At 36.4% G+C, this 144,179-nt stretch overlaps 3 protein-coding genes across 4 annotated transcripts; 2 read left to right on the plus strand and 1 right to left on the minus strand.

Moving 5' to 3' along the window:
- Positions 1–240: 240 nt before the first annotated feature.
- On the minus strand, positions 241–48,308 carry wwp2 (WW domain containing E3 ubiquitin protein ligase 2). Of its 2 annotated transcripts, XM_058766913.1 has the most exons (24): positions 48,219–48,308; positions 47,498–47,592; positions 41,840–41,999; positions 41,499–41,620; positions 36,933–37,070; positions 31,536–31,614; positions 30,058–30,206; positions 27,696–27,855; positions 27,524–27,613; positions 25,993–26,167; positions 16,024–16,078; positions 13,824–13,905; positions 11,820–11,948; positions 10,118–10,196; positions 9,943–10,014; positions 8,791–8,879; positions 6,967–7,126; positions 4,832–4,965; positions 4,612–4,752; positions 3,205–3,325; positions 2,894–2,998; positions 2,694–2,790; positions 1,318–1,390; positions 241–1,226 (listed from the first exon to the last, which is right to left on the minus strand). In XM_058766913.1, exons 2-24 carry the CDS (start codon positions 47,568–47,570, stop codon positions 1,127–1,129), a joined length of 2,583 nt encoding a protein of 860 aa, XP_058622896.1. In that variant the 5' UTR covers positions 47,571–47,592; positions 48,219–48,308; the 3' UTR covers positions 241–1,126. The 2 variants fall into 2 exon arrangements, with proteins under 2 accessions (XP_058622896.1, XP_058622897.1); XM_058766914.1 differs by lacking the exon at positions 11,820–11,948.
- Positions 48,309–53,741: 5,433 nt separating this feature from the next.
- Positions 53,742–69,016, plus strand: frs2b (fibroblast growth factor receptor substrate 2b). The gene is made up of 7 exons (XM_058767757.1): positions 53,742–54,101; positions 55,579–55,686; positions 60,096–60,184; positions 60,278–60,464; positions 64,459–64,617; positions 64,929–65,098; positions 67,111–69,016. Exons 2-7 carry the CDS (start codon positions 55,656–55,658, stop codon positions 68,023–68,025), a joined length of 1,551 nt encoding a protein of 516 aa, XP_058623740.1. The 5' UTR covers positions 53,742–54,101; positions 55,579–55,655; the 3' UTR covers positions 68,026–69,016.
- A 1,569-nt stretch (positions 69,017–70,585) lies between these two features.
- nup160 (nucleoporin 160) lies at positions 70,586–120,109 on the plus strand. Its single transcript, XM_058766819.1, has 36 exons — positions 70,586–70,606; positions 72,239–72,380; positions 74,115–74,223; positions 76,740–76,950; positions 78,601–78,826; positions 80,197–80,272; positions 81,904–82,018; positions 82,132–82,371; positions 82,451–82,548; positions 84,071–84,155; positions 84,243–84,311; positions 86,091–86,174; positions 86,244–86,414; positions 88,262–88,361; positions 88,501–88,666; positions 88,744–88,868; positions 93,397–93,557; positions 95,003–95,139; positions 96,466–96,536; positions 96,673–96,832; positions 98,703–98,772; positions 101,331–101,429; positions 102,638–102,760; positions 102,851–102,946; positions 104,273–104,367; positions 104,445–104,541; positions 108,970–109,075; positions 109,269–109,429; positions 109,971–110,031; positions 111,524–111,634; positions 114,391–114,514; positions 114,606–114,707; positions 114,785–114,926; positions 117,400–117,525; positions 118,601–118,696; positions 119,724–120,109. The coding sequence occupies exons 1-36, from the start codon at positions 70,586–70,588 to the stop codon at positions 119,805–119,807; spliced, it is 4,260 nt and encodes a 1,419-aa protein (XP_058622802.1). The 3' UTR covers positions 119,808–120,109.
- The last annotated feature ends 24,070 nt before the right edge of the window (positions 120,110–144,179 follow it).

Raw genomic sequence — 144,179 nt, forward strand, 5'->3', positions numbered from 1 at the left:
TTCCAAATCTAAAGATGTAAGAGCATAAGAGTAGATTGTCCTTTAGTAATTATGGAAATCACAACTTACGTAAATGCACCAAATTTGGTATCATGTGCTCCCATATCATTTCCATTAGAATTAACAATAAACTTAAAAATAAACTTGTAAAAAAATCAATAGTTGCTTGTTCAGATGGTAGTAGTGACAGAAGTACAAAAACAAAAGTACATATAAATACCAAACAAACTGAACACAAGATTTTAAAGCTTTTTTTTAATATTTAAAATCATCCACAGACTATGTTTATTTCAGCTATATACAGTGTTGCATGGCATGTCCCAAAATAATGAAATCACGTCTGCTCAGTCTCTTTAAAACAATTATTTTCTCTCTCCTCTCAGTGGTCTTCTAGTCCATATACACACACTGATACGACACACGAGCCCCAGCGCCGCGGCCCATGACATCTGCAACTGAAGATTCGCTGCGGTTTATTTTATTAGTAGTAGTAATATTTCTGTATTGGATGCTGCATTATAAGCAGGGAGTTTGAGAATTTCCCCTCACACTGGAAAATCAGGAGTGATTACATTTTGATTTAGGCAATTCAGGGAATTCATTTTGACTTGATTTACAAATATGGTTATACTGTGAACTGTGTCATAATTTGCATTGCTTTCTCTGCATAGAAATGTAAGGTGAAATCATCATCCCCTGAATTTACCAAATGAAATATTACATTCAAACAAATCATTTATCTGCTGCTGGTCCATCGGTGTCTCGGCTCTAGAGTTAACCCAAAAATGAAGCAGTTGTTTGCTCATCCTTGTGTCATTACATACCAGCATGCTGTTATTCATTCAGTGGAACACAAACGTTGAAGTGTGATGAATCTTTATGCATCTCTTTTCGAAACTCTTCCTTTTTGTGTTGCACAGAAAAATAACAGCACATCGGTTTGGAATGACGTGGGGTGAATAAATGAGGTGAGTTTTTATTTTTAGGTGAACTAGTGTTTGAATTGTAAATCTGCTGCTAGTCTAATCAACAGTCTGTTCATTCAGTCCACATTAATGGCCTATTCAAAAGAAATGAATTATTTTGCTGGTCCTGTCCCTTCTGTGCCGAGATATAATCAGTCTCGTCACTCTTGTCCGAATCCCTCGGTTTCCTCGATAGCGAACAGAAGTTTTTCTCGGAGCTGCTCCATGTTCTTGTAGGGTGGCAGATCCAGACGATTAAAGCTGAAATTGTAAAGCAGGAGGGACGAATAAGCACAAACACACTTGTGTAAAAAGAGTTATTTTGTACTGTCTTTGGGATTCAGAGTCTCACCAGGTGTGACTTCTAGGCAGCCAGGTTTCCTTCCCCACTTTGTCTATGCAGAACTTTTGTGGCCCGTTACTTCCTAAACAACAAGATCATCAAAAGAGGAACTATTAAAACGATTTACAATCTCTAAACACTGAATGTATACAGTGAGGACAGAACTCGGGTCACATGTGAAGAGATCAAAGCTGCATGGTGGGAAGACTTGACACAAATTTAGTGTTAGAAGTTACTGTAAGAAAAACAAAGTGATCAAAAAAAAAATTTTTTTTTGTCTTTAAGTTTATCATTTACTACAAACCATATTGTATTTAGCTCATATGATATTTAGTTTGACCATCTTTTCACATACTCTTAATCAAAATTACTTTTTTAAAAGTTTAAGGCTTGGACAGTGGCAATAAAAGTAAAACTTCTTGTCAAGAAAAAAGAGACAGAATTAGCAGTTATGAGTGGGGTGGCCAACCCTAGGCCCCGCCCCTGCGTTAAATAATTTTAACGCGTAAACTGAAGAAATGTATTGCCTGCGTTAACACGCTAATTTTTAAAGTACTAATATTTTATAGAGGGCAGCTCACTTCTTCTGAACATGCAAAATGTACATTTATTATTTATTATTACATTTGTTTGCCTCTCTGTGCCCACATACTGTATTTTGACGCAGCTAAATTCTCAATAAAACTGTTTTCATTAGTATATTTTACTGTTTCTGTTGTCAGACAATGGAATGAATATGAAATAGTGACTGAAACACGACCCATTAAGACTACATAACCAGCTCTCCCTTCCAAGATGTTAATTTGCACAAAATTCGAGCCGTAGTCTGATGAAATTAAATACACATAAGATATAGACAACAGCTGTAGGGATATACTTGCATGTAAAATTAGAGAAGCATCATAATATCTATTTTAATTGAAAGCGCTGCTCCTCTCCGCCACTTGCTGAACAGAGCAGACACAGAGATAGAGGTGTGTGCGCGCTGGGACAGCAAGACCTCGCAGAACCGGCGAGTCTCAGAAACTAAATAAGGTTTGGGCCAACCCTAAAGATTTGTCGCTAGATGCTTTTTTGAAGGAGGAAAAAAAAAGTCGCCAAGTAGGACACAATGTGCATCTCCATTTCTCCAACTACGGGTTAGGCCACGGGTCAAACAGAAAATACGCGCTGCGTTAATAAAAGTAATGCCGTTAAAATGAATTTGCGTTAACGCGTTATTAAAGTGTTAATTTTGACAGCCCTAATATAAATATAAGAATATATAAAATATAAAGCCATCTGACAGCAGTGATTTCATACTGTACTGTATGACACATGGATCTGTTGTGTCTGTGGTACATTATAACTGATATTATAACTCTGTACTGTATACAACTATTTACCTATCAGTTCTGCAAAGCCTCCAACTGGCAGACGACAAGTTCCTGTGACGAACTGCAGGAGGCGAATTCTCTTTTCATTGTCCATTTCCTTCACCACCTGTGTGACACATAATGAAATATATAGTATATATTAAAAAGAGAGAGACAGGAGCAGTAGCTGTGAGTGCATAAAAACACCCGAGACTGAAGGTGTGAATTACCTGCCAGAACCAGTGGATCTGCTTGCTGTTTTTGGTATAATGCCGATAGATGGTGTTCTTCTGCCAGTCGTTCAGATCGATTTCTTGCATCCCACACAACATGAGCTGGAGCAAGAAACAATCACACACCATCAACCTCACAACCTGATAAAGATTTTATCAGTACGCCTAAAACAAGTCCAAACTTAACCACACTGCCCAAAACCTGAGTTATTCACATCCGTTTCCTCAACATTTGTGTCTCTATATAGACAAGGGTTTTTTAATGACACTTTATGTCAAGTCCTTGCTAAAAATACTAAAACACCCACCTCCAGCTCTTTCTCATCAAAATAACGCAACCACTCCAGAGGCACAACTTCATTGAACCCATCCAGGAAGGCTTTCGTTTGCTCCTCCACCCCGCGTGTGAAGCGCCAATCAGTGAGCAGACTGCAGGAAAAACGAGTTTAAAATCACTGTGTTAAAGGAAGAATCCATTTTAAAGGGGTCATGAACTGAGAAACCAAAATTCCCTTGATCTTTTCACATATAAGAGGTCATTGTACTATAAAAACATCCTGTAAGTTTCAGAACTCAAAACTTTCTCGTTAGTCTAAAAACAGCTTATATTGAAGGCAGTCTGCCAAAACAACAGCTTGTGGACTGTACAACTCTATGATATAATAGTGTGCACAAGCACCGCCTCCACAGAAGATGATGATCAACGCCTGCCTCTACATAACTGTCTGTTTAGCCCCGCCCATGATTCTACGTCGCTGCCTGTCTAGCCCCTCCCACCGATTCTAGCACCGGCCACTGATTCTACATCTCTGCCTGTTTAGCCCCGCCCACTGATTCTACACCGATTCTAGCACCGCCCACTGATTCTACATCTCTGCCTGTTTAGCCCCACCCACCGATTCTACATCTCTGCCTGTTTAGCCCCACCCACCGATTCTACGCCTGATCCCATCGTTAGGAAAGAGTGAATGAACTTTATTCTAAATGAAGATCCAGACGCGATGAACTCGGTCCTTGGTTCACTTCATTTTACCACAGATTAGTTTACAAACAAGGAACAATACGATGCAGGATTTTCAGAAAGAATGAAACTAAAAGGTGATGCTGTGCGACTATATTGGATCCGACAGTAATGACGCAACACAAGTGCAAGTAACTGTTTTCATTATGTGATCACTATTGCTTGATATGTATTGAGTTATGCATTTTTGACATCTGTGAAGGATGTACGCTGTCAAACATACACAACTATTGGCCAATCACAGCAGTGGGCATTTCACTTCAGAGTCTACAATCCTCCACGACTATTCAAACTATTTTAAAAACAGGACAGAAAATAGCTTATTACTTCTAAAATTATGTTTTTTGATGCAAAAATCTTGATAACATTATAAGGGGACCTCAGAGAACAGTACAAAATAAAAAAAACAGAGGCAGTTCATGACTCCTTTAAATGACACAAAAAAGGTTCAGAATTGAAAAATTGAATAAAGGTGGTTAAACGTGTGGAATTTCTGCGTCACTAGCAGCACCAGACCGAGTTGCAAAAATAATGACTGTTTTCAAACAGGTTCCCAAACAGACTACTCCTATACTGGAGTTGCATATTAAACTGGAATTAGATAAGTATTCTAACATAAACACCTCACTGGATAAAAGGTGTCTGATTAACTGGCTAGTAATACTGGTATCATCTAAACATGTGGCATCTGTACCTAATGTACTCCTCCTTGTTGTCCTGCGTGACCAGTTCATTTTCTCCATCGTTCTTCAGCTGGTGTGTCGTCACCTTGCCCAAAATCTCCATGTCCTGAGCGAAGTACAGCTCCACGCCGCACTCTTCCAGATCATTCTCTCTGTGAACGCACATCAGCATCAATGTCGTGTTTGTTTTGATTGACGTCAGCGAGTGCAGTCTGCAGTCTCGATACTCACTTGACCCACATGATGGAGTTGTAAAACTCAGGGTCGATGGATTCCAGGTCTTTCAGGGTGGGTTTCTTGTTAAGCATGCGCTTGTAGAAGGGCAGAGTGAAGCCCGTGTCAATGAACTTCCCATGATACAGTGCCTGCAGAGAGCCAATCACAGGTCAAAGGTCATAAAACAAATAATAGTAGTTCTAGTCTTTTCCTCCCTATTATGATATATGACAGGATGCTGGAGAAGAAGGATTGAGACTTGTTTGGTTATTAGACAACCTTTTGCCCAGTCTTTTCTATATATACACACACATAAGATTACAGAATATCCCCCTTGCAGAATATGTTAATAATTTTAAATAATACGGATCATGAAAATTGCATGTTTGAAATGAACTGGAACGTCTGTTGAACAGGATGATGATGATGATGATGATGATGTGTACATTTTTCTTATTTTATTTAAAGATCATATTTATTTTCATTTGGTACTGCACTTAAGAAGCTACATAAATATGCTAAAAATTCAGCTTTGAAATCACAGGAATAAATTACATTTTAAAATATATTCAAACAGGAAACTGTTTTTTTTAAATAGTAAAAATATTTCAAAATTTTACTGTTTTTGCTGTACTTTGGATCACATAAATGCAGGCTTGGTGAGCAGAAGAGACTTCTTGAAAAAAACATTAAAAATCTTAGTGTTAAAATTTATATATATATATATATATATATATATATATAGATAGAGATGATGTGCATGGATCAATAATTGTAATTGTAACATTTAATGAAAAAAATAGAACTGTTAATTTTGATTTAATTACATACTCCTGGGAATTCGACATGTCCTACAATGGTACAATGGAATCTAAATCTAATTTAAAAAGGATTTTGCTTATTATTTTAGAATTATGAATGCAGCTTTTATAAGCTCACATTAATTGAGACCATTGCATATTTCTACTTTAAAATTAATTTCAAGAACAAATCCATGCATCAGCTAGGTATTCATCAATTGATCAGTCATGGATAATTAACAGCTGATTTTCATCCAATCCTGTTTAATTTAGGACCAATCCTGTTTTTTTTTTTTTATTGCAGCATGCAAGATGACACATGCGCTCCAGCTTTACAGGATGAATCTGTTTTCAGGGCTCAAAATACAGTATGACTTGAGGGTGAACTGTTGGCTATTATGAGCATTCATGTCTCTTTAAATGTGTTTGAATTGTATCAAGCCCAATTTCAAGAGTCATTAGGGTATTGTTGGAACCCATTTTAAAGGTCACCATAAATAAATGTTTGTCATGAAAGCACAAATGGCTGCAATAACAGTTTACCCTTCAATAACGAAACCATAACATTGTCTTAGAAATGCTTCATTATTTTGAGCGATCTGTGTTAGATAATACTAAAGAGACTGAACAAATCAACAAAAAGAATGTTTTCTGACTGGAACAGGACGTGTATCTTGCTTCTGAGTGTATCTGAACTGTGATGCTAAACACGTCTGTAATTTAACAGTGTGGTATATTATCATCCGATCATAATCTCAAAATCATGGAACGTTTATAAGTATATGAGTTATATTTAGTGTGATTGTCACATGAAATGGAAAACTCTCCTCTGGATTCACAAACACTTGTATTTTGATTTTAAATGTGTGTATATTAATAAATTCCAATCATTCATAAATAACGCATGTGCAAACATTCCCAAAATTGAATTTTTCAAAATCGAATCATTAAATACTCCTCTCACACGCTATATTTGTTGTAAAGGGACAGCTAACTGTTTAATGTAACAGCACAGAGCTGTGGGAATGATCTCCAAAACAAACACAGGCACCCCGAGTCACACAGTCTGTTGCACAAAACAGGAGAAACACAAGGGCTGAGAAAAAATGTAACACACAGCACTGAGAATCTCAACGATATTCAGCATTACTCTTGAAGGGCGTGAGAGGAACTGCTTGCGTTCGGTCCAGATCTTAAGACCAGTCACTATATCAAAACGCAATGATTACATTCTCATGCCATGAGGTTCACACCCAACCACACACACAGATGTACAGAAATGCAGACTGAAAGAGAGAGCACAGTTTAGTTTAATGCAGAGGGAAGCTACTAGTCTTAAGGTGGTCTCACCATGGCAATGAAGCGGCCGATGAAGCGGAAGTAGGTGAGGTGGTCGGGGTTGATGGAAGAAGCAGGGTTAATCTGCAGACAGTAGTTGTTTTTACCGGCGTACTCAAACAGACAGTACATGGGGTTCAACACCTCATGAGACAGCAGGAAAAACCACTCCCTACAGACAGAAATACAAAACACAACGTCAGTAACATCACATTACAATACCAGCTAAAGATGACCATACATACACTTAAATATTCCCATATCACCGACTGACAAACTGTGTTGGCACCTTACGCAAAAATAAAAATAGTTTGGGGAATTCTTTGAAAACTTACAAATCAGTATGTAGAAATTAGGAATGATTTATGAAAGTATTCAACAGTAAAGGGAACATTTAATCGTTTGAGGCCTGACAGAAGCCTGTTTCTTTACAAAAGACACAACTACTTAATGAGAGTAATGGGAAAGAACAGAAAACTCACGTCACTTGTTAACAACTAAGGAAATACCAATTCAGAAATATTTCATTTACATTGTAACTTAGCTTTCTCTTCATTTATTTGTATTATTAATATAATATCCCACATTTTAGAAGAGCAGTAAATTCATAAAAACTATGAAATAACCCACATGCAGCTCTACATACTACATACTCGGTGCATTCTGTCAATCAACTTCATGAGATGCATCCTGGGAAGCTTTTTAAACACAGTAGGTTATGTTAATATCTATGCATGCTGGACACATTTTGGCTGCCTTTCCTTCACTATTCACTCCAAAAAACGGATACCAATTTCAGTTTTGTAAAGAAAGGCACAATCATTCTGTGAGCCACTTGTGAGGGACGCTAACAAAACCAAATGAAAACAAATATACAACACAAATGTGACACTGAGCACAAAAGCAGTCATAAGTAGCACAGATATATTTGTAGCAATAGCCATCAATACATTGTATTGGTCAAAATTATCCATTTTTCTTTTATGCCAAAAACCATTAGGATGTTTACTAACAGTCATGTTCCATGAAGGTATTTCGTAAATGTCCTACCGTAAATATCAAAAATTTATTTTTGATTAGTAATATACATTGCTAAGAACTTCATTTGGACAACTTTAAAGGCGATTTTCTCAATATTTAGATTTTTTTGCACCCTCGGATTCCAGATTTTCAAATAGTTGTATCTCAGCAAACCACACATCAATGGAAAGCTTATTTATTCAGATTTCAGATGAAGTATAAAATCTCAATTTCAGAAAAAATTACCCTTATGACTGGTTTTGTGGTCCAGGGTCACAAGGGAACATTTTGTAGAATACAAATTTGAATCAAAATGATTATTAAAAATTAAAAACATACAACTTCTACTATATAAGAATTAAAAGAAATTCCCAGACAAGAAAATGCCACCAAAAGTGAAGTTTCAGCTGATTTTGTATGTAAAAAACAGTGCAGGTGAAACATAAAGTGATGAAGATGAAGACAGCACAAACACACACATTAAATCATAAGCAGTACAACAGAACCCAAGCCCTGACCTTTGACCCCAGGGGTGTTTGGACAGAAGGTTTAGGGGCAAAGGATGATTGGGGGTGGGGGTGGTTTGGTCGACGCAGACACCTCCAGACATCCGGTCCGTGGTTCTACCCTGTGGTAGAACAGCATGACGTAACCTACCATAGGGTAAAACCACTGACAGGACGCAGGAGACAGACACAGACACAGGAAGACAACTACGAGCTCCAGACACCAACGAGCAAAGTTACACCACAGCCGCCCCGAAACCAGAAACACTGACGAGCAGCGAGACGCCACAGGAGCTCACACTGAACTTGCCTGGCTATTCCTCCGTAATCCAGCCCCTCCTCTCCTCTCATGATGATGTAGAGCCTCCGGCGGAGGTCATACGGCTTCATGTTCATGATCTGAGAGGAAACACCACGGCATTCTCATTATAAAGTGTGTCAGCAAAAAGAAAATGTGAAAATGTTGTTTAGAAATGTTGCTTGTCCACCTCAGGAGGTCAAAATTAAATTATATTAGCCTAAAGGCCTGTTCACACCAACAATGATAACTATAAATAGGGTCCTATGATTTCCGCGATGTGGAAAACAAGGACGGAATCACAGAATTCAGTCATAAAAGTGGAATTTACTGTATAACGCGGAATGTCACGGAATTCAAATTTTGGACGGATCCATCAAAAGTAGATCAGTGCACTTAAATCAAAATACGATATGGACTAGTGTCTGTGAATAATTAAGTCGCAAAATACTAAAATAAAATAAATAAATACTAAAATATGAATCCTGTATGTTCTGCTTGTCTCTATGTGAATGAATAAATAATTATAAAATTAATTATTTAGAGATGTTTTTGATTATTAAATGAAACCATTAAAATGGAATCAAGAAAATTAATGGAAAAATATTTGGTAATAATTTGAGAATTTTTTTTTTAACATTTCATCAGGCCTTAATTTAATTTTTGTTAAACTTTTAATAAATTGCTGTTAAATTGTGTACATTTCATGATTTCAATTAATTAGACATGCTTTAACCATTATAACCATTTAAACATTAAAACAGAGTCTAGAAAAAAAAAACTAATAAAACGGAACAAAACAGAATCCAGAAAAATTAAAATGGAAAAAAGACATTTGGAAAAAATAAAACTGAATTTTAGATAACTTTAACTACAACTATACGAGCATACACACCAGTGGACAATGATCATTTATTCTAAGCACATTCAGTACAGTTTTGTCATTGCTGCTCATTGTATGGATGTTTCATCATTCATCAGCTTCATATGAAAGCTTTGAAAGTGATTCTAATGATATTGTTCCTCTGTGGAGTTATTGTTTTAGTTGTGGTGTGGACTTCCCTGTTCTCATAGAATAAGAAGGATTATGAAAACTTAGTTATCATCCTGGCCTTAGTTAACATCTATAATTTGGGGACCAGTTTGGTTTGTCATTATACTCGCCTGCTGAAACGAGTCCTCAAAGAGAGTCTGTCGGGATACGGAGATCTTCACGTGGCTGGGCAGCGCGTTGGACTGCGTAGAGAGAGAAGAAATAGCAGGCCATGCATTAACTTGCTCATGCTAAATGACAAAAATGTTGCACTAGCTCAAGACTAGAGGGATCTGAACAACTCACATGACACAAGAAGCGGAACTGGTGATATTTCCACCTGAAGCTGCGGTCGTACGCACCCGGAGAGCCACCCTGTCTTGAGCTAAACAGCAAACAGAGCACAATGAGAACATTCAGATGTCATTTATTCCATGAGTGTGGCGCCTCAGACGTGATCCACATGAGCCATGAAGACAAGCGGCAGAATAAAGTCACCGCTTCCATAAACAGGTCAAAGTGACACATCAGTGAAGATTCAGATCAGAGAAAGCATTGTAATTTACAGGTCGTCTTACATTTACAATTAGTCATTTAGCAGACGCTTCTATCCAAATGAGGAGAATGAAGCAATCAAAATCAACAAAAGAGCAATGATATGCAAGTGCTATAACAAGTCTGTTAGCCTATACGCAGTACACGTAGAAAGGTTTTTTATTTTTATTTTATTATATAATAAATAAAAATAAAAGAGTTAGAATAGAAAAAGAATAGAGCAAGCTAATGTTGGAGGCCTTTTTGCTTTTGTTAACTGTATAATAAATAAAAAGAAAACAAATGGATATAATACAAAAAGATTAGAAAAGCTAGTGTCTTGTGTTGATTGAACAGCTGTGTTAACAAGCACAAGACGGTTCACTTTAGAAAGAGGGAAACTCTGAGGAATGACACATCTAAGACAACAAAAAGATGTATGAAAGAAACAACGGAGAGAAAGAAGGAAAGAAAAAACAACTCTAATATTCTGTGAGAGGATATAAAATATAAACAAATTATACACGACCAGTCAAAAACTGGGAATAATTAGGATTATTTAATGTTTTTTAACAAAGTCTCTTCTGCTCACCAATGCTGCATATTTATTTGATCAAAAATACAGTACAAACAGTAATATTGTGAAATATTATTACAATTCACAAAGAAATGTTTTCTATTTTAAAATATATAATTTATATAAAGTATTTTAAAGTTGTCCGTGTCACATGATCCTTCAGAAATCTTTCTAATATGCTGATTTGCTCATAATAATTGTAAATGTACATTGCTCGTTACACTGTAAATGTAAATGTATTATCTTTTTTTTTTTTTTTTTTTTGCTGCTTAATATTTTTGTGGAAACCCTGACAAAGTTCAGAAGATGCATCTTATGATGCTTATGAACATCATAAGATGTTAAATGCATCATTGCTGAATATAAATATTAATTTCTTTCCTTTTTTTTTCTAACCCCAAACTGTTCTTGAGCAATAAATCATCATATTAGAATGATTTCTGAAGACTGGAGTAAAGATGCTGAAAATTCAGCTTTGATCACAGCAATAAATTGCTATGTAAAATATTTTAAAATAGAATACAGTTCTTTTAAATTATAATATTTCACAATATTACTGTACTGACTGTATATTTGATCAAATTAATGCAGCCATGGTGTGCATAAGATCAAAAAACATGTAAAATTGTAATTATTCCAAACTGGGAATAATGACTGGTAGAGTATGTATAGTTTATATACCGTATATGAAATTGAGTCTTTATCATGAGTCATACACCTACACTGCATCGACCATCTGCTGTCTAGATACTGAGAAACCCATGTAAGTGGGTTTGAACCTTCCACAAACAGGAGAGCTGCGGTGAACCTGTTACCATCAGGTGCTTGATCTACAGTCTCCGGCCTTCACATTCAATCAGAGCATGCAGTCTGAGCTATAGCGTGTGTGATCTTTACCCTGACTCAAAGCCTGGCCGGGGGTCTTTAAAGGTGGTGGTGCGAGAATTGTGGTCCACAAAGTATCGCACCCCCTCTGCCGTGTACTTCATCTCCCAGCCGGGCGGCAGGGGCGGCTCCTGGATCATCCTGCAAACGGAGGAGGGCAGTGAGAGCAGCGCACCCTGCTGGACGCTTAACACTACATAACATGACCTGCTTCAGGGTAATCGGAAACGCAATGAACAAATAAACAATGTAAAAATAAAAATGAGCAAACAAAGAATGTTTTGCAGCTTCAGTGGATGAGTGTGTGCTATTCGTTTTGGTTGAGCAGGCAGCTACCTTAAAAATAACGCAGCTTTTTTTGGCTTGCTGCGATAGTCGGTGTTGGTGGTGTTAAGTCACACCGTCCCCCAACGCCGTTTTGATTTTTTTATAGTAATAAATAATTAAAAATCATTTCGTTCAGTTAGAGAACAGACAATACAATTAAAAACTGAACGCGGCTGCTCAATGCAGCGTGCACAGATCAGCAGCAGGGGCCAGATTTAATTTATCTCGTGAGAAAAGAGTGAGATAAAAAAGACAAGACAATGGCGGAAGATTTAGTTTCGAAACGAAATGCAAAAGCGCCTATTTTAAAATTATTCTGAAACCTGTTGACTGTTGCCGTTTATCTAAGGTGATTTTGAAAGTTTTTTTTAAACATTCGTATCTTATTTAATTCCACCATGTTTGCTGATTTTCTGCTCTTTTTTTTTCATATTTAAACTTTGTGTAGGTTATATGTTATTTTTAGTGCTGTCAAGCGATTAATCGCATCCAAAATAAAAGTTTTTGTTTACATATATATATATATATATATATATATATATATATATATATATTTTATTATGTATATATAAATACACACACGCATGTATATTTATTTAAAATTTTTATATATTAAATATATTTATTTTTAAATATATATAGACATGTAAATATTTTCTGTATGTGTGTGTATTTATATATACATAATATTTTATATTTTATTATTATTTTAATATTTTATTTTGGACGTGATTAATCACGATTAATCGTTTGACAGCACTAGTTATTTTATATTTGGCCTATAGCATGGTGTATTTTTATTTGTTTTGTTTAATATAAGCGAGTTGGTCATTGTACTGTTTTGTTGTTGTCCATTCTATCAACTGATGCCGAATTGCCACTAATTCGAAAGTGAAAGTAAAATGCGAAGCTATTTAAAAGCGAAGAAAAGCGAGGGAAAACTCTAACGAACTACCCTCCTCCCTCGCCCTGGTGATCCCGGTGTTATCACTTGTCGATTATCCGGTGGGAAAATTTCCTCACCGTCACAACCCTACTAGGTATAAAAAGTGTGATACACACCGCAAGGCAAAAAACACCCTCCTAGACAGGAAGTGGCCCTCTGACTGACAGGTAAAGCAGTTAATTTCTTACGCGATAACAAGTGACGTATGCTAGTCACTCATATCCAGTGACTAGATTCTAACTTCCTCAGAAGCACTTATTTTGACAGCAAACAGGACTTGGTTTCCAAGTGGGTGGTGAACACACATCCCTGGGATAGCAGGCCCATCAGCCAATCAGATTAAAACTGCCAATTTTAGCCAACTCTCACCCGCTTTTCTGTCAAGTTGCACTGCAGCTGTTTTTGGCACATTACATGGCATGACATTATTCAGCGCCAGTTGAAAATAAAATTAAACGTCTGAGAAACGTCATATGTGCCAGACGAAAAGCGCTGCTTGACTTAGGTCACGTACTGCATGTAGCTTTAAAGTTGTCAGTTACCTTTTCATTAGTAACTTGTATTGTTGCCAACTATATTTTTAAAAGTGTAGCTCAACTGGAGCTCAAGTATGAGCAGCTCGTAGCTTCGCACTTTCAAAGTAGCTTCCCCAACATTGGTAAATTGACGCTTAAAGACGACACACAATCTGCAGATCATTTGCTATGGACCACATGGGTCATGTGACTGGAGGACATGATTACCCTTGGGTTCGAGGGTCCTCCCACTGCGTCGTTCGTGTGTTGTGATTGACATAGTACACTCTTCCGTTGTCCTGACGTTTCTCTGAGGGAAAGAAAGGAAATTTAGTAACATTTTCAGCATACATATTAGGCAGAACGGTCAGAAATGTATTTTAAGCTAAACAGGGTAACGCTTACGATTTTGACAGCATTTATTAACCTTTGTTAATGTATCAAGTTAATAAAAATACAGTTGTTCATAGTTCAAGTTGGTTCAGAGTGCATTAACTACTGTTAAGAGATACAACTTTTGACTTTAAACAGAGAAAATTAACATTTACTAAAATTATGCTATAGAAATATTGTTCATTGTTATTTTGTTTTAATAAATGTAGTTAACTAATTTTAACAAATGAAAATGTATTGTAAAATTTTACCCTAAGTTGTTTTAGTCAAAACCCAAAACGAAAATAAAAATGCTGTCATGCACACAGTGGTTATGCAATAAATATGCATTACATAAATTAAACTTTACTTGTAAACACTGTTGCTTCCTGATAAACGTACAGTAATGGTGTTATTGGGTGCTACAGTTTAGAGCACATTTTCAGCATTCATATTAAACTGGTCATTAAAGGAACCGTTATTATTTACTCATTACAACACATACAGTCAAACCAAAATTTATTCAGATATTTATTCAGATATTATTTCTCTCATTATCACAGTTTATTTGCTATAATTTAGAAAATGGTAATAAAATATGACAAGAACTCAGAGTTGAACTGTGTCAGAACAAATTAATCTTGATAATGTCAGATAACGTTGATAGAAAGGTATGTAATGAATTCGGTTGAATGTGGCGTAAAAAGGTCGCATTAGCAATTAAAGAAAAAACATTTAAGCAAAACATGCTCAGGTCAAAGTGTCCGAATAATTTTTGGTTTGACTGTATAATTCTTACATTATTTGTTTTCTTCTTAACAAATTTACTGTAGTGCTCTTTTCTCAATTTAACTTGTTATTCACCTTTTTCTTCTTCATTTGGACGGATTGGGTGACTAACTCTTTCACACATTGAAAAATATAACATTTCAAATGTTTTCTCTCTCTCTACAGGCGGATGGGTACGAGAGTGTCAAATCTGACAGCGCTGACTGAAAACTGACGAGTCAGTGGGGCATCTCACCAGGCATACCTTCTCCAATTTCACTTTTCAGATTTTCAATTGGGTTTAACAGACAGAAAGAAACCTTGACGATGTAAAGATAGAAAAAGAAAAGAAAATCTGCTGGCCAATTGCTTTTCCACAGAGAAAGACGCAAGAACCCCCTCATTCACTCCTCGACTAACATCTTGTTTTCATTAAGAGTCGTTTGTGGAGCACACAGTAGCCCTCACATTACTGCTCACACAACACTCTCTTCTTCTGATTCCCCCCCCCCCTTTTTAACCCTCTCATCGCAGAGACTTCCCAGCTCCATTTCGCAATGTTATATCGAAGTACTGAACTTCTCACAAAGAAAACCTTTACTGTTTTTAACAGAAAGAAAAATTTAAAACACAAATTTAACTTATTTATTTGTTTTCTTGTTTTTATATGGAAACACAAACAGTTTTAATTTTAAGCGTCCAATGAAAATATTAAGGTGTGGTTTTCAACAGCTAACACACTTATAATAATTATTACATGCCTGCCTATACTGAAACAAAATCTTTTGTGCTTTTGACCAACCAATTTCCTACACCTTTCGTATCACTCCACAGCCCCAAGCAATAATTTCAGCTCCAAACCATATTTCATGGTTATTTATGTATTTTTTTTAAATAATTGGGATGATGATCAGGCAGATTCTGCTTCACTGGGTCCTGTTGAGGTTTATTTTGCTGCTGAGTGTACATTAACCCTAACTACCACATGTATGTGCATAGCTGCGTTGTGAGCAAAATAAATGTATTTTCATCTCTGTTTTGGCCTATATTCAACTCCTATTGACCACACGGTTTCAGCCGGGTGCTACGTTTATTTTAGAGACCCACCAAAATCTACTATACATCAGTAGGCGATGCAGTACTGAAGTTATACATTTTAAAGTATAAAAGCGTGAATGTTTCAGCCAACTTTGGCCTCCACGTTTACAGGCCGCTCTCTACTCCTAAAGCTCACAGAGACCTCATAAAAGACACCTGAGCTGAAGAGAAAGTGTGAAGGAGGACTTACCCCAGCCTGGAGGAAGAGCCCCGAGCGGGTCATTCTCCACCGGACCTCCAGACGACTGTGAGAGACAAACAGAGACACACAGTTAGGACTCGCTTTCTCAAGCTTTTCAGCGCAGAAACCTGCTCAAATAAACCACCGACCCAAAAAGCAGCAGGACCATACAAACTCCAGCCGCACTACAATAAACCCTGATTCTGAAGCCAGCAGATCACACAGCTTGCCTGGCGCTCTCAGAACGAAGGTGTTGGAGTGCCTAGCCAGTGCCGTCCAAATACTACATGCCTGCTTTGGGCAGAAAACACACACACACACACACTGTGTTCCAATGATCTCACTGGCTGCGAGAAAGCCCCACCCTGTCTCCATCCGCCCAATCCGGACCCCACCCATGCCTCCGTCCTCTTCTAGCAGAGCTGTGAAAGTACACAGGGAGGCGCGATGTCTGAGCGGACTGAAGCGGACATTCATGAGCGCTCCAGATGGCCCAGCCCCCCACCGCACAAAAGCACCTTTATTCCCCCACCACGGCTGTGTTTACTCTGTGCGCACGTGTTTGTGTGTGTGTGTGTGTGTGTGTGTTTGCTGCATGGAAATTTCATTTATTTGTACACCAAAAACATCCACCCAGTGCGTGTGCTTTAGATGGGCATAATTATATATGAAAAACAGTCTAACGCATACTCCGTGGGCATGTTTGTGCATTTATACTCCTAAAACAAATTGAAAAAAGCACTTTTTCTTAAAGATGACGTTATGAACAGCAGACTTTTTAAACCACAGGCTAAATTAAACTATTTTAATCCATGCTGGAATAGAACTACACCTTCAGAAAGGTAACAGGATTGACGTTGAACCTCATGAAACCATGCGCTTTTTTGAAAGGGAATTTAATGCACGGATTTTCACAAATGTGACCCTGGAGCACAAAAGCAGTCATAAGTAGCACAGTTATATTTGCAGCAATAGCCAACAATTCATTGTATGGGTCAAAATGATCAATTTTTCTTTTATGCCAAAAATCATTAGGATATTAAGATCATGTTCCATGATGATATTTTGTAAATTTCCTACCATAAATATATCAAAACTGAATTTTTGATCAGTAATATGCATTGCTAAGAACCTAATTTGGACAACTTTAAAGGCGATTTTCTAAAAAAAAATTATTTATTTATTTATTTATTTTCACCCTCAGATTCCAGATTTTCAAATAGTTGTATCTCAGCCAAATATTGTCCTAACAAACCATACATCAATGGAAAGATTATTTATTCAGCTTTCAAATGATGTATAAATCCCAGTTTTGAAAAATGGACCCTTATGACTGGTTTTGTGCTCCAGGGTCACAAATACACTTTTCAATGATCGATTATAAATAAACAAAATGATGAAACATTTAAGATTGGTGTTTCTGTATGGAACAGCTTTTAAATAAAACTAAAAATGCATGTAAAAATGAATCCCAAATAAACGTTGACCAAATTTAGGTTCCAGGAAGTCTCTTATTATACTTGCCTTAATTAAGTCTTAACCATCTGCATATATTTTTATCAACTGATATAATGTAATTCCATTTTCTCTCATCCACTATGCTTGCTATTTAAAGGTGAAGTGTGTAATTTCTGTAACACAAGCATCATTAAATGGAAAAGCTAAAATAATAGCCGGCTTTCCTAAGCAAACCCACCCCATATCAAGCAGGTAATCCTGATCCAAACTCACACCATTGGTCAATGTAGAGTCACAGAGCCACAGTATTTATACTTTTTAAGGTAATTAACCCATAAAGGCTTTATTATAGTTGTCTCTGCATATTAAACTTGCATAAGAGGAAGTATTTTAACATCTATTCACTTCACATTTAAAGCAAGTGTTTATGTTGTAGGAAGAAAAATAAAGATTCTCTCAGAAAAAGAAAACAAATGCAATAACAACCTAATGAAGACCATGAGCGTTTGCCATTTTCCTATGGACCTTTACGGTGTCACTGCCTTCGTCTTAAACTCAAGAGGCGTTCCTGCGGTTTCAGCCAAGCGCTCTGACTAAGCAAACTTAAAACTGGCATCTCACAATGGCCATGTTACCATAGTTTTGCCCTTTTTCCAGCAAGCCATTATATCAGTGGCGCTTGTGGACGAGGCGTATCTGATATCTCACGCCTTCATTTATGAAGCATTAGCAGTTGTATGCCTAGCTGGGCTAAAGATGGTCAAAAATGAGGGGGATGTTAAAAACTAGTGCATGTGTGTCAGTATGCCCCACCCTCAGCAGTTTCTATGACTAAAAAAGGTAGGAAAAAAATGAAAGAAAACCATGACATCATCTTCACTCCCTCTAGACCCAAACCAAGCCTCAAAGAAACAGAGAAAGAGAGAAAAATAAAGGGTGAGCGAATGCATTAAAAACATGAAGAGAGACAAAAGAAAACAGAATCGCTCACTAAAACATAGATCAAAACTCAATCGTCCATATAACTGGCCACAGAATAAAAACTTTCCTTTCTCTTAAAGAAACAGTTCGTGCCAAAATGAATTCTGTCATGAGTCAGGACGCACCATTTTTAATGTTTGACGGGAATGAAGACAGAAGTACAGCGCGTTCAATGGACTGTACTGTTATTGGACTAAACTGAATTATCATTAAAGTAAATCGAGCTGAATAATTACTCTATTGTCTTTTTAGAGCTGTTTTACAGCTGCAACTGTATTTGTTTTATAACTGAAGAACTTGGCAATACTAATACTGTTATTTCTTGTTTATTGTGTGAAGCTGCTTTGAAACAATCTGTATTGTATAAACCCAAATATGACTTGCTGTAGTTTAACAACACGCCAATTGTTCAGCTGACAAAACATTGTTGCAAAAAACTTTTAGTAGATAAAAACTGCACAAAAAGTAATTAAAATAGCGTGTTTTACATGATCTAGTAACTTTACAGGATACGTATCATTTAGTCTATCCCTCACAGCCTCGTTTTCATCCCAGTATATGGTGTCTACCCTGACTTACACTGCTGTTCAAAAGTTTATTCTGCTCATCGAGGCTGTATCTATTTGATTAAAAATACAGAAAACAACTGTAATTTTGTGAAATATTATTGCAATTGAAAATAACAGATTTCTATTTTAATATACTTTAAAATATATTTTATTCTCGTGATGCAAAGCTGAATTTTCAGCATCATAACTCCAGTCTTCAGTGTCACATGATCCTTCAGAAATCATTCTAATATGCTGATTTATTATCAGTGTTGAACAGTTATAAAAAATATAACTGAATAGAATAAAATAAAAAGTGCTGCTTTATATTTTTTGGGACCTGTGATTGTTCTTTTCAACTTATCAAAGAATCCTGAAAAAAAGTGTGTTTATTCAAAATAGAAATTGTGTGTTACCAATATACACTACTATTCAAAAATTTGCGGTCAGTAAATATTTTCTTTCTTTTTTGTCTTTAAAGAAATTAATACTCTTATTCAGGGATGTGTTAAATTGATAAAACGTAATAGTAAAGACTTATATTGTTAGAAAAGATTTCTATTTTGTATAAATGCTCTTCTTTTTAACTTTTTATTCATCAAAAAACAACAACAAAAAAACATAACGGGTTTCAAAAATAAATAAAATATATATATAAATATATAAAACAGCACACAAGTTTCAACCCTGATAATAAATCAGCATATTTTAATGATTTCTGAAGGATCGTGTGACACTGACGACTGGAGTTATGGCTGATGAAAATTCAGCTTTGCACGACAGAAATAAAATATATTTTAATGTATATTAAAACAGGAAACCAATATTAGAAATTGAAATAATATTTCACAATATTGCTGTTTTTTCTGTATTTTTGATCAAATAAATACAGCATCGATGAGCATAAGAAACTCTATTTATGCAAATATTGTCTATTGCAGACAGTAAAATTGTCAGATTACCTTTTTCCCTTCATTGTTTACTAAAAAAATAAAGTGTATATTAACAGCTGTAAAGCTCCAAAAAGCAAAACAATAGTCCTTGTACTCCATATTCAATATCTTACAGTAGCTTTTAACAGACCCAAATTAAATTGATTATTCATCTTACCCTCTACCAAAGCTCACTTTTGGAGATTGAAAGACATGATTACTATGTACTACTATTGTTAGAAAAATCTGTGAGAAAATTCTTAAATATATATATATAAAAAACACAGTTCTCAGTAAGTATACAAGAACAACAGTGAGAGAGTTTATTTATTTTCGCTTAGGGCCGGAAGCGGCTGTTAATGATACTCGATTCTCTCGGGAGATCCTAACAAGCTGCAATTAGCACACAAAAAGCCCAGTGTGTGCTGTGCGACGTGAGCCAAGGCCGATAGAGTGAGCTGTGCTGTGTCAATGGCAGCGTCCTGAGCTCTCAAACTACTGCAGCAGGCATGTAATGTGGGAATCAGCTGTCACTTTTCACACTCGTGTGAGAATTAAACCAAAGGTCTCTTAAACACAGCAAACTATCATCTAAACTTCATAACATGATAATTTACTGCCAAATGTACACTGCAAGAATGGCACAGAAAGCAGCATTTACGTGTCTTTCCTCAGAATGCAGCTCAGAGGCTGCATAAATGCAAATACAACAGGATACTTTGATTTTAGGGTCTGAGGTGGGGGTCAGAGCAAGCTTAATTTAGCCTGGCTTTTATGCAGCATTATGTGCTTACAGAGATTTTTGAACAGGCCTTAACCCTGCAGTGTAAAGATGCCTTTATGTTATTGATGTAAACTATAAACGTTACAGATGTAAGGGAAGCATAAATTACGGCCCTACGAAATCCGTTTTATTATTTCCCAAATTCCATTTTTTCCGTTTTATTTTTTCTGGATTCCATTTTTTCCATTGTTAAATTTTATTCATCAAATACATGTCTAATTCATTGAAATCATGAAACTTACAATATTAAACAGAAATGTATTAAAAGTTTAACAAAAATTACATTTTATGTTTTTTTTTTTTACCAAATTCTGTTTTCCATTAACTTTCTGGATTCCATTTTAATGGTTTCATTAAATATTAACAATCAAAAGCATCTCTAATTGTCAGAAACAGAAAACACTACAAGCATCACGTGTGCTTCTGTGTGTGTGTAGTAAACGAAAGTGTGCGTCTGCGCCATTCATTCACACAGAGACACGCAGAACATGCAGGATTCATATTTAAATAGTATTTTGCGGCTTAATATTCACAGACACTCATCCATATCACATTTTGATTTAAGTGCGCGGATCTACTTTTGATGCATCCATCTAAAATTTGGCAAATTCCATTTTTATGACTGAATTCCGCGAGTCTGTTGGCGTTTTCCACATCGCGGAAATCATAGGGCAATAATAAATACATAAACACGATCAATATTTCTCATATTGCAACAGCTGACGAGTTCTATAATCGCACTTAATATCTTAATTTTTGGATCCTCAACTTCATGCATTTTAAATATTTGGTAACACTTTAGAATAGGGAACACTTATTCACTATTAACTACGACTTTTCCCTCAATAAATTACTAATTTGCTTCTTATTAATAGTTAATAAGGTAGTTGTTAAGTTAAGGTATTGGGTAGGATTAGGGATTTAGAATAAGGTCATGTAGAATAAGCCATTAATATGTGCTTAATTACTACTAATAAATGGCTAATATTCTAGTTATATGCATGCTAATAAGCAACTAGTTAAGTTACCCTAAAATAAAGTATTACCAAATATTTTTAACATTATCATCTTTTAACAAGCATCAAGAACAGTATCACAATATCAATATTTCTTGCGGGTTTTTTTAGGATAATATTAGTAATTTTAGCATCATATTTAAAAGCTATTTAGGAGGCCTAAACTGCAAATTATCAGTATATTATGAAGCTATGATGGCGATACAATGAGGCAATTGCAGTACACTCAAATCTGAAAAAAGTCTTTCCTCATTCAAAATGTTCTTCTGAAACTTTCCCAAGGCATGCAAGCACCGTATTGTTTCAGATGAAGTTTAAAGTTGGGAAAAGGCTTTCGCGACGTAATGATTCTTCCCCATCTTACATTGGGCTTCTCTGGTTGTTACTGTAGCAAAAATGAAAAAGGCACAACATTCTACATGGATTATTATCGTCTGCATGCCAAGACACACTTGATGGATGATCCTATGCCTCGGATTCGTTGGAATCGAGTCTTCGCATGGAGCTGCGGTATTCAAACACTCTGAACTTAAAGGGTGGGTCCCGGCTGGTTAGTATGGATCCTGAGAGCACAGCGAGCTCCTTCATCTGTTCCACTGTGCTGTTTCAAAGGCTTATTGAGTGCGTTTTAAATAACCTTCAGAGAAGTGCTGTTTGTGTACATAAATGACACTGTTGTGTATTCTAAAGTTAACAAAGCTCAAAACATCTTGGGCCAATTTTATCTTTGCTTATAAAATGGAGAAGCTTGCAGAATGCACCCTAAAGCTGAAGAAGAGGGGGTTCCATACAAGAACGAAGCCAAACCTGATTTTTGATGTTTTTCCAAAGGATTACTCCCGCAACAGAGTAATCAGAGGAGAGAGAGAGATTATGAATACAGTGGTGGCCAAAATGATTACAAAACTAGTATATTCATCAGCTAAAAAATGGTTTGAAGTCAGTCTTTTGCTGTAGTGTGTCAGTAGGAAAAATCAGTTCACATTTCCAAACATTCATTTGGCCATTAATTGTAATAATCCAGTGATATTTTTGTGCTCCACACAGAGATGTGATCCGATCATCATCAGTCTGACTGGAATGACATGAAGAAACAGAACAAACTGAGACCGACTAAATCCAGAAGAACTGAGGCAACATCTCCAAGATGCTTCAAGAAACCGGACTTAAAACCATTTTTAGCTGGTGAAAATACTAGTGTTCTAATAATTTTGGCCACCACTGTATATCTGTGCATCATATCTCTGCTAATAGTCAAGCTGTGAGCTCGATAATTCAAAAGGACAATGTTGCCACCTCATTACTGATATAAATACAAGGGAGCTTTTCATTAGTGAAGCTACTACAGAGATAAACGTCCAGTTCTCCTCTGGCTACACAGCAAATGTAAATGTCAATAATTCAAGAGTGAAGAGGTTTGCTTATCATTCGATTCAAGTCCTTACTCCGATTACTGTCAATAATCCCATCAATGTCACATTAATAATACTAAATATTCCGGTAACACTTTACAATAAGGTTCATTAGTTAACATTAGTTACCATGAACTAAGAATGAACAATACTTCTACAGCATTTATTAATCTTAGTTAATGCTAATTTCAGCATTTACTTATGCATTATTAAAATCACAAGATGTGTTGGTTAACATTAGTCAATGCACTGTGAACTAACATGAGCTAACAATGAATGATTGTATTTTTTTTTTAACTAACATTAACAATAATGAATAAATACTGTAATAAATGTATTGTTCATTGTTTGTTCATGTTAGTTAATACAATAACTAATGTTAACAAATGACACCTTATTGTAAAGTGTTACGAATATTACAATATTATACTGAAAGACAGGTGCTCACACGCAGTCTTTTCCAGAATCTTACTGGTAAATTACAGTTTAGAGATCATGTATGAAAACATCCTTTAGAGAAATGCATAAAGCATAAGATTATTGGTATGTGCAGGTCAAGGTCAAGACATGCTAACGTAAGAAGTCTGCTTTGAATCAATCATAAAATTGGCGATTACTCCATGCTGTATATAGCACAGCTGGATCACAGAGAATGCATTTTTTGCTCCACTGCCTTTGCTTTTCTATGTAAGCATGCACTAGACAAAAACAAAAAAAACATGTTTTTTGAGATCCTACCTTTTCCATTAATTTGTGCTGCAGCTCTGCAGTTGGATACTATAGTCAAGTCAAGTCACCTTTATTTATATAGCGCTTTTAACAATACAGATTGTGTCAAAGCACAAAACAGTATCAAATTGGAGGATAGAGTGTCAGTAATGTATAATGATAAAATTAAACACTGAACTTTCAGTTAATGGCATTTCATTATTGAATTCAGAGAATTGTTTAGCTCAGTTTAGTTTAAATAGTATCTGTGAAATCAAATTGACTATAATCGCTAGAAATTATGTATGGCACATAGAAAGTATGGCACATCTTTTTAAAAGCAAAAAACATCAGCCACATTTACATCATCAAAGAACATCACATTATGACTTAAGTCTAGTACGAGTTTAAGCACGAAGAACACTCCCGTTACAATCAGTGAAGCTGTCTACACTGTATAATGAATGAATCTCTTACATACCCTGTACGCATATCTGTACTTTGTTGTTTTATGATGAGAGAATTTGCGAGAGTTCAGAATTCAGTCAGTGAAAACTCTGTTTCAGCGCAGACTCATCTGAACGCCTCTGATTGGCTATTGCACTCATAAACTCAACAGAATCGCATGTGATTGGTTATAATGCGCAACCCTGTAAACGCATAAAAAGAAATATAATGCTGAATGAACAGATCTAAATTGAATGCCGTAATGGACATTTTCCATTGTGCATAATGCACCATCCATTGTAGCTATGTTACTTTATAAACCACCCACTAATCTTAAACTACCTATAGTATAGGAACATGGGTTTAGATTGTTTATTATTCCCATCAAACTTAATTTTCAGCAAACATTACTCCAGTCTTCACATGATCTGTCAGGTGCACAATAAACATTTCTTATTATCAACGTTAAAAACTGTTGTGCTGTCATTCATGTTTTGGTTTTTTTTCTGGAAACCGTGATACACTGACATACATTTCAAGGATGTGTTAAATTGAAGTGACAGTAAATATTTATAATGTTAAAATGTTTCTATTTCAAATAAACGCTGTTCTTTTGAACTTCCTCTTCTTCTGAGGTAAATTCTGTCTTATTCCTCTCAGCGCGTCTTCTTCCAGAAACGAATAGTAGCAAGATGAACTTGAAGAAAAGTCTTGCTGCTTTGTTTGCTGTGATGTGGGCGTTGTGCCACGCGTCTCTCGTGGACTATTGTAATATCAATAGCGCGCTCAGCGTGTGGGAGTGATATAATTAGAGATAATGAAGTCAGATGGGAAGGACTGGACATCGTGTTGGTTTCATACAGATTAATTTATCAGAGAATATTTATTTTCGACATGACTTCATTTAAAAGCAGACATGTCAAGCTTTCTATAGATATATCTCATGTCTGTGTGTCGAGTATTCGCTGAGTTTCAAACAGATATACGCAGAGACTGAAAGTGCACCCTGTTTATTTTCTTTAGTTTACAAAAGCACAATGTTTTGCTGATATTGTGAGTGTACACAAATAAAAGTACACCCTTTACAGATTTAAATGCTGTATTACTCTTATAAGTACGATCAAAAAATGACAGAGCATTTTAAGTTCTTTTCGCTGTTATCATTAAAAATGCAAGTGGCGACGCCAGCACCACTGTCGACCCCAGGCGGTTAATAATCAAGGAATCCTGAAAAAGTCACCATTTCCAGAAAAATATCAGGCAGCACAACTGTTTTCAACATTGATAATAATCAGAAATGTTTCTTAAGTGCTGCTCAATAAACATTTCTGATTATTATCAATGATGAAAACAGTTGTTTACAGCATATTAGAATGATTTCTGAAAGATCATGTGACACTGAAGACTGGAGTAATGATGCTGAAAATTCAGTCATTTTAGATTTTAATAATCTTTCACACAAAAAAGAGACTTCTCCCCAAAGAGAAGGTGTAAAGAACTGATTGGCATGAAATACAGCACTAACATTTACATCCCAATCAGTGATGGACGCTGATTATTTGTAGTGCAACCTCTAAATCAGAGCTTAGTACATAGTTCTGTTATGCTGTTAGCCCTTTAGTGTGAAAGAGAAGTAAAAGACATGCGTAACTAAAAAGCACTTTGCTGATGAGGAGAATGAAGTGTGTTGACCTGGTAGAGGTATCTCTGGTTGAACTGCTGCATGGCTCCCTGCAGCTGGTTGCGCTGAGACTGCCACTGCTCATAGTTGCGCACAGACTCTGCTGTGGGCCGCTGCCACGTGGTGGTTCTGGTGTTGTGATCCACATAGTAGAACCTGCCACGCTGATCCACGCGCTTCTCCCAGCTACAACAGACACCAGTCATAGATTAGCACCAGCCCCAGATACATGTATAAGTGGCCATGCACAAAAGCAGACTATAAACACTCCCAGAGGCTGTTCTTGTAGGGCACAACTTTTTGGTTTTTCAAATGCAATCTCGCAGTAGACAGTGTCTTTGATCTTTTGCCATGTTTTAAAATTTTTTCAACATCTTGTGCCATTAGACTGAAAGTAGTTCAGGTTTTTTTTTTTAAATGCCTCACAGAGCTCCAGACGGTGACTACATGGTTGCATTTTCTGACCTTTTCTCCTGCCAGTGCAACTAAATTTTGTTCGAGGTCACACTAGTGAATTTACATCTGCGTACCAACTCAAGCTACTGCTACTGAAAGCTCAAGCTTCCAAAAGATGGCAAGATTTAAACGTAATAAAACTGTATTTCACCCTTTCAATAAAAATCCTCAAAATAAATAAATCAAACACCTATGCCTGATTACCTCAAATCTCATTTCTGTCTGATGACAAGTTCTATGGTACTAAGTGCACTGTCACAAAATATTTATTCATTTTAGCGAAATGGTAGAAAATCTGACCAATCGCACAGCTTATATACACTGTGGGGGTTGATCCTTCACAAATAACATGAAAAATTGTATCAAGCATTTTCTAGCAAAGGAACGGAGAAAAGATTACAAACATACTAAGTAATATCAGTTTGATTAACCTTATTAGATTCTTACATTTAATCATAAATAAAATTCAATCATAAATATAACCGCAAGGGGCAATCATCGGGGTCCAAACACCAGTGGACACCAAATCTTATCACATGGTTTTTACAGCAAAGTTCATCTTGAACCTTCACCGATTGTTTGGGTTTGATGAAACAGGTCACAGGAACACACAAGTGTCAAAAGGCACAACTGACTTCCAAAGAGAATCACTCCCTCTTAGTGTTAGATTACATTTGTTTTTAAAGATATGTGATCGTAATATATGTGGTGTATGTGTGGACTTATATTAAACATTTACGTTTAGATAAATCAATTGCTGAATTTTACCCATATTCAATGGTCAGTATCACACTTGCTGATATTCTATATCCCTCAGTTAAAGCGTGCACCTCAAGACAGGTTTTGTTTGTTTTTTGCAAAGTGAGTGACCTACTCGATAAAGTAAGCTTCCAAATTGTTAAAACGACAATTACGATATTATCATAACCGATACAAATCACACAACCCTAATCTGAAATAATTTAACCTTTTAGGGTGTTGAAATAAGATTTGATGTTAATGTGCAAATTGTTAGGGATGGACTGATCTAGTAACTCCTTCCTTAAACATTATAAACACAAACATGTGATAAAGAGAGATACACACCCTGGTGGGAGGGGTCTCTCCCATGTGGTGGTCTTTGTGTTATGATCCACATAGTAGACTCGTCCATGAGGGAGAATTCGCTGTTCCCAACTACAAGAGATAAAAAAAAACACTGAGCAAACCGAAACAGCATGTGCCGATGTTTGAATTCAGCCGCAGCTCTCTGCCGTACCCAGCAGGCAGTGCATCGGTGGTCTGTGTCTCTGTGGCTGTACTGCTCTGGTCGGTGGAGGACGGGGTCTCTGTGGCTGACGGCGGGGCAGAACTGTCCATCTCAGCAGAGGGGGTTGAGCTCAGGGAGGGTGAGCCATTAGCAGCCGTCTCACCTTTACCTGAGCAAAGACCAACAAAAAATTCAATTGAACACCATCATACCAAATAGGGCTGTGCGATTAATCGAATGCAATAGTCATGTGCATCTTGTCAGTAAAGCCGGTTCTGTGATTAGTAGTAAATCTCCATCACGTGCTTTCAGATGGATTAGCATTTACTACACAGAGCCGTAGATCACTGGCAAGCTACGCAAAATCGTGTTCATAATCGCAGATGATATAAATAGCACAATAATGAAATCTAAGATATTGTTCTGCGATAATGACAGCGGTTTGCGTAGCTTGTCAGTGAACAATGGCTCTGTGTAGTAAATGCTGCTCCATCTGAAATGTCTAGGGCTGTCAGTTTAACACGTTAAAATTAAAATAAAAAAATAACGCAATTCAAATATTTTAACGCACTGGCCCCGCCCCCAGACATGTACGTCATCTTATATTTCACACAGTTGACTGTTGACAAATATGATACAGAGCAGCAACTCCATAAATGCAGCTATGCCCTAAAATTCAAGATATTGGGGCAAAAATGCTCCTGTAGTTTTTGTCTCATATTTATATCACACAAACAGTGAGAGCAGTATTAAACAAGTGGTGATTTTGTTCCGAATATAAGGAGTGCAAGTGTGATTTTATACAACAGTTTAGTAAGTTAATATATGTTTTATATTTTAAACACAATATTATGTTTTTGCTCAATTTAGCAGAGAACATATTACCTGTAAAGCCATAGCAGAATTGTTGTGCAACACAGCAGTGTTTAGCTTCTGAATGAATCCACGTTTTGAACGAATCGAGAGAACCAATGATTCAAAGACTTAGATTAATTAAATCGACACATCATGTAATTAATTAGATTAAAAAAATTTATCGACTGACAGCCCTAATTATGTCATCATTTACTTCCACTCATTTCATTCCAAACCCATAAGACTGCGAAACACAAATTAGGATATTTTAAACAAAACCTGAGAGCTTTCTGTCCCTCCATTAAAAGTTCAAGTAACCAAAACATAAAAGATCCAAATATAGGTTATTAAAAAGGCATTATTTGAGCTTCCGTGTTTGCCAAATGCGATGCATCGCTGAAAATAAAAAATGGTGTAGAAATAATTTATTCAGAAATTGCTAGTAAATTTCACAAATAATTACAAAGAAATGGCAAGCAACACATTGAACTGAATGTTAAACTGAAGTAGTATTTTCTTGTAAAACATACTCCAATAACCTTCGTCTCTCTCAATAACCAGCGGCCTCTCAGAAACCTCTAAGAAAAATCTTCATTTACGTTTTGAAGATTAACCATAGTCGTATGGGTTTGGAACGACAAACAAAAGAGTAAATGATTACATAATTACAATTTTTGGTTGAACCATCCATTTAAGTGTCAATAACTGAGATTATGTTTTATATTGCAGACAGGAATTTTTAAAGCTGACACTGACACATCAGAGGAATAAAGAAGCATGGATGAATGAGAAAATAAAGGGTGGGATGCGCTTATTATTAAAAATGCACAACAATTCTTACTGTCCTTACATGTTTTGTCAAAATAAAAGCACCTTTGTGAATTAACTAGTGCTGTCAAATGGTTAATCGCATCCAAAGTAATTTTTTTTGTTTACATAATATGTGTACTTTGTATATTTATTATGTAAATATAAATACACACACATACAGTAAATATTTTGAAAATATTTAAATGTACATACATTTATATTCTTATTAGTGCTGTCAAACGATTAATCACATCCAAAATAAAAGTTTGTTTACATAAAATGTGTGTACTGTGTATATTTATTACGTATATATAAAGACAAACACATACAGCATATACTTTGAAAATATTTACAAGTATTTACATGTATATATTTATATTCATATAAATTATACCATATATAAATACATTTAATATATAAACATAACATTTTTCTTAAATATATACATGTGTTTGTATTTATATATACAAATTCTCAATACACACATATATTATGTAAACAAAAACTTATTATGGATGCGATTAATCTTTTGACAGCACTAGAATATGAACACATTGATTATATAAGGTGATGCGTGCTCATCTCCATCACATTATGTTATGATCATAATCCATAGCAGCCTGAGTTTGTATGTTTGTAAAGTGTGTGCATATATGTGTGTGCGTGTGTGTGTGTGTGCGTGCGTGTGTGTGTGTGTGTATCTGACCAGCACTGCTCAGGCTGTTGATGGCCGTCTTTGAGCTGCGGCGGCATGCGTCGTCCGCAGCTTCTCCGTTCAGCTCTCCATTCGTGAGAACAGCTCCTCCGATGTCCGCTGGAGAATCTCCACAAGAACCCACAGAATGAGCTAAACTTCTGGAAATGTATGAGAGATTCATATCAGACACAGCATTGTTATTGTACATATGCGTGGCGGTTATTTCTGTGTATTTCCAGTCATGCCTCTGTAAACCCACACACAGTGAATGTGTTTAATTATGGGTATGTCCAACCTATCTGGACATGGGGCAAGTATTTTTAGTAAACATCCTGTAACACTCCCACGGAGGGTGCACACAATTTGGCTAGATTGCCCAAGCAAATTCTATTATTTGGTATCTTAGTAAATCAGGCCTAAACTTACTAGATAACGTTTATGATCAAAATTTGCTTATGAAAAACATTTGCTTGCCAGTCATGATTATTTGGAGCATACTTGTGGGCTTGGCAACTCCATGGTTTGATAGAACTGACCGTTTTATCCTTTTAATTGTACAAATAAGCAATTTTTTTTCCTTTAAAAGCTCAAATAAGCTTTCATTTTTTTTTTAATTTGCACACCCACCCACGCATGTTCTCTCAACACAATTCAATCATAATAAATAATTGTGTGTGTGACGTTCCATACACAGTAACCGTATGCAACAAAGAAGCTGATACGCTCTACTTTTTTCTTAATTTCTTAATTTAATTATTTGTGACCCTGGACCACAAAACCATTCTTAAGTCGCTGGGGTATATTTGTAGCAATAGCCAAAAATACATTGTATTTATAATTATATATAATTATAATTAAATTATACATTTTTCTTTTATGCCAAAAATCATTAGGATATTATGTAAAGATCATGTTCCATGAAGATAATTTGTAAATTTCTTACCGTAAATATATCAAAACATTTTTGATTAGTAATATGCATTGTTAAGAACTTCATTTCGACAACTTTAAAAGGCGATTTTCTCAATATTTAGATTTTTGCACCCTCAGATTCCAGATTTTCAACATAGTTGTATCTCAGCCAAATATTGTCCTATCATAACAAACCATATATCAATGGAAAGCTTATTTATGTATAAATCTCAATTTCGAAAAATTGACACTTAAGCCTGGTTTTGTGGTCCAGGGTCACATTTAACACTGTTTTTCAACAGCTACAATCTGGTTCTGGTGTTGGTTCCACATGAGTTCAAAATAAGAGAAAATAACCAAAAATTGCAGTGCATTCAATTCACTGGATTACTCAAAAATAGTGGTCATACCACTAACACCAACTTCTTCAGCCCATTTAGGATATCATGCACAGAAAACAAGGCTGTGTTTACCAGGACATTAGAGAGACAGAACAACAGAAGACATGGAACAGGAGAAGCAGAAATGAATAATCAGTGATAAACAATGCGAGAAACAGAGATATTTGTGCTGACCGTCCACGGGGGCTGCTGGTACTCGGGCTCTCCTCACTATGAGCTCTGTGCAGATTAGACCTGCTCGAGTGAACTATCTCTGCACAGACAACAAACACACAAAATCATCATTAGAACCGATTCACATACATCATGCAGAAAAGTTTGTCATGCCTACTCGGTGACCGTGCGTTACAGAATAAAAACCAGTGATGCATTTTAAATGACCTACTTTTCATGACTGCATGATTGATAATTTCACATGTTTGTTTACAAAAGCACAAAAAACATATTTACTAATGCTGTATTATGCTCCAAAAGGTGCTGGTCATAGTATTACTCAGAAAACATCCTTGTTGTAAAGCATGAAGTAGTAGTGATCTGCATTAAAATGTGTTGCGTGTTGACAAAACATACTATTACACCCATGCATTTATGAGCTCAGTTCTGATTATATCCAGTTTTCTGAATTTGTCTAACCTGTTTTTTTTTTTTTTTGCTGTTTCTCACACAAATTTGTTGCTCAGTATATGGAAAAAAGAAAAAATAGAATGAAAATTACACTAAATTTCTCCTTTTCTGAAAATTGTAGTTTGAAATCCCATGAGGGGAAAATTCTTGGACAAGCATGGCTTTAATACTAATGTGCATCTGAAATTTAATTAAATACATTTTGATGCTGCTTATGTTGTTGCTCTTAATGAATCATGTGTTTGCATTTTCCTCTGCTTTAAGTAGTTTAACATGAAAGTGTCTGTTAATAAAAGTCTTGCACTTGTAAAACTCAAATGGAGCGGCATTAAACCTTTTATTACAAAAATCACAAGTTACTGTAAGAAAGTTAGAGGCTTAGTAAGTTTGAGCAAATGTTTCTGTTTACTGAATGTGTGTGCCATTCTGTCTTTCCCCAGGTCTGTACACAAAGAGCTGTTTATGTAGTGCGTGTGTTTCAGAAAAAAACCGCCAGGGGAAATGAGGGAAAACATTAAACCAACAAGAGCGACTTCAGAGCGAACAGAGGACCCTAACAGACCTACACACACTCAACCTTTATCCACCGCTGAAGGTCAAACACAGAGAAAACACACTCCAGATCTGTATACTGAACGTGGCTAAAATCAGAATTTGAGAGCCCATCACAAAGCCATTTTTTATTCTGGTATGTTGTGAAAGACATTTCACATGTCAAATGGCCAATATGTGTGTGTACAATGAGTAACTGAAAGATAAAGTCAGACAAATCACTGAAAAAGCAAACAACAGATTATTCACCTCCAGAACAACAGTAAAGTCCTTCATAGACACATGCATAAGGAGCATTTACACTCAGAGCTTGTATTGGTGTTTATTACAACCTCACGCATGGTTTAAGCAGCTCCAAATACGTCCGTATTTCAAACTGTGTTTACGAAAGAAGATTTTCACAAATAAATGCATTCGACCAAAGTCACAGAAATTTCAGAATGACTAAAACTGTATGAGTAGCATATTAAATATAGGACTGACAATTATTTGCTAATCAATTAATTTGCTGATATCTCTAGCTATTAGGGCTGCAAAACGATTAATCGCATTCAAAATAAAAGTTTATGTTTACATACTTTAAGTGTGCACTGTGCATATTTATTATGTATAAATACACACACATGTATATATTTATACTTGTATATAATTTGTATTATATATAAACGAATATTTTATATATAAATCAAACATTATTCCTTAGTATACTTGTATATGTGTATTTATATATACACATCATAAATATACACAATACACACATATAGTACGTAACTTTTATTTTGAATGCGATTAATCGTTTTGCAGCCCTAGTAGTTATGCAATATTGGTCATATTTTCTCAGCTAGTTTTTTCTCCCATAAATGACAATCTTTGCACATGAAAGCCAATAAATAGCAGCAAAATCTTTTCCAGTACATGCACTAGAAATGTAGTTCGCATAGACTGATGCTTTCAGTCTTTTACTCAAACTGCTGTTATTGACAGCAGTTTTCATTTTAGCATCTATCCATATAGACAATATTTTTATTTGATACAGAATGTGGCTGGAACAACTCAGCAAACGTGTCAGAATTAGAAACATCAGTAAATTAAAGAGACAACACGACTGCTACGGACGCAATGCAATGCAAAGGACACCTCTGAGAGACAACTGAATGATCTCTAAACAGAAAAATGCTGTTATTTTCCAAGCTGTATTAGTGAAAATGGTCTTTGCTGCTTATGTACTTGATCTTTTGTTCAAAATATTCAGAAAAATCTGACCTTTACTGAAGTGATTTTTTTTTTCTTCTCCAAAACGAGTACCACAATTACTGGCATGACTAAAAATTTAAAACTGAAATACATTCCCATCAATTTTGTACAATATGTTTTTTGTGTGATTACGAGTACTTCAGTGGTAAGACATGACTTCCTCTTTCATTGGGGTACAAATGTGAGGTGACATACAGACCAAAACCCTCTTCCATTGTGTTGGAGAGTTACACAAATCAGGAAATGGCTATATATATATATATATATATATATATATATATAAAAGCCAAATTGTTGAATTTTCATTATCAGAGCAGTAATTAGGGAGTTAAAATCTATTGGAGATGTTAAGAATCAGCCTGGAAGAGGACAAGTCTTCACTGACACCACACACAGTGAGGAGGATGAACCTTGAATGAACACCAATGAGTTTCACATAATAATGATTGCATGGTTTATTTGTACTTATGCACAAAAGAGATTCCAGCAGATTCACAAAATATCAAATGCAGGGGGAAGGGTGCTGATATTTATTTATATATTACACTATTATGAAAAGTAAATGAATTGTAAGACAACAAATATTCTTAAAGGTTAAACTCTTGTGAATATTTTGAATGAAATACCAAAAGAATAAAAAGCAAAGAAAATTTTCCACAGCCTGTTTTGTTCACATTAACCAAGGGAACTGATGTTGGTGTAGGGTACTGTGTGTTTATGTAAGGAATTATTGGCAACAGGCTGTTAAATCATTGAAAAATAAAGCACAACTGGGGTGGTAATGTGGCCACGAGGGGAAGACTACTTCAAAAATATCAACACTGCCACCTCACTACTAAAAAATGTCATGCACCTTTTCAGTAGCAAAGACATTTTATTGAAGTCGTGGGGCAGCACTGACAACAAGTCTTTGTTGCATGAATTTCTGAGCGCACAACCGTCTGCATGTGTGTGTGTGTGTGTGTGTGTGTGTGTGTGTGTGTGTGAGTGAAAGAGCTTGCTTTGATAGAGAATCAATCATCCTACTGTTAGTGATATTGTCTGTTTTTTTTCTGTGGTAATTCTTTAACTGAAATAATTTGGCAAAGTGATACAGAACTGTAATGTCGGAACTGTGCAGTTACTGAGTGTAAGCCAATCAGATTCGAGCATTCTAAAATGATCAAGCAATAATTAAGCAAAATGGCATGGAAGGCTATGCTATATTGGAGTAAGCATTAGAGACGGGGCGTCAGAACAAATAAACACAGCTGACAGTGTCTTCAATGAAAATGTATTAGTCCGCTCAATTGTGCATTCTCTGTGTCTGCTGCAAGAATGCCACTAGTGTAATCTGACATTGTCTGTAATGCACTGCATATCATTAGTCATCATAATCAATTATTAAATTATGGAATCGATGCATTGAATTATCAGATCCATTTTTACACCCCTTGCCCTGTAGAAATGTAGTATTTATGCACATCTTCCTTAAACCTTGTGCGCGAGTGTACACATCTTCAGTATATTCAAATGTTTAAACAGTATTCATGTACGTATTATTAATCTTTAATGCATAAACATCTATTTAAGAATTAATGCTTTTGAGCAGTCACACCACAAAGCATTTTAAATCAAATCAATATTGCATGCTGACATATTTATTTATTGATTTATTTGAGGGGTAGCTGTATAACAAGTAAGATAATCTACAATACACAAACCCCATTATTTAGTCATATAGGGTTAGGTATATAACATTTCGAACACTTTCTGGCAGGTTGGGGTTTAGCCATGGGAACATTTTGCAGGCAACATCTCAACCATCCCATACATGGAAAATATAAAACACTTCTGAAAATGTGTCCCTTGAATTTTAGCGGTTCAGAGACTTCTCTCCTCGTGGCTTTAAATGAACATTAAATTGTTATATGTTGACTGACTGCTGTGCTAATATCACACGTTTTACCAGCTAGAGACGATCGTTCACAAACTAAACTCAGTCTTTCTCCAGTAATCAGTGCTGGTTAGGTTACTTTGGAAATGTAATAGGTTACAGATGTTACCCTATTTAAAATGTAATAAGTAGTGTAACTATTTCAATTACTTCATTATTACATTTGATTGCTTTTTGATTACTTTTCTAAACTTCTAACAAATGTTTTCAACTGTTAGTTGTTTTAAAACATGTAAAGCAGTACAGTCGAACTCAACACTGATTACTGTCAGACTTTCAAAATCCTTCATCACTCGAATTAAGATCATAATTTAATTTTAAAGCACAGCCACCACAAAATCAGACTTTAGCACCTCTTTTTACTTTGAGATCAATCTGAGGTTAAATACAGATTTAACTTCATAACAAGAAATAGTTTAATAGTTATGATACTGTTTTTGAAATCAAATATTTGCCTAGCTATGACAGGAAACACTGACATCTAACAATGCCTTGGAAAAACAGCCAATCATAAAAATAAAGCATAAACCTAAATAGGAGATAAACCAGTTATTAAATAAGCATGTGTCCTAAACTCCTGAAACATTGGTATCTCACATTTTAAAGTCAATGCAATTTGGGAAAGAAATCAATCATATCTGTGTATGTGTGTGAAAATATTCAGATGCAACCCCCTTTGTAATCATTAACATTTTCCTAAGTAACTGTAATTTAATTACACTTTTTTTTTTTTTTTACATTTACATTTATTTTGTGATTAAATTCCGTACTTCCGTTACATGTAACTAGTTACTCCCCAACACCGGCAGTAACAGATTCAATCTAGTAGCCATGCACTGCCTAACTGACACATGGCTGCTTCTCAGAGCAGATTATTTCCAAGCAAAATGAGCGTGCATGAGTCTAAACAGATTAGGTTTGTGAGTGGTCAGAAAACCCAATGACCTACTGGGTTCTGTTTGTCAGTTGTGAGTACACAGAGGAGAAAAGCTCTCTTGTGAGCTTTCGCTGGGCCTCCTCTGGTCAAATTCGACTCTTTCCATTCCTGCCCCTCTCACCACAACCTCCGCGATTCCTGCGTTTAGTTTAGGTGGAGTCACAGCCAAGGCTTTGCGCACTCATGAATGTGCATTTGTTCATGTGTTCTGTGCGTTCTCCGAGTGTTTTCTATGAAGTGTGCATGTGTGTCTGTGAACAGGACTTACTGTCTGGGGCAGCACTGCCATTGGGCAGAGATCCTAGATCAACAACCAGGCCATCCAGACAGACGTTGAGCTCACCTCCTGCTACAACCGAGCCTTTGTTCTCTGTCTGTAGAACCAGACTGAGCTGAACATTCTCCACTGCCAGTCAAAGAGAAACAGAGAGAGAGAGAGATCTAGTGCCAGCAAATACATTCGCTTTTCAGTTTGTTAAAACCTACATTTCATTTGCATTCATGACATTTTATTTGACTGATTCCTGGTTTTGGCAACACACTCAGTAGTTCATATTTTGTGTTTTAAAATAGCAGGGTAGAAGTGAAACTGGTTTAAAGGGGTTTGAGGGAGAGCTCAGCTGTTTGTTTCAATCTGTCCCACATTAGAACATACGCTGACATAATAATTAATAACTGCTGTCGGAAACTCATACAAGAACAGAAAACAATAAAACACTATGTCTTTATCTTCTTAGGGAAGTGCTAAAGAACCAAAATTAAAATTCTGTCACAATTTACCCTCATTTCCTGTATGAATTTCTTCCATGGAACAAAAAGCACATTAAAGGCAACCGGTCTTGTGAAAAAAAAGAAAGAAAAAAGTCTGATGGTAAAAGTTCAAGAATTTTTCTAAACAATGTGAAGGAGACAGCTGACTCAGAAACAACTTGACCAAAAAAAAAACTAGGACTAACATTGTGGAGTGACGCTGCTCAAAGTCAAACCTCAAAACCTTTCAGGAAAAACACTGCACTGAGCTGAAAGGAACATGAGGCAAGTTTGTACAGACTTTGTCAAAAGACCCAGCGCTGCAAGAGAATTAATTACAGGAGGTCACATGTTTTCAATCAGAGCCTTTCCCCCTTCTAGTATAAAACATTAAAAAAAAGTTATGTTATGAACTGTCTGAGGTGATCAGCACAGATTTGAACCTTAATATTAGGGCTGGGAAAAACTAAATTGTTGATTTTTGTAAATAATGTTTGTTGTTAAACACATTCAAATAATTAACACAGCTTTCCTATAGAGTTTAGTCAGGATAGCGTAGTATTTAGTGTTTGACCGGAATGAAAACGAGGCTGTGAGTGATAGACGTTCAGTGGACTGTAATGTTGTTTAATAACATGCCAGCTGATCAGCTGATGATGACACTTCTTCCAAAAAAAAAAAAAAAAAGAAACACTGAAAAAAAAAAAAGTAATTTAATTGAATAATTATATGCAATGCGCTTTATTTACATGCGTGTAGGTTACGTGCGTGCATCACACAGCGGCTCCGTCCACAATAGACATGTTTGGAGCGTCTCAAACTCATCTCTGCATGTTGTTGTGAGTTTGGGTTTATTATAACGTTCATCTGGGAACGCAATGTGCGCCATTTCATCAGGTTCGTAAGGCAAATAATTTATAAATCTAGGAAAACACAGGAGAATACGTCGCAATTTCAAAATAAAAGCTCAAACCCTCACTCTGAGTTTACAGGTTTTGAGGTCCACATTCATTTAATTACAGCGGCTATAGCATTGCTGTCCTAAAGAAATGACCAAATATTAAAGATTAAGTGGACATTTAAATTAAATGGTGTTTGGTCAATATTAAACAATCGCGCAGTAATGTGTAAAAACAATCATCAGTCCGTTGGCGTCCCTGCAGGCCTTTGTTGTTACGCGTAATGTACATTAGCTCTATTGTATTTATAATGCATTATGTATTTTAACAGTTTTGATCAATAAAACCATATGATTTCTTGCTTTTGATACTTTATTTGAACTAATCATTATTGCATCATTGCTATTATATATGTATTGTAAGCCATTTTAAAAGCTATTGTTCACTTAAATCTATTTTTATTACCACAAAAAAAAATTATTATTATAGGGCCCTATGAAATCCGTTTTATTTCCAAATTCAGTTTTTTTCCATTTTCATTTTTCCATACTCTTTCTTTTAATAATCACAAGCATCTCCAATTAATTGAATACTGCACATTTACATTTTTCACCTAAATAAATTCTGGTAAATACTCCTTTAAAAAGTGTTTTTTGATTATAATGTTATTAGTAGTAGACTAGAACACGTGGATATGTTTTTGATTTTGAACTTTGATTTCAGTGATTTGGACTGAGATGGACATTTGCTTCTTGCACTCTGTTGCACTTTACTTTTGCTTTAAAAAAGTATTTAATAGAAATTTGGATTTCATTTGGTTTAATAAAATATTCTTAAGTAAAATTGTTGATTTCTTGTGGGGAAATTAATCGTTTAGATTAATTGATTAATCGATAAATTAGTCGACAGATTAATAGAAATAAAAATAGTCGTTAGTGGCAGCCCTAAGCACAAACGAATGGGGTGGAGAGTGATGTCACAGCTCCCGAAAATATTTTGGTTATATCTAAGGAAGGAAAATAGATACAGAGTTTGTTTTAATGGCACAAATCGAGCACAAACGAACTGCGCTGGTTTGGAGCGATTTGGGCAACATGGGGTGAAGAGTGACGTCACACTGCCAAAAAAGAATGTTTAATATCTCAAACACCAAAGCAGCACAAACGTTCGTTTTTGTGGCACAAATCAGCACAAACTATTGGCATAGTTTTGGTGATTATTTCTTTTTATGGGGTGCCAACTTCACGGAGGTCCCAAAAATCATATTCTTGCATCTCTGATGGTATTCATTTTGCCATTAATTGTAATTGGATTAAAAGTCCCTTGTTTGTTCTGAACACTGTTCTTCAGAAAAATCCTCCATGTCCTGCAGATTCTTCAGTTTTCCAGCATCTTTTGCATATTTGAACCCTTTCCAGCAGTAACTGTATGATTATGATATAAACACGATGCATTAACAGCCGGGGGGTGAAAACTTTTGAACTGAATGAACATGTCCAAATTTGTCTTATTTTGTTGAAATATATACTCGCATGTTTCAGGAAGTTAAATTTACCCTGATCTTCAAATTCAAAACGTTTTCACCCCCCGTCTCTTAATGCATCGTGTTTCCTTCAACAGCAGGGCTATTCAATTAATTTTATTTGAGGGCCGGATTATCGAATTGAACATTTGAAGGGGGCCAAGGGGGTGGGGGCCGTCCTGATGTTTTTCTGGGTGTCTATAAAATTGGAAATTAAATTTAAATGCATATTCAGCAGTAAAACTAACTAATATTACCAACAGTAACATCTATAAAAGATTAACATTAGTGCTGTCAGCCATTCAATTAAAAAAATAAAAATCACATTTTTTCTGTAATTAATTTTAAAAAATGTGACTAAACGCATATTAATATATTTGTTGTCATATTTTCACACTGAACTTCCAAATTAATATAGAAAACTTAAAGATGGTATATTTTAAATATGCGTTTAATGGCATTTTGTTACTAGCCTACAATTAATGAAGCAGTATCATTGATACAAATAATGTTACTGTTGTCTCTATTAAATCCATTTTTTCCTTTAATTTTAGACATTAATTATAGGCATTTAATATTACAGTATAATTGAAATGTTATGATATTATTTTTTAACATTTAATAGGCTTTGAAAAATACAACTTTTTATAAAGTGAGCTTAAAACAATCTTCACATAAACTATAAATTGTATGCATTAGCTATATTGATTATTCTTTATTCAAGCTACAAAAGTTAATCAGCAAGCAGAGCAGTCAAGTGATTTCTCTTTTTCTTTAGTTCTTTGATTTGCATCAATCACAGACTGCAGCAGGTTTCAGTTTAAAAGCAGCACTGTTTCTTTAATAAAACCTGATGCACATGACGTGGATGTGACACATATCCAATTTTCTCCCAACGCTTTACAGTCACTTAGGATTTTATAACTGATTTAAGACTGTTTATGAGGTAACTTGCCAAAACCATGTATTTTTACATCATTGTGTGTGGTTTTGTGCGCTTGTCTGAAGCGGCTCAGTTTATGAGTTCAGCCAAACGTGCATATTTTCAAACTATACTTCCTGCTTAGATAAAAATCTTCGTCCATTTCTCGCTAGAAGTTATGATCGATAACACTGTTTTTAAACTTGTTTAAACTAACGTTAGAATTGTGGATCTCTCATAACTCCCTCACATAAGTATTTGTCAACGCTGCCATCTATTGATGTTGCACTCTCTGGTAAATTGTTGTTATTGTGTCTCTCCCTTTTATTTTTGGCTGGCCCAGGCCAGTGTTGCCACCTTGTGGACAAACTAATTAGTGCAAGAACAATTCAAGGCAAATGTGCAACCTGTGCACTCTTCCTCTTTTTTAATAGTTGTGTTTGAGTCCCTCAATTGTCCTCAGTGTGAAAAAATGGATCTCAAAATCATACAGTCACTGCTGGAAAGGGTTCAAATATGCAAAAGAATCTGCAGAACGTGGAGGATTCTTCTGAAGAACAGTGCTCAGTTTAACTGTTCAGAACAAACAAGGGACTCATGAACAACCATCACAAAACAAAAAACAGTCGTGGATCATCCAGGTAACCACACACAGTATTAAGTCAAGTGCCAATCAACTGCCCTACTTATCATGAATTGCTGTTTTAATGGTGTTTGGAGTTTTACTCTTGGAGAACTTACTCTTGCCATCATGTGTTCGTAGAGTGTCCAGTAAGTCAATGGTGGCACTGCCCAGAAGTTCCTTCCTCAAAGTGTGACAACTCCACAACTTCAGATCCAAACGACTCTGAGGAGTCACGTTCCTGTACAAAAAATAATAAAAATGTGACCATACAGTATGTAAAGAAATGTGTTCATTTAATAAAGTCACCCAGAACTGACATTGCCTTTCAAAAAAGATTTTAAGAGATTGTTTTATTGACTCTTTTCACTTGGTTACTGATTCAGTAATTTTACGTCATTTGAAATTAAATAAGTAACCATTATACACTGTATATAATCTCAGTCACATAATGCCTTACAGGGTGAGGTCTTCATTCCACTGCAGCTCTAGGTGTCCAGTGCGTTTGCCTGTTTTCTTTGTTTCGCTGGTCAGGCCGTCAGCGGTCACTTCCACAAACGAACTCAAACGAGACGAGTGACGACTGGGCAGTTTAGGAGACTGAGGCTTAGCAGACAACACTGAACAGAAAAACAACAAACTCTTTTAACTATTAAACATTCTGGAATAGAAGTTTTGCAAAATTTCAATGAGAAGCATTATATTTTTGGCCAAGTTCTAAGTTACTATGAATCAAACCATTACAGAGTTATACATCCCATAATATCATATTTACAATCAAAATGAACAAGAAGTAACAGTAATAACATCCAGTGGAAGCCCTAGCATTTTGGGGGCCTTAAGCAAATTTTCTAAATGGGTCCCTTTTCACTTTATTGCAAAGTCTTACTCTTACTCAGTATATTTGAACTGAACTGAACTGGACAATGAAATCACTGAATTAATGATGAACTCTGTTTACTGTTTTGCATTATTACACACTATTTTTCCTACTGAATATTGTGAAGCTGCTTTGAGACAATCTGTATTGTTAAAAGCGCTATATAAATAAAGGCGACTTATATTTATCTTTGAAGACATTTATTTCTGAAGCAAACTAGCAAGTTTTTAACCATTGCTTTTAGAGAAATGTATCTGCTGTATGCAGAGAAATGTGGGACTGCAACTGTTAATACAATAAAACAATACACAATAAAATAATGTATAAAGTAAACAAATGTTAGAAAAATGGTTAAAGTGCCAATGAACACAACCATAGGTGCCGATCCCAAAAACACGAGATAATCTCCATTCATTTTAACCAATAAGAAATGGATTGCAGCTTGTATGACTTTATTGTAATTTTCGGCGTTATTTTAATGGCAAATGTCAAGAGTGCATTATTGTAATACGAGAGGGTGCCACGGGGTGCACGAATCTCTCGGCTTGCAGCAGGCTTGCTCTCCAATAATGATCATGGCTCTGATGCACTCCTCAGATATTACGTGTGCGCCCTCAAACTTTGCCCTGTGTACGCGCGAATAAGTGCTTATTGTAAACAGGTATTTATTAATTCATTTTATTAAGTGAAGCGCAACCCTCAAAGAAAGAATGTGTGTATTATTTGCATAGTATATTATTTGCGGTATTTATTCAATACAGTGACTAAATTAACGAAAAATAAAGCATCAACAAGTGTTGGCATTTCCCAAGAGTACAGCAGTAATGACTTTATGAACTACTTTACTTCTAAGATCGATACTATCAGAGATAAAATTGTAACCATGCAGCCGTCAGCTACAGTATCACATCAGATGGGGAACAATTCCATTCATTCTCTACTGTGGGAGAGGAAGAATTGTATAAACTTGTTAAATTATCTAAACCAACAACATGTATGTTAGACCCTATTCCATCTAAACTACTAAAAGAGCTGCTTCCAGAAGTCATAGATCCTCTTTTGGCTGTTATTAATTCATCATTGTCATTAGGATATGTCCCCAAAACCTTCAAATTGGCTGTTATTAAGCCTTACATTAAAAAAAAAAAAAACACAATTTGACCCCAAAGATCTAGTTAATTACAGACTGATCTCAAATCTCCCTTTTCTGTCAAAGATACTAGAAAAGGTAGTATCCTCACAATTATATTCCTTCCTAGAGAAAAATGATATCTGTGAGGAATTCCAGTCAGGATTTAGATCGTATCATAGTACTGAGACTGCTCTCATTAGAGTTACAAATGACCTGCTTCTATCATCTGATCGTGGTTGTATCTCTTTATTAGTTCTACTGGATCTTAGCGCTGCGTTCGACACTATCGACCACAACATTCTTTTGAATAGACTACAAAACTTTGTTGGCATTAGTGGAAGTGCCTTAGCATGGTTCAAATCGTACTTATCTGACCGCCATCAGTTCGTAGCAGTGAATGAAGAGGTATCATATCGATCACAAGTGCAGTATGGAGTACCTCAAGGCTCAGTACTAGGGCCGTTACTTTTCACACTTTACATGTTACCCTTGGGAGATATTATCAGGAGACATGGTGTTAGCTTTCACTGTTATGCTGATGATACTCAGCTCTATATTTCTTCGCGGCCCGGTGAAACACACCAAATTGAGAAACTAACGGAATGCATAGTCGATATAAAAAACTGGATGACGAGTAATTTCTTACTGCTAAATTCTGAAAAAACAGAGGTGTTAATTATAGGACCTAAAAACCCCATATGAAATAACCTAGAACACCATCTAACACTTGACGGCTGCTCTGTGGATTCGTCTTCATCAGTTAGGAACCTAGGTGTGCTATTTGATAGCAATCTTTCATTTGAAAGCATCTGTAAAATCTGTAAAACTGCATTTTTCCATCTCAAAAACACGACCTATGCTTTCAATGTCAAATGCAGAAATGCTAATTCATGCGTTTATGAGCTCATGGTTAGACTACTGTAATGCTTTGGAGTCACTCACTCCAAAGTGAGTGACATACTTGATAAAGTCAGCATCCACATCATTAAAACAACAATTACGATACTATTGTAGACAATACATGTCACACAACCCTTACTGCCTCCTCATTTTCAAACACCACTGAAAAAGCAAACTTTATCAAAGTTACTATTACCCAGCTTTACTGTCTGAACGCCTACAATGGGCCCCCTGGTGGGCATGTGGGCCCTATGCACCCACTTATGTGGCTTATGTCAGTGGTTCTCAATTCCAGTCCTCACGATCTGCACATTTTGTATGTTTCTCTCATCACTCCAGACGTTTGTTCTATTCGGCCGTAAGTGTGAATAGATGATGATATTCCGCCAAGATTCCAGTTCGAAGGGAGCGTACAGCGGTGGCCAAAATGATTAGAACACTAGTATTTTCACCAGCTCAAAAATGGTTTAAAGTCAGTTATTTCTATCTTTTGCTGTAGTGTGTCAGTAGGACGTATCAGTTTACATTTCCAAACATTAATTTTGCCTGCAAAGCTACAGTACTGTTAAAAGTTTTAGGCACTTGTGTAAAAATGCTGTAAAATGCTGTCAAAAATAATGTCATAAATAGATTTTCTTTATCAATTAACTTCTATTGACTAGGCTCCTAAATTAAATCAACATTTGGTGTGAGCATCCTTTGTGTTTGAAGCAGCTTTTGCCCTCGGTGCACTTGCGCATAGTTTTTCAGGGAGCTTTGCAGCTAGGTTTCTTGAAGCATCTTGGAGACGTTGCCACAGTTCTTCTGGATTTAGTCTGTCTCAGTTTCTTCATGTCATTCCAGGCAGACTGGATGATGATCAGATCAGATCTCTGTGTGGAGCACTGGCTGCCGTCAGACAAACTAAAATCTCACTGGATTATTAGTTTGGAAATGTAAACTGATATTTCCTACTGACACACTACAGCAAAAGACAGAAATAACTGACTTAAAACCATTTTTTAGCTGCTGAAAATACTAGTGTTCTAATCATTTTGGCCACCACCGTATACGTTCCACTCAAAGGGCATTAAAGTGTGCGAGACGTGAATTTAAACTGTATTTATTTACAGAGGTATATTATTTCACACTTCTCTAGTAAGTTTCATCTGTGTGTGAAGACGCTGCAAGCGCAAATCCATGAATAAATGTTCCCAAGTGAAATAAACTTCAACTCAGGGAGTAGGGAGCAATGAACACTGTGTAGGGGACCATGTCAATCGAAACACAGTTCATGCATGGGGCTCTCTTCTAACGAGCTGGTTATCAGAATAAGGTGTGTTAAATAAGAGAGACATGGGCTGTGTTCGAAATGCCATACTATCATACTGCTCTTACTATTTCTGCAGTATCCAGTATGTATGCTGTGCATAGTATGCAAATTTTCTTTATGCATGGAATACCTGGATGACCTACTATATTTGCCAGAATCTGCTAAATATAACTCAAGTACACTGAAATCAGTACAGAAGCTGTGTTCGGAATGGCATACTATCATACAACTCCTACTATATTGCAGTATGCTGTGTGTATACTGTGAATAGTATGTGAATTTTCTGTATCCATGGAGTTTCCGGATTACCTGCTACATTTGCTGAAATTTGATGTATGCATCTGTAGACACTGCATGGGATACTGTTTCCCAGAATGCAACGCGCTCCATGTGACGTTTCATCTTCAAACGCGTGAGTGAAATAATAATTCAATTATGCAAACAGAATTCAATTCCGCTGTCAAGCAGTTGTAAAAGAAACGGAGTGTATTTACTCTAAGGACAACAGACCAATTTGTCGGCAGAGGCTATTTACATGAACTCCGCCCACAAATGCCTGGCTGTGATAAACAGCACTGCAAAAGACACATGTTTTTCTGTAGTATCAGCGGCACTGCGAGTAATTAATACGCAAGCCTGTATGCGTTTGACGCGAGTGACCCAATTTCTAGTTCGGCTTTTGTCAAACTCATGCTTCTCCTTTTCCCATCACAATAAAAAATGAAATGAATATTTGAAAAGTGGAAATAAAACGCCTCATTAATAATACAGTGTTATTAGGCATGCTTAGCTGTCGGTGTAGGGAGGTTTGTCCCAATAAAGTGGCATTTATCTAATAAAATGTATAACTTATTTATTTGCACTTGATATGTTATTGCATGCTGTTTTATAATGTACTACGGTGCTGAAGTATAAATATCTGCCACCTAACTACTATTGTACATGCCTGTTGCTAAAGCTTCTATTTTAGTGTGAACAGAATTTATTTGCAGTTAGTGTAACTAGAATATATCGCTTTTCCCACTTAGTGTAACTGCCAAAAATATCATCGTTCAGTTAAAGACAGCTCAGTGTTGATTCAGTTTTGTTCAATCGGCTGTGTCAAGTTCATCATCCGTTATGAAATGAGTTCAATCGGTCAACATAATTGTTTACTAGTATGAACCCAAACAAGCCTTTGTAAAAAGAACGATTAGCACATTTATTTGTAAGGTAACAGCCTTGACAGCTGTGCTGAATTAATGTTCAGCGTTTGTCATGTGACGACACTTTAGCATACTACTCTGAAACATGTGCTGCTTATTTATTGTATACGGTTTCACACACTTTTTTTTTTTTTTTTAATAGTACGCAGTATGCACTGTGTACTGGGCAGTAAGCAGTAAGTATTTCGAACACAGCCATGCTAAATATTCAAAACAGGGGACTGGAATTGAGAACCACTTGCTTATGTAGTAGGGATAACGTTACAATAATAAATGCAGCACAAACTGCTTCTTTTCATTTTCGAAAGCAGAAAAAAAAGTTTTAGTATACAGAATGACATCTTGCTGCTCCGAGACAGTAATGCAGTGTGGATAACATACTTGTATTATAACAACAACTAAATAAGCCGCAAAGACTATGATTCCAAGACCAAAGCATCAAGACCATCAAGACGCCAGGAAAAACGTACGCCTTGGATTCCTGTAAAGAATATTCTGAGTGAATGTGTCCTGGCATGATGTAGCAGCCATGAAGTTATTATTCAGTGCACATCACCCTCTAGAGGAAACACAGCACAGTGCAAAAACACATGCGTCACATCAGCTTTTAAAATCACATCAGCTGCAGATAAATCAATCATAGTGCTGATGTTCGATGGCACTGGATCAAAACAGGCTGGTTTTCCTACCTTTCAAGGTCAGCTGTGATTTCTCTGTGGCCTGAGCGCTGGCAGACTGAGACACACTGGCAGCTGCCATCATCACTTCACATCACATCACAGCCCTAAACACACACATAATCATCATCATCTCCAATAACACTCATATTTACTCAGCCACTGTATATCAGAATAAGCCACAGACGTGTGTGTGTGTGCGGAGACCTTCACTGCGAGCATTAAAACTCACAGACACACATTACAGTACACATCAGGAAGATTTTACACAAACTGTGAAGGAATCAAAAGACAAATGCTGAGCAAGATAAAGATAAAGATGTGTCATAATGAAACGTGTGATTATCCCAGTCTGACAGCATCAAAGTTCACGAACTGGTTTTGATGAGCAGACACAAACAAACAGCAATAACATTTGTATTCAACCGTACGGTATACAGCAGGGTCAGCTGATCATAACATCACATTTATATTCGCCTCAGACTTAGACACCAGAGAGACTCAGCGGGAGATCATTTCTGTAGTTATTTAAGATTTATAATCATTGCTAATTTTAAGTTTAATTTCTCATGATAGGTGAGTGACGCCGTTTGGCTAGCTAACAATTTTTAGATCAAAAGTCACAATATAGTTGAAATCGTCAAGAAGAACGCTTATTAAAAGCGGACAGACTTATATGTGATTTAAGCGGTTTTCTGTTTATAATAACACACAAAAATGTTTTGATCTCTACCTTTTATCTGCCGTGAGACTGTGAAGCGCTAACTGTCATTTCCGCTTTAATGTCAGGGTCATGTGACTCACAGACCAGCGCCGCGGTGGATCATGGGAGCGGATACTCCAATTTTATTATTTTTTTTATGTTTGCAACTACAACAGCCGAACACGCTCGTATCGTTCTTGCTAGGTCAATTTTAGTTCATTTAAATTTTTGTTAATTAAAACATATAATTTATTGCAGCATTCATTTAATATTCAGAAGTATTCAAAGGTTTTCATTGTTTTCACCTTTTTACACCTTTTTTATTGATTTATTTTTTTTCAGCAAAAGAAGATCTTAAATACAATCAAATTAAAAATGTAAATGTAAAATATGTTTGTTCCTCAAATTAAGATTTAAAAAAAAAAAAGCAGAGCTGTATTTATTTCAGACTTTTTTTATTTCAGGAATATATATCTATATCTATATATTTTTATTTGTTTATTTATTTATTTATTTATATATTCCCAAAGAAATGTAATTAATGTTTTGGAACCAGTCATAATTAATTCAATTTCAGTAAAATGTACAACTTGCACAACTTTATATATTGCAAGTCATTTTTTTTCTACTTTTTATAAGCTGCCAGCTGATTGAAACAATACATAATGTTTGGACATTATGTTTTATGTATAACAATACATGACTAATCTCTGAAATTTGCCTCTAAATATATTTTTCCAAATTTGCCTCCCTGACGATTGCAAGTTTGTTGTAATTAAAAAATAAATAAATAAAAAGAAATGAATAGTCTAGGACAGAGCCTCCAGAGCTGTTCAACTCGTAAATCAATCCCACATGACTTGAATGCACCAATAGCACAAAATGTACACGTTCTTTAGTCCAGAGGTATACTACAACAACCTTCCTGATTTGTCTCAAACTTTCAGTGTGGCCATAAAAACTGAAAAATGCTTTCCAGTTTCAGAGTAAGAAGAGGGTTAACATTTGTTCGAGTAGCCATCGACCCTTTAGATGCCTTCAGTGAATGTTTCATGGTTTGCATCACATGTTCTGCCAGTCTGTTAGTGGACGGATGCACGAGTTGGAAAGTATTTGTTTTTGTCCATAATTGTTTTTATTGCCTGGGACTCAAACAAAGCATTATTGACCAGGGGCCAGTTGTTCAAAAGTAATCTGATCGGATTTTAGCTGTCAAATCAGATGAAAATGTGCTGTTCAAAAGAAAAAAAGGATCACAAAATCCAATCTTGGTTTTGATCTGGATTCAAAAATTCAAAAAGTTTTATTAAAATACTTTTGATCCCAAAAAAACTGGATTATTCTGATCCCAGCAGAAGGGTGGATTTCAAGAACAAAAATGTAATAAAATTTTAAAACTGGTCCAAAAAAACATTTGTAACATGTAATATATCCCCTGTCAATATCAAACAAAAATCTTATATTTAATTCAAAGTTTGTTTGTTTTTTTAATCACTGATTGTAAACTACATATCTGTACGTATCTGAATGAAATATAGTAATATGTAAACAGCATAATTTTATGCCCTAATTCCAGCAGAAACGTCAGCACAATTGGCAGATTTTTAAACACTAATGACAGACGTCATACCTTCAGCTCACAGTGATCGGCTGCTGCCTGGTGTTTTTTACTTGATATTTGCATAAAGTTGAGAATTTTTCAACTTTTGTAGACTCTTGACTGCTCTAAACGCTTTCTCTGATTCAGAGTCAATTCCACAGTTCCCCAAGTGTGGCTCCCTCAGGGATGAATTGAAAATCACTCAGACTTTCCCAATCCTCTTCAAGGATGAAGAGCATCCATTTTCCCTTTGATCGTGACCCAGTTGTGCCAGATTCACAATAGTTGTGTATTCACACATGAATTTGCTCTTAACCCTTTTTCTAATATTAATGAATTTGGATAAATATGCACTTGGTTAGTCATTTGCATAAATCACACTCGTCTCCATTTAAGGGCTTTCTATACAACTTACCTGATGTGCAGCCATGATCCTGTAAACTATTAACCAGTTTTAATTGGACTAAAGAACATATGATCGAGTTTCTGACGTCTCATTTGCATATGAAGAGTTTATTTGCAAAAACAGATAACTCATAAAATCATGTTTTTTCATTGTGCATTACAATTAATCTCAATCAAACTGCAGTGTTAAAAAATAACTAAAAATACAGCTAACTAACACAATAACACAAAATAAAAACATTATAACATAATAAAAAACATGTTTTTTGAAAATTTGATTTCCTTAGCATATAAATCAAATAAAAAGATTAAAGGTGATAGTGGGATGTTAACATCAAGGATCTTTTCTATCATTCCTTTCACAACTTCTTCGCGCTCCCATATACAGTGATATAGCGTTTCTTTTACCTCACTGCATTAAGCAAGTGAAGCAAGTGTCCAGGACATTTATGCAATACAACTGGAGTTATGTAAATCCACATCAGCCTTATATTTTATATTGTAGCGGTTTCAGACATGTGTTCATTGTTTGCGATTGAACTTCCATCCAGTCCTCCATCTGAATATCCTCCTTAAGATGCGATCTCCAAGCTTACAATTTATCATTTGAAGAGTCCTTTGATCCTGACACCAGCATATTGTATAATGAAGAAATTAAACCCTTTCTAAAACAATTTCTTGTCACTTCTTTTTCCAAGATAGACAATGATAGTGTATCAAGAGAATTATTTTGTGATCTGAGGATGAAATTTCTTATTTGTGAATACATAAAGAAATGTTTTGTAGGAATATTGAATGTATTAACTATTTCTTCAAATGTGACCCTGTACCACAAAACCAGTAGTAAGGGTCAATTTTTTTTAAAATTGAGATGTATACGTCATCTAAGCACTGAATAAATAAGCTTTCCATAGATGTATGGTTTGTTACACTGTAAAAAGTGATAAATTGACTTAACTTAAAAAAAATTGAAGAAACCCGTTGCCTTAAAATGATTAAGTAAATAATAACTACAAAAAAAAAGTTAAGTGAACTTGACATTTCACTTAACTTATTTTTTTAATTATCATTTACTTAAAATTTTTAAGGCAACGGGTTTCTTCAATTTTTTTTAAGTTAAGTCAATTTATCACTTTTTACAGTGTATGATAGGAAAATATTTGGCTGAGATACAACTATTTGAAAATCTGGAATCTGAGGGTGAAAAAAAATCTAAATATTGAGAAAATCACTTTTAAAGTTGTCCAGAACTCCTTAGCAATGCATATTGCAATGAAAAAATTAAGTTTTTATATAATTACGGTAGGAAATTTACAAAATATCTTCATGGAACATGATCTTTACTTAATATCTTAATGATTTTTGGCATAAATTTTGACCCATACAATGAATTGTTGGCTATTGTTGGCTACAAATGATATAAGAGTATTGTTAACCTATCTTTCGAATGCCCTTGTCAGCTCAAATCTTGAAACCTGTGTCTAATCTGCCTGGTTTACATTTTTCAATTTCCAAAATGGGACTAAAACAAGATAAAGGGTAAATATTGTTTCACCTCAAACCATACGGCAATCATATTTATAACTATAGGATTGGAAAAATTTTTTAAAGATCTTTCAATTCTGATGAATATAAACACAAATTTAAAGGCAGGCCAGAATTAATGACAGCCGATTCCATATCCACCCAAAACGGGCAGTCCTGAGATAAAAAAACAAATAAAACAGTAAAAGTTGCACAGCACAAAAATACCAATGAAAATTAGGACACTGTAGACCTCCTCTATCATATTTTTTAAGTCATTGAAATAGATGTTTAGGGGGAGGCAGAGGAATGTTCTGGCAAAATATTCATTTTCAAAATATTTATTCGACCAATTAAAGATATGGGTCAGGACATCCATCTTTCTATAGAGCTACTAACACTTTCAAGACTAGTGGAAGGGCAAAAGTAGAAGGGCAAAAAAAAAATGGTACAAAATTTTGTTGTACATTTGGAATATATACTGTATATAAAATACATTTATTTCATATTAAGTAGCCTATAGTTCAATCTATGATCATTTTTACTGACATCGCTCGAGACTTACTGATTTAAAAATTATAATGAAACTTTATTTGGAGTGATTGTGCACAATGCACATTTCTGAATCTTAAGCCTAAATTCTCACAAAAGGTGTCTTACTGATTTTGGTATCGTGAATCAAATTCCATACGATAGTGACTCTAGAATCAACAACTTGTACACGTTTGTTTAGACACACTCCCTCTTGAACAATGAACACACTTTGTGGTGACTTTATACTTTACAGTAATCAGATTTTTATTTTTAGCTTTTGATTAATTTATTTTAAATGTAAGGAAATTCCTCCCTAACCCCTCTCAGGCCTCATGTTTTCAAAACGCCCCTGCTCTCAGAAAGATGTTATGAACCCAACTTTACCAATGTTATGACCACACACACAAACCTGATTTTTATAGGATGACTTTCCATAAGCATAATGGTTTTTATACTGAACTAATCATATTTTCTATCCCCTACCCCTGAACATTTATTATGATTTACAAGCTTTTTTTCTTGTGGGTTAAAATAGCTCCACAATGTCAATTTAAATGATTTACTGCCTTTGTGAGGATGTTTGCCATCATGTAGGTTAAGCAAGTACACACACACACACACACACACACACACACACACGCACGCACACACACACACACACACACACACACACATACACATACATACACACACACACACACACACACACACACACACACACACACGCACATACACATACATACACACACACACACACACACACACGCACATACACATACACACACACACACACACACACACACACACACACACACACACACATACATACATACACACACACACACACACACACGCACGCACGCACGCACACACACACACACACACAATTTTACTCCATATTCCTACTTTGCCTATGTACACTTTGATATTCTATTATTTTCAGTTCTGTGTATTTATTTCTTTATTTTAACGCCCTGCAATCAATCTCTTTTGTGACATAATTCAAATTTTAACCGTGTGATGTTTGAAGAAACATCGTGTGATGTTTGAAGAAAACAAAGAAATATCACGGTAAATATAATTTATGTATATTTTATTGCACATAATTTACAGTAGAGCTGTAATTTTGTCAAATTAAGCAAAACAAATTATTTCCTATATTGTGTAGGCTCTTTGTTATTTTCAACACATCCTATAACTTAAAAAATGGTGTACATGAAATTTTTAATTTCAAGATGATAGAATTTCTCTGAAAGTAAAGTTTATCTGTCGAACATTAGCCTGTTTAAATTAAATTATTTTAAACTGAAACTGTTTAATTAGACAGCAAGTGTGTTTTAATTGAGTTTATTATCTAAACTGCCCATAGTTGAAGAAACATCCAATAATGCCAGATGCAGCGCTGTGTCGTGATTTCTCTGAAGAGTTTTATTATGTGCCTCATCTGTAGTTTTTACAGACTCCTGCGCAGAACGTAACTCACGTAAAATGACTTACACACGCGCATGCGCAGGGTCCCCTGGCTAAATGCTAATGCTAGCACACACTGGTTTGCTGCGGCCCTAGATAGCAACAAAATAAACTAGCAAATAACCTTAACTCCGAATTTACTCTTTATGGCGAACTTTTACTTTACACCATACTGCGCTACGGTCGTCAGTTAAACGTGATTTATGTAGTTAATGTTTGGTTACGAAGTGAAAGAGGGTAGATTATTTTGGCGCTCGGGCGGACCTGTGCTAGTTTAGCTAATGATTCTTACTTTTCAGAAAGTTAAAATATAAACGTGGGATAATATGTGGAATATTACGCGATGAAAAAAACCCATCCTGACTGATTAAAAGCTTATCGTAAGTATTTTTTCCCTCATCTATTTAACAGAATATGTTTATCTAGCTAATCTCATCGGCTGTATATGTTAGCTGGGTTACGTTAATCCAGTTGAATTTAAGAGTTAAACAGCTATGTGAAATAAACAACAAGACGCTTTATTTGTTACTTTATATGGTTTATTATGATTTGATTGGGTAACAAAAGTTGGATTTGTTCTATTCTGGTTTCACGTTGAGTCTTTGATAAATGTTTAGATCTAGATATGTCGTGTTGAGTTAAATTTACTGAACTGAAACCATCCCGGTTTAAGTAAACACTATGCTTCTTCACTGTTAAATTACTAATGTTCAAAAACCTTTGTCCGCCTAATAAAAGTTATGTGTTGCGACCAACATGCAAAAAACAAACAGTAAAATATGTCATACATAGAGGACCCCTGTGGCCCCTGATGCCTGTCTGTCAGGGTAACGTTAGATAAAATATCAGATAATTCGTCCTTTTTATGACAAAGCAAGAAAAAAATCAGTTCAGGTTGCAAAACGTCATTTGGTGTGACTCCCCAAAACTTGATGTTTATTAATTAAATATAAAAATACACATTTGAAAAAGTAATGATAAAGGTGTGTGCATTCACATGTGTAAGGTTAAATGGAAATGTTATATTTTTTACTTGCTGTTTAAACCACATTAGTCGTTATGAAAACCTTCTTGAAAATGGGATGTCAGTTTTTCTAAACCATAAAAAAAACTATCATCATGAATATCATTTTATGCATTTCCTTATCCAAAGTGTGCATTCAAGTTATATGCATTGACTGGGAATCGAACCCATGACTGTGGCATTACTGTTTGGGTTACTATACATAAAATTTCCTTTTTTGCACTGGGGACATGGTTATGTTTATTTGACTGTTAAACAGGTGATGCCATTTTATTTTTATGATGCATTGTGGTTTGGCTCTGTTAAAATGAGAATACACACCAGTTTCTACCATTCGTTTTTAAATAATCTAAATTAACGACAGCAATTATGTCTGTTCACTCAAAAATGTTTTTAAATTACAGTGTTATGTTTCTCCACATCTTCTTATAGAAGGTTAAGATGATTTAAAGGCTGTTAAAAGATTTATTTCTATTTCTTTTTTTCAATCAGTTGTTGTGTCATGGTATGCTTGAGTGTGAGAACAGAATTGGTTTATGAAAACGTTCCAGGAATGTTTCATTTTCCAAACTATTGTATCCATCAAGATAACTCGCCTCTACTTTGGGCCAGAGACTGTTTTCACAAAAATGACTTTAAGATGAGAAATGTTTGTAAAGTTGATAGTTGGATTTAAAATGCTGGAAAACATAACTATCACACTGACCAACAAAACCCAACAACTTTGTTTGGTGGAGTTTGATTTGGCAGTGTATATTGGCCTTTATACAGTAAACAGTTCTATTTATATGAAATTAATCTTTTTTTTTTTTTTTCCCCCCCCAACATTATAGAATTGCTTCAGACACAACTATCACATCTGTAAACCCTTTCTACATGTAGAGAATGACTTGTTTGCTTTGGCTGGGGAATGAACCAGGAACCCTGGTGGCTGGATCTGGGTAAGAACTCTCATTTCACTTTTTAAAGGGGTCATGTTTTGTATTGCATTTTACGTCAAAAACCATCATATGTTAGAAATAATTGCCATTTTCTACCTTGTTTTTGGCCCTCTGATTTAAACAGTTCCTTTCAGACTTCAGTGCAAACGCCCACTGCTATGCTTGCATAACATCTTTGAATAGGAAATATCAAACGGGCTCTAACAGATAAAGCACTGGAATCGACATGGTTACTCATCCTTGTGTGGTACAACATTACTGTCGGGACTAATAGAGCACCAGGCTTGAGCACCAGTTTCAGAAAATATAGCGGTTTTATGGTGTTATTATTATCACAGAAATGATTATTACAGACATGATCTGGTGCTCTATTATAATTGAAACTATTTTTACCAAATGTATATGGAAAAAAACAAAACAAAAATCTAAATAAATTAGAATGCCAGTGACTTGAGCAATGTTTTTACTGGCTATGAAAGTGTGTTTGGATTATTTCATTAGTCAACAGGGCCCTTATTCACAAAACATTTTATCTTCCCACTAAGAGTTCTCCTAAATTGCAGTACAAGTTTTTAGCTAAGAGTTTTCTCTTGAATCCTGTTCACAAAGCTGCTGAGACAAACTTGTACTAAGGAATAGAGAGAAGTCTCAATCTAAGAGTAAGGGGCGGGGTTGACCTCGTTGCTATGGATGTTAGCATGCTTGTTAACTATGCACACAGTGATTGGCTGATAGTCTTTGTCAGAGATTTATTCATAGAAATATTGTAGAGCACGTTATTATGTGCCATATTCAAATTAAGGTTTAAAAATAAAACTGTTGCCACATTCAAATAAAGATTTTAAAATGCAGGTTATGTAATTAAACAAGTATATGTTCATCTAATTGTCTGCCTCGTACATGTGTGCTTCTCATAAACACTTAGTGGATATGCATATAAACAGCCTTTTGATTAACAGACTAGAATAATCATGGGTGTTAGTAAGACATGCAAATGTAAAAGAAAACCAAACTGGATGCAAGAACAGCTGTTACTTTTTACTAGGGCTGCTCCGATCAGGATTTTTGAAACCGATCTCAGAAAGCAGTTTCTGCCGATACAATCACCGATACGATCTTTTTAAAGCCTTCGTTTTATAATGTAGAATTATTTATAGTTATGATCCAATCAAGATTTTTAGACATTTATTCAGGGCCTGAATTTCATTTTTGAAAATGAATTCCCCTCTTATGTGACTCTTGTGAGAGGGGATTTTTTAATTTGAGGGGTGGAGAGGCGCATTTTTTAGACATTTTTCAAAAATATATATTTATCTCACCTAAACGTTTGATCATGCACTGCATTTTTGTTTTGACAATCGTGCAATTGTTGCAAAATAGCTTACACACAGCACAAGCCTGATTTAGTGAGCTGTATGTGAGGTGGCCTACGCCAGATTCACACATGCTCCGTTTGCAGTGTGTATGCAGTCCATGTGCGGTACGTGAGCGGTGCAGAAGCAGCTTTCACACAAGAGTCTGCAACTGATCCGTGGCTGTTTACTACAAACACAACATTTATCCGTTATTTTGATTTCAAATCCAAACATTGTTACTGAAAATGCTTTTTCAGCATTGCGATTCTTTTTTTACACAGTACAGCAATACAATCTTTCATAGATGTTTAAATGCAATACATATAAGAAACACATTATTCAATGCTTTTTACTTTTGCATTTACTTCTAGATTTATATAGTAAGTTGCTCAAGCAAGTGACAAAACATTTAAACTACTTTTCTTACATTATCACAAACATTCTAAATTAAAACTTACCACTGACAGAAACTCAGCTCTACTGCCTTTTCTTTAGCATTTAAATCTTTTACAAGCAATCCTGCGGTTCATAAAGAACTTTGTTTTCCTACCTCCACGAGTGCCATCTATTATTGCCTCGTTTGTCTAAAAGTGCTCTTTTCCTTTAAATCTAGCCAAAAAGCCATAGCCTATGTGTTGACTCTGAAACACAGTAGACTTTAATTACATGCATTTATGGTGTTATTACTACATTTTCGTGTCAAGCCATGTTCATATTTACCGCAAACAATGCGCTGTCACTTTAATTCAGTGCATGCAGCGGAAACGAGTGCTGCACTGCTGAAAAAATACGCACCTCATACGCAATGCAAATGGTGTGTGTGTGTGTGAACCTGGCGTTATGTGTGTGCGCTTCGAGTGTATATGAGTACACGGTCTCCAGGAGAGCGCAAGCGCTGAATGGTTTAAATACTGGCAAGAATTAAAAAGAAATAAAATGTATAAACTTTAGTGACAATGCGACACTGCCTCGATTGTGCAAGTGAAAATTCCTGTGTCAACTTGTAGCGTGCAGCTTGCTTATAGTGCAGACGCGATGTGATTTGAAGCCGTTTGCGCATTTTGAGAGAGAAATAGGGAGCACGCGTGGTGGTTCACTCACGCTGTTTGTGAATAAGTTATTTAATGAAGAAATATGAATTGTACAGCATTATAATTATTGTACCTCTGCTGAGACGGCTGCTGCATGTCATGTCAATCCTCTCACATCTGCTTGAGATCGGCCTTTTTAGTGACCGCCGATCAAACATCCCAACGCAATTATCGGCCAATAGTGATCGATAGCCGATCAATTGGAGCACCACTACTTCTTACCCAACTTGTTAATGAAAACAAGGATATAATCAAAGGAAAATCTGGAGTTGGGATATCCTCCAAAACCAAAAAAGATGTGTGGGAAAACATATTGATTGATTAACTTAATCAATCAATCAAATAATGCAAATACACTTTAACTTTATTTATATGTACAAATAAATGCAACGTGTTTCTAAGATGTTTACGTTCTGAGGCAGATTGCCGGCAATAACAGCCATTTTAGACCTAGTTTGTAGCTTGGTCTTAGTCCTCTCCACTACTCCTAACGTTTCACTGATTTAGGAGTTTTAGTGCTAAAACGCTTTGAGAAATACTCTTAGAGTATTTACACATTTATGGCTGTTTTAATTTCTTTGCCTTAAAGTTAAACCATAAAGCTTCTCTTTTGTTTACAGATATAGATTATAAGCAATTCACATTATACAATTGGCAGAAGAGGATGGAGCGTGTTTTGGGTTTTCAAATGTGGGCTGTAAGCAACCCAAACTTACAGCTCTTGAAGAGTTGTTGGAGTTCATGTGGAGAAGCTTTTACTATGAACCGAGACACTGAAAACACTGGATCAAATTACTGTAGATAGTCAAATGTGCATGATATGATAACCCTCAGTATTCATTACCGATGCAATCCTAGCTGTCACTGCAGAATCTTTTAATAAAAGTATCTCTTTACAGTACAGTGACCTCTTTGATGTCAACGTCTGATGCAAATGTATGAAAATAGTACATAAAGACCCTCTTGACATTTGTCTCTTAAAATATCCCATAATTTAGCCTTTTCATGGTATGGCATGGTTAGGATAGAATGTGGTACAACCCTCAAAAAACATAACATAATATTTCTAAATATTATTCCCAGAAAGCAACTGACAGCACAGTCTCAATTCTAATAGAGAATTGAGACTGTGCTGTCAGTTGCTTTCTGGGATGTACATAATGCACACCCCTGCTCTTGGCTATTTTAAAAAAAATATGTCCCACCCCAACTTAGGACTGGGCGATATGAGCAAAAATTCATATCTCTGTATTTTTTGGCTGATTTGCGGTATACGGTATATATCTCGGTATTTGGATTAAACAAATAAAATGAATGTAAACATATGTTAAAAAAGGGTTAAAATCACATTACATTCTAACATTGTAACATTGCAATCTAAAAATATTGCTTTTAAAGCAGAAGTTAAATTTACTAAACTAAAAATGAAAATAATAAAAAATCTAATTGAGTAAAAAGGCTGTTTTGATTACCCCATTACAGTCACTTTACAGTTAATATGCTATCATACAAATACAAAATTCTACATATGTCACATTTATTGTCCTACTACAAATATTTCAGCAAAATGTATATTTTAGTCAGAATTATTGCGCTCTTATTACATTGAGCGTCTGTTTGGCGCACATGAGCGTGGCGGCACTCGTTCTGAATGAAGTCTGTGAAGTTTAGCGGAGGATCTCAAAGCAGAAGGCTCATGCACTTCTGACAGCAAAATGGAAATATAAAGAATATATCGATATATCGTGCAAACTTGATATACTGCCCAGCCCTACCCCAACTTCATGTTTCAGTCATAAATGCATCAGCACTAAGAGTAAGGCTGTGCTCATCAAGCCAATCCACAGAAACATGTGAAAAGCACCTGCAGATTGTTAACAAGCCAAATATCCTGTTTACTGACAGAATCTGAATTCTGCTTCAGGCCAGTTGTACAGTGTTAAATTTTGTCTTTGTGTTCTAGGTATCAAATGGTCTGAAGAAGCCATGGGAAGCTGTTTTAGCTGTCCAGATAAAGAATCGATCCCTGACAATCACCAGAGTAAATTTAAGGTTAGTATTTTTCAGCATGCATGTGTTAGATTGTGATGATCTTGTTTGTGGCGGGTTGAGCTCATTAGGTTTGGATTGGTTTGATGTGTTCAGGTGGTGAACGTGGATGATGACGGAAATGAGCTGGGAGCAGGTATCATGGAGCTGATGGAGGACGAGCTGGTCCTGCGCACACGCAAATGCGATGCTGTCAAGTGGCCTTACCTGTGCCTGCGCCGTTATGGCTACGATTCAAATCTCTTCTCGTTTGAGAGTGGCCGTCGCTGCCAGACAGGTCAAGGTAAAGTTGAAATCTCCATCCCTTACACTCTCGCACATCATACTTCAATTTACACTACAGATTTTTTATGTTTTTAAAGAAGTCTCTTCTGCTCACCAAACCTGCATTTATTTGATCCAAAGTATAGCAAAAGTTTGAAATATTTTAAAATAACGGTTTTCTATTTTAATATATTTTAAAATGTAATTTATTCCATTGATTTCAAAGCTGAATTTTTAGCATCATTACTCCAGTCACATGATCCTTCAGAAATCAATATAATATTCTGATTTGCTGCTCAAAAACATTTATTATTATTATTATTATTATTATTATTATGATGTTAAAAACAGCTGAGGATTCTTTGATGAATCGAGAGTTCAGAAGAACGCATAGAAATCTTTTGTAACATTATAAATGTCTTTATCATCACTTTTGATCAATTTTAAAGCATCCTTGCTAGTAAAAGTATTAATTTAATTTAAAGATATTCAAATAAAAAGCAGCTATTTTACATAGTAAAAATATTTCACAATATTACTGCTTTTGCTGTACTTTGGATCAAATAAATGCAGACTTGGTGAGCAAAACATAATAAATCTTACTGTTCAAAAACTTTTGACTGACAGTGTACATAATTACGAGTTTTGTGCATTTTGTGAGACTTGGGAATAATTGGTACTAGACATGTGCCGGTATTTGGTAATGCGATATATCACGATAATGAATATGCACGATATTGTTATCGTGGGCACTTCAAAATACAGCAAATAATTATTTATTACAAATTATTCAGGGTTTTTTTAATGCATTTTAAGAATACTTTTCCCATCAACTGGTCACAATGTACAACACCGCTGTATCCTGCATCAAAGATGCGTGCGCACTCTGATGTAAACAAGCCCAACACTGATGAGATGCGCTGGATGAAAGCACATTCACTCTCTGACAGCAGATGGCGCTGATGGAACAGCAGAAATGCAGCCGTTACCCTGGAAACCCCGTAAACAAAGCAGCTGTGCTACTTTCTGAAACTTATTTAAATGATTTAAACATCTGCTGCGTACCAATTCGCCTACTTATACTAAGCCCTAAAAGTATGCACTTTTTTGTGAAGAAAAAGTACATACTTTTGAGTATGTAGCAGAATAGTAGGCACGCTTTGGGACATACTACTTTGTCATAGCTGCTTCTTTAACGGACGCTCTGTTGCTTAGTTACGTGCATCCTGTCACTGTTTAAACTGCCCTGTCAATCATCTTGTTACAGTTAACATAATCCACATTTCGTTTAATTTGATTTCCTACAGTATAGGAGAGAAATAAAGAAGCACATCGCGGGTCTTTCATGCCGAGAACTCTGCTCATGTGTTTGCATAATGCATTTAAAAGTTAATGACCAAACGTATCATTATAAAAGTTCACATTGTTCCTGCAGATGAAATATAACATGGATAACATTAAATTAATATTTTTTAATCAGGTTAGACATTGATTTTTTTATCACTCAAATCCCTTTCTCTACCTGTCCGTTGGTCATGCATATCCGCCATGTTTGTAGTTTTTTAACACGTTTTATGCATGTTTGTAGTTCTGATCGAATCCTAGTCCACCGTTGTGGCCAATATTAGCCGTTAGAGTGTGCATCGATCTGCATTCTAACCGGAAGTAGTAGACCATCCGGGAATCTTTGGCATACTTTTTTAAACATACTATGATTTGGGACATACTAATACTATTTTCAAATAGGATGGATAGTATGCGAATTGGGACGCAGCAATCCTTTCAGATTTGTGTATTCACTATGGTGTTCATCACAGCGCCAAATACTTAAATATTTAGACTTCATAGGCTATTTATTTTCAAATTTTTTACATTTTAATCTGGATTACAAAATGCCCTAGATATTGTTCAAATATGTTTTGATTATTTACTGTTCGGTCACACTTTACATTCAGGCACCATTAGTTAACAGTAATTAATTCATTAGTTAACACAAACTATCAATGAAAAATTCTTTTGAACATTTATTAATCCTAGTTAATTTCAATAGGCCTATTTAATAGCACGTTGTTCAAATCAAAAGTTACTACTGTGTTATTTAATGAACCCGAGCTAACATGAACTAACAGTTGTATTTTTTTTAACAAAGATTTGTGTATTGCTTTATTGTATTTAAATATTCAGTTCTTTTTGTTACAACTCTTTGACAACACTTTTTTGCAACTAAATTTCAATATCGTGATAATACCGTATACCGCGATAAAAGCAATTAGTAATTAATCGCAACATGCCAATTTGATACCGTCACATGCCTAATTGGTACAGACATTTACAGCAACTTGAAGGCTTCCCAAATAAGGTCTGATCACCAGCTCTTTGAACAGTTATTAATGTAAACTGTTAACATTTGAACCCATGCTTTCAAAAGGATGAGCTCAAGAGAGTTTGCATGCTTGATCAGGTAAGTCCGGCTTGATGTGCTCCAAACAATTAGATTCAACACTGCAGCCCATTGCAGGATTAGCAAACGTTTGCTTCCCTGATAAGAAACCGAATTATGCTACATGTGTTGTGTTGTGTGTGTTTGTTTGTCCATCATTAGGTTTATTAACTAGTAGGGCTGGACGATATGACCTAAAATCAAAATCTCGATTAATTGAACATTTTACCTCGATTACGATTAATGAACGATTACTTATTTATTTTTTTTGGCCCTCATAGTTCATTAAAGGTTTGTATTGTAAATATGCTCAGCTATTAAAGGTGGGATATTTTTTTCAAATGAAAGACTTTGTGATTTTTTTTTTTTTTTTTTTAAATAATTGAAGGAAACAGACCATTTATGGTTATTTGCTGAATATTTCAAACAATTGAATTTAAAGCACACATTGCTTGAAATAATGACGTCTTGTGAAAAAAAAAAAAAAAAATCATATTTCCTTTTTATTGTAAAAAGCAAGTTTCCTAAAAAAAGAAAGAAGAAAAAAAAAGAATATTGCCATGTCAAAAGTAGAAAATAACCAGCATCTATTGCAAACAAAATACATTTTAAATATTATCGTGTAGAAAATAGTAGTAAATGTAGAAATATAAAAACCGTCATGTAGAAAATAACTTGTATCTCCTGTAAATGAATATTATTTTATAGCAGGGCACCATCTCAGTGATCTTATCCTGTCACTCTAAATTGTTGCTGTCAAACGATTCATTGCAATTAATCACATCCAAAATAAAAGTTTTTGTTTACATAATATAACGTACGTGTGTGTGCTGTGTATGTGTGTGTGTGTGTGTATATATATATATATATACACACACATACAGCATATATTTAGAAAATATTTACATGTATATATTTATATTCATATAATTTATATTATATATAAATATAGTTCATATATAAACAACATTTTTCTTAAAAATATACATGCATGTGTGTGTATTTATATATACATAATAAATATACACAGTACACACACATATATTATGTAAACAAAAACTTTTATTTTGGATGTGATTAATCGTTTGACAGCACTACTCTAAATGCACAAGTGTTTACTCTGGGTTCTTACTGGCCATTCACACTGAACGCGCCATTGTGTCTAAAACCGCGATTTCATTTCCATTTCATTTATTCATTTATAAAGCACTATTAAAACAACAGTGTTGACCACAGCGGCGCTCAGGAATGGTTTTTTAAAAAGCGCAGCGCAGAATGCCTGCTCTGCCACGTTGCTGTCAAATACGAAAAGTTGCCACTTGCTACTAAAGCATTAACAGGATTAAAAACAAAATAACGGACATGGGAAAATTACGTCGATTAGAGGTTCTGAATTTTGGTTTCGATTTCTTTTTGATTAATCATCCAGCCCTATTAACTAGAATTTTGTTTTATAGTTATTGTTTGTATTATTATTTGCCACCATTTGCAATAGTTTGTGTCCACTTTTGGTCGTTTCATCTATTAGAGCAGAGCAAGTGTGTTTTTGACCGTTTGTGTTGACGTTTTGCAGGAATATTTGCCTTCAAGTGTTCACGTGCTGAGGAGATCTTCAACATGCTGCAGGACATCATGCATAATAACAGCATCAGCGTAGTAGAGGAGCCGGTGTTTGAGCCCACCCTCGCGCACACTGAACCAGAGCTTCCCCTCACACCGCCCACGCCAACCAGTACGTCTGCATAAGAGCTGGGAATGAGTGCAGCTCCACCAAATAAATACAGATAACATTTTCTCACTATATTTTAAGCTAACTGAGACTTGTCACAGCACTTATATATTATTGCTCTTTTATTGATTTTGATTTGTTTCTATTGTCCTCAATTGTAATTACTAAATGTAAATGTAAAAATCTAGTTATTACAGCAACATGCAAAAAAAAGTCTACCATAGTATTTTTTGCATGGTCTTTCATTTATGGTGATTTAAATGCATAATCATTGTAGAACAGTAATGAGAATCTTCTTTTTTTTTTTGCTTCAGCTCCTGGAAACATCCTCCCTACCTTACCAAACGGCAGCTTACGGTATCCCTCGTTGGGGGATGCGTCCTCTCACCCCTCTAGTCGGCATCCGTCAGTCGGGAGCACGTGCCTCCCATCACTGGGCGAGGAGTCCACACACCCGCTCCTAGCTGCGGACGAGGCTGTGAGGGTAAGTGGAAAGGTGATCAGTCTCAAACCCCTTTCACAATCATGGTGATTAAAGGTGCACTAAGCGATTTTTGCCAAACAATATTGATATTTGAAAGCACCAAAACAAACACACCCATACCCCAACAGGACCTCACCCCTATTTTGAACCTCACCCCTATATTTTTGAGATCGCAGAAACAAGTGAAGATGACACACAAGCATATTCAAACAAAAGCCAACACAGATAAGTTGTGTGAAACAATGCAAAATCAACGTTACTCACCTGTCAAGAAGAAACAACGCAACCTCGACATCTGATTCGAGCCCTTCCCGCTCCTTGAGTTTCTCTCCACCGCTGGAAAGCTGCTCCGATAATTACGCGGGTCCTACCTCTTGCCTGATTGTAATCCCTCTTTTTAATGTTTTGTTCCTCTGATATTTTCCTCTTTTTTTTGTCTTCCAATTCTCTCTATTAGGGCTGCTCGATAAATCGAAATGAAATCGCGATTAGGCAGAAGCTGCAATTGTCATGCGTATCTTTCAGTGAAGCACAGTTCTGTGATCAGTAGTAAATCTTCATCCGAAGGCCAGAGAAACTCCAAATACGCCCCGCAGAAGAAACCTAGGAAATCCCTGTAGCGGTCGCTGAATAAACAGAAGATTTAAATGCTGTTAAATACGTTGATGGCAGACTGAGAAACTCTCTCATTCACCATTTAATTAGCTGTATGAAAAAGTAACTGACACATCATTCTGCCTAACATCATCTTTTGTAAGTCATGGATAAGAAACAAAATAAAGGTATGTGAAGAGACATTTTATTTTTGGATAAACTATTTTATTCACAACATAATCTCCCTTAAAATAGCTTATTGGGTTACGATAATCAAAACCGTCCTGAGCTAGATCAAGTTTGATCTCTGCAAACCAAACTATCACTTTAATGAAATATTTTTTTCCCCCCACTAATAAAAAGATTTTATCATTAGCTAGCTCCACACCGGAGAGCTGCTCTTGAACAGAAAACCAAGTTGTAATTCTAGCTAAAAGTGACACGGACTCTGGTTTTTCATGTTTAATAAATGCTTAAGAAAGCAGCTTGATTTGAGGCTATCTATTGCATGAAGTACTATATAAATAAACTTGACGTGACTGGACTTTACTGGATTGCTGAACTGCAGAGCTCATGCAAATATCCACATTGCTGTAAGCAGATGCGTTCTTAACTGCTGCTTTCACACCGCTGTCAGTTTTTGTTGTGTTTATTTCATTATTGAGAGGAAAGCGCGTAGCTTATATTTTCATATTCATCCAAATGCAGCTCAGCGGCTTCAGGTTCGGCTGCGTTTGCTCTGAAGCGCTGTGTCTTCTCTTGAATTGCATCCAGGAGAGCTGAATTAGTCTTGCGCTACTGCGTCACACTGGTCAAACCGCATTAGGCTCTTACATTAGGTCATATGAAATCAAACGATTACTTGACGACAAAATATTTGTCGACAATTTTTTATTGTCAACATTGTCGATAATGTTGACTAATCGTTTCAGCCCTGTATGTGACCCTGGACCATAAAATCAGTCATAGGGGTCAATTTTTTGAATAATGTCAGAATTTCTGAATAAATAAGCTTTCCATCGATGTATGGTTTAAGATCGGACAGTATTTGGCTGAGATGCAACTATTTGAAAATCTGGAATCTGAGGGTACAAAAAAATCTAAATATTGAGAAAATCACCTTTAAAGTTAAAGTCCAAATGAAGTTCTTAGCAATGCATATTACTAATAAAAATTAGGTTTTGATATCTTTACGGTAGGAAATTTACAAAATATCTTTATGGAACATGAGGTTTACTCAATATCCTAATGATTTTTGGCATAAAAGGAAAATCGATAATTGTTAACCACACAATGTGTAGTTGGTTATTGCTACAAATATACCCCAGCGACTTTAGACTGGTTTTGTGCTCCAGGGTCACACGTCATGTTACCATTTAAATGTAATAGTCACCAAAGCATGTCTTGTGTCTCCTCAGGGGCACACATACGTGAACACCACGGGTCTGCTGGAGCAGCACAGCCCAAGTGTTTTAGAAGTTCCTGCAGAACTGAATGTCTCTTTATCTGACGGAGAGGAAGCCGCTCCTCAAGAGGCCCCTGATCCCGGCCCTCGAGTGCAGCTGGAGCCTGAAGGTGCTCGCTTTGTGTTGGGCCCCACTCCAGTGCAGAGACAGAGGCAGAGAGAGGCCAGTTTGTCAGGACAGCAGTGTGCCGGGATCAGCTCGGCCCAGAACTCAAACGGGAGTGTGGTTTCACATCCGAGTGGCACAGACGTTAGCGACAGTGCTAGATCCGAGGAAACCTCTCCCGGCGCTCCGGAGAACTTCACTGTCTCTCGCCGCCGCGCTCCTCTCACTCCCGACGCCAACGTCAACAACTCGGCCCAGCGGAGGACGGCTCTGCTGGACTACGAGAACCTCCCCGCCCTGCCGCCTCTGAGAGAGCACCCCAAGGGTGGCTCCGAAGACGAGGACGGGGAAGAGGCTGTCAACGGTTTCCACAGTCATCGGCAGCACAGCCCCGACCCCACTCACTACTACATCAACACCGAGAACGTGACCGCGCCCCTCAGCGCTAACAAGCTGGAGTCGGCCCGCTGGCGGGATCGCTCCGTGCCGACCTTCTTCAACTTCGACTTCCGCCGGCCCTGTTTGGAGTCTCACAGACTGAACTACATTGAGGTGGAGACCGAGACTGAGAACTCCAGTAACCCTCAGACCCCAAAGACGCCCACTTCGCCGCTTCCCCAGACTCCCACGCGCAGGACAGAGCTGTACGCGGTCATCGACGTGGAGCGCACCGCTGCCATGTCCAGCCTGCAGAAAGCACTGCCCCGTTACGACGGTACCTCCAGGAAAACCCGCCATAACAGTGTTGATCTGCCCATGTGAACACTCCTCAAACTTCACCAGTTCATTCCAAAGGCAGGTGGACTTGGTATTAGGGTTGCAAAGGGGTGGAAACGTTCCAAAAGTCCATGAAAGATTCCAAAAAAAAAAAATCCTGGAAAGGTTCCAATGTTTCTGAAATTTACTGGAAATTTTTCCACCTTTTTGCAACCCTGCTTGATATTAGGGTTGGGGGAAATAAATCGATGCATCCGAATTGAGAAATCGATTCTGAGATTTTCCGAATGCATCTCGATTCTTTCTCGAGTCGTTTCTGAGCTTAGTTTTGAACAGCAGATGCTTTAGAAACAGCCGTAATCTGCTTGTTTCCAAATCCTTACACACACTTGAACCTAAAATAATAATTCATAAAATTCTAAAATGTTGAAGCGAATTACAAGGATGTTCACAGTGGGCTGTGTTTACATTGATCTTTATTTGAGCATTTGAGTGTGCGGATAAAAACTAGAGTAGAGCGCCATCTGCTGTTAAAATCTAAGCTCAGAATCGATTCCAGAGAGAATCGCGATTCATTCGGAAGATCACGAATCGATTCTGCATCGATTTATCGTCGCAGTCCTACTTGATATCACAGAAGTGGTTTTGTTTGTAACGCTCGTAGGGATTTCATGTAGTTAAAAGAGTGTCACTCTGTCTCATGTTGGCTTGAGAAAATTAACAGAGGCGCTCGCCATATACCTTCATTTTATTCCTATGGTAATATACTACTACTTTTCTTACACTCGTTTTTCAGTGCCTGTTTATTTTTGTTTTATTATGTTAATAACAAGGTTGGACAACATTCCACAGGTCCATTCCGTACGGTACAAATCAGTATTACTGATCATGTTTTTTGCCTTTATTTACCCTTTATCAAGTGACTAAGTTGTTTTAAAACCTGTATCTAAAGATAACTTCACACACTACATTTTGAATTTTTGGCTTCATATAGTAGATTTCAATACGTGGCACAATAAAAGTCTATTTTGTTTCATTGAGGTTTTTAGTAGCACAATACATACCCTTTGCCCTGCCATAAACATGCTTTTCATACCCTGATATTATCTGGGTACTGTTTAGCAGGATTGCATTTCTATCTTGTGTCCGATGTGTCTCTAGTGTCATCAGATGGAGATCCTATTACAGTTCTCCACAAAAAAAAAAGGAAAACACCACTTGAACATTGCATCAGAGGTTCTGTTAATCAAAGAAGTGTAATTTCATCAAATTTGCCTTAAGTGATTGTAGCATGATCGCAGTTAATCTGGACAATTTAGTTTTTTTTTTAAAGAGTAGCAGTATTTTGTTACTGATATGGAATCGTATGCATAGCCAGTGTATAAAATCGGGTTAATAAGATTGGTGTTTGTGGACCACTATGTGCTGCATTTTAAACCACCTGAAGCTTGTTTATGGATATTGTTGGATATCCTGCTGTTAATGTATTACAGTAATCTAGTCTTGAAGCCACGGATGCATGAACGTTTATGTTTGAGGAACAGACAGCTTGCAGGTTTTTATGTTTATTTATAGACATACCCACAGTCAAAAACCAAGTTTTAAATCTCCCGCAAAAATAGTGTGATAGATAATTGTTACCGTTTACTGGTAAGTGCATCTGCCAAAATGCTTAATGGTTTTTGAGTTGTTCCATAAGCAAGCAGTGTAAACAAGTTGTTTTATTTATTTATTTTTAATTTTTTAATAATGTCATAAAAGCATCATACAGAAGTCGTTGGATTGCTGCACTACAGTTCCAGCTTATATTGTTTATTTCATAGCAATGCAAACAGAAAAAGAGAAAGAAGCTGGCCAAACACCTCAGGTCATGTGTCTATTTATTCTGAAATTGCTCATAATGTCTATGGAAAGCACTTTCTCATTTGCACACAGAAAGTCACCGCTCATCACTACTGAAAATTGACGGTGGACTGTTAATTCTGTTTTCCAAAGCAGAATTAATGTTTTAATTATTCACTGATTCAGGGTCAGTTATTCCATGCTCTTGGCAGCAGGTGCAGCTGAATATTTTTTTTCTACCTTTTTTTGTGAGTTACTTTGGTTTTAACCGATCATGAAATTATATATTTTTTTAAAAACGATCAGAACATTTCATGTATCTCAAATTTCGGGCCTCAAACATGATAATTTTAACGTCACAGACTTGCCAGAATTGTCTGATCCCTCAAACCTTGTCACCCTGTCTGGTTCGATTTCTACTCACTCAGCACTGCATCAGGTCTGATCACACCTGTTCTTCTGCTGCATGGAGGGGTGGAGGAAGCAAATGCCTAAAGAGGCACGCATGATAAATCTCTGTGGTGACATGTAAACGCTTCAAAGCATGAGAATGTTGGACAGATTGGAAATAAATGAAATTGGAGAATTAATTGGAAATTGAAGATTGCAAGTCAGAAGTTACTTTTAAAAGTAATGCATTACAATTTTGCATTATTCTCTAAAAAGCAACTAACTTTTTGTGTTAGAAAGTAATTTGTTACATGACTTTTTTCATCTGAGCTGAGCTTGCTCTGTTTGTTTTTAATGTAAAAAGTTCGGTGGGATGATCTGTATCGTGTCTCTAGTGAGGAGGTTTTGAATTTCTGGCCATAGTACAGTGCCATTGCGCAAGCTGAGTTATATGACCTTAGTGATGCAGGGACACTGCAAAACCGATGCACTGCGATGGCCTCTTCAACCGCTTTGTATTGTAACTAATAAAATAAGTGTTTTTATTGAAAACTTTACTTATAACTACAAACTGAGCCTCCAAGAAGAACAACCACTGGAGAGCTTTCTGCGTCCTCCCTGAAGAACTTCAGCCTGCGGACAGGTGAGTATTTTATGATTTAGACTAGAATTCCTCACCAGGAATAATATGATATATGATGAGATAAAAAGACACCTTGAGAAACAATATGTAAACGAGTCTGGAATAAGAGCTTTAAGATTGGTTGGAGAAAGGAGTGAAGTTGAATCAAAAGAAACTCATGCTAGTCAATGACCATATTTGATAAAGTATTTTAATTCCCATGAAATTATAAATCAGAATAAAACCACGTTACTGTGCGAGGTTAAATGATCAGGTTCTCCTGTTAAGTCAAACAAACATATAATTATAAAGAAAGTACTTTCATGTAATCCTTTTTTAATCTTGTTTAACTACTGGTTTGATTTAAGTTATAAACATTTAAAGGAACTAAGTTGGCCCAGTTTAAAAATCTGTACATTTTCATTGATTAATTAAAGCACTTAAGTAAATGCAAATTTGTGTAGGTCACATGGTGCAACTAATGCAAACACAACATTGATTGCGTAATACGCTTCTGAGAAAACAGCAGCCACCGTTAAAATCTGAAAATTGTTACTGCATTCTTAGTTAATATTTTGGAATAAATGTAAAAATGCTTAAAACACCAACTTCTTGATTCTAGAGAGTTTTGTGATTTCAGTTTTGTTGCAACTCTTTAACAAAATTATAATTAATTGACACTGTATGTGCATCTGGGCATTTGAAAATAGTTTGCATCATTTCAGCTTTCCAACATGCATAAATAAGATTTTATTGACTGCAGGCGATCAAAATATAGGCTACCTGCTCCCAAATCATCAATATGGGTGTAGTTTCCATTTTAAAAAGCTCTTTCCATGGCTATTATGTGCAATTTTAGTATTGTTGAATAACATTAGTGTTTACATTCAATGGATTTGGATAAATACAGTATACACAAATTTTCACATTTTGCCTTTTTTAAATACACAAATGTATACATGTTTACATTTTAATCTATAACAACCCAGAAAATATATGGCTTACATTTTATTTTATTTTCTGCAATGTCAAAAGTCTATGGAAAAATCCATATTGTCTTTTTTGTTTAAAGAACCAGAGTGATGTTTTTTTTTTTTATTTTTTTTATTAAATATTTATTTGGCAAAAAGACATGCATGTAACACTTCGAAAATACAAAATGTTTCACATATAGTACTCTAACAAATTCTAACGTCAATAAACATGAGTAACATTTTTAACATCAAGTGCTAGGCTATATGATGAACATTAAGGATAACATACATCACAAAGACATTAAAGAAAAGATGTTCACATATAACATATATAATACTTCCTTGCTCTCTCTCTCTCTCCCCTTTAGTCAAATGTATAATTATATAAGATTTGCAGAGGCACTGTAGTGTAGTGCACTGGCCCTTTAAGTGTTTGAAAGGCGGAAGCGCGGAGCTCAGTCCCAGGGTGCACCGCGGGAAGATGGCGGGTGTGCTAGAAAGGAGTTACATAGAGATCTGCGGATTTGAAAGAGAGTCTGTTTTACGATTCAGACAGATCACACTGAATCTGGGTAACGCCTTTTCCTTCTACACTGTTTTAGATACGGCGTTTTCAGTCAGATGTGTTTTAAGAGGCTGCGCGAGTGAACGGTGACTTTAGTGCTGCAGCGCGTGTGTGTCGCGAGGCGGCAGACTCGGAACAGGCGCTGGATAACGATCACATAAAAGACCAATATATCTCTTACTGTCACATTTTTCTGAAATTCAATTTATTTATTTTTTTTTCCTTTTCTTTCAGGGATTTTGTTATGTGCTTCTAAAGGCCAAGCGTCAAAACATGTTGGGAGCACAATATAAGTAATACAGTAGGGGAGAGCGGGGCAAAACACTTTGTGTAAATCCACATGGGGTTCAGAGTATAATTTTTTTATCCACAGTAATTTTACACTTGTCTAGTACAAATACGACGCTTTATTTCATAATTACAGTGAATACACTTTTCTTTATTTACCCTCAAAAAATGGAAGTGAAATGTGACAACATGCCCCGTAGGTGGGGAACACTGTAACATCTGAGGGGCACGTATCATCACCATATGGCAGCTTAAAATGTTATCTGATCTAATGAAAAATATACAAGACAAACTAAAATATGTTGTCAAAATAAGCTTATTAACTTTTTCAAATAAAATAATGGCGATTTTTAAAAATGAAAAATAATCTGATTTTGGAGTATGACAATGAACACATTGCAACCAGGCTTGGGACGGCCCACATAAACGAGCCAAAAGGCTTTACATTTCTTGAAATAACAACTTCTGAACATTAAACATTGACTTTCAGTCTGTATATTTTATGTTATTAATTTTATGTTGATACCAGGAGGGGATGTCTCGTCTTTGACCCATATATGTGACCCTGGACCACAAAACCAGTCATAAGGGTCAATTTTTTTTTAAATTGAGAAATAATCTTTCCATTGATGAATGGTTTATTAGGACAATATTTGGCTGAGATACAACTATTTGAAACTCTGGAATCTGAGGGTGCAAAAAAATCTAAATATTGAGAAAATCGCCTTTAAAGTTGTCCAAATGAAGTCCTTAGCCAGGCATATTACTAATCAAAAAGTTTTGATATATTTACGGTAGGAAATTTACAAAATATCTTCATGGAACATGATCTTTACTTAATGTCCTAATGATTTTTGACATAAAAGAAAAATTTATAATTTTGACCCATTCAATGTATTGTTGGCTATTGCTACAAATATACCCGAGCTACTCATGACTGCTTTTGTGCTCCAGGGTCACACACATTGACCCTGTGTGTGTATATATATATATATATATATATATATATATATATGAGAGAGAGAGAAATGGCTAATGTTTTTGTTTTTTGAAGTCGTAGCTATACTGCTAGTCAAAGTGTGACCACATCTAACCTGTATTATGACCTATATCCACATTTTTTTGCAATTTAGTGTATTCATCAATGATATGAAATAACACACAAATAAAAGTAAGGGAATTATAGTGATACAGTTGACAGAAATATTCGGGTACCATCCTATTTTGCTGGGTTTTGGCATTAAAAAGATGAAAACATTAGGTGGTCTTCATTACATGTCTGGATGACTTGTAAATCATGCATTTTGTAAATGCATTTTTCTGCAGACCGTTTATCTGCCAAAATGTTTTTAAGATCGTGAGAAATATAAATTGACGAGTGTGTCCAGAGTGTTTTGGTTGTGCTGGATATATTGAGCGTGTTGTTTGAGGTCTGTGCTGTTGTGTCCGGCAGGTGTTGGACTTCACTCCGGCGGTGTGAAGTATGCAGACAGTGCAGGGGGATTCTCATACGAGGACAGCGGGAAGCTCCTCTCAGTCACCAGCAACAGATTCATCCACTGGTGAGAGCTCACGGATAAATACTTCAATACTTTTCAGACTCTCTTTTGATGCAACTGTGACTTGATTGTATTTATAGTTTCTTCAGAAATGTTTGATTGCTCAGAGATCATCTCTTTCAGCTGAGATCTATCACATCAGAATCAGAATTAGCTTTATTGCCAGGTATGTTTGCACGTACGAGGAATTTGTTTTGGTGACAGAAGCTCCACAGTGCGACAGAATGACAGTGACAAGACAAGACACAGATAATAAAAATAATAATATACAATATACAAAATAGACAATGTACAAAATAGCACAAACACAATATACAAAATAGACAATTTAGTATATACAGGTATGTTAGGTGCAAATTTGAAATGTAATAATTAGTGCTGGGCAACGATTAATCGCATCCAAAATAAAAGTTTTTGTGTACATATATGTGTGTGTATTGTGTGTATTTATTATGTATATATGAATACACACCCATGTATGTATATATTTAAGAAAAATGCGTTCTTATATATTAATAAATATATACATGTAAATACATGTAAATCTTTTCAAATATATACTGTATGTGTGTGTCTTTATATACACATAATAAATATACACAGTACACACAGATATATTATATAAACAAAAACTTTTATTTTGGATGCGATTAATCGCGATTAATCGTTGCCCAGCACTAGTAATAATTATGTGTGTTAAATAAATAAATGTATGATAGTGTTGTGTGTATCATGTTTTATTGTTAAGTGTTCAGATGTTCATGAGATTGATTGCCTGAGGGAAGAAACTGTTCCTATGTCTGATCGTTCTGGTGCTCAGAGCTCTGTAGTAGAGCCCTGCGCGGTACTGTTTTCTTAAACCCGCACCCGCTGAACTTCTGGCCAGGACCGCCCGCTGGTTATTGAAGTCCCTGAGAATGATTAAAACAGAGTCCGGGTGTTGTTGCTCAGTCTCTGTGATCAGATCAGCGAGTTTCTGTAAAGCTGAGCTCACATGTGCTTGCGGAGCAATGTAAACACTCACGAGAATGAATGAGCAAAACTCCCGCGGCAAGTAGAAAGGCTTACAGTTAATGAAGAGCACTTCCAGATCGAGACAGCACTTCTTCTTTAACACAGTTACATCTGTACACCACCTTTCATTGATGTAAAAGCACGTCCCGCCGCCGTGCGATTTCCCCGTTGATCCTGAAGCGTCTGAACAGCGCCGCAGCTGTTTTGATTCAGACTGCTTTGATTTTGATAGTTGAGAGTAACTGGAACAGCACTAGAAACCTTTACTGAAGTTGACTTTAGTCTTTACTTGATTGTTATCATTGCAGTCAAAACGACATTAATAACGACACATAATTCATTCATAATTTGGATAAAAGTTTTATTATTTCATGCTCCTAAGCACACAAGGCAGAGTTTTGGCATTGACAAACACATTTAAATGCAGTATTTAATCCTAAATTGCAGTAATTGACATTGACAAATTGACATACACTTTCTTATATGTCAATGGAAGTACATGTAAATAGAGTGCTGTAATGCACACTTCATAGGGGTCATGACATGGTTTTTTTAAAAATTATTTTAATATGTCCTTTGAGGTTTACTTATAAATGTTAATAATGTTTATTGCACAAAAAAACAAATTAATATGTGGGAAAATGATTATTTTTAACTCTCATTCTGACCCTCTGTCTAAAACGACCTGGTATTCTAAAACGAACTTGAATTTAACGACTTAAATATTCATCTGTACCTCACATTAAACTGTGGAACGGCTTCAGAACACTTGGACTTTGACTTTATGGTGCTTTATAATGTTTTTGTGCTTTCGTGGGGCTTAACAATAACACAGAATAGTACACACACAATATCGGATTTGGATCAGTCTCGTCAGACCGATACCAGATCCGGCAGAAAATGCCAGTATCGGAGCCGATACTGAATATCGGATCGATGCATCCCTAATCCAGTGTAGACAAGATAGCGGCAGCGATTGTGACTTCTATTTGCTTTTGACGTGACACGACACTCGCATTCAGCGAGATCAAGTGTCGCCGTTAAGTGACTGGACGCCCAGTGGGTGGAACCTATGCTGAGAAAATGACTATTCGTCCATGTTTTGTTCTGGAGGCGTGTTTATGCAAACGACTGTGCCCCTGTGATGTCATCTTGCACCTCAGATCCAAAACGAGCACATTTTTGGAGCTTGATTAAACAAACACTTTGTTTATAATGAGGACAATGTTTTAAGCTATGAAACTTACAGGATGTTTAAATGGTACAGAGACCTCTAATATGCCAAAAGATCAAGGCAAATTTGTTTTCTCATGTCATGACACCTGTTTTCTGCCCCGATGTAATGTTTTTCTGAAATAATGGTGTGTTCTGAATAAATTGGTGTAAGTTGATGAATAAGAAGTTATTTATTCTTTAAACATGTTTCATACATTTCTGAAATCACTTACTTCCTCTGTTTGTTTGATATTCAGTATATTCACTTTAGCATGTCTCTTATCTTCTAGGTCCACCTCAGGTGACACGGTTCAGTTTGTCGAGCAATCGCTGGACACTAATCTTCTGAATAATGCTGTCCGCCTGCGTATCCCAAACTGCCTCTTGCTGCCCGGAGGAGTTTGCATACAAGAGACCCTTAACAACGTCATTATTCTGATCGTCACCAGCCAGTCGGTTCATCGCCTGGTGCTGCCGCACCCCAGCCGCATGTACCGCAGTGTAAGTGTCTGGATCCTTGCTACTAGGGGTGTAACGGTACACGTATTCACACTGATAGTTTTCAGTACAGGTCTTTCGGTTCAGTATGCATGTGTAATGAACAAAAACAGCATTGTTTTAACCACTGCACGAATAGAACTTCATTGGAAACTTCCAGTTTTATATATTGTCACTTTTGATAAGAAACAGAGTCTCATCTTTCGAATTATGTCCAAAAATTCAAAGAGTTTTGATGCTCTTTGATGTGGCGTGACAGATCGCCGTATAAACGCCTCAGTTCAAATGGCAGCACAGAGCGCAATATCTTTAAATAAACATGAATGAACATCTCATGCCTCCTCAATCAGTGTTTCTCCCGCGGAAAGACATCAGTAAAACTCATTAGTTTGCTAGTGACATGAAGTGCAGAGAATAGCATTTCATGAAATATTAGACAATATACTCATTATATTTCACTTTACCTGATAGTGATGTCTTAACAGATTTATTTAAACATAAAATAATTATGTAACAAGTTATGACAGCCACTGTGTAAATGAATATATTTCAACAATAAATAGAAATTTTATAAGTTAATTTAAAAACTACATTATGTGCAATTTACATGTTTGCATACCATTTTTTTATTTTGAGTGTTGATCATTATATGTAAAAATAAATGGTAATTAAATTTAAGTTTGGACCCTGATGTTACTTGTAACCTTATAGTAATGTAAAAATGCTCCCTATAGTATAGAGCAGAAGCTGAGGTAGATTTTCATCCCTAGGAAAATCGTAATTATTAAAAGAAAGAGCAATTTGTTCAGTAAACCATTGTTTAAGTGAAGAAAAAAAAAAAAGTAATGTTTGTTTTTTTTTTCCTCCTGCTGTACCGTAACAATACCGAACCGTGACCTCCGTGAAGTCGGCCCCCCACCCAACGCAAACCGTTGGCAAAATAGTCTCAATCGTTTGTGCTCCGTTTGTGCTGTAAAAAATTTCATTTGTGCTGCTTTGGTTGTTTAGATATTAAAATATTATTTATAGGTCAATCTGAGGTCACTCAGCCCCCCACATGCTCTATATTTAATATAGAGCATTATATTTTACTAAACCTGTTAGTCTTAATTATTTACTGTATGTTTAAGTTAATCTGTTATGAAACATGCTATGACAGCCAGTGTGTAATTGAATATATTTTAACAAATAGCCTAGAAATTGTAGTATTTATTAATTAATTTAAAAACTGCATTATGTGCAATTTACTTGTTTGCATACAATTTTATTTTTTTTTTTTAAGTTGAGTGTTGATCATCTATTTAAAAATAAATAGTAATTAAATTTAAGTTTGGGTTAAGTTGTTAGGCCTAATTGTAACCTTATAATGTAAAAGGGCTCCCTATTGTTTTAAGCATAAGCTGAGGTAGATTATTATCACTAAGAAAATTTAAACTATAACTGAATGTATTCAAAGAAAGAGCAACTTGTTCAGTAAAACCCCTGCTGTGCCCGAAATCATACCGAACTGAGACGTTAAAACTGAGGTACGCACCGAACCGTCATATTTGTGTACCGTTACACCCCTAATTTTGACAGATACAGAATGTAATGATATTACTTATGTATATGATCTATATACTCTGTATGGTCTAACAAATTCATCTTTTATAGGATTTGGTCACTGAACTCCAGATGCAGTCCATTTTCACAGACATTGGGAAGCTGAATTTAAACGAACCGGCCCACAGTTACGTGCTCCCATTTGCACAAGGAACGCCAGCGACCGCTCCATCCACGTCGGCCGCCTGGATCAGTCATCAGGGGGAGGCAGTGTTCGCTCTCGCCTCGCCCTCAGGCGGCATTACTGTAGTCACCTTGCCTGCTCATGATCAAGATGGTTTGTGTCTGTTTATACGCTCCTCTTTATCTGTCTTGCTCTGTATACATGGGTAGTCCGTGGGCCCTTAAAGTTTGAAAATGTTTTATAAAATGCAAGCTTGTAAAAATGTCTTGCATATTTTAGTCTTAAATATGTTTGTAAAGGTCATAGTTTCAGAATCCAAAGAAACACATTGTAGTCTTTGATGTTGTCTACATTGCAATAGCACCAAACCATTGAGAGTAAACAGGTGCCCTCATCTTCTGAACATGATTTGTATAAAGTACAAACAAAAAAGAAGTAAATTTAGTAAAAAACATTCATGTTTGTCAAATCATACATTTTGGCACACTGTTGTGTTCAGTGGACTCAGTGGATAAATTGAAACACAGCTACCTTAAAAACTCATGCTTGTCTTGTGGTTAACATGCTCAGTGTTTATAAGGGCATTCAGTAAAGAGGAGATCAGGCCTTTAAATTGAGTTATTTCAGTATTTAGTTATTTCATGAAGAAAGTTGTTCTGACCTTTTTAAACAATTACAGAATATCAGAAGGATGAAAGAAATTTAGTAGAATTGATAGTTCATACAACTTCACTGAAGTGTTGTTTAAAGGAATAGTTCACCCACCAATAAAAACCGTCAAGCCTCAAAAAAGTACAAAGATTTTTAAAGTAATCCAAGTCTTCTGAAGAGACGCAGTCGCTTTCAGTGAAGTACACTTTTATGGTCTAAATTAAAGGGATCCAAAAATGAACATTTTGTCATCATTTACACACCCTCGTGCCATTCATAATATATTTCGTGTTACACAGAAGAAAGTACGTCATACAGGTTTGGAAAGACATGAGGGTAGATTTGTCATGTGAATGATGACAGGATTTTAAATTTTTTAATAAACTATCCCTTTAGTTTAGGCTTTTATTTATATATAAACACTGAGCAATTCAAATACATAGAGCTCATCAAATATGGTAAACACAGAAGCTCAACCAATGAGGTTTGTTCTCGTTCCGTTGCGCTTTTTACTATATTTGGTGAGCTCTGTGTGTTAATCAATATTAATATATGAATAAAAGCCTGTTCATCATATAAAATCATTGTGTCTCTTCTGAACTGCTTAATTCATATTGAGTACATTTATAATGGCTGTTTGGACCTTTTAATGAAAGTTTTGGTTGCATTGGATAGACAAGTCCTAAGAGAATGTTATTAATATTTTCATTTTCATTTTGAAGATGATCAGAAGTCTTATGAGTTTGGCATGATGTGATAGTAAATAATGACAGAATTTTTTATATTTATTTGAACTAACCCTTTAAGTTTTAACAAAATTTGCAGATATTTGTGTTTGTAGAAAATCGTGACTCCACTTTCTTGTTATAAAGGGACTGTGTCCATTCTGGAGTTTAAACAGAGTTCAATGATGCAGCGGTTGGCTGGCTGGATGCCCACAGCTATCAGGTATTTTATTTTTTGCATAAAATTTTTGATACTGATTGAATCCCATACAACCAGTGTTGCCAGATTGGGCGGGTTTGAATTTGATTATGCGGGTAAAAATTGGCTTGGGCAGGTGGACAAAATCTGGGCTGGTTTGGGGTCAGTTTGGCAGTTTTCAAACATATAAATTGTATAGGCTGATTGCTTAACAAAGCATCCAATCAGTCATCACGACGTTACTAAACACGTCGTGCACACTGCAAAGACGACTGGTGCTGATGTTGACGTCGCGGCCGCACTTTTAGCCAATCACTAGGGATCAGCAGACAGGCGTGATGATTCGTGAGTGACTGTATTACTGTATAAGTGATCATAATGCCTAAATATAAATTACATGGTAAAGAGTGGGGAGTGTTTCAACTCTCAAAACGTGAATTACACCTGTTGAGGGAGACATGACATGAAGGCTCTAATATCACTGTAACGCCGAAATCAGAGCAGTTAAATTATTTGATCAAAATCTATTTATAGCCTATCCACAGGATCCTGTCTTTTATCTTTGAAACGGTCCAGATTGAAAGCTGCTGGACTTGTTAGTTTTGACTGTGCAAAGTTCTGTAATGTTCTACAGTATGGACTTCACGAAAGACTTCCTCTAGTTCTGTGTGAAATTATAGAGCGACATGAACTTTTGTCGGATTATCATACATGCATCAATGAATGATAGTTTTGACTGTCATGGTGTGTGCATAAACAAGTGTGAAATACCTAATTACATTGCTTTTTCCGATAACTTACATTGGTCACATTTTTACTTTTAAATTCTGACTGTTCACATGATTGAAAATGATGCATGTGTTTTTTCGAGGGTATCGGTTAATTTCTTGATTGCCGTTTTGACAGTGTCTGCTTGCATATTTTAATCATATTTGTGATGCTGGACCACAAAACCAGTCATAATCTTCAATTCTTTTAAATTGAGATTTATACAACATCAAGCTGAATAAATAAGCTTTCCATTGATGTATGGTTTGTTAGGGTCGGACAATATTTGGCTGAGATACAACTATTTGAAAATCTGGAATCTGAGGGTGCAAAAAAATCTAAATATTGAGAAAATCGCCTTTAAAGTTGGTCCAAATGAAGTTCTTAGCAATGCATATTACTGATCAAAAATTAAGTTTTGATATATTCATGGTAGGAAATTTACAAACTATCTTCATGGAACATGATCTTTACTTAATATTCTAATTATTTTTGGAATAATAAATTAATAAAAAAAAAAAAAAAATGTAATTTTGACCCATACAATGTATTTTTGCTATTGCTACAAATATATCTGTGCTACTTATGACTGGTTTAGTGCTCCAGGGTCACATTTGATAATTCTCTTTAATGTATTTGCCCCGATTTGATCCATGGGAAATTTATCTAACATTTTGTTTTTATTATTTTGTCGTCATTATTTTGTTTTAAGGAGTTAAAAATGGCTATTCTTATTTTGACAGTTAAAGTTTTGGGCGTTTTTTTTTTGTTGGAGTGGGCGGGTTTTTGTGAGCTTTTGGGCTGGAAATCGTCCACCCAATCTGGCAACACTGCATACAACCCAGAGCAGAGCAAAAACGTGGTCTAAACGAAGCATCCATTCACAGGGGAGATCAGAGCATTTCTGACCTGGCCATCAGTCTGGCTGTCCACCAGCTAGAAGATGACACTTTCATTTTTGCACTGTGTCAGGATCATAAGCTGCGCATGTGGTCATTTAAGGTCAGTTTGGCTCCAGGAGAGGATGATGCATATACAAATAAATTCATTTATTAAGTTGTAATTGCTGTAATTGCATGCCACTCAGAGTGATGTGTTAATCTGTTGTCTTTTAGCATCAGATGTGTCTGTTGGTGACTGATATGTTGGACTACATGCCTGCGGGTCGCGGGGAGGTGAAGGCTTCTCCAGCACAGGCTCATAAGCTCCGCCTCTTCTACTCCTCATCTACCGGCCTGTGTCTGGCCATCTACCTCGCAGTGCCCAAAGGCAGTCAGTTCAGTGTGCTGCAGCTGGTGGCCAGTGAGAACAATCGCTACAGCCTGGATCACATCTCAACACAGTTTGCAACACAGGTAGAAATCAGTACAGTAAACATGGAGTACTTCAGCTGTTGGAAGTATACTCACAAGAATGTGTGTTCGTGTGGAACAGGAGACGCTAGTGGATTTTGTCTTGACGGCGACTGATATTTGGGCTGTTTGGCTGGATAATGACAACCAGACGGTGGTGAAATACATCAGTTTTGAGCAGTGAGTAATACAGAGTTTGATTCTACAGTTGAAAAAGTATTTGGCAACTGCTTATCTGGAGAAATTAACTTAGAATATTAACTTATAAATACAAATCTTATCTTAAATTTTGCACAGATATCCTAACATGGTAAACAGAACATATAAGTTATAACTGCAAGCAGCAATGACTGGGGCAAGCGCATCAACTCTCGAGTAACCAAATGAGAGCATGTCCTAAAAATCTGTTGATTCTGTGACCTCAATTTTAGGATGATCAGGTCAAGTTTTTAGTACTTTTTTTTTTTTGTGAACCACTTATCCCATCCCATGTCATTCTATCCAGTGTCATTCACAAATGATTGATTCTGGAAGTCTAGACAAAATTATTTAAAGCCTGGTAGACTATGGCTTTGTAATGTCTTTGCTGTTTTCATGTTTACAAATGTTTGTTCATGTAATGCAGGGATTCACTAACTTCCTCTGAACCCCTTTTTTATGTTTTCTTGAAGTTCCCTCTGAGATTTAAGTTCAATAATTTAATAACACATTCATCACATTCAATCATTACATTCGTTCTCAATTCTCTGATATTGGTTAATGGTCATGTGACTAGGGAAGTAACGGTATGAAAATTTCTTATCACGATTATAGTGACCAAAATTATCACGGTTATCAGTGTATTATCACGGTATTGTTAAAATGTGCTGGAGATGTTCAAAAAGTACCGACACATAAATCACTTCAAGTTTTATATTTAAAAATCAACAAACAACAAATAAAATGATTTTTGTTTGCATAATCTCTCAAACATTAACATTAACAATGATGTTCATATTTTAAATGACAACTTGACTGACAACAGTTTAATAGCATGTTCAAATATCTAATGTAAATGTTCAAATAAAGCTTTGAAAACATTTCATAAAAAGGTAAACCTCACATTTCAGCCTTTAAATATAGAAAAGGGTTAAGTCAAAAAGATAATTAATTAATAAATGATTATATGTATTTTATGTGCTCCATAAATAATTCTAGATAACTTACCTGAATCCACATAAGTTTGTTTTTCATCAACCGGTCACAATTTACAGCAGGGCATGCAAATTCGATCCGTTTTTGTCCAGACAGAAACTGCACACAGGCTGAATGTAAATATAAGTCTCTGTAAATCCACTCTCTGACAGCAGGTGGCGCTTTATATGGAAAAGCTGAATACAGCTGTTTCCCGTAAATTCTGTGGACAAAGCAGCATTGCGACACTTCCTTTAGGTATTACATGGAGCGAAGATGAAAACAAATTGCCATCGAATCATTTCTGAAGACAGTCAGAACCTTCAGAGATACATTCATATAATTAATTCATTCATATATTCATTTGTATAATTCCCTCAGCACTCTTTTAAAACGCTTTTCCACATTTTTCTTTCATGTTAGATTTTGTTTCATTTTCAGAGATAGACACAGAATCATAAGAAATCAGAACGGGGACACAGGACTGTATTAATGCATGAATATTTGCTGCTTTTTCCTGAAAATATAGCAGCACAATAGGCATGTGGAACCAGGTGTTTGTCCAGCCGTCACCAGAGGAGGAAGTTCACGTTGGTGAAGACCAAGACCCAAGGGTAAGAGCATTCGGCTTTAATGCGAATGCTGAAGTCAAAACTTCTGAGCCATTTTGAGGTGCCTTAAACACTGTTGTCTTTTAACAGGAAATATATCTGGATGTACTTTTTTCACCTCTACGTTTCACAGCCTCAGCCATCATCAAAGCTTTACAGGTAAAAATCTCAATGTACATTAATTCACTTGTAGTGGGTTTACAACACAATAGATTATTTAATTAAAGTTCTCAGAAGCCATTTTCTAGAAGTATTCTTCGCAGATATGATCAGACAAATCAAATACTCAGGAGTTGAATAAGTTACTGTACGGTTTTTAACCTACCAGGAGGGATGCTGGTTTCTATGTTTTCTCTAGTACTATGTTTAAATACAGGGTGGTTGTCATCTCATTCTAGATATTGTATGAATATTTAGGAATTATATTTTTATTTTCTTTACTTTTAGTTAAGAGAATCCTTAAAAAGGTTCACATTGTGACTCTCATTTAACTCGCACTTAATAAGCCAGACATACAAATTGCACAACGTGTTGGAGTCTGAGCTTTTTTTTTTTTCTCCACCCAAAACGCTGCTGTGTGACAGTATTATGATTATTAAAAACAATCATGAGGCAATGTTAATGTTTGATGGTTATACAGTTTGTAAATTGTGTCTGAAAAATGCATCACCTCAGGCAGGTGACACTTCAAATATGAAGCACTACCCCATAGATTTTGCAAAGATGAATGAAATTGAAAATACTGTATTCAAGTAAGAAATATCTTCTTATTAAAGCTATAGGCGTTAATCAGTCCAGAGCAGTGAAGTGATTTTCTGCTTTTATTTTATTGTTTGGCTCATTTTAACAGTGTAGACAGCAGTAAGTACTAGGTCTGTGCAATTAATCGAAATTCAGTTTTGATTTCGGCCTCCAACGATTATGAAAATACAGTAATCGAGATAAAACATTTATTGCGCCCCATTCCGCCCCCTTTCCAGTGGTGTACTTTCGTTCCTCCGTAAAAAAAAAAAAAAAAGCCCAATTTCACCTGCAAATCAGTAAAATCATGTAATGAGACTTTTGCAAAATGTGACGTGCTTGATTTAAGTTGATAAGATTTATTTGTTTTAAAAGCATGAAAGAGAACTAGGCTAACGTTACTGTGATGCACTCAGGGACGGAAACACAACACGGACATGTAAAGTCATCTTTTAGCGCCTAAACGGTCAAATACACATCAAAATGTGGCGCTTAGTGATTATTCACGTAAACCCTCGTCAGTTATGTAATAAATGAACGCAAAGAGTTGAGAATGAAAATACATGTGCAACAGTAAATTGGATCGTGATTACAATATTGACCAAAATAATCGTGATTATGATTTTCGTCATAATCGAGCAGCCCTAGTAGGTACTGTATATTACGCTGCTGTCACTTAATACACAGATCCCCCCCCCAGCTGTTTACCTTCACAGACATAATCGACTGTGTTTCTTTCACTTGTGTGTATTTGACAGTTAAAGTGCAATAAGACATGAAAGAGGGCTTAGTTTAGTCCTCGCATGCCGTGTAACAGCCGCTTTCTGTGCGAGTGCTTCGGATGTGTGCACTCAGAAAACTGTATGAAGTTTAAACTAATATAGCTTTAAAACACATGTTTTCAGCACGATAGGCAGGATAATCAAAACCAAACAGATGTTTTTTTAGCAGTCATGAGCTGTAGCTCAGCTCAATTTGCATTTATAGAGACTTTATAGAGCCTGTTTCTGCTTTCACTCAAAATATGCATCATCAAAATGATAAAATAAATGATCTGTGGGGACATTCTGGGGACACCTGAGACTTGTATTACATCTTGTAAAAAGGGGCATAATAGGCGCCCTTTAAATTGGAGCAGGTAAATTTTGCATGGTTTACATTACATTTATCTAGAAGAGTTGATTCCTTTTTTTCCAGATTTACAAACGGGGTACAGAGCGATATTCTGACTTGTCGTGGGAGGAGCTGAAGAAAGAGGTTACGGTCACAGTGGAAAATGAGGTAAGGTGGTGCTGTTTTCCCCTTTGTGTTCATTTCTTCATCTGTGTTACCACTAAATGTTGTTTTCAGCTTCAGGGCAGCGTGACCGAGTACGAGTTCTGTCAGGAGGACTACCGTCTGTTGCAGGTGGAGTTCTGGTCCAAGTTTTACGCCTGCTGCCTGCAGTACCAGGATGTGCTGTCCACTCCACTCGCCCTGCACATCAGCCCTGCCACAGCCATGGTCTGCGTCCTCAAGAAGGTACCAGATCCCAGCCTCACGGCTGGAAGACTTCATTTAGCTATAGGGAGCGCTTTTACATTATGATAAGGTTAGAGTCAACAGCAGATCCCAAACTTAACTTCAATTACTATTTATTTTTTACATATAATAATTAGGGATGTGCGCTACGACTAATTTGACTGTCGTTTAAACAGAAGTTTTGTATCTGACTAGTCTAAAAGCTAGAAACCCCCCAAAAAATGGCAAAAGAAAAAAACGATATTTTTTTTAACCCTCTACACTTCACAAAGCAAAATGAAAGAAAACAAAATACAGTTTAAACTTACCCGACTCCCTAAACCAAAAACAATGTGAAAAGATTAACCAAAATAAAATGGCATCAAACCCCCTACATCCCTTAACTTGCCAAAAAACTTTTTTTTACAAAGTATTTAGAAAAGTCGATAGCTAACAGTTCAAAATCAGAATCCAAAATCGTAGTCAAATCAGATGTGGGTCAAGTTAACAAGAAATATCACCGGTTGAAAACACAAACACTGTCACAAAATTACATTCACACTCACACAATCTCTCTGGTAAGACACTCTTAAGACTTAAACAAACAGTGACGGCAAAACAGCAAAGGAAATGAGCTACAAAGTCGTACACACGATGGCACAATCATGGCAGAGGTTGAGTGATTGGGGCGGTCCTTATATCTGGATCAGGTGAGGAGGAGAGCCAATCGCAGCCTCCAGCAAATTATCACAAGGAACCGCCCACCCTTAACACACACATGCTCACACACAGAATATACACAAGAGGACAGAATGGAATTAATGAACAATTGACTGGCTCATAACAAATGCTATTAATAATCATAATACATTAGCATGTAGATTTCAAGTATTGTTCAGTTATGTAAAAGTTGCATTGAAAATATGAATTGAAAGTGATAAAATAGCAAAGAACCTTGTCTATTCTGGACATGAGTGGTGTGACACGACTAAAGACACAACTTAAACAGAAACTCTTTCTACACTGGATATGGAAATCTTCCGATCAACCCGGTGCTCTGTACTACTGTTACTTCAGAAAGGCTGCTATTCAACTTGGTACAGTAATGCAGAATAAATACCTTTTTCTTTTTCTTTTTTTGAGGTTTTATCACATTTGTGGAATTACATCTTTATTATATATTCAAATGATTATTCAAATGTGTTAAAATCATATTTTTATATGTCGGAAGTATGATATGTTTCATTATAGCCTGTGCCTTATTATTATTATTATTATTATTATTTTATTATTATTATTAGACCGAACAGTGAAAAAAGAATGAGAGCTAAAAACTTAGGAGTGAATTAAATATTCAATTCAATTCAAGTTTATTTGTATAGCTCTTTTCGATATACAAAACGTTGCAAAGCAGCTTTACAGAAAATTTTACATTTCTACATTATATTTAGGAGTAGGTTATTAGTGGTGACTATGGCTGAAATGTACAAAAATCATGCAGTTAGTTACAAATTACACGTAATCAAACAGACGGTGAACACTTAACTGCAATGATTATATGTTGCGGTTAAACGCTGCGATTTAGCAAAATTGGGTAGTTTTATATGTTGTTCCAGGTTTAGCATCATCTGAGGTCTTCTGGGCGTTGGCATATAATCTCTTCTCAGGTGTTCGGTCATCTCAGATCTCATGAGCTGGTGTGCATCTGTCTGTGCTGTGTTATGATGTGGTTAACAGCACCATCAAAATAAGTCTACTTTTCAGCTCTCACCACTCAAACAGACCAAACGCCTACAGGCCAATGACAATAATTTAAAAATGTCAAATATCAGCCTTGGAGTGCTAATCTTTTTACTCTGCTTTCCTAGGGCTTCGTGTCTTTCCTGTTACCCTGCTTTGCTGTCGACCATCTTTACCTGTCCTCTGATGAATACCTGTTTTCTGAAGAGGAGACTCCAATTGTTGAGGGTAAGAGGGCATAAAGTCTGATCCCCTTTGCAACTTATTAATGCCACGATCTGAAGGGAAAAGACTGTTTGACCAACATGCAAGACAAGCAGCCACTGTCGACATAATCAAGCATTTATTAATGGTGGTCTTTTATTAGATTCAGACTTGAGCCGTGATGTCCTGCAGCTCGTTCAGTGTCTCCGCATGGTGAACGAGTCTCTTCCGGAGGACATGGCCTATGAGATGGACAAAGCCCTTGAGGACCTGTTGTCTCCAGAGAAAGTGTCAGAAAAAGTACTGGAGGGTCTTCTGGCCAGTGACAAGTCAGTATCCCTCACATCACTGATTTAATGCAGTCACACTAATCAGCTTGATGTCTAAAGTGAAATATTTTCTTCAGTGCGAATGTGATTCAGGACATTTTAAGCAAACTGCAAAACATCAATAACCCCATTGTTGCAATAAACACGCTGCTGAGAGAACTGGACCTGGAGGCTGATGCAGAGACCGACACCAGAGCCACTGGTACGCCTTTATATACACCTTTTGAAGGGGTCTGTGGTGAATGTTCTTGATGTAAAGTTCTATTAATAAAAATAAATATATATTATATATAAGTATATAGCTATATTTGTAATATATTAAGGAAACACTTTATTTTAAGGTGTCCTTGTTACACATGTACTTACTATTATAATAACAATAAATTATGCATAATCACATGCAGGTAACTCTAAACCAAACCCTAATCCTGACCATATAGTGTGTACATGTAGTTAATTAATGTTACTCAGTAATTAAATGTATAATTACACTGTAACAAGGACACCTAAAAACAAAGTGTAACCTATATTAAATATGAATAAATGTGTATTTCAAAATTACAATATCTAATAATTAGTAGGGCTGGGCAATATAGCTAAAAAATTAGTCAATGATATAATGTTTCATATTGTTCGGTATCGATAATTATTGACATTTTTTATAACCTTTTTTATAACAAAGAGCAATCAGTTTTTTAGTTTTTTTTACCACTGTATTTTTAATTTACCCTATTTATTAAGACAAACAACAAATATTTTTTTGTTTTAAGATTCAAACACAACATAAAATTTAAACAAATGTCTTATGTTATATGCAGATTAAATAAGTCTTAAGAAAACTTGTCTCCCGAGGCCACAGGATGTCGCAATGAGGAAAATAATGCAGCGCGTTATATTGTTTATTCAATGCAATGAAATATCAACTTGTCTGTAAAAAATGTGCATAACGTCTAAATTAACATATATAATTTTGTAAATTGCTTAAACATTTATGAGCTAAACAGCATCATGTATTTATGCATAGCTTAATACAAAGAGCCGGAGTGCCGATCTCACAGATTGCGTTTAAAAACACATGAGGCGCAGTGGAATGGAATAAACCTCCACAAATTCGTGACGTTTTCTAAAAGTTTAAACTCTTTTAACTTTGCATCGCTTTCTATACATCTCTTGTGTGAGATGCGAGTGCAGCAGTCATAGTTGTCCATCTAAAAAAAATCCCTGAATATGCATTCTGTGTGAATGGCTTGGTTTCGGTTTTAACCTAATCGAGATGATCTCAATGAGCTTCTATAGTTTTCTAATATTTTGAATGAATAACGCAGCAGCATCTCGTGGGTTGGACTAAAACATTAAGGTGTGTTCACACTTGTCGTGTTTGGTTCGATTAAAACGAACTCTGGTGCAATTGCTCTGTTAGTGCGGTTCATTTGAGTAAGTGTGAACGCTGCCATCCGAACCCTGGTGCGCACCAAACAAGCGGACCAATACCGCTAAAAAGATGGGTCTCAATCCACTTCCAAACGAACTCTGGTGTGGTTCGAATTAAATATGAACGCAACATGGACCAAATATTTTTGAACGAACCAAAAACAGGAAGTAATGACAAGACGCGACACTATGTGACATGATTTCACAAAGGGAAGTAAACAAAACAAATTGAGCAGAGGGCAAACATGGAGCAACGAGGAGGTACAGTACCTTTTATGAGCTCTTTATGAGTTCGCAGGTGGTGAAAATAAATAAAATCTTATAAATGCAACAAGCGCACTTAGTCCAGCAGACGGCATTGGGTGTATTCTACTTAAAGCGGCACTGAGCAGATCAGTGAATGGGAACATTGGGCCTCATTCATGAAACTTGCGTAAATATATGAGTAATTTGCACGTAAAACAGACCTTCCCGAAAACTCTGCTCGGGATTCACAAACGCTTCGTAAACGTCCAATTTGATAGTTAAGCAGGTGTATGTTAATGAATTCCAATCATTCATAAATAGGGCACTTGTGCACGCTCATTCACAATTAGCATAATCTATGAATTACAGCGTGTCCAGGAACACAGTGGAATATTCTGATATACTTTCTCAGGTTTGGCTCCAGTATATTGCATAAATGCAAAAAAGACTAATAGGTCCATATGCCTAACAATAAATATTCAGTAACATGTGTCCACCAAAGAGATTTTAGCCACCTGAAAAATTCAGGCACTCTTCTGAAAACGACCAGCTGGTGGTGCTTGATAACACTTTGGTGGCACAGCATTTTTCCAGCTGAGATGCTTTAGTTGCTATGATTTGGAATATCCACAGCGGCAACGTATTACTAGAATTTTACTAAATATAAAAAAGCAGTAACCAGTAATATTGACTTCTCCATTGTTGTAGGCAGCCATTGTACAAGTAGGATGGTTGGTCGTTATTTGTCCCACCCGTCCTCTATTTACAGCTAGGTAAATAGTGACAGTGATGAGCGCTGCGTTTAGTTATCAACTCAGCTGCAAAAAAAAAAGGAAAAATTCCTTAGAGGGCAAGGGCAAATGAACTTGTAAAATATTATTATGGCAGTGCATCAAAATTCAGTGTCATTGGTTTGCCAAAAAGAACACAGAACGTTTTACGCACCATTTACACCTGGTGAGGAGCAGGTGTACATTTCTTTCGTACTAACTAACATTTTGAAAATAAGAACATTTTAATGAATTATACACCCGCAGTGCCGCTTTAAGTCGAACGCACCTTTTCCTTTTGCTTGGGGTGTTCGGTGAGTTCCGTCACAAAATATATGTCATTCAACCCGACAATCAGGTTGTGAACGCATCTCTATGCCTTTAGGTATCGGTATCTTTAGGTTCGCTGTCAGAAACGCCAGTGTGAACGCTGAGCGGACCAGTTCCAAATGTATAATTTTTCTTTTTGGTCCAGACCAAATGAACCGAACTACAAGTGTGAACACACCCTAAAATTCAACAGCGACACTTAATGAGAAAGCTCCCTGACGCACACACCAAACATTCGATTGCACCGGTTTTGCATTCAAATGCAAATTTTAATTTTAATTAGACTATTATAAAAAAAAAAATTATTCACAATCTCCTCATCACAGGCAGGCACAGCACTAATTTCAGCATGTGTTCGTGTGTGCTGTCTGATTGTTACTCATAGCACGTGCCAAGATCGTGCGCTGTATCGAACATTTTTTTCTATTGTTATCGATGAAAGTGTGCCATCGATAAATACAGATAGTTTTATTGCCCAGGCCTAATAATTAGCAGTTATGACTTCTGTCAGTCATTCAGCTCTAGGATCTTGCATACAATTTTAGTGTTTATGATAGCTTTTTGGAGTTTGACACATATATACAGTCTGCTTTTGTTGTATGTAAACAACTGAAAGATTATTGTTTTGTGTGTTTGTTTATTCTTTTGTCCAAAAGACATTTGTGCAAGTAGAGAGCGAGTATTAAAGCGCAGCCCTTTATATATATATATATATACATACATGCATGCATACATACATACAGTGGGGCAAAAAAGTATTTAGTCAGCCACCAATTGTGCAAGTTCTCAACTTAAAAAGATGAGAGAGGCCTGTAATTTTCATCATAGGTATACCTCAACTATGAGAGACAAAATGAGAAAAAGAAATCCAGAAAATCACATTGTAGGATTTTTAAAGAATTAATTGGTAAATTCCTCTGTAAAATAAGTATTTGGTCACCTACAAACAAGCAAGATTTCTGGCTCTCACAGACCTGTAACTTCTTCTTTAAGAGGCTCCTCTGTCCTCCACTCGTTACCTGTATTAATGGCATCTGTTTGAACTCGTTATCAGTATAAAAGACACCTGTCCACAACCTCAAACAGTCCAACTCCAAACTCCACCATGGCCAAGACCAAAGAGCTGTCAAAGGACACCAGAAACAAAATTGTAGACCTGCACCAGGCTGGGAAGACTGAATCTGCAATAGGTAAGCAGCTTGGTGTGAAGAAATCAACTGTGGGAACAATTATTAGAAAATGGAAGACATACAAGACCACTGATAATCTCCCTCGATCTGGGGCTCCACGCAAGATCTCACCCGTGGGGTCAAAATGATCACAAGAACTGTGAGCAAAATCCCAGAACCACACGGGGACCTAGTGAATGACCTGCAGAGAGCTGGGACCAAAGTAACAAAGGCTACCATCAGTAACACACTGCGCCGCCAGGGACTCAAATCCTGCAGTGCCAGACGTGTCCCCCTGCTTAAGCCAGTACATGTCCGGCCCGTCTGAAGTTTGCTAGAGAGCGTTTGGATGATCATATGGTCGGATGAAACCAAAATAGAACTTTTTGGTAAAAACTCAACTTGTCGTGTTTGGAGGAGAAAGAATGCTGAGTTGCATCCAAAGTCTTTCAGCATGACAATGATCCCAAACACACCACCCGGGCAACGAAGGAGTGGCTTCGTAAGAAGCATTTCAAGGTCTTGGAGTGGCCTAGCCAGTCTCCAGATCTCAACCCCATCGAAAATCTTTGGAGGGAGTTGAAAGTCCGTGTTGCCCAATGACAGCCCCAAAACATTACTGCTCTAGAGGAGATCTGCATGGAGGATATACCTATGATGAAAATTACAGGCCTCTCTCATCTTTTTAAATGGGAGAACTTGCACAATTGGTGGCTGACTAAATACTTTTTTGCCCCACTGTATATATATGTTTGGACTCTTCCCCTGATCATCACTGTTGCAGGTCAGTCTCTGAGAGTGCGCATTAGCCTCTCTCAGCTCTACGGCAGCAGTGTGGCCGCTAGTCTGATCTGTCAAGCTGTGTGTCAGACCACTATGACTAGAACTCTGCTCTGCAGAGACCTGCTCATCCTGCAGCAACTGTACCTGCGAGTTGGAGATAGTGTGAGTAGACACGCATAATTATGACAAGAACAAAATTCACTTCACACTTCAAGTTATTAAAAATGCTCTAACATATTATTTTTTTGTCATTGAATCTTTACTAATACAATATTAAGAGAAATAGTCTGAATTTATCACTTTTGTCATACTCATGGCATTGCACATCTAGTGTTTGTGGTCTTTTTTTTTTGTAGCTTTTTTTTTTTAAGAATCTACTTACTAGCTAGTTTTTTGAAGAAACGAAGCTGAATGGTGAACCATTAATCTAGGGCTGCCCCCTAATAGTCAACAAGAAGAGGCTTGGTCTTAATTTTTAGTAGTCACTTAGTTGCAGGAAAAATTTTTTAAATCCACAGGAAGTGGAGAAGTCACGCAGTCCGTGATGGACAGATTGTTAGTGGCTGGTCTATGTGGTAATATAGTACATTGGACAGGACATCCAAACGCTTGCCTATTATGACCTCAAATATGTCTTATCTGAAATATGTTAGTAGCAGCAACTTTATATGGGCGCTCATTTCCTATATTAACCTAGAAAATGGAGGAGCCGGTGCAGTCACTTGCTCTTAAAATACTCCATCATTTTTGGTCATACATATATGAGCAAATCATCTTTTGAATCTGTAAAGACTCTGTTGTTATTGTGAATGCACACAAATAAGCATAAAGCATTGCGCTTTTGTAAAAAAATTAGAGCAAACAGGACGCTTTCTGCCGTCTCTGTTTCTGTGAACTTGAGCGTGAATCTCTGTGTATACTTGCCTTACAACCTTGAAAAATAGGCTAAATAATATACCTGTGGAGAGTGAAATGTCTACTATCAAATGAACCAATTCAAATGGAAAACAAATATTCTCAGATTATGTAATCTGTTTGAAACATGCTTATATACGCGTCCTTTACTGTGGAGATCACCGACTTCATCTCTTAAGATTGAAGGTTATTAGGCTATGTAAACAGTTAAAGGCTCATTATTATGATTTAAATGGTTAATTAATAAACATGCAAATAGCCGACTAATGCTTAAAACGAATGACTACTAGTCGACCAGAAAAGTCTTTAGTCGAGGGCAGCCCTACATTAAACTCAAGCCTTTTGCTAAACAGGTTAATTAACTCTTCCAAATGCACCCTTTACATTAGATTAACCAGATATGTACATAAAATATGGGATTACATGTAATGATATTTTTGTCAAAAACTAAGGCTAAATCTAAAAACTCTGTAAATTATCTCTGGAACTGCCTCGAGAATGTAACATGGTGCTGTTTATACGTATCCAATCTCTTGTGGATTGCTGAACTTGAACCCTAACTGAAAAAAATAATTTGGTGGAATTTGAATAGAGTTGAGATTTAGGAAATATTGTGAAGAAAAATTATTTTAAAAGCCCTGTTGACAGTCCTAGCTTCTGTACTCTTATTGATTAATTGTTTGTTTATTCAGCTGTTTGTTCCAGGCGCTGCTCAGCTACTGCAGCTGCAGCAGGACTTGATTCCTCGTTGCTCGAGTCTGCTGTGCACATATCACCTGCTTAAACAGATGAGCCTGACACTGTCCTCATCCGTTCCACTTGACATACTGTGAGTCCACACGCCACACGGCCCAATCCACAAAAAAAATCCAAATTTATTTGTAAGCCATGATTCTTAATGCAAATGTGTGTATACGGTAGGGCTGTAATAGTGGCAAAGTTCAAAGTCCTTGAGCATAGAAAGCAATAGAAGTTTCAGTACTATGTCAAGTTTAATAATATTCCCCACAAAGAGAAATGTTTGATCATACATCCCACTGTGTGTTTTTAAAGGGTTGTGGGACACGAGCAAGACAGAGCTATGTTTCATGTTTTCTCCCAATAATCCAAAGCACTTTTACACTTTGTAAATGGTCAAAAAAATGTTAATTATTTCTTATGCATGAGCAAGACATTTGTGACCTTTTCTGGCAAAATGAATTCACATTAAATACTCTAACAAATCATACATCATTCTGAAGGTCTTTTAATAGAGTCTGATGACTGAGCTACACCTGTTTGAAGTCGATGGAGTCAGCAAAGTCAGTTCTGAGCAAGAGTTAAAAGTTTTCTGAAGCTTCCAAAGCAAAAATCACTGAGCAACATTGCATTGATTCCTCCTCCACTTCCTTTTTTAATATTAATTACTGTATTAATAATCACAATATAGCCATTTTTTATTTTATCTTTGTTATTAAAAATATGAACAAATGCAGAAAAACAATAGTAGAACAATAAGAAACAAATAGTGCATTACTGTTTTCATTTTACACCTAAACGAAAGCAATCAAGAAAAAAAATAATCAAATGTAAAAATCATTTCAGTGTGTACATTACAAATACATGATTATTAAAACTACAAAAGCAGTTCAATCAAGAGCAGTGATATTTTCTTTTGTTATTAGATTAATATTAATGAGACAGACGGCCTATATAGTAATTCCTACTGTACTGCACGGCTTAATGTTATGTCACGCATCAGATGTTTTTCCCCAAACATTCGTTTAAGACATAATCTGTTATGTTTGCGTGAATAGCCTACTTTAATACTGTAATTCTGTGTATACAGTATGTGTATGTATTGGGATTGCGCGCTGGTGGAGGTGTCCTTATGTGTGCGATTCATATGTCAGTCAGCTTTCCGACTCATTTTCCAAGCACAGGTCACAATTATATCAGATGCTGTGTTGCAGGGATAGTTCTATCAAACACTTTTTACTACCCTAATATAAATCCTTCTACCTGGTGCCTTATTTGTATTTTATAATATTATTTTATTGTATTTTTTTTTATAATACATAGACTTGCACTTTATTTATTGTATATCTTTGAGTTATACAATTGTTCCTGGGTTTATTTAAGGGCAATATTTCATGCATTATTTGTCTCTCTTTAGAAATGCTGATCTTCAGCATCTGTCTGTTTTGGAGCTGTCCGACTCCACAACTCCTACATCCAGTAGATCTGGTAAGATGAATTAATTTCGCTTTGGATAAAAGCGTCTGCTAAATGACTAAATGTAATTGCCTCAATACAGACAGTCCATGACCGCTGATGAGAATGCTGACTGTTCCTCGCCGTGTTGTTTCTCTCTTGTTTTTAGTGTTGAATCCTCAAACTGTGGTGGAGTTGTTCTACCAGAATGTGGCCCGTAAAGCCATCATGTCTCAGATCTTCTCCCAGCAGGATGTGGAGGGCAATCAGGCCATGCTGCATTGGCCACAAATGATCTCCAGTGTCCTGACACTACTCTGCCAGTTTCTGTATCCTCTTGATATGCAGCATGCTGGCATGATACCAAAATTTCAGTAGCCTGTATGAATGAAATATATCGATTCTCTATACAAATTTTGATGCCAAAACTGTTTTTATGCTTTTGAATATTTCATTTATACTTAAATTTATAATTGAATTTTAAGTAAAAAATAATAATAATTTTATATATATATATATATATATATATATATATATATATATATATATATATATATATATATATATATATATATATATATATATATATATATATATATATATATATATATAAAATATTATTTTTAATTTTTTAAAGGGTGTAACCAGGGCTCGAATTGCGAGGGGATGGCATCCCCCTAGTCGAAAAAAATGACAAAAAGCATCCCCTCTGTAAAACCACCATCCCCTTTGGATTATTGATTTTGTGTATTATGTAAAACTTATCATGCACATGAAATGTTAAAATTCTCTACTTATGATCATTTACGAACTAAATAACGGCGATTGGCCAATCAGAACTTGGTACTGTAACAAGCTGCGCACAAGCAGAAGCAATTTCGTAATTTTTCACGCAAAATGGTTCAAGCGCAACTTTGGAAGTTCTTTAAAAAAAGAAGGCAACAGAAGGTATGATTTTTCCTTGATTTACAATTTAAAGACAATTTCCTGACATAATGTATGTGTTACTGTGAGGGACTGAGAGACGATAGGAGAGCTGATATTATCCAAAAAGCCATTCAGTCCATTCAGATGGTCTCACTTGTTTCGTTTCAATTGAATCAGCTGTTTTGAATGAATCGTTTGATATGAATGATTCAGGACGTCGTTTATTAAAACAGGGACTTGCTGCCACCTACTGGCGGTGTTATTGTCATATTTATTTATCCATGACCGACCTAAACCAGCCAAGGTGCCAGCACAAAAACACATTCAGCAAAATATATTCAGCAATATTGAACAAAATTCCTCTATTTCAGGCCCCAGAAGGAAAATTTTTAAGGAAACCTTTAAAAATGAGACCAATTTTGTAATCACTGTGTAAAATTACCCCCCATCCCGGCCACACAATCCCCCCTGAATTTTTTTAAATATATTTTCTGTTCGGTATGCATGTGTACCGAACAAATACAACAATTTTTTTCAGGAAATTCAAACAATAAATGGCGTTTTGACAGTCTTTGAGGCATGACAGATCGCTGTATAAACGCCTCGGAGAGCTGCTTCTGGGACGCTTCAGAAAGTTGAGTGTTGATTATTATATTTAAAAATAAATAGTAATTTAAGTTTGGGTTAAGTTGTTAATTGTAACCTTATAATGTAAAAGGGCTCCTTATATTAAAGTACAAGCTGAGGCAGATTTTTAAGAACTAAGAAAATGATAACTGAATGTATTTAAAGAAAGAGCAACTTGTTCAGTAAACCATTTAAAAAAAAAAAAAAAAAAAGTTTAGTTTTCCCCCTGCTGTACCTGAAATCATACCGATCCGAGACTTTGAAACTGAGGTACGCACCGAACCGGCATATTTGTGTACTGTTACACTCCTAATAAATAAATAAAACAAATAATAATATAGAAAAGAATCACAGTGTTTATAGTCCCTTTAGACATAACTGTGTGTGAATCATTTTGTGTCATACAAGCAGAGACTCTCACAGCCGCATGTCCCGGGTGCCTGTTACTTACATCTGCACGGCATTATAAAGCGGTCGCCCATCAATCAGCTCATTGCATGTATTGAATATCCGTTCTCATATTCGTATCGACCTGGTTCTTTTGACATCATTGCTAGACACTTGATAATTTCAGCCAGTTCTTGATTGTAAAGCATCTGGGGTGTAATTCATGAGTTCAGTATTTCCTTTACATCATTTCACTAGCTGGCCCAGCAATCCCAGTTTCCTCTTTCCTGAATGCCTGATGGTAAACTGCCAGTATGCACAGCTGCAGGTGAGACACCAGTCATCACTTGTCTAATTTCCCAGAAATTATTTGCTGGATTGTATATGGTCCTGATAAAAATAAAGGAACTATTATAATGAAGTGTAAATGTAATATAATTACAGTCTTCAGATGAGTGAATTTGTGTTCTTCGTACCAGTTAATGTTTAGTCTGTGATTTTATCATGTTTTTTAATTTAGTAATTTCAGTGATTTAGGGATTTATCTTCTGTTTTAAAGTAGTAATCACTCGGTAGTTATTTTGGTTTAGAATGTAATGTTAAAAAACCCTTTGTTTGTACATTGTGTAGCCTACGTATATACATGTACCTTGTTTTCATAACCTCATATTGCACATTGTTTGGAGGAGAACATCAGACGTAGAATTTTTTTTAATGATGGATTAAAAGTAATTGAATTGAAATGAGACAAATTGAGTGCAGAAAATTTTACTATTGTAAATAGTTATTACTGTTCTTCTGAGTCAGAACTTTCTAGAACTTTTTAAGCTACTTAACGTCAAGCTAAACAGACAATTTTTCCGAAATTATTACACTCTGTTCATTTATTACTCGCTCTGCCAATTTTTTAATGAGCTTGTTTGACTGGTAAATTAAAAACTTTTAGTTACAGTACCTACAGTGAGGAAAATAAGTATTTGAACACCCTGCTATTTTGCAAGTTCTCCCACTTAGAAATCATGGAGGGGTCTGAAATTGTCATCGTAGGTGCATGTCCACTGTGAGAGACATAATCTAAAAAAAAAATCCAGAAATCACAATGTATGATTTTTTAACTATTTATTTGTATGATACAGCTGCAAATAAGTATTTGAACACCTGTCTATCAGCTAGAATTCTGACCTTCAAAGACCTGTTAGTCTGCCTTTAAAATGTCCACCTCCACTCCATTTATTATCCTAAATTAGATGCACCTGTTTGAGGTCGTTAGCTGCATAAAGACACCTGTCCACCCCATACAATCAGTAAGAATCCAACTACTAACATGGCCAAGACCAAAGAGCTGTCCAAAGACACTAGAGACAAAATTGTACACCTCCACAAGGCTGGAAAGGGCTACGGGAAATTGCCAAGCAGCTTGGTGAAAAAGGTCCACTGTTGGAGCAATCATTAGAAAATGGAAGAAGCTAAACATGACTGTCAATCTCCCTCGGACTGGGGCTCCATGCAAGATCTCACCTCGTGGGGTCTCAATGATCCTAAGAAAGGTGAGAAATCAGCCCAGAACTACAGGAGGAGCTGGTCAATGACCTGAAAAGAGCTGGGACCACCGTTTCCAAGGTTACTGTTGGTAATACACTAAGGCGTCATGGTTTGAAATCATGCATGGCACGGAAGGTTCCCTGCTTAAACCAGCACATGTCCAGGGCCGACTTAAGTTTGCCAATGACCATTTGGATGATCCAGAGGAGTCATGGGAGAAAGTCATGTGGTCAGATGAGACCAAAATAGAACTTTTGGTCATAATTCCACTAAACGTGTTTGGAGGAAGAAGAATGATGAGTACCATCCCAAGAACACCATCCCTACTGTGAAGCATGGGGTGGTAGCATCATCTTTGGGGTGTTTTTCTGCACATGGGACAGGGCGACTGCACTGTATTAAGGAGATTTTGGGGAACAACCTCCTTCCCTCAGTTAGAGCATTGAAGATGGGTCGAGGCTGGGTCTTCCAACATGACAATGACCCGAAGCACACAGCCAGGATAACCAAGGAGTGGCTCTGTAAGAAGCATATCAAGGTTCTGGCGTGGCGAGCCAGTCTCCAGACCTAAACCCAATAGAGAATCTTTGGAGGAGCTCAAACTCCGTGTTTCTCAGCGACAGGCCAGAAACCTGACTGATCTAGAGAAGATCTGTGTGGAGGAGTGGGCCAAAATCCCTCCTGCAGTGTGTGCAAACCTGGTGAAAAACTACAGGAAACGTTTGACCTCTGTAATTGCAAACAAAGGCTACTGTACCAAATATTAACATTGATTTTCTCAGGTGTTCAAATACTTATTTGCAGCTGTATCATACAAATAAATAGTTAAAAAATCATACATTGTGATTTCTGGATTTTTTTTTTAGATTATGTCTCTCACAGTGGACATGCACCTATGATGACAATTTCAGACCCCTCCATGATTTCTAAGTGGGAGAACTTGCAAAATAGCAGGGTGTTCAAATACTTATTTTCCTCACTGTAAGTTTGAATATTTTTACTGCTGTCCAACTTTTGCTCAGTTCCTGTCAGTATTGGACTTCCATTGTCAAGGGTGCATTAAATATGATACTGCATGCACATACAGTACACAGCTGATTCAGTGTAGTTTGATTTAACATATGACTGTACAGATGGGGTCAATATGAAGTTAAGAGTTCAGTCTTGATTTACTACTACTACTAATAATAATAATAAAAAATAGGTGAACAAAGTTCTCAGCTTGAGTTGAATATTTAGCTTGCAGTTACCCTACACAAAATAAAAATTATAAATAATATACTTCTAGTTAATGCCTAAAAGGAATTTTTAACCTTTTTGTCACTGTGTCTTGCCTCTCTGCAGGAACATGTTCGGTTAGTTGGGCCCTGGTGCCAGGTGAATGTGGGATCCTATCGTTTTGTTTTGGGTCAGTGCTATCTGGCCTGCGGTGAGGGCCAAAAGGTAAGAACATCATGTTTGACCTGCTGTAGCCGCCTCAGTTCAAGTGCCATGTGCATCATCTTGTCCTCATTACTACTAGTTAAAGCACAAAATAAACATGAATGAACCTCAGAAGGTATGTGGAAAGATACAGTACAACTTAACAAACTGCATTGTCTCATAATCAATCGGTACGTGTTTCAACCTCAGAAAGAGATCAATAAAACAGCTTGTAAACAATGTTACATTTATCTTAGAAAAGCAGTTCAATGAGCTTAGCTTGATAGTTAAGCTAGAAAAACATTAACTTGAGGATAATTTTGCTAAATATATGTACTATACTACTGATGCTGTTTTTTATACTAAATGTTTGCTTGAATAAATCCATCATGAAAGCCACTGTTTAAATGTTTATATATCAGAAAAACAGATAGAAACAGTTATATCATTAAATCGTTCTTATGAAAAAACTTCATGCCTTATGAACAGTTTATTTTTGATATCAAATCAGTTACTTTTAACCTTTAATTTATAATGTACCATTGTAAGTCCATTGTTTTTGAATTTCCGTGTTACATTTGCTATATTTTCACATTTATATCCATGATTTGGTATTCCTCTTGGACCATCGTCCTCTTTTGTGCTCTTTTGTGTTTCTCTCCCAAGTGGTTCAATTGTTGTCAGCATGAAGTCTTATTCAATGGGCTATGTTACACTTTTAATTGTCAAGAAATTACTTTTCTTTAAATGTATTGATTCAGTATATTCACCTGTAGATCCAAAATTGCCTTTAACTTACACCAAAACTTTTTTATTTTGTAACTTTCATGAGGGTGTACTCATTTTTTGCAATACAACATTGTATCACTTCATTATTTATTACGTTTTATTTTTTAATTTTAATTAATTTAGTTTTTAAATGAAGTTCAATAACATTCTGAATGCAGGCGTCAGTGTTGAATTGTTCTTCTGAAACTGAAAACATGCAAAATAAATAATTGTTTGGCTGGTTCAACTATTGTGCTATTGTGCAAACAAAAAGGCCGTTTGGCTCTTTAAACTTTTAGACAGGACTACTGTAATAAGTGTTTTTTTTCTCTTCATATTATGTGCATTGCAGAACAAAAGGATTGTTCACAAAATTGTTCAAAAGCAGAAAAGTGTTGTGAAATCATGCCTATTTGCAAAGTTTGTTGGCCGTGTGTGAATGTGTGTTTTGTGGTTTTTAGGCATTGCAGTGTTTCCAGGAAGCAGCTGCTGAGGTGGATAAAGAAGAGTTTTTAATGAAACTCACAGGTTCAGACGAAGAGACTGCCGCCACAACTGCCCCACGATTACTTTATTACAACAAGGTTTGCGTCTGTTAGAAGGACAGACCATGTTAAAATAATGGTTCAGTATCTACATGGGGATGTAATGGTTCTAATCGTTTATTTGTTCAGGTTTTGCGGTTATTGGAGGATATTGGTTTGCCAGAGCTTGTGATTAATTTGGCAACGTTGGCCATATCTGAAGCTGCCAATGATGAGAGAAGCCGGGTAACAACATTGTTTGTTTTGAGAACGATTAATTCATTACAGTAATTAAATTGTGTGTTCCTGTTATTTTTTTTGTCTGAATACATAGCTACCTTTTCCCCTCCGAATGTGAATGTGGGTAAAAAAAATTTTTATCAAATTAGATGCATATATAGTTTTAAAGAAGAAAGAATGGCTTTAAAGAAGAAGAAATAAAGTCCATTAAACTAGTTTAAAATGAAAGAGCCCAGAAATTCATAACACAGACAAGGAAAACAAGAAAAATATCTTATGCCATACAACGAATTAGAAGGCTTTTCAATTCTCAAAAAAATCACCTTTATATACTAATAACAGTAACTATGTTGCCTATGGCAATTTGGCAGAAATGTGGAATATTTATAACATTTTCATATTTTTTTTGTCAACCTCTGGTAGAGTTCATTAATTCCAAGCCAAAAACACCTTATACGGTAAGCCAAGTTTAAAGAATATCTCAGTAATTATGATAGCTGGTAGATACATGGACACCCATACATATCCCCATGATTTAATATAGTGAGAGATTTTGTCACAGTATATAGAGCCTTTCAAAATGAACTAGTGGAAGCACTTACAAAACCATTTACCGGTCACAGCAGCTAAATACACCATTTTCCTTTTAGATTTATTCACTTAAACCTACATTCTGTTAAAATATTTATTTCTAAAAATATACATAACGAGAATTTTAGCTATCCATATATTGTGGGATATTTCAAACATAATTTTGAGAATGTCTATCTCTGTTCATTAAAGGGGTCATACAATGCTAAAAATAACATTGTTTTGTGTATTTGGTGTCATGCCATGTTTTTACGCGGTTTAAGGTTTAAAAAACACATTGTTGCTCCTCTCTGCCCCGCCTTTCTGAAACATGTCGATTTTTACAAAGCTCATCGTTATGAAAAGCGCGGTGTGCTCTTGGCCAGCTATCCAGTGTGTTGTGATTGGCTGAATTCCTCAAGCGTGTGACGGAAATGTTACGCCCCTTACCATATTTAGAAACACACAGCGTCTCCATGACAACAATACGAAAATAAGTTATGCCTTCTTTCTTTGAGTAAACATTTGGGCGGTGTTATGCCAATCTTCCCACACAGTGACGTAGACATGTGGAGGCGTGTTTGAATGAGGGAAGGAGTCTCAACTTTTATAAAGAATATCTCTTTGGGTTTGAGACTTTAGTCTTTGCAACTTTATGGATCTTATGTATGCACAAACAGCTTGTAACACTCCAAAGACAAAGGAAAACTTGAAATTGTATCACATGACCCCTTTAATAAGAATGTGACACCTGTATTGTAGGCTGCTCTGTGGACTCGTATATTCAAGCATCATCTGGATCTTGGACACAACAGTCAGGCATACGAGGCCCTGACGCAGAACCCTGATTCTAGCAGGTACTGTACACTGACATCATTTCCTTCTCCACAGTTTAAAGTGAAATACGTGACCTCGGTGTTGTCTGTGGTTGCAGGCAGCTGGACTGTCTCCGACAGCTGGTGGTGGTTCTGTGCGAGCGCGCTCAACTCAGGGATCTCGTCCAGTACTCGTTTGTTAATTTACATGATGAGGTAGGTCAGAATACTCTCTCATACATGAGTCTTACAGGCATTTATTATTATTTCCATTGTTGAAACATACTTTTATGGGTTTAATCTCATTAGATTTATCAAAGCCTCTGTAACTTTAGAATAGGGACCAATTCTGACGATTAACTCATTGCTTATTAGCATGCCTATTATTAACGTATTGGCTGTTTATTAGTGCTTTAAAGCACAGATTCTGCGTGACCATATTATATTCTACATGCCTAATCCTACCCAATACATGAACTTAACAACTACATTACTAACTATTAATGTGCAGCAAATTAGAAGTTTATTGAGGTTTGTTAATGGCGAGAATTGGACCGTAATTGGAAAGTGTGACCAAAGTCTCTGCTGTTGACCTCTGATAATGTGAACATACAAATAACCGCAAATGATGTCACGGTCAGTGGCGGTTTTAGGCATGGGCGAACGGGGCAGCCGCCCGGGGCGGCATTTTTTCATGACACGTGGGGGGCGGCACAAGCACTTGGAGAAAAAAAAAAATCATCTGCGCCGCTAAGCGGTTTTCTATTATCTATCATATTATCTATCATATAACTGTGGGGGGAATTGGCAAATTGGCGCCCCTGCTTGTTGAGAAGGTACCGAGCACAGAAGCTGTGTGAGAAGTGGAAAGGGGAGGGGGGTGCGGCCGCTGGGGACAGTTCACCTCTCTCAAATTAGTGGGACAAGTGGGCTAAAGTCAGTCACACCCAGGGGCGCGGGAAGTGGGGGTGCTGAGGGTGCTTTTTTTTTTATGTGGGCAACTGTTTAATTGTTGGGAATATAAAAAAAAAAAAAAATCGGAGTGTCTATTTAAGTGCAAATAGCTATGTTGCTGGCAGAGGCTATTTACATTAACTCCACCCACAAATGTATGATTGGGATAGTCAAATATGCAAAAGACGGTTACTAGTTGTCAGATTCAGTGGTGCAGATGGTAAAGTTTGCAATACACTTCTTTTGACACGATCGACCAGGGTTCGAATCTGCCTTTTGGCGAACTTTTTTTCTCGCTTTTTAAATTTCAAATCACATCACATCAGAAAAGCATTTATTTTTTAATAAAAATGAAGGAAATAATCAAAAAGTTGAACAAAGTATCGGGTAGGGTTAGGGTAGGTGTAGAGAGGGCTTTTGTCCCAATAAGGTGGCATCCATTTAATAATTAGAAATAAAATTAAAAAATTACACTCAATAAGTTATTGCATACTATTTTATACTGTATTACAATGCAGAAGTGCAGATAATTACCACTATTTTTGCAATAAGTAATGTTTTTCTCTAATAATGTTTTTATTTTATTTTAACATAGAATAAATAGAATCTAAAGCTATCTGCACTGTGTAGATAACATATCACTAAAGAATACTGCTATTTTCACTTTGTGGTTTAGTCTTGACTTCTGGTCGTGAGTGACAGTGTTGGGGGATGGGAAATCTGTTGATTGTCGAGTGCCAAATAAACACAGTGTTTATTATGTATATAGAGTATATTTATTTAAGTTCTGATAACTTATACTGTTTTGTGCAGAATTGTGTTTTTCATGTTGAAGGATTTGTGCAATTGAGAAATATAAGCTTGTCTTACACTTATATTGTTATAGTAAAACTGTTTGTGCAAAATGTTTTAGCCAAAAAACCTAAAAAAAAATTTCTCGGATGGGGGGGATGGGCGCTCAGAGGGGGTCTCGCCCGGGGAGTAATTCAATGTAGAACCGCCACTGGTCACGGTTTCATTTTTTTAATCTTTATTCTTGAAATGATTGTTAAACTTGCTTCTCCAGCATCCTGTTCTTCCGCTATCCAGAATTGCAGAGTGTAAATTTGTTTCATTTTTTAATTTTCTTTAATAATGTACACTATACTCTTGTTATATTCCCTTGGAATTAAATTGTCACCACTGTGAGGTGGTTTCTAAAAGTGACACATTTCAATATTGATTATGTAAATTGATAATTATTAGCTTCCCCTGGCTGCCACTGCTTAAAAGTGCTTGAATTCTACTTGTTGAATTCATAATGCACTTTTCACATGTCATTCTTACAGTTTAGAGACAATTTATAGCCAGCTACATAACCTTACCTTTAGGGATGTGCCCGAATCTGAATACGGTATTCGGAAAGGTGATGATGTGTACTACGGCAACCGTAAAGGGAATAAATACGAGATATACGAGAACAATATATTGTTCTATATATGTTCAATATATTGTATTAATACGCGGGACATTGAAATCACTTATGAATGCGCGTTTGCTTTTTAGTTTCACTTTTGAAATGCGCGATCACACACAGCCATGTACTACGGAGCGGCACTACTTACGACACATTTCACAAGATCAGGATCTGCAAAGCGGCTAGCCATGTCCCTTTTGTGGCTCCGTAGAACGCATTATTCGTTTTCCGTGCCTTTCCGAATACGGATTCGCTATTCGGGCACATCCCTACTTACCTTTATGACACGTTTAAAGGGTCATGAACTACTGGTGCTTTCAAACCATGCCGGAGAGATCGGATTTACGAGTTGAATGCACATGAAAGCCACCACAAAGTCGTTATTACGAGTGGGAAACTCAATTTTCTACAAGCCCTGAGTTTCCGAGTTGGGGGCGTGTCAGTGGAAAAAAAACATGTCGGATGCAATGGATGCAGCCAAAGACTAGATGTACAGCGTTTGTATTGATGGTAAATTTAATTAATAAATTTTTTTTTTCCTATAATAAAACTATATACAGTAAGTTACATATACAAAATATTATATTGTGTAATTATCATAGAATATATAGGCTAATGATTCAGTTTGCATCACCTTCATAAATTGAATAAAACCAGAAAAAAGCAAAAACACGATGCGCATTCTTTATTCATAATTTTGTAGATATAGTTAAAAAAAATCTTTGAATTTTATGTAGAAAAGTTAAATCACCATCTTGTTCCGACCAAAGTGACTTGAACGCACCTGACGTCGTAATTACGATTTGTCAACTCATAAGTACAAAAGTCCCAGGAGGACTTGAACACAGGTAGGCCTGTCGCGATAGTCGATATATCGACTTATCGCATGATGTATGGAAATGAGCGCAATCATTTTTGGTGCTGCGATATAGCGACTGATCATTTTTATAATTTCAAATAATGATTATATTAATTTTTTTACATAAAAATGAATATCACCAACATTTTAGTCGAGCGCACTGCCTCTGTCATCTCGTCTGCTCTCTGTGGCGGAGGCGGGGCTTAGGCAGCGTCTCCCTCACACACACGCACAGAGCGGACAGCGACAGGTGAAGAGAAGGCATGAACCCACTGCGTTATAAAATGTTTCGTGACAACTACAGCCAGTTAGGAAGAACAAGTCCCAATGGACTTGGTTTCAAAGCCGCAATCTTCAGCTCCGGTGTGGGAACATTTTGGCTTTAAGCCGAATGAGAGAGGAGAGCCAATTAACGTGAATGAGCCGGTATTTGTTTTATTTATTTAGCGCATTTTTTTTTCACATTCCGATTCCAATGTCTAAATATTCTTAAGAATAAAATGTTCTTTGTTCTTTGAAAGAGTGTACTTGCATTATTATGCTATTATATTGTCATACTGTAATTATATAATTAGTGAAATAAAATTGTCTTAAAATGACAATAATATCGTTTATCGCAATTAATTTTGGTGCAATATATCGCACAACAAAAAGTAGTTATCGTGACAGCCCTAAACACAGCACACAAAACCAAAATTCCCTTGATCTTTTGCCATATAAGAGGTCATTGTACTATAAAAACTAAATTAAAATATTTTAAATTTCAGAGCTGAAAACTTTCTTGTTAGTCTAAAAAGAGCTTATATTGAAGGCAGTCTGCCAGACGACAGCTTCTGGAATGTTCTACTCTTATGTAATAGTGTGGATAAGCCTCCACAGAAAATGATCAACACCTGCTTCCACAACACTGCCTGTTTAGCCCCGACCTCCGGTCCTGCATCGCTGCCTGTTTAGCCCCGACCTCCGGTCCTGCATCGCTGCCTGTTTAGCCCCGACCTCCGGTCCTGCATCGCTGCCCGTTTAGCCCCGACCTCCGATCCTGCATCGCTGCCTGTTTAGCCCCGACCTCCGGTCCTGCATCGCTGCCTGTTTAGCCCCGACCTCCGGTCCTGCATCGCTGCCTGTTTAGCCCCGACCTCCGGTCCTGCATCGCTGCCTGATTAGCCCCGACCTCCGGTCCTGCATCGCTGCCTGATTAGCCCCGACCTCCGGTCCTGCATCGCTGCCTGATTAGCCCGCCTGTTTGCATGTCATAAAAGCGATACGTCATCAAATATGGCTAGAACATCACTCTCCGTAGGCCTTTGTTAATGTTTAGCCGTGGTGTCAATTCTTAATTGTATTTTAGCAAGCTATTGTGTTTTGTGTTCTTCAGGTGGTCAGCATTATTGAGTCTCGCGCGAGAGCTGTGGACCTCATGACTCACAACTACTATGAGCTCCTGTATGCTTTTCATATCAATCGTCACAACTATAGGAAAGGTAAAACTGATGGGTCAGCATTACAATTTTTGTGGGAAAGGATTAATTATTGAATTTAAAAAATCAAAAATAAAACCCTCTTGCAGTTTTATAGTTATTATTGATTTATTGTTCAAATGAGCAATAAAAGTAATTGTTATATTCAGGCAGGATTTGGCCATTAAGACAACAGTGATATGTTTGTGTGTTTAAGCCGGGACAGTGATGTTTGAGTACGGTATGCGTCTGGGCCGTGAGGTGCGAACTCTGCGCGGTCTCCAGAAGCAGGTCAACTGTTATTTAGCTGCCCTCAACTGCCTGCGTCTCGTTCATCCGGACTACGCCTGGATTGTGCAGCCCTCATCTGGAGCAGCGGTAAGCATCTGAAACATTTTTAATTCCTTATATGGAGTGCTCAGTCAGAGAATAGATCAGTAAGAATGAAAATAAATACATGTAGACCTACATATATGCGTGTATAGGTGAGTTTTAGTGAGTCACACATAAAGATGTCTGAATTTCATTGCAGTGGATACAAAAATATCAAAAGAAAAACCAACTGGTATCTGTTAAACAAATAATGCTAGAGCTTTTCTTAGAACTAACATTACAGAGCGTCCTGTTAGAATCACCACAATTGTTGTTTCAAGTGTCCAAGACTTGTATACACAATGCAGAAGGCATGTGTCTGTAAACTAAGGGTGTTTTCAAAAATAATGCCATGAGTAGATTTTATCAATTAACTACTTTAACCTACAGTAAATCTAATCAGTACGTTGTATGAGTTTTGTGCACAAGTTTTATGAAGCATCTAAAAATTTTGCACAGTACTCTGTGTGTATACATCTGTAACATAAATTTTGTAACACATATTATAATGTATTTTAATATATATCATGACTTGACTTTTGACCAGTATGAGCGACCAGGCACATCACCGAAAAGGAACTATGATGGAGAATTTGCTGCAAATCCAGGTAATTACTCCCAAAAACTATTTTCCCCACTTTAATACTTAAATATGATCTATTTCTGTATGCTAGTAGTCATATTGATCATTCAGAATTCAGTATTTTTATTGACAGGTGAAGAACCTGAACACTCAATTGTCTATTAAACATTTTACTACATGTCCCCCACTTAACATTTTAGTTATCAAAATGTTAAAAATAATAGTTAGCCTAGTTAATGCCTTAGTCTTGTTTCAAACAATCATTGAAGAGAATTAAAATCTAATGCGTGGTTATCACATATCTTTTGCTATTGTGTTGTTTGCTGGCTGCATGCAAAACATAGGATGATGATCATTGTTGTATAAATCTGGTTCTTGTAATCAGTCGATCCAAAAGACAATCTCCGATTTGATCATTTTGAATGATTTAATGATGCATTTTAATGAATCATGAACTGAATCAGCCAGCGCAAATGCTGAATGAATATTGTATGTTTTACAGTTTTCATTCAAATATGTACACTGCTGTTCAAAAGTTTGGGGATCAGTAAGATCTTTAATGTTTTTAAAGAAGTTTCTTCTGCTCATCAAGGCTGCATTTGTTTAATCACAAATACAGAAAAAAACAGCAATATTGTAACAATTTAAAATAACGTTTTTCTGTTTTAATATTCTTTAAAATGTAATTTGTTCCTGTGATCAAAGCTGATCATCATTACTCCAGTCACATGATCCTTCAGAAATCTTCCTAATATGCTGATTTGATACTCCATTATTATCAGTGTTGGAAACAGTTGTGCTGCTTAATATATTTTTAGAAGCTATGAGGCTTTTTTCAGGATGCTTTGATAAATAAAAACTTAAAAAGAGCAGCATTTATTTGAAATATTTTTTTTCTAACAATATAAATCTTTACTATCATTTTTTGTCACTTTAACACATCCTTGCTGAATAAAAATATTCATTTCTTTCAAGAAAGAAAGAAAAATGTACTGATCCCAGACTTTTGAACAGTAGTGTATATTGTTACAAAGGATTTCTGTTTTGAATAAATGCTGTTCTGAACTTTTTATTAATCAAAGAATAATGAAAAATATCACTGTTTCCATTGATGATAATAATAATTATAATCAGCATTTTAGAATGATATCTGAAGGATCATGTGACACTGAAGACTGATGATGCTGAATATTCGGCTTTGATCACAGGAATAAATTATATTTCAGAGTATATTAAAATATAAAACTGTTATTTTAAATTGTAATAATATTTCACAATATTACTGTTTCTTTCTGTATTTTTGATCAAACAAATGCAGCCTTAAGCACAAGAATCTTTAAAAACATTACAAATCTTACTGATCCCAAACTTTTGAATGGCGATGTAGATTTTTAAAACTATTGGCCTATTAATCTGAAAATCAGTGCAATTTTGATAGGTATAAATATCAGCAAAATCTAGTGTTGTGTTGTTTTTAAATACTGCACGTTTCAAATTTGTTTGTCATGTGATCACAGTAAGTCAACAGATAGACATTCTTGAGCTGAAAGACTTGGAGAAAGAGTATGTTCTTGCTCGGAGTAGACTGACATTGGCTCAGCAGGATCCCCCCTCAGCTGCCATTGCAGGTAATGACATGAGGGGTTACATGCTTTCTTTTGGAAGATGCTTTTATCCAATTTTAAATTATGTACAGTTGAATTTTTCTAATGCACTTTTTTTAGTTAAGCTTTCTTGAGCTATGAATAATCTCAGAAACTGAACGTCATGTTTTTGTGTATTGATTTACAGGGTGAAACAGGTTAACTTGAGCTGCTGCTGTTTTTAATTTTTTCAACAACCTTGTACATATCCTGATGCCATTCTCTCTCCTCTCTTCTCACACACAAACACACATCTACTTTTCTATCTACACATCTAAATTCAATATCTCGCAGTTCAAGGAATGCTTCATGGAGGAATGAGAAGCAAATTCTCCCAATTAATTGTAAGAATCACAAGGGGTTATTTTCAGAATCAGAAAGAGCTTTATTGCCAAGTGTGTTTACACACACAAGGAATTTGTCTTGGTGTTAGGAGCTTCCAGTACAGAAGTACAAACATAGTGCAGACAACACACAATTAAGGTAATAAAACACTAATAATGAAGAGAATAGACAATAAATTATAAATTATAAAAACCGTAATAAAAATGTACAGGATAGACAGAACTGTGAATGTGCATGTGTCCAATTTACAGATGAAGGTTTGAGTTATTTACAGATGTACAGTACTGGGGTGTGTTATGTGTTGTTCAGGTGGGATATGGCCTGAGGAAAAACACTGTTTGTGTCTGGCTGTTTTGCTGCTCAGTGATCTGTAGCGCCGGCCAGAGGGCAGCAGTTCAAAGAGGGAGTGATCTGGGTGTGAGGGGTCCAGAGTGACTTTCTTAGCCCTTTTCCTCACTCTGGAGATATAAAGATCTTGGAGGTTGGGTAGAGGGGCACCGATAATCCTTTCAGCGGTTCTGACTGTCCGTGTAGTCTTCTGATGTCTGTTTTGGTAGCTGAGCCAAACCAAACCAAACAGTTATAGATGAACACAGGACAGACTCGATGATGGCAGAGTAGAACCGTTTCAGCAGCTCTTGTGGCAGGTTGAACTTCCTTAGCTGGCGGAGGAATACAGTCTCTGCTGGGCCTTTTTCACAATACAGTCAATGTGAATGTCCCACTTCAGGTCCTGGGAGATGGTGGTGCCCAGGAACCTGAATGTCTCTACTGCAGCCACAGTGCTGTCCATGATGGTGAGTGGGGGGATAGCAGGGGGGTTTCTCCTGAAGTCCACTATCATCTCCACAGTTTTGAGCATGTTGAGCTCCAAGTTGTTGTGACTGCACCAGACAGCCAGCTGCTCATCTTCCTGCTTGTAAGCAGACTCGTCTCCATCCTTGATGAGGCAGATGACTGTAGTGTTGTCCACAAACTTCAGGAACTTGACAGAGGGCTCTTTAGATGTGCAGTCATTTGTGTAGAGGGAGAAGAGCAGTGGGGAGAGAACACATCCCTGAGGGGCGCTGATGGTGAGAGTCTTGGATGTGTATTTTCCCAGCCTCACTAGCTGCTGCCTGTCTGTCAGGAAACTGGTGATCCACTGACAGATGGAGGTGGGCACAGAGAGCTGTGTGAGTTTTTCTGAGAGAAGGTCAGGCATGATGGTGTTGAAGACCGAGCTGAAGTCCACAAATAAGATCCTTGTGTAATTCCCAGGTTTGTCAAGGTGTTACAGGATGTGATGCAGACCCATATTGACAACGTCATCCACAGACCTGTTTGCTCTGTAGGCAAACTGAAGAGGATCCAGTAAGGGTCCAGTAATGTCCTTCAGGTAGGCCAGGACCAGTCGCTCAAATGACTTCATGACCACAGACGTGAGAGCGACAGGTCTATCGTTGTTAAGGCCAGTTATTTTGGGCTTTTTGGGGACTGGAATGATGGTGGAGCATTTGAAGCAGCAGGGAACTTCGCACAGCTCCAGAGATCTGTTGAAGATCTGTGTGAAGATGGGGGCCAGTTGGTCAGCACAGACTTTTAGACGGGCAGGTGAAATACCGTCTGGTCCTGAAGCTTTCCTAGATTTCTGTTTTCTGAAGACCCGGTTCACATCCTTTATGCAGACTTTAAGGGGGAGGGAGGGAGGTTGCAGGGGGGGTAGGCGAATGTGTGGAGTGCAGATCAGAGCGGGTGCTGGGTGTCAGTCTGGCCTTTTCAAATCGGCAGTAAAACACATTCAGATCGTCAGCCAGTTGTTGATTCTCCACAGACTGTGTGGGTGGTGTCTTGTACTTGATGTTCCTCAGACCAGTCCATACTGATGCCGGATCGTTGGCTGAAAGCTCTCTCAAAGCTGCTCGTGGGATAGAGTGATATATATCTTTTACTGTTGTGTAACAGTGATCCAATATATTATTGTCCCTGGTGGGACATGTAACGTGCTGTATCTTGTTAGTTCACGGGAGAGATTTGCTTTGTTAAAATCTCAAAGAATGATTGATAACTGGCTGAACAAATATCTGTCAGTTATCATCAGTTGTTGCATCGCGGCACTCACGCACGCGTCCGGGGGCACGTACACATTCATGAGAATGAAAGAGGAAATCTCCAGCGGCGAGTAGAACGGTTAACAGTTTATGAAGAGCGCCTCTAAATTAGGAGAACACGTCTTCTTCAGAGTTGTTACGTCTGTACACCAACCTTTAGGGAGTACTTGATTAGGATATTTATGACTTGGATATTTTGTTGAAAATCTGTTATGTACAGTTGAAAAACAGCCATGGGTAAATTTTACCCTGCGATGGTTTTAGTGTTAAAAGGTTAACTTGATCCTGGTGTTATTTCTCTTACAGGAGGTGCATCTTCACAAGAGATGGTGGCTCTGCTGGTGCAAACAGGACTTTTTGACACAGCCCTGACACTATGTCAGACCTTTAACTTGTCCCTCACACCAGTCTTTGAAGGACTGACCTTCAAGTAAGTTGATCGCTCCTGTGTCTGCCCAGTCAAAATCAGCTGGCTGATTTTTGTTCTGACTTCTGCACGGCATGTATTTCTGCGTGTGTAGGTGTATAAAACTGCAGTATAAAGGAGATCAGGACCAGTCGGAGGTGTGGAACTGGCTTGCAGCTAATCAGTTGCCAACTATTATTACTACTAAAGAGTCCAGGTCTGTTCAAATACTAAAATATTCATTACAACGAACACTGCTCTGTGTTTTCCTAAACTGAATTTCTCTCCACACAGCGCGACAGATGAAGCTTGGCGGCTGTTAGCTCATTATTTGGAGAAATATCCCTCACAGAATGCTCAATATCATCGCTGTGTCATCAACAAGCTGCTGTCACATGGGGTGCCAGTGCCTGATTGGCTGCTCAATTCCTACAAGGTGGATGTTTTTTTTTTTTTTTTCTCAGCATTACATCTAATAGGCTGGGGTCATGAATTGAAAAATGATTATTTCCTTAAAACATACTTGTCCAAAAACAGCATTTATTTCGGTTTTTTAAATGAAGCTTGTTTTGTACTTTTTTATTACGTAGTAGAGATAATTACATGAGACTGCCTGCACAAAGATCAGTGCCTACTACTTCATCTTGCGTTAGTGAAGTTATGTAGGGCCCTGTGATTTTCGCAATGTAGAAAACGCAGAAGGAATCACAGAATCAAGTTATAAAAACTGACAAATTCTGTGACATTCCGCGTTAAACTGTAAATTCAAAGTTTGGATTAATTATTCAAAAGTAGGTCAATATTCTTAAAACAAATCGCAATATGGACTAGTATCTGTAAATATTAAGCCGCATGTCGTGCATGTCCCTGTGTGAATGAATGACGCAGACACGCTGTTTCGTTTACTACACACATACTGAAGCACGTGACGCTCGTGCCAATTTCTGTGTTTGTTGTCTCTCTAAATGAGGACATAAATACATGAACATCTCCAGAGATGCTCTCAGAGTTCCTGGGCATTTTACCCTTTGATTTGAGAAATTTAAAGGTAGGCCTATTCATGGCAACCCGTCAAAATAAACATTCAAATATATTACTTTTATTTAGTAGAATATACATACTACTACCGTAAAAAAAAACCTGTAAAACTTTATTTTTAAGGAATAATCGCACAATATTTCTTCCATGTTTTAATTTTAATTGTAGATAAATCTCCTTTCATTTGCCAGAAAATTTAATTCGTTTAATTTTCATTAATTAAAAGATAAATTAATTTAATGTTTAATGCTTTCATTTGATAACCAGAAAAATATAAATACACAACACAGAATTTCTGAGGGGGCAAAAAAAAGGTTAATAAATAAATAAGTTGTTTTTATGCATTCAAGTAACTAGACATGCTAAAACACATAATTTGGTAACAATAAACCATAAGGTGAGAAGAAATAAAACATTTATTTTGGCCCTAAACGTAATTTTTGTTAAACTTATAATAAATTGATTGTAAAAGTTTCATGATTTTAATTCATTAGCCTTAAATTTTATTAATCAAAAAGCATGTCTATGTTCACACTTGGCGTCTTTTTAAGTAAACCATGTTTTCAAAAAAGTCCTGAGCGCTTTTTAAAACGCCACCGCCGGCGTCTTTTTCTGCAGCTCAGAGCATCTTTTCAAGTTGAAAAAAGTTTAACTTTTCTGGAAAAAAAACCGGCCTACGTCAAGCGCCTTTTTAACAGCTGACCAATGACAAGCGAGTGGCGAGTCGTTTCCATAACAAAAACAACAAGAAAAAAGGAGAAGATGGCTGGTAGATAGATCGTATTAGTTTCGGAGCACAAGGAGTTGTGTGATATTTGCATAAATCTAGTCTAAAATATGCCATAAACCGTGCATCGTCCAACCGTTGTTCCTGTACTAAATTGTTGTAAGTACCACACTGTTTCCTTCCCTGTATAGTGTCGCGCACCCACAAACATCGTTGTGAACTGACATTACCCTCCCCGTTAACTTCAAAAGACAACACAAGAGCCAACCTTTCACTCTTTCTCAACATTTCTGCAGCACACAGTGCTAGGCTACTGTTGCAGCTGTTGTTATAGCAACAAAATACGCCTTCGGCTGCTATTTGTAACCAAAACGCTGCCAGCTTTTTATTTTTCTTGTTAAAAAAGACACCAAGTGTGAACGCCCTAATTTAACCATTAAAAAGGAGTCCAGAAAAATTTAAATAGTAAAAACGGAATTTGGAAAAAAAAACAATGAAATTTGGGAAAATATAAAAAGGATTTCATAGGGCCCTAGTGATGTAAGTCGTAACAGATGCATGACCCTGTAAACGGAGTGTTTAAATCAGAGCTAAAATCAGGGTAGAACTGGCTTTTCATTTCTCACCTCAATGGGTTTTGATTGTAAAAAGCCTAACATGTTGTGCAGCTCAGCAAACACAAAATCAAAAGGAAATGCTGTTCATGACCCCTTAAATTGATTTTGTTCGCTTGGTTCACAACTTTATACAAGGCTCTTTGTTGTCCACGACCAGTGCAACTGTATATACAACATCATCAATGCCTTAATGATCTGGGTAATTTTATAGAAAACTACCAAAGATTGTAGTCACTTTATTGTAAAATGATCACAGCAATTCAGTGTCCTTTCAAATTTACTTGGAACAGATTTGCTGCTGTTGTGCTTCTCAAAATTTAAATTTAAATATAAGGCAGATATGTTCTTAATAGATTTTTAAATATTCACTAATGAAAAAGAGTTTATTGCTCGTTTGCATAGTAAAAAATGTAAAGCAAAGCTTACATTGCTTTCTTTACCTTTTGTATATTTACAGACATGATTTCCACACTGTCCCTGTTCTCAGTTTGTATAACACATAAAGGATGATTGTGTTTCTCTTTCAGGAAATTGATGCTGCATCGCTTTTGCGTCTCTATCTGAACTATGATCAACTGGAGTCCGCAGCTGAGCTCGTGCTGGAGTATGTGGATGCTCTGCTTGGAAAGGGACATCAGTATTTTGGTATAGAGGTATGTAGTTCTGACTACTATAATTTTATACTATAATAAAAATCAAATACTTATTCAAGTCAATGAAAACTTTATGGTCTGCAGTAGACATTAAGGCTGTTATTTGCTAAGATTGCAAATAATGAATATACATTTGCTATTAAAATTTTACAAAGTGCATTTGCAGTTTGTGACTATATTAATTTACTTTGACTCAATTTGTAGCAATGAAAGATGAGGTATCATACCGCACAAGTGTAGTATGGAGTACCACAAGGCTCAGTACTAGGACCGCTGCTTTTCAAGCTTTAAATGTTACCCTTGGGAGAAATCATCAGGAAACATGTTGTTAGCTTTCACTGTTATGCTGATGATACTCAGCTCTATATAATTTTTCAGATGAAACATACCAATTTGCAAAACTAATGAAAATTGCTAGACATCCAGTTTTTTATACCAAACTATGCAATTTCCTACTGCTAAATTCTGAAAAAAAAATTGGACCAAAAATAAACCTAGAACACTGTCTAACACTTGATGGCTGCTCTGTCAATTCTTCGTCATCAGTCAGGAACCTAGGTGTGCTATTTGATAGCAATCCACTTTCTGCTGATTTTCTTTAAAGCAGTGAATGGTGCTTTTCTATGGACATTTAAACTGTAAAAAAACAAACAACAACCCTGCTTGTCCACAGTTCCCTACAGTCACTATATTTGTTATCATAGCCTTAGTCTTTAGTTTAGTACTGTTCAAAACTGTGTGCCTATTTATTATGAAATATAAATGTATATGTAATTTGTATGTTTAATATTCATTTAAGCAGGGTTTCACAATCCAGTCCTATAGAGCCTCATATTTTAGGCATCTCATTAACCTTTCAAATACAGAAATAGATTGATTAAAAACCTGCATTAAAAAAAACTGAAACAAACTGAGGATTGCATTTCACAAGTTTTTAATGTATGCTTGATATAGACATCTAATCTTACTGGATTATTACACTCTTTGCAAAGGAATGTTTGCAAACTTGTCAAACATCTCATGTGCTTAAGATTTAGTGCAGTGTATTTATTATTGTCTTTTGATTTCCTGACAGCGGCCACTCTCTGCTACAGCATCCCTGGTATGGCTGCCTTATACATCGATCGATCAGCTCTTACGAAACCTCAGTGAAAGTCAGATCAATGAAAAGGTGAAGCATTTTTCACTTACATTTGTCATGATGCCTGAGACCTTTATTTCATGATTACTGCATGAATATCGCACTGCTAATGATGAATGTGATCGGCTAATATTTGATAAAATGGGTGAAAAATGTTCACCCATCCATGTACAGGACTGTGATGTAGGGAGACCGTCTGGATTACATTTGAAGAGTTTTATTTAATAAATGAATGAGACGCAAAGCACTTCATCATTTGCAGATGAATAAAAGCATGTCTGATTAGTGAAACTGTTAAGATGTAAATTGTTAATTGCATGAAATTCATTTGAGATTCATTTTTAATCCTTAATAAATCACTCTTAACTTCTAACGATGAATCTCAGAATAAGAGTCTGAAGTGCAGTTTGTCAAGCATCACGCTTCTCTCCACATGCACTGTAAATCTTTGGAGAACCTGGAACTAAATGACTTCAGCATGAGTTTGAAGCCTGGACTCTGATGGGAAATGACTCTGTTTGTCCAGAGAATCTATAACGGTGCAGCTGACACAAAAGTAAAAAAAAAAAGATCCTGTTGTAATTTAAATGAACTGAATTATGAGCTACGCTTAACCTAATTTATAGAGCAGATTGCAGCTCTGAATAATTTTATTGTGAAAAAAATTACCAGACTTAAAAAAACTTGTTGGGAAAGGCACTGAAAAACATTCAAGGCAATCAGGGCTTAAACTACAGCACTAAAACAATCAGGACTTCTAGTTTTGAAAATACAATAAATGGGCACAGCCCAACAGATTTATGTGGATTTCAATAGCTTCTATGGGATTCTATACAATAAAGACATTCCAGAAACGATTTATTGATATGAGACTGCCAGTACAAAAAAAACTAAATTAGATTTTTTTTCTTTTTTAAACAAAACTGGGAATTCAACAACACATAAGTCTAATATATTCAATAAAAGTCTGATTTCTTAATTGCCTACTTTGAAAATTAAAAGAAGGATGACATTTCGCATGTATGGTTTTGTGATGTTCTCTGGCTTCTGTCTACAGATGTACAAGAATCTGAAAGATAAGCTAGCGGAGTATCACCGACTGGTGGATCAGAGCAGCAGAAACAGACTCATGGCCCGTTAACAGCCACTCAAAACTGCACTACGGACATGTACTTAGGATGAATAATGTTGGTGAAAATTATGTTTGTTGGTGGCGTGTAGTTGCTCTGAGCTGTTTGATGCCCCATGCTGAAAATGTATGGATAACGTATCAACATCTGCATCAATGATTTGATAATGTGTCAGAGTTCAGCCTCTTAAATAGAAAAATGTGTATTTTTATATAGACACTGTGTAAAACATCTTAAATTTTGTGTTTTGTACTCTTCACTTAACTGGTGTAATTTAAATAAGGAATGCAATAAAACAGTTTTGTTTAATTGATATGTTGCAGACCTCCTAACTTCCTTTTCAGTCCAAAAATCAGCTATTTTAAAACCAAGCTGCAAAATCAGCTCATATTCTATTTGGCCAATTTGTAACATCACAGGGTCCTAGTCTTTGACCAGTTGTTCACCTGATTACATTTGGAGTTAACATGTTCCCCATGCTTCTGAAAAGCAGATCGAGGGATTTCACAAATTAAGGCCTAAAAAGGTCTTACAGTACATTGAAGCAGAGGGTTTTGAACTCGGTCATGACATGAAATGTTGCACGCACTGCAAAAAAAAAAAAAAAGAATACTTTATTCAGTATTCCCCCCCCCCCCCGCTATTACAGTTATCTAAATATCCTTAAATCCAGTTGCAAATTTAACGTCAAAGTCACCCCAGAATGTTTTCTGAGGTGAACACAAGAACAAAGATCTGTCATTTGGGTATGAAAACTGCAACAATATCAAATATCTGCTAATGATTTGTCAATGATAAACTCACTTCGGTTTCATGTAAATTTTATTTTTAAAAATCTTAAGACAATCTATGCTTCTCCCAGAAAAAAAATACTTACACCTTTTTGCAGCAATTATATCAGTAAATGATTGGTGTATATTTGGGAGGGGGACTTATATTTTGTCCTAGATCATGATTTGGATATGACCAGTCTCAAGAGAAATAGAAAACGCATAACTAAATTATTCAGTAATATTTTAAATACATTTTAATATACAATTATTCTCAGCACACCTGACGGCAATCAATAGGTGCGGAGGAGACAAAGACCAAAAAGGTCAAAACTGAAAAACAAAGCAAATCAACAATGGTGACAATCAACGAAAAGCTTGTTTTGTGATGTTCAGAGTTGATCTGAATATTTTATTGACTGTCACCATTGTTGAGGTTTATACGCTGAATCTTGATATCTGTGTGAGTCTCCATGATCCCACCCAAATCATTTCTGCATAATAACTTAATGTTCAAAATATTAAAACAGGACAAAAATTCATGCTGTTGAATTTTAGGGCTACTATAATATGAAACAACTAAATCTGAATGATGTCTTCAGAGATCAAACTCTGGGTGAGATCAAGGAATCTGGCCACTGCGTGATGACAGAATCATCAAATCAGTTTGTCTTTTCACAACTTCTGCTATAAGAAATGTGCTCCAGAAACACACAGTTACAGCAGCCAAAGAAAAACTGAAGATAAAAAGTCAAGGGTCAGGAACCTTACCTCCATAACGGTGACTTCAAACTTTATTATTTTCAATAAAACAGCGCTTAGGCTTCCTGGAGGCTAAGTGAGGGCTGTCTGTGCAGGGCCAGTGCTAAGGGGCCAATGTTTTGACAATGAGCAAATTCTCAGGGGCCCTGCGCTGGCAGCCCGTAAAGGGTCAGTACAGGCTTGTTTGCAGGGAGGGGTCCAGAGTGATTTTGTCAGCCCTTTTGCTCACTTTGGCTTTTGATTTCTCAGAAACACTGAGCTTAGAAGAAACCCATACATTCTCCTAATAGCATCCATCTAACTTTGCTTTCATTTTCACTTTGTTTTCCCAGAAACTGTTGAGTTCAAGGAAAAATGTTTAGTCAGTTCAACTTAGAAATTGTACTTTATCTACAATAACTGCTTTTGTTGAAATGAAATGAATGATTTAAGATTACTGATTATAACTGAATTCAACCAACCTGAAAAAAAAAAAAGTTTTACTGAAGTGTAACTGTTAGCAGACGTAACCTGATTTCTCCAGTTAGATAAAATTACTTAAGTTTGATGTAATCTATTTTTTATTATTTTAAATGATGAAAGTCATTTTCCACACTGTAAAAAAATAGTGAAACACATGAAAGCACAGAGTGCTGAACATTTATTGTTAATGGAAATAACATTCCTGAATTATCATTGTGAAACATCTCTTGCAAGCTTCAGCTAACAGCAGCACACACTCGTGAGCTAATATAACTATCACTGCATCAGCAATAACACAGTTACTGCCTTTAAATAAAACAACACACAGCATAACAGCGATATTGTTTGGTCTTCTCTTGGACTGAAGCACAGACTCTATTCTTCAGCACAATGGTGACCCACAAATCTCAGACAACAGAACCCCTTTAAATCCCAACAGAACATTAAACACTAACAGAGCTCTCTAGATCTCAGCATCTTCACTTATTACAAACCAGTCTGATTTTATTTCTTTCATACAAAATTTCTTGTTAAGAATTAACAGAGATTTAGATGTTGATGTTTTATTGACAATAATAAAGTTTGAAGTCACCGCTGTGGAGATGGACGTTTGTTTTAGTTGGAGTCTTGAACTTTGATATTTTATCATTAATTTTTTTCTATTTTCAGTTACTGTGTGTTTCTAAAGTGTGCTTTTTGCATATGAACCTCAACAATGGTGACAGTCAACAAAATATTCTGATGAACAGGTCAGCACTGAACATCACAAAACAAGCTACTAAAGTCACAAAAAAGGTTTGCTTTGATTGTCTCCATTGTTGAGATTCACGTGCTGATTCTTGATCTTTGTGTGAGTCAAAAAGACACCGCTCAAACACTTTCTATAATGAAAGAGAAAAATAGCTGGTTGTCGTAACATCGCGAGACTAACAGCTGACGTTCTCAGACTCTTGATCTGATCTGTGAATTTGACCACTACATGATGACTAAGTTATCATCAACAATGATGAATTTCTCTTATAACTGTTGCTATAAGAAATGCATTTTAGAAACACAGTTTCAACAGTCAGAGAAAAACTGATGTTAAGTATTCAAGGATCAAGAGCCCAGTCAATGTGACATCTGCACAACAGTGACTTCTTGATTATTTGAAATAAAATATCAACATCTAAACCTCAGTGTATTCTCAATAAGAAGTTTAGTATGAAATAAATGAAGTCAGACAGGATTGTAATAAGTGAGAGAGACCTGTCAGTGTTTAATGTTTTGTTGCTGCCAGTCATGTGACGTTTAAATTTTTTTCCTTTTTAATTTTAATTTTTTTTTACAGTGGTTACCATTGTGCTGAAGAGTAATGCTGTCAATTGTGATTATCACTTTGCTTCAACAATGTATATAATAATCTTAAATCGTAATTTCTCATTAAACCAAAATTCATTAATCAGCATGGAGCAGGTGTATTCTTTTTGAATGTGTTTGTTCTGAGATTTATTGGAAGTTGTATGTTGGATCAATGTAATGAATCTAAGTTAAAATAATATCCTTTTTCATGTTGCTTAATCTTGATTGAACTAGGTTACAACAACAGATATCAGATAAAAATACTTTCATAAAGCAACAACTGCACAGGTTCACTTTTTACAGTGTAGAAATTTGTGTGTACAGGTATGTTGTGTACAAATGCAAGGAAATGTAATTATGTGTGTTAAATAAATAATTGTATAAATATTGTTGTGTGTTGTTTATTGTCAAGTTAACTGTTCATGAGATGGATTGCCTGAGGGAAGAAACTGTTACTGTGCCTGGCTGTTCTGGTGCTCAGTGCTCTGTAGCATCAACCAGACAGCAACAGTTCAAAGAGGAAGTGGGCTATATGTGAGGGGTCTAGAGAGATTTTGTCAGCCCTTTTGTTCACTTTGGCTTTTGAGTTTTCAGAAACACTGAGTTTAGAAGAAACCCATATGTTCTGATTATAACTGGCATCCATCTAACTTTGCTTTCATTTTCACTTTGTTTTCCCAGAAACTGTTGAGTTCAAGGCAAGGTTTGCTGTTAGTGCCAGAGAATATTTACTTAAGTAGGCCTACACCATGGTCGTGCAACTATTTTTTCCAATTTTGACTGTTTTCTAATCCAAGCAGTTTACAACTCGAATTCCAGAAATGTTTTTTTAATAAAATGAAAACTAAAAGAATTTAAAATCACATGAGTTGTGAATATTATTCACAATAGAACATAGATAACATAACACATGTTTAAACTGAGAAATTTTACAATTTTATGCACAAAATGAGCTCATTTCAAATTTGGTGCCTGCTACAGGTCTCAAAATAGTTGGGACGGGGGCATGTTTACTATGGTGTAGCATCTCCTCTTCTTTTCAAAACAGTTTGAAGATGTCTGGGCATCGAGGTTATGAGTTTCTGGAGGTTTGGTGTTGGAATTTGGTCCCATTCTTGCCTCATATAGGTTTCCAGCTGCTGAAGAGTTTGTGGTCATCTTTGACGTATTTTTCGTTTAATGATGCGCCAAATGTTCTCTATAGGTGAAAGATCTGGACTGCAGGCCAATTCAGCACCCGGACTCTCCTACTATGAAGCCATGCTGTTGTAATAGCTGCAGTATGTGGTTTTGCATTGTCCTGCTGAAATACACAACATCTGGGCATATGCTGCTCTAAAACCTTTACAAACCTTTCAGCATTCATAGTGCCTTCCAAAACATTTGGACTCGTTTGACCATAGAACACTTTTCCACTTTGAAACAGTCCATTTTAAATGAGCCTTGGCCCACAGGACACGACGGGGCTCATCAGAATCATGTCGATGAGTGATGCAGTGTCGTCTGAGGGCCCGAAGACCACGGGCATCCAACAAAGGTCTCCGGCCTTGTCCCTTACACACAGAGATTTCTCCAGTTTCTCTGAATATTTTGATGATGTTATGCACTGTAGATGATGAGATTTACAAAGCCTTTGCAATTTGACGTTCAGGAACATTGTTTTTAAAGTATTCCACAATCTTTTTACGCACTCTTTCACAGACTGGAGAGCCTCTGCCATCTTTACTTCTGAGAGACTCTGCCTGATTTATGTTACGGACCTGATGTCAATTAACTTAATTAGTTGCTAGATGTTCTCCCAGCTGAATCTTTTCAATTTTTTGTTTTTGCTTTTTCAGCCTTTTGTTGCCCCTGTACCAACTTTTTTGAGACCTGTAGCAAGCATCAAATTTGAAATGAGCTCATTTAGTGGATAAAAGTGCAAAATTTCTCCGTTTAAGCATTTGTTTTGTTCTCTATGTTACAGTGGTATGCAAAAGTTTGGGCACCCCTGTAAATTTTCATGATTTTCCTTTATAAATCATTGGTTGTCTGGATAAGAAATTTCAGTTAAATATATCACATAGGAGATAAACACAGTGATATTTGAGAAGTGAAATAAAGTTTATATGATTTATGGAAAGTGTGCAAGAATTATTTAAACAAAATTAGGCATGTGCATAAATTTAGGCACCCTTGTCATTTTATTGATTTCAATACCTTTAGCACTGATTATTAGAACTCAAAATTGGTTTGGTAACCTCAGTGACCCTTGACCTCCATACACGGGTGAATCCAATCATGAGAAAGTATTTAAAGGAGGCCAATTGTAAGTGTTTCTCCTCTTTGCATCTTCTCTAAAGAGTGGCAACATGGGAGCCTCAAAACAACTCTCAGATGCCCTGAAAACAATGATTGTTGAACATCATGGTTTAGGGGAAGGATACAGAAAGCTGTCTCAGAGATTTAAGCTCTCAGTTTCAACTGTGAGGAACATTGTGAGGAATTGGAAGACCAGAGGCACAGTTCTAGTTAAGGCCGAAGTGGCAGACCAAGAAAAATCTCAGATAAGCAGAGGCGCAGGATGGTGAGAACAGTCACAGTCAACCCACAGACCAGCTCCAAAGACCTACAACATCATCTTGCTGCAGATGGTGTCACTGTGCATCGTTCAACTATTCAGCGCACTTTACACAAGGAGATGCTGTATGGACGAGTAATGCGGAAAAAGCCTTTTCTCTGCACACGCCACAAACGGTGTCGCTTGAGGTATGCTAAAGCACATTTGGACAAGCCAGCTTCATTTTGGAATAAGGTGCTGTGGACTGATGAAACTAAAATAGAGTTATTTGGGCAAAACAACGGGCGTTATGCAAGGCGGAAAAACAACACAGCATTCCAAGAAAAACACTTGCTACCTACAGTAAAATTTGGTGGCGGTTCCATCATGCTGTGGGGCTGTGTGGCCAGTGCAGGGACTGGGAATCTTGTTAAAGTTGAGGGTCGCATGGATTCCACTCAATATCAGCAGATTCTGGAGAACAATGTCCAGGAATCAGTGACAAAGTTGAAGTTGCGCCGGGGCTGGATCTTTCAACAAAACAACGGAAACCATCAAACCTGACTGAACTGGAGATGTTTTGTAAAGAAGAATGGTCCAAAATACCTTCTGCCAGAATCCAGACTCTAATTGGAAGCTATAGAAAGCGTTTAGAGGCTGTTATTTCTGCAAAAGGAGGATGCACAAAATATTGAGTTAATTTTTCTTTTGTGGTGCCTAAATTTATGCACATGCCTAATTTTGTTTAAATAATTCTTGCACACTTTCCATAAATCATATAAACTTTATTTCACTTCTCAAATATCACTGTGTTTATCTCCTATATCATATATTTAACTGAAATTTCTTATCCAGACAACCAATGATTTATAAAGGAAAATCATGAAAATTTACAGGGGTGCCCAAACTTTTGCATACCACTGTATATTGTGAATAAAAGATTGGCTCACATGATCTGAAAGTCTTTTAGTTTTCAATTTATTCAAATTTAAAAAAACATCCCAACAGTTCTATAATTCGGGTTGTAAAACAATCTGATCTCTTATGTTGTTAGATTAAGAACAGGTTCACAGGTGTGGTGGCAAATTAGAAAACACTGACTCAAACGGAATCAAACAAGTCAATATATATATATATATATATATATATATATATATACAGTATATATATTAGTGGTGTCAAAATTAACATTTTTATGGACATTTAAACTGTGGACAAGCAGGGTTGTTGTTTGTTTGTTTGTTTTTTACAGTGCCCTACAGTCACTATATTTGTTATCATAGCCTTAGTCTTATAATAAAACATTTAGTTTAGTACTGTTCAAAACTGTGTGCCTATTTATTAAGAAATATAAATGTATATGTAATTTGTATGTTTAATATTCATTAAGCAGGGTTTCATAATCCAGTCCTATAGAGCCTCATATTTTAGGCATCTCATTAACCTTTCACATACAGAAATAGATTGATTAAAAACCTGCATTAAAAAAAAAAAAAAAAAAAAAACAGTAAAAACTTGTGAAATGCAATCCTCAGTGTGTTTATTTATGCTCGATATAGACATCTAATCTTACTGGATTATTACATTCTTTGCAAAGGAATGTTTGCAAACTTGTCAAACATCTCATGTGCTTAAGATTTAGTGCAGTGTATTTATTATTGTCTTTTGATTTCCTGACAGCGGCCACTCTCTGCTACAGCATCCCTGGTATGGCTGCCTTATACATCGATCGATCAGCTCTTACGAAACCTCAGTGAAAGTCAGATCAATGAAAAGGTGAAGCATTTTTCACTTACATTTGTCATGATGCCTGAGACCTTTATTTCATGATTACTGCATGAATATCCAACCCATTCTCACACCCAACTCGTCACATATTGAAGCTTGGTCAAGACCACTTGGCGTCGCTTTTTGATGCTCAAGGTACCCTTTAGCGTCATTTTTCGACTTGCAGGGTCCTTATGGAATTAGATTTGTGCCAAATAAAATGAATGTAATTTTTCAAGAAACTTATGAAAATATCAAGTGAAACTGAATAAAATGTCTTTGAAACTAAAAAATAAATAAATTACAGGCAAAATCTTTGACCTCGTTTTTAATACACTGCAGGTTTTGCAACTGTTTCCTCATCTTTCATTCGTTGATCTGTACTTACAAATGCACTTCCAGAGTTTTCATTTACGCTTCTAAAGTTTTCGTTTACGATTCTGAAGATTTCATTTACTCTTCTGAAGCTTTCGTTCGCCATTCTGACACAAAGCTCTCGTGGGGGCGGGGTTAACAGCGGTGTGTTCTCATTGGCTACTGAGTTTTTGATTGACAGCTTCTTGACCTGGAAGTGAAGGCGTCAGTATCGTTGCGCCTGTGTGGATGTGAGCGTCTGTTAGCGGATTCCTATTTCATTTTAATGATATAAAGTTAGGAGTTTTGTTTTTGAATTCAATCTGTATTCATCTGTTGCTACTACTCTGTCAACATAAGCTTTTAGGAGCATGAGAAAACGCGAGAGAAAAAGGTCATATTGAGGTTTAATTATTAAAGTACTGTAATACTGGAAATATTGTATAATGTCCAGTGTTCTCTTATTATATGTGTTTATTGCTCTTGATTCTTTTGCATTATAGGGTCTAATTAGGTTGAGCTGTTACAATTGAAATACAATACTATACTGTGATATTCAGATGTCAAGAAAGTCTCACTCCAACCAGGCAATCAAGCTCATTTTATTACATATCCCACACAAACAATGTTCTTGCTGCCAATTGTTTTTATCATGCTGATCATTTTGTTTAGTTATTTTATTTAGTTAACATCATCTAACATTTAAAATTGGAAATACATTTTTAACAATCATCAACTCTTTCAAGTGTGACTTTTATAAACCAGTTGAATGAATGTAAATGAAAATATGAATTAATTCAAATAAATTGACATTCTTTATTGTCATTATAGCATACACAAGTATCAAAGTGAAAGTCTTGGATGCAATTATGTTGTGACAGGAAAGACCAGAATCCACAAAACACTAACTGCATAGTATACATAATGCACAGTATTATTATAATTTACATTACCACACAAAATGCACAAGAACATAACATACAGAATGTTTAAAATTCATATGTTTTAAACACTGCAATGATCCTTTCAACAGTTCCTGTTACAGTATAAGTTACAAAACAGTGAATGAGTATGTAATGTACTGGAGTGCAATATCAGCAGTGTTGGGCGCGTTACTTTAAAAAAGTAATTAGTTATAGTTACTAGTTACTTCTCACAAATAGTAACTGAGTTAGTAACTGAGTTACATCATTATAAAAGTAACTAATTACCAGGGAAAGTAACTATTGCGTTACTTTTTAAAAAATGTTCAAATGTCAAATAACTTTGGATGCCCCCAATATTAAATATGTTAAATTAATGAAATGGACACTAAAAATAATAAATTATTATTATAAAACATTGTACATTAATCTACACTATTTATCTACTGACACTTAGTATCAGTCAGTCAAGCATTATAATATAATATTATGATAATTTAATATTATATGATGATAGAACTTTAGTAATTAGAATAACCAAGTATGAATGCATATTTGTCATCAATATAAAACGCCCTAAGGATTAATGAGCTGCTGGGTTCATGAATATTAATCACGTTGTCTGCGTTCGCTCGAATTGATTTGCTGAAATCAAAACAGGGAGGATAATAGGTGAGCGCCAGCCAATGAGATTGTCGTTTGCGCATTAGTTCCGCCCACTACAAGAGAACCCGGCAGTTCTTAAAAGCTGAAGAATTCCAAAGTAACTCCGTTATTTTGACAGGAAAATACAACAAAGAATGTCGTTTACATGTAGCGCGTCAATTCTGCATGTTATGAAAGACTCTCTCGCTCTGTATCTTTCTTTGCATGCGTGTCTGTGAGAGAAAGCGACGGCGAGCGTGCGCTTCACACTAGAGTTTATGGGACGTCAAATACAGCTACACTGCGCATCCATTCAGATGAACTGAAAAATTTAATTCTAATAATATAATATAGTAACGCCACATTTTATTGTCAGTAACGGTAACGGCGTTGTAACGGGGGAAACAGTAATTCGTTTGATTACTCGTTACTGAAAACAAATAACGCCGTTAGTAACGCCGTTTATTTATAACGCCGTTATTCCCATCACTGAATATCAGTCTTTACAATGATAGTCCACCCCAAAAAAAGAAAATTCTTTCATTTACTCACCTTCATGCTATTCCAGATGTATATATCTTTCTTTCTTGACACAAAGATTTTTAAGAAAATAATCCATCTCTGAGAATCCACATAACACAAGTGAACTGTAACCCATGCACATTTGACAGTTGAGTGGAAGCGATTATTAATAGTCAAAAGTTTATATTATTAGTGTGTTTCTTATCTGTTGTTTCACTTCAAAAGATACTGATTTAAAAACTAAGGTCAGATGGATTACGGTCATGGTCGCTGTGTGTGGTTTTTAAAGCATCTTTAGGACTCACAGAGATTAATTATTTGCCTAAAAATCTTAACTTGTGTTTACCTGTCCAGTAGAAAGAAAGTACAGTAATATGCATTTGAGACAGCATGAGGGTGAGTAAAATTTAAAATATATATATTTTTTATTTTTGAACTATCCCCTTAACAATCACATGCTGTTGGTATGTCAATTCAAGATCAGCATAGACTAATAAGAATAAAGTGCAACCTCTTGTGTACTCGTAAACAGTGTTTGTTTTATCTAGAGCTCCAAAGAAGTAAAAATATTTGCATAATATCAGGTGTCTGAAGATCAAGATCCCAGTCATTCAAAGGTGATGTGTCTGAACACAATAAGATTCTTGTCTGATGAGGGCAGTGGATCTCTGGTGCTATCACTACATCCTCTGGGTCAGCATCAGAAGTTTATGGAAACGTTGCTCCGCTCTCTGGAAACAGAGAAAGGACATGTATCATAGTCTAACAATACAAACTGCTTTGAACTCCCATGACACATTTCAAACTTAAAATATTTCAAACAAATAAATACACAATATAATTATTTAATATATATATTAGTATTAACTTGGTACTAAAATACCTCAAAGTTATGTACCATTAATCATCTGTAATACCGCTGTGTAACCATTAGATGGCTCTGTATAGCCCTATTTAATCATGACTGTGTATACCCTAGTTGCTGGAAACTGTTTTCAGTCATAATTATTTGCATGTATTAGGTTTTGCATTTGGATATATATTTAGGCATTATTTGTCAAAGTTTGTTTGTCTCAGCAATAAATTATCCACGCGCTCCTTTTTTGATTGCTGCCTGCAGTGTTGCCAGATATTGCTACAAAAAACAAAAACAAACACAACCAATCTCCTGAAAAATGCACCAAAATAAGTTTGAATCTTGTATTTTGCAAATAGGATACGGAATCTCTAACCTCAACCTTCATCTTCCCACTTTATTAATGCCCCAATTACGTTATTAACGCTGTTACATTAAGTATTAAAACAAGTCCAGCGACGCTTATAATAACTAGATCTGGCAACATGGCGGAGCGGAGTGGAGGCTGATTTATGTGGATTTCAATAGCTTCTATGGGATTCTATACAATAAAGACATTCCAGAAACGATTTATTGATATGAGACTGGCAGTACAAAAAAAAACAATTTTTTTTTTTTTTTTTTTACAAAACTGGGAATTCAACAATACATAAGTCTAATATATTCAATAAAAGTCTGATTTCTTAATTGCCTACTTTGAAAATTAAAAGAAGGATGACATTTCGCATGTATGGTTTTGTGATGTTCTCTGGCTTCTGTCTACAGATGTACAAGAATCTGAAAGATAAGCTAGCGGAGTATCACCGACTGGTGGATCAGAGCAGCAGAAACAGACTCATGGCCCGTTAACAGCCACTCAAAACTGCACTACGGACATGTACTTAGGATGAATAATGTTGGTGAAAATTATGTTTGTTGGTGGCGTGTAGTTGCTCTGAGCTGTTTGATGCCCCATGCTGAAAATGTATGGATAACGTATCAACATCTGCATCAATGATTTGATAATGTGTCAGAGTCCAGCCTCTTAAATAGTGTCTATATAAAAATACACATTTTTCTGTGTAAAACATCTTAAATTTTGTGTTTTGTACTCTTCACTTAACTGGTGTAATTTAAATAAGGAATGCAATAAAACAGTTTTGTTTAATTGATATGTTGCAGACCTCCTAACTTCCTTTTCAGTCCAAAAATAAGCTATTTTAAAACCAAGCTGCAAAATCAGCTCATATTCTATTTGGCCAATTTGTAACATCACAGGGTCCTAGTCTTTGACCAGTTGTTCACCTGATTACATTTGGAGTTAACATGTTCCCCATGCTTCTGAAAAGCAGATCGAGGGATTTCACAAATTAAGGCCTAAAAAGGTCTTACAGTACATTGAAGCAGAGGGTTTTGAACTCGGTCATGACATGAAATGTTGCACGCACTGCAAAAAAAAGAAAACTGTATTGGTAATCCCGTTTTAATATTTAAAATATTAAAACGGGACAGAAATTCATGCTGTTGTATTCTAGAACTACTATGATATAAAATAACTAAATCGGAATTATGTCCTCAGAGATCAAACTCTGGGTGAGATCAAGGAATCTGGCCACTGCGTGATGACAGAATCATCAAATCAGTTTGTCTTTTCACAACTTCTGCTATAAGAAATGTGCTCCAGAAACACACAGTTACAGCAGCCAAAGAAAAACTGAAGATAAAAAGTCAAGGGTCAGGAACCTTACCTCCATAACGGTGACTTCAAACTTTATTATTTTCAATAAAACAGCGCTTAGGCTTCCTGGAGGCTAAGTGAGGGCTGTCTGTGCAGGGCCAGTGCTAAGGGGCCAATGTTTTGACAATGAGCAAGTCAAGTCAAGTCACCTTTATTTATATAGCGCTTTTACAATACAGATTGTGTCAAAGCACTTAACAGTATCAAATTGGAGGACAGAGTGTCAGTAATGTATAATGATAAGATTAAACACTCAATTTTCAGTTAAAGGCATTTCATTATTGAATTCAGAGATGTCATTGTCTAGCTCAGTTTAGTTTAAATAGTATCTGTGCAATCAAATCGACGATAATCGCTAGAAATTAAGTGTCCCCAACTGAGCAAGCCAGAGGCGACAGCGGCAAGGAACCAAAACTCCCTCTGTGACAGAATGGAGAAAAAAAAAAACCTTGGGAGAAACCAGGCTCAGTCGGGGGGCCAGTTCTCCTCTGACCAGACGAAACCCGCAGTTCAAAAGTTTATATTTCTATTTTAATTTTGTTGCAATTTCTAACAATAGTAGTATTATGTAGTTAGGTATTTTATTATATTTTAGTTATTTTGTTATTTTTGGTTGATATATCTAGGATATATCTCTGGGGTCATCTGGGTGTCCTGGTCTCCGCTGACGATCAGGGCTGTAGACATCCTGATCCACCATCTGATCGGATACGGACTGAGAAACAGACTAGGAAAGAAACAGACAAATATTAGCGTAGATGCCATTCAACTTACGATGTAACGAGTACATCGTGTGTTATGGGGAGTGTTCCCGGTTCCGGTTGATCTAATTAATGCAGCCTAACAATCCTTTAACGGATTTGAATAATAGAAGCGTGTGTCGTTATGTGTAAGCCAGGCTAAAGAGATGGGTCTTTAATCTAGATTTAAACTGACAGAGTGTGTCTGCCTCCCGAACAGTGTTAGGTAGACTGTTCCAGAGTTTGGGTGCTAAATAGGAATAGGATCTGCCGCCCGCAGTCGATTTTGATATTCTAGGTATTATCAAACGGCCAGAGTTTTGAGAACGCAGCGGACGTGGAGGACTATAATGCGATAAGAGCTCGCTCAAGTACTGAGGAGCTAAACCGTTCAGGGCTTTATAAGTAATTAGCAAGATTTTAAAATCTATCCGATGCTTGATGGGGAGCCAGTGCAGTGTTGACAGAACCGGGCTAATATGGTCATATTTCCTGGTTCTAGTAAGGACTCTAGCTGCTGCATTTTGGACTAACTGTAGTTTGTTGATCAAGCGTGCAGAACAACCACCTAATAAAGCATTACAGTAGTCTAACCTTGAGGTCATAAACGCATGAATTAACATTTCTGCATTTGACGTTGAGAGCATTGGTCGCAATTTAGATATGCTTTTGAGATGAAAAAATGCAGTTTTACAGATGCTAGAAACATGGCTTTCAAATGACAGATTGCTATCGAACAGCACACCTAGGTTCCTGACTGATGAAGAAGAATTGACAGAGCAGCCGTCAAGTGTTAGATAATGTTCTAGGTTATTACATGTGGGGTTTTAGGTCCGATAATTAACACCTCTGTTTTTCAGAATTTAGCAGTAAAAATTATTCGTCATCCAGTTTTTTATATCGACTATGCATTCCGTTAGTTTCTCAATTTGGTGTGTTTCACCGGGCCGCGAAGAAATATAGAGCTGAGTATCATCAGCATAACAGTGAAAGCTAACACCATGTCTCCTAATAATATCTCCCAAGGGTAACATATAAAGCGTGAAAAGTAACGGCCCTAGTACTGAGCCTTGAGGTACTCCATACTGCACTTGTGATCGATATGATACCTCTTCATTCACTGCTACGAACTGATGGCGGTCAGATAAGTACGATTTGAACCATGCTAAGGCACTTCCACTAATGCCAACAAAGTTTTCTAGTCTATTCAAAAGAATGTTGTGGTCGATAGTGTCGAACGCAGCGCTAAGATCCAGTAGAACTAATAAAGAGATACAACCACGATCAGATGACAGAAGCAAGTCATTTGTAACTCTAATGAGAGCAGTCTCAGTACTATGATACGATCTAAATCCTGACTGGAATTCCTCACAGATATCATTTTTCTCTAGGAAGGAATATAATTGTGAGGATACTACCTTTTCTAGTATCTTTGACAGAAAAGGGAGATTTGAGATCGGTCTGTAATTAACTAGATCTTTGGGGTCAAGTTGTGGTTTTTTAATGAGAGGCTTAATAACTGCCATTTTGAAGGTTTTGGGGACATATCCTAATGACAATGATGAATTAATAATAGCCAAAAGAGGATCTATGACTTCTGGAAGCAGCTCTTTTAGTAGTTTAGATGGAATCGGGTCTAACATACATGTTGTTGGTTTAGATGATTTAACAAGTTTATACAATTCTTCCTCTCCCACAGTAGAGAATGAATGAAATTGTTCCTCAGGGGATCTATAGTGCGCTATCTGATGCGATACTGTAGCTGACGGCTGCAAGGATACAATTTTATCTCTGATAGTATCGATCTTGGAAGTGAAGTAGTTCATAAAGTCATTACTGCTATGCTCTTGGGAAATGCCAACACCTGTTGATGCTTGATTTTTCGTTAATTTAGTTACTGTATTGAATAAATACCGAGGGTTATGTTTGTTTTCTTCTAGAAGAGACGAAAAGTAATCAGATCTAGCAGTTTTAATGCTTTTCTGTAGGATAGGGTACTTTCCGCCAAGCTAAACGAAATACCTCTAATTTAGTTTTCCTCCAGCTGCGCTCCATTTTCCGGGCTGCTCTCTTTAGGGCGGGTGTGCTCATTATACCACGGTGTTGGACTCTTATCCTTAATCTTCCTTAAGTGTAAAGGAGCAACCGCATCTAAAGTGCTAGAAAAGAGAGTCCATAGTTTCAGTTACATCATCAAGTTGTTCTGAGCTATTGGATATACTGAGGAACTGAGATAAGTCAGGAAGATTATTTATAAAGCAGTCTTTTGTGGTAGAAGTGATGGTTCTACCATATTTGTAACAAGAAGTTGGCTTTACAGCTTTAGCTATATGGAGTATACAGGAGACTAGATAATGATCTGAGATATCATCGCTCTGCTGTAAAATTTCAACGCCACTGACATCAATTCCATGTGACAGTATTAAATCTAGAGTATGTTTTCGACAATGAGTAGGGCCTGACACGTGTTGTTTAACACCAGTTGAGTTTAGAATGTCTATAAATGCTGATCCCAACAAATCTCTTTCATTATCAACATGGATATTAAAATCACCAACGATTAGGACTTTATCTGCAGTCAGCACTAACTCCGATAGAAGATCAGAAAATTCTTTAATAAAGTCTGTATGGTGCCCTGGTGGCCTGTATACAGTAGCCAGTACAAACATCACAGGGGATTTATCATTAACACTTGTTTCTTTGGATAACGTTATATGAAGCACCATTACTTCGAACGAATTATACTTGAAACCTGGCCTCTGAGAGATACTGAAAATATTTCTATAAATTGTAGCAACACCTCCCCCTTTACCTTTTGGACGCGGTTCATGTTTGTAACAGTAATCTTGGGGTGTAGACTCGTTTAAAGTAATGTAATCATCTTGTTTTAGCCAGGTTTCTGTCAAACAAAGCACATCTAGTTTATGGTCAGTGAACATATCATTTACAAAAAGTGCTTTTGAAGAAAGGGATCTAATATTCAATAAGCCAAGTTTTATCATGTGTTTATCTGTATTATATCGTTTTTTTATTTGTTGAACATCAATTAAATTGTTACTATTACTTTGGTTTGGATATTTTCTGTATTTTCTAGTTCGGGGAACAGACACAGTCTCTATAGCGTGATATCTAGATGAAAAAGATTCTATGTGCTGAGAGTTAACTGACTTTGGTGACATGAGGCGGCTAGCAGACGATCGGTTTAGCCAGTCTGTCTGCTTCCTGAGCAAATTCTCAGGGGCCCTGCGCTGGCAGCCCGTAAAGGGTCAGTACAGGCTTGTTTGCAGGGAGGGGTCCAGAGTGATTTTGTCAGCCCTTTTGCTCACTTTGGCTTTTGATTTCTCAGAAACACTGAGCTTAGAAGAAACCCATACATTCTCCTAATAGCATCCATCTAACTTTGCTTTCATTTTCACTTTGTTTTCCCAGAAACTGTTGAGTTCAAGGAAAGGTTTGCTGTTAGTGCCAGAGAATATGTAAGGGATAATCAACGGCTACACTGTAAAACCCAACAGTTAGGGTAACTCAAACCGTTTGAGTAAACCGATTGCCTTAAAAACCTGACAAGTTAAGTTAACTCAAACCGTTTGATGAAACTTATTGTCTTAAAACTTTTAAGTTTTTAAATCTAACAATTATGAGTGCACTGAACTTATTTCAGTTGAGTTCACTAAAATAAGATATACATTGCAGTTAAGTAATTAAGTGATTAATTAAGTGCTGATTGAGCATTAGTGATGAACACCTGCTGTTAACAAACAGAATCACTGACAGAAAGAGCAAGAACAACAACTGACTTTAGACACATGCTTAGATGAAATCAACTGAAATAAAATACATTAAATCTCAAGATCTGATTAAACAACCCCACAAACAGCATCACCAGCTCCACTTATTAATAACCAGACTGACTTTATTTCTGTCAGACATCTACAGAAGATCTTATTGAGAATTAACTAAGGTTTAGATGTTGATTTATTGTTTCAATTGAAGTAACCATGTTAGAGATCAGTGTCTGCTTTAGTTGGGCTCTTGATCCTTGACTTCTGTGTTAGTAGTTTTGTTTCTTCTTTTTCTTTGGCTGTTGTAACCATGTGTTTTTCGAACATGTTTGTTATAACTCAAAAGCCCAGAGGAAATGATCAGTAGTTGGTTGTTATATATTTATAATGACAATCATCTATTAGTGAGCTGATCTCATAGAGATTTAACATAGATTCATCGTGTCTAATTTCTGATTGAATGAATATAAAACTGCACTACGGACATGTACTTAGGATGAATAATGTTGGTGAAAATTATGTTTGTTGGTGGCGTGTAGTTGCTCTGAGATGTTTGATGCCCCATGCTGAAAATGTATGGATAACGTATCAACATCTGCATCAATGATTTGATAATGTGTCAGAGTCCAGCCTCTTAAATAGTGTCTATATAAAAATACACATTTTTCTGTGTAAAACATCTTAAATTTTGTGTTTTGTACTCTTCACTTAACTGGTGTAATTTAAATAAGGAATGCAATAAAACAGTTTTGTTTAATTGATATGTTGCAGACCTCCTAACTTCCTTTTCAGTCCAAAAATAAGCTATTTTAAAACCAAGCTGCAAAATCAGCTCATATTCTATTTGGCCAATTTGTAACATCACAGGGTCCTAGTCTTTGACCAGTTGTTCACCTGATTACATTTGGAGTTAACATGTTCCCCATGCTTCTGAAAAGCAAATCGAGGGATTTCACAAATTAAGGCCTAAAAAGACCTTACAGTACATTGAAGCAGAGGGTTTTGAACTCAGTCATGATGACATGAAATGTTGCACGCACTGCAAAAAGGAAAACTGTATTGGGGGGGGGGGGGGTAATCCCGTTTTAATATTTAAAATATTAAAACGGGACAGAAATTCATGCTGTTGTATTCTAGAGCTACTATGATATAAAATAACTAAATCGGAATTATGTCCTCAGAGATCAAACTCTGGGTGAGATCAAGGAATCTAGCCACTGCGTGATGACAGAATCATCAAATCAGTTTGTCTTTTCACAACTTCTGCTATAAGAAATGTGCTCCAGAAACACACAGTTACAGCAGCCAAAGAAAAACTGAAGATAAAAAGTCAAGGGTCAGGAACCTTACCTCCATAACGGTGACTTCAAACTTTATTATTTTCAATAAAACAGCGCTTAGGCTTCCTGGAGGCTAAGTGAGGGCTGTCTGTGCAGGGCCAGTGCTAAGGGGCCAATGTTTTGACAATGAGCAAATTCTCAGGGGCCCTGCGCTGGCAGCCCGTAAAGGGTCAGTACAGGCTTGTTTGCAGGGAGGGGTCCAGAGTGATTTTGTCAGCCCTTTTGCTCACTTTGGCTTTTGATTTCTCAGAAACACTGAGCTTAGAAGAAACCCATACATTCTCCTAATAGCATCCATCTAACTTTGCTTTCATTTTCACTTTGTTTTCCCAGAAACTGTTGAGTTCAAGGAAAGGTTTGCTGTTAGTGCCAGAGAATATGTAAGGGATAATCAACGGCTACACTGTAAAACCCAACAGTTAGGGTAACTCAAACCGTTTGAGTAAACCGATTGCCTTAAAAACCTGACAAGTTAAGTTAACTCAAACCGTTTGATGAAACTTATTGTCTTAAAACTTTTAAGTTTTTAAATCTAACAATTATGAGTGCACTGAACTTATTTCAGTTGAGTTCACTAAAATAAGATATACATTGCAGTTAAGTAATTAAGTGATTAATTAAGTGCTGATTGAGCATTAGTGATGAACACCTGCTGTTAACAAACAGAATCACTGACAGAAAGAGCAAGAACAACAACTGACTTTAGACACATGCTTAGATGAAATCAACTGAAATAAAATACATTAAATCTCAAGATCTGATTAAACAACCCCACAAACAGCATCACCAGCTCCACTTATTAATAACCAGACTGACTTTATTTCTGTCAGACATCTACAGAAGATCTTATTGAGAATTAACTAAGGTTTAGATGTTGATTTATTGTTTCATTTGAAGTAACCATGTTAGAGATCAGTGTCTGCTTTAGTTGGGCTCTTGACCCTTGATTTCTGTGTTAGTAGTTTTGTTTCTTCTTTTTCTTTGGCTGTTGTAACCATGTGTTTTTCGAACATGTTTGTTATAACTCAAAAGCCCAGAGGAAATGATCAGTAGTTGGTTGTTATATATTTATAATGACAATCATCTATTAGTGAGCTGATCTCATAGAGACTGAACATAGACTCATTGTGTCTAATTTCTGATTGAATGAACATATTGATTATAATAAAAGCGATTCTAAGAGCCACTGGTTTTGTGACAGTCAGTTAATAGAAAGGACTTTCTAAACAGTTTGTCCACAAAAAGTTTTAATCTATGGTAGGAATTAGACTCACATAGACATCAACAATCAGCTTGTGAACCTCAACAATGGTGACCATTAAAAAAAAAAAATAAAATCATGCAGCAATGCATGCTGGGAGCCATGGATGTGTTTTGTACTATGCTAGTACCCAGCATGCATTGCAAAATTATTATTATATTTTTTTAATGGTCACCATTGTTGAGGTTCATAAGCTGATTCTTGATGTCTGTGTGAGTCTTATTGCTTCCGTAAATTAAAACTTTTTGTGGACAAACTGTTTAGAAAGTCCTTTATATTAACTGACTGTCACAGAACCAGTGGTTTTTAGAATTGCTTTTACTATAATCAATACATTCATTTAACCAGAGATTAGACACACAATGAGTTGTGTTTATTCTCAATGAGATCAGCTCACTAATAGATGATTGTCATTATAAATATATAACAACCAACTACTGATCACTTCCTCTGTGCTTTTGAGTTGTAACAAATATGTTTGAAAAACACACGGTCACAACAACCAGGAAAAAAAAGAAAACAAAAAAACTACTAACACAGAAGTCAAGGGTCAAGAGCCCAACTAAAGCAGACACTGATCTCTAACATGGTTACTTCAAATGAAACAATAAATCAACATCTAAACCTTAGTTAATTCTCAATAAGATCTTCTGTAGATGTCTGACAGAAATAAAGTCAGTCTGGTTATTAATAAGTGGAGCTGGTGATGCTGTTTGTGGGGTTGTTTAATCAGATCTTGAGATTTAATGTATTTTATTTCAGTTGATTTCATCTAAGCATGTGTCTAAAGTCAGTAGTACTTGTGTTTCTCTTTCTGTCAGTGATTCTGTTTGTTAACAGCAGGTGTTCATCACTAATGCTCAATCAGCACTTAATTAATCACTTAATTACTTAACTGCAATGTATATCTTATTTTAGTGAACTCAACTGAAATAAGTTCAGAGTACTCATCACTATTAGTTTTAAAAAACTTAAATGTTTTAAGGCAATCAGTTTCCTCAAACTTTTGAGTTACCCTAACTTGTTCAAGTATAATTCGTTCGAAGTAATGGTGCTTCATATAACGTTATCCAAAGAAACAAGTGTTAATGATAAATCCCCTGTGATGTTTGTACTGGCTACTGTATACAGGCCACGAGGGCACCATACAGACTTTATTAAAGAATTTACTGATCTTATATCGGAGTTAGTGCTGACTGCAGATAAAGTCCTAATCGTTGGCGATTTTAATATCCATGTTGATAATGACAGAGATTCGTTGGGATCAGCATTTATAGACATTCTAAACTCAATTGGTGTTAAACAACACGTGTCAGGACCTACTCATTGTCGAAATCATACTCTAGATTTAATACTGTCACATGGAATTGATGTCAGTGGCGTTGAAATTTTGCAGCAGAGCGATGATATCTCAGATCATTATCTAGTCTCCTGTATATTCCATATAGCTAAAGCTGTAAAGCCAACTTCTTGTTACAAATATGGTAGAACCATTACCTCTACCACAAAAGACTGCTTTATAAATAATCTTCCTGACTTATCTCAGTTCCTCAGCATATCCAATAGCTCAGAACAACTTGATGATGTAACAGGAACTATGGACTCTCTCTTTTCTAGCACTTTAGATGCGGTTGCTCCTTTACGCTTAAGGAAGATTAATGATAAGAGTCCAACACCGTGGTATAATGAGCACACTCGCGCCCTAAAGAGAGCAGCCCGGAAAATGGAGCGCAGCTGGAGGAAAACTAAATTAGAGGTTTTTCGTTTAGCTTGGCGGGAAAGTACCCTATCCTACAGAAAAGCATTAAAAACTGCTAGATCTGATTACTTTTCGTCTCTTCTAGAAGAAAACAAACATAACCCCCGATATTTATTCAATACAGTAACTAAATTAACAAGCATCAACAGGTGTTGGCATTTCCCAACAGCACAGCAGTAATGACTTTATGAACTACTTCACTTCCAAGATCGATACTATCAGAGATAAAATTGTATCCCTGCAGCCGTCAGCTACAGTATCGCATCAGATAGCGCACTATAGACCCCCTGAGGAACAATTCCACTCATTCTCTACTGTAGGAGAGGAAGAATTGTATAAACTTATTAAATCATCTAAACCAACAACATGTATGTTAGACCCGATTCCATCTAAACTACTAAAAGAGCTGCTTCCAGAAGTCATAGATCCTCTTTTGGCTATTATTAATTCATCATTGTCATTAGGATATGTCCCCAAAACCTTCAAATTGGCTGTTATTAAGCCTCTCATTAAAAACCACAACTTGACCCCAAAGATCTAGTTAATTACAGACCGATCTCAAATCTCCCTTTTCTGTCAAAGATACTAGAAAGGTAGTATCCTCACAATTATATTCCTTCCTAGAGAAAATGATATCTGTGAGGAATTCCAGTCAGGATTTAGATCGTATCATAGTACTGAGACTGCTCTCATTAGAGTTACAAATGACCTGCTTCTATCATCTGATCGTGGTTGTATCTCTTTATTAGTTCTACTGGATCTTAGCGCTGCGTTCGACACTATCGACCACAACATTCTTTTGAATAGACTACAAAACTTTGTTGGCATTAGTGGAAGTGCCTTAGCATGGTTCAAATCGTACTTATCTGACCGCCATCAGTTCGTAGCAGTGAATGAAGAGGTATCATATCGATCACAAGTGCAGTATGGAGTACCTCAAGGCTCAGTACTAGGGCCGTTACTTTTCACGCTCTATATGTTACTCTTGGGAGATATTATCAGGAGACATGGTGTTAGCTTTCACTGTTATGCTGATGATACTCAGCTCTATATTTCTTCGCGGCCCGGTGAAACACACCAAATTGAGAAACTAACGGAATGCATAGTCGATATAAAAAACTGGATGACGAGTAATTTTTTACTGCTAAATTCTGAAAAAACAGAGGTGTTAATTATCGGACCTAAAAACCCCACATGTAACCTAGAACATTATCTAACACTTGACGGCTGCTCTGTCAATTCTTCTTCATCAGTCAGGAACCTAGGTGTGCTGTTCGATAGCAATCTGTCATTTGAAAGCCATGTTTCTAGCATCTGTAAAACTGCATTTTTCATCTCAAAAGCATATCTAAATTGCGACCAATGCTCTCAACGTCAAATGCAGAAATGTTAATTCATGCGTTTATGACCTCAAGGTTAGACTATTGTAATGCTTTATTGGGTGGTTGTTCTGCACGCTTGATCAACAAACTACAGTTGGTCCAAAATGCAGCAGCTAGAGTCCTTACTAGAACCAGGAAATATGACCATATTAGCCCGGTTCTGTCAACACTGCATTGGCTCCCTATCAAGCATCGGATAGATTTTAAAATCTTGTTAATTACTTATAAAGCCCTGAATGGTTTAGCTCCTCAGTACTTGAGCGAGCTCTTATCGCATTATAGTCCTCCACGTCCGCTGCGTTCTCAAGACTCTGGCCGTTTGATAATACCTAGAATATCAAAATCGACTGCGGGCGGCAGATCCTTTTCCTATTTAGCACCCAAACTCTGGAACAGTCTACCTAACACTGTTCGGGAGGCAGACACACTCTGTCAGTTTAAATCTAGATTAAAGACCCATCTCTTTAGCCTGGCTTACACATAACACATTAATACGCTTCTATTATTCAAATCCGTTAAAGGATTGTTAGGCTGCATTAATTAGATCAACCGGAACCGGGAACACTCCCCATAACACACGATGTACTCGTTATACATCGTAAGTTGAATGGCATCTGCGCTAATGTTTGTCTGTTTCTTTCCTAGTCTGTTTCTCGGTCCGTGTCCGATCAGATGGTGGGTCGGCGCCGGGAGGTGATGTCTGCGGCCCTGATTGTCGGCGGAGACCAGGACGCCCGGATGACCGCCAGAGATATATCCCCAGATATATCAACCAAAATAACAAAATAACTAATATATAATAAAATACCTAACTACATAATACTACTATTGTTAGAAATTGCAACAAAATTAAAATAGAAATATAAACTTTTGAACTGCGGGTTTCGTCTGGTCAGAGGAGAACTGGCCCCCCGACTGAGCCTGGTTTCTCCCAAGGTTTTTTCTCCATTCTGTCACAGAGGAGTTTTGGTTCCTTGCCGCTGTCGCCTCTGGCTTGCTCAGTTGGGGACACTTAATTTCTAGCGATTATCGCCGATTTGATTGCACAGATACTATTTAAACTAAACTGAGCTAGATAATGACATCTCTGAATTCAATAATGAAATGCCTTTAACTGAAAATTGAGTGTTTAATCTTATCATTATACATTACTGACACTCTATCCTCCAATCTGATACTGTTAAGTGCTTTGACACAATCTGTATTGTAAAAGCGCTATATAAATAAAGGTGACTTGACTTGACTTGACTTGTTGGGTTTTACAGTGTAGCTGTGCATTAAATGATTTGAATGCACAACGTGGAGGCGAAGAACCACCGGACGCGCAGCGAAGTGCATTCAAATCGTTTAATGCACAGCTAGCCATTGATTACCCCGTTTATGCCATGGTCATTTGCCAGCATTCACATATTAAAGATGTTAAGAGCTGAAGTGGGTCAGAAATGGTAAAAAGAGTTGAAA

Source organism: Onychostoma macrolepis, chromosome 25, assembly GCF_012432095.1.
Source record: "Onychostoma macrolepis isolate SWU-2019 chromosome 25, ASM1243209v1, whole genome shotgun sequence".
NCBI lineage: Eukaryota > Metazoa > Chordata > Actinopteri > Cypriniformes > Cyprinidae > Onychostoma > Onychostoma macrolepis.

Coding starts and splice junctions, on each gene's coding strand:
- nup160 (XM_058766819.1), top strand. CDS start 70,586: ATGATCTGTATCGTGTCTCTA. Junction 102,761..102,850: donor GATTACTTTATTACAACAAG/GTTTGCGTCTGT, acceptor TTATTTGTTCAG/GTTTTGCGGTTATTGGAGGA. Junction 102,947..104,272: donor CCAATGATGAGAGAAGCCGG/GTAACAACATTG, acceptor CCTGTATTGTAG/GCTGCTCTGTGGACTCGTAT.
- frs2b (XM_058767757.1), top strand. CDS start 55,656: ATGAACCAGGAACCCTGGTGGCTGGATCTGG. Junction 64,618..64,928: donor CACACCGCCCACGCCAACCA/GTACGTCTGCAT, acceptor TTTTTGCTTCAG/CTCCTGGAAACATCCTCCCT. Junction 65,099..67,110: donor CTGCGGACGAGGCTGTGAGG/GTAAGTGGAAAG, acceptor GTGTCTCCTCAG/GGGCACACATACGTGAACAC.
- wwp2 (XM_058766913.1), bottom strand. CDS start 47,570: ATGATGGCAGCTGCCAGTGTGTCTCAGTCTGCCAGCGCTCAGGCCACA. Junction 31,615..36,932: donor TGGCAGTGCTGCCCCAGACA/GTAAGTCCTGTT, acceptor TTGTCTGTGCAG/AGATAGTTCACTCGAGCAGG. Junction 7,127..8,790: donor GATTACGGAGGAATAGCCAG/GCAAGTTCAGTG, acceptor TTCTGTCTGTAG/GGAGTGGTTTTTCCTGCTGT.